The sequence below is a fragment of the Populus euphratica genome, unplaced genomic scaffold (genome assembly GCF_000495115.2).
Source record: "Populus euphratica unplaced genomic scaffold, PopEup_1.0 scaffold5.1, whole genome shotgun sequence".
Lineage (NCBI taxonomy): Eukaryota > Viridiplantae > Streptophyta > Magnoliopsida > Malpighiales > Salicaceae > Populus > Populus euphratica.
In genome coordinates, this window is record NW_011499848.1 from 4,924,240 (window position 1) to 5,062,328 (window position 138,089).

The following is a 138,089-nucleotide window of genomic DNA, read 5'->3' on the forward strand; positions in this document are numbered from 1 at the left end:
ATATTTCTTTTTGTAAGAAATAATTAAAAAAATAAATAACCAGAATTTATTGGAAAGGAAGCTTTTCCACCTTTAGTTGATCCTAAATTTGTTTTGGTCAGCTTTGAGTAAAAATCTAAGCAAGACACTTCCCTTTAATAATTGTGTACGTGATAGTTTGTGTAAGAGGTTCAGTAATTCCAATTTTTTTCCAGCTATAATTTATTAGGACTTCCTTCGATTTAACCCAAGACTCTTCAAATTTTCTATTGGAAAAAAAAAAATCACATGAAAGAGGCAGCAAAACAAAAACCTTTTCTATTTAATCTGTTTTTTTTTCTAAAGTGTTTTTCAAATTATTTTTAATGCTTTTTATATATTTTTCTTATTATTTTGATATATTAATGTCAATTAAAAATTATATATATTTTTAATTAAAAATCACATGTCCCACGATACAGAGAACACATAGAATAAGTAAACACATGTCAAGGTCCGCCTTCATTATGAATTCATCTAACAAAAAGAAGAGGAAAAGGGAAAAAAAAACCTGAAAATCATATAATAATACATTTATTGAGTTATGAGCAGGAAGACAAGGGCATCTTCCTGCACATTTCCTCGTCAATATTGCTCGGGGGATGTCCAAATCCCACCCTGCACTAACTTGTTAATTTGTTTGCCGATTCGTTTTGTCTTCCTATCAAAGTCACAAGCAAGTTTCTTTGACGCCAGAAGTTTTTGGTTCTTGTCCACAGGATTCCGACCACTGTTCATCGAATTTACAAACTAAGTAGTTCGCATTTAATTCACTTGAACCCATACAATTCTTTCGGAGCCTGGATACTTCAGAAAGATTATAAAGCTAAGGAATTGCTAGCAATATTAGCAGAGAATCTTAAGAGTTTTTAGTGAGAAGACTATAGCCGTTGACTTCAGGAAATCATATTGCATAAGCTCGGTGAATCATCAGAATTTATAACACATACTGTAGCATATACCATGAAAGATTCCATCATAACTTCAATCTGTAAGAGACCTCCTTGGCAATCTTTACATTCTATATATATATATATATTTATTGAATCGAGAAAAGGTAAATGCCAAAATTACAGCCAAAGGCCGAGATGGGGTAGAGGTGCCCCATGCAAAAGAGAGCGACGGGAAAGGAAGCCGGCGAAGAAAAGAAAACGCATAAAAATGCAGAATCGGAAGGCCAAGCCACAAAGCAGCTGAATGCGAAACCCACCCCATGGCAACACAAAAGCTCAACAAATTAAAGAGAAATGGACAACTTATTTCTGTCGATACAGTCATAGTTATAATACCCCGTCGGCTTTACAAAGTCAATTTGATAACTCGTCTGTGGGGAATTTTTTTTTTTTTTTACCAAATTGTTTTGGTTGTTAAAAGCATGAAAGGCTGGGCCGCGATCCAGAGTTCTATATCTATGGATACAATTCATCAAAGATTAAAAAAAATAAAAAAATCATGAAATTAATATAAACAAAGGTTACAGCATTCTAAAATATCTTTTTCTAACCGAGAAAACAACGTTCGGACTCGCATATGCTGAGCAAAGAGCTTCACGCACTTTATATATATATATATATATATATATATATATGTTTGTTTGTTTGTTTCGGGCGAAGTGAGCCGGAGATCGGCGAGTGAGGGCAGCATCAATTAGTGTAGCTAATGCCGTTGTGAGTGACCAAGGGAAACGCTCGGAGTGAGGTAAGTCTTCCATGATTGGAAGGCTAGGGAATGAGAGTAGTGAGTTAGCGAGTGCAGACAGCCCTAAATGAAATGGTCGATCGAGTGCGGCGTCTCTTCTTTATTTTCTTTATTGTTTATATATATATATATATATATATATAGAATATATAAATTATTCAATCATATATTTGTACAAGATTTAAAATTTTGTTTTTTAAGAAATTTAAAAAAATATATTTTTTATTTCAAATTAAATATTTTAGTATTTTCAAATTGTTTTGATATGATAATATCAAAAATATTTTTTTTAAAAATAATTTAATGCATTTATGAGTAATCCTATTTATCTCTACGGGCAAATTTATACCTGAAAGTTTTCATATAAAAATCTCTATCGGCGATGTAATATGTAAAATCTGTTTTGATAATGACAAAATTTCATAGCATTTTGTGTTTCCATTTATCGGACCTTTTTGTAAGTTATTATATATATATATATATATATATATATAAACATACAAAAAGATACAGAGCTGGTAGCCCGCTACGTCCATCTAACAGTACTACCATTACGTGATACTCCATTTTTTTCTGGCATCCTCGATCTGAACGATCGATCGTGAAAGATTAGAAGCCTCTAGGAAATGAGGAGAGAACACGTGTGTGTGTGTGTGTGTGTGTGATAAAAAGAAAATAACAGTAGTAGTTACAAGAAGACATGTGCACAAGTAGGTTGCAATATTACAAATTATGGTGGCCTGATTTTGCCTCAGTTGTGTCCGAATATTGGCTCTAAACATCGATTATAACCTTAAAGTGTCAGTTATATCACATGGGTTGTCTCTCTCCAGTGATATAAATTATCAAAATATAATCACAGATAATGATACCAGCAGTGAAACAATTCCAAAATTTAAAAAAGATGGTTCGATCCAATCGGGAAAATGGGGAGTTGCCTCTTGAGTTGCTCAATCATTCGTAGCGCTTAAGATCAAGAGGTGGTCGGTGATTATTATCAACGAATGTACCAAGCTATCATGAAAGTGAAAATGGAGAATATAAATTACAGAAACGAATTATATGTAAGAAGGAAGAAGCCACGAATGTTTGATAAAAGGGTTTATCTGATTGCATGGCAGAAATCCAATCTCTTGCATGCATTGTTGGCAAGTAGTTACTCTTTTTTCCACGTGGAATGTGGAAAAAACAGGAATATCAATCAATCAATCAACATTAAGGAATAATTGTGTTCATTTTTACTGTAATTAGAGCATAATTCTCGAAAAAAGATTAGATGGAGCATCTTCTTTATGTTCACTGCACTTAACATAGTTAAATCACGAAAACACTGTTCGAATCTTGGAATGTTAAGGGAGAAATAAAAACAAAGTAGGTGAGGGTTCACTGAACTTGTCTCGACAATCTTACAAGAATCTCAGAAGGGACAAGCGGGGTTAGTGAATTCAAAAATTTTGCTACATGTAATATTTGCAAAGAACAAGGCAAAGGAGACATGGCAAAATTGGATTAAAATTATAGGGCAAAGGACGGACTAGCTATGATTTCTTTAAAAATCAGAAGAATTTGCTGTGATTTAACAATGTTATGTATCAAGTTTGACTGTCCACTGATTTAAGAGCAGGATCTTCTTAATTATTGAAAAAAATCCCATTAATTTTGAAAACGAGATGCAGTTCAGTTTGGTTTTAGATTGCTCTATGGGTGCACGTGACGATTGACATAGAAGATTAATGCTTGTAACTCTAATCAGCTGGTAAATGAGACATATCCCAAAACTAATATGTCTCGCTCTCTCATGAGCTGTAAAATATTTCTGGCAATCTTATGCTTGAAGGTTCAGGCTACAGAATTCTGGGTAGACGAAAGGAGTAGAGTTATATTCTTTCATTCGGAAATAGTATAACCTGCAAGTAAGGTTTCCAACCCGTGAAACTAAAGGATCAAAGTCATTGAGAAGTCAGGAAAGGACCCATTATCTTTGAGGCAATCAAGATTTGCTGACTACAGAGAACATAAAAGTAATCAATTCCAGCTAGCCACCAAAGTCGCCTAATAGCATGACTTATCAGCTATCAATAAAGCAATTTTCAACAGATATGGCTTCTATCAGTGATAGCGCTTCTTACCGTAATATCATGCTGGATGAAGTGGTAGTAGCTTCCCCATGTTACAGTTTCATAAGAATTAAGTTAACCAAGAAATGCATGTGAAGGTCAACCTAAGAAATATGCAATCTATGGTTCTATGAAGGTTCAGAGAAAAAACTATCAGGAAACTTTGCAGATGGGGAAACTATAGAATTGTTGCAAAGTAAATCATAACCAAACTAGCAAGGAATCTACCGGGCTAGTGCTTGCAGGTGTTTCAGGGGTTAAGCATTTAGGTACTATAAAATGTGAAAAACAAGGGAGGAATTGGGAAATTGGGTTTGACATTATTGGTGCTCTTCTCATGTTGGCAAATATTTACTTGTGATACACTGATGATGGAGATCTCCTAAAGGGAAACGGATGCAGTCCAATTTGACTGGAAAGCATATACGTGACAAGCCACTTCAAGAATTTGCATATACATGTGAGCTATTGCTATATTAATTTCATAAAGGTCTCGAATGGAATTCTAATCCTTTTTGTTTCTAATTGGTTACAACCGCTAAATCATAACCAAAATCAACCTCTAAAAGGTTCTTAATCTGTGCTCACAACAAAAGTTTTTGATTTTGTGCTTATAAAACTCAAAAGGAAATCCTGCATGTTATCTTCCAGTATTCACCCACCAAAACAAGGCGAGAGAGACAGATTCCCTCCAGCTAAAAAGAATAGATCAATGATTGGTCTTTTTCTTCCATTGTTACCTTCCTTATCCACCACTCCAGCCTGATATCCTGCGAGGTGTGGGAGTCATATATGCATCGCCATTAAAGTGGCACCAATAGGGGAAGTTCCAAGAAAAAGCATTTCTGTATATTTTGCATACCATCTCAACTAACAAATCCCCCCTTGCCAGTCTCTTGATTCTATCTCCCTCTCTAACAATAAGTCAGTTTCAATATAAAATAACAGCAATTAGTGATAACAATTAACAGGGAGATAGATTAATTAATCAATGCCAATTGGGCAAGTCAGATGCGTGTCATGATCACCCCTCGTGGCCTAGTTAACAAAAAGTAATGCCCTTCACTGGAGTTTGTATGGCAGACCCCAACCTCCCCATGTTACAACTTACACTTTATATGTCCCCACTCCTTCCCTTTTTTATAACCTCACATCCCTCCCCTTACCTCCTTCAATCTCTCATCAACTCTTCCTTTCCCTCCTTCATCAACAATCCCTCTTTGTTCTAATCTTTTCATAAGCCCTCTTGTCACATACCACTCATACTTTACACATTAACTTGGCTAAAAATCCCTGTAACACATTTTCTAGAAAAATGTGCAGCTCTAACGCTAAGGTGACCACAGGAGTTGAAACAACACCAGCAGTGGCCAGGATCAATGGCCGGCCAGTCCTTCAACCTACATGTAATCGTGTACCTCCGCTTGAAAGGCATAATTCTCTAAAGAAAACAGCACTAAAGTCTCCTCCTCCTCCTCCTCCTCCACCGCCACTACCTCTACCAACTTCTGCTAATAAGACCAACAAGGCCTCACCTCCTTTATCCCCAAAGTCAAAGTCCCCCAGATTACCAGCTATTAAGAGAGGGAGTGATGTTAATAGCTTGAATTCGAGTTCTGATAAGGTTGTGATTCCAAGAAGCACTACAAAGACACCGATTTTAGAGAGAAAGAAGTCGAAAAGTTTCAAGGAAACTAGTGTTGGGAGTGGAGCACTTTCTTCTTCTATTGAGGCATCGTCGAGTTATTCTTCTTCTTTGATCGTTGAGGCACCAGGGAGCATTGCTGCCGTGAGGAGAGAACAAATGGCACTCCAACATGCACAGAGAAAGATGAGAATTGCTCATTATGGAAGATCGAAGTCTTCCAGGTTTGAAGCTAAAGCTGTTCCTGTTGATTCTTCAATCAATGTGACAACAAATACTGATGAAGAAGAAAAGAGATGCAGTTTCATCACAGCAAATTCAGGTAAGGAAAAATATGAAATGAGTTGATCAAATGTTTCTTAGGTTCCTGTGGTTGAATTTGGTAAAAATAATTTTAAACTTGAATGAGACATCCCTCTAATTTTTCTCCAAACTTCCAATGCTTTTGTGCTTAGATCCCATCTATGTTGCATACCATGATAAAGAATGGGGAGTTCCAGTCCATGATGACAAGTAAAGACTCTGCCTTGGCCTCTGTCCCTTATTTTCTGTGTCTCGTTCAGTTGCAAACGAATTAGTTTTTTAACATTCCTAAATTTCTTACAGGATGTTATTTGAATTGCTAGTTCTAAGCGGTGCTCAGGTTGGTTCGGATTGGACTTCAATCTTGAAGAAACGCCAAAATTTCAGGTGAGTTATTGTTTTTTTAAAAAAAAGATTGAATTCCTTTTGTCTCATTGTTTCTCAGAATTAGCAAAAGCTAATGTTTCCTCTTCTGCAGGGATGCATTTTCAGGATTCGATGCAGAAATTGTGGCCAACATTACTGAAAAACAAATGATGTCAATCAGTGCAGAATATGGGATTGAGATTAGCCGAGTCCGAGGTGTTGTGGACAACTCTAAAAGAATTCTCGAGGTAACTAATTAATCCAGCATCGAAATTCGCAAATCATTTCGTCCTTTTCATAGTCCGCTCCGGTCCCTTCTTTTCATGGCACTCCTGTTGCATATAAAAACGTATTCTTGCATTATTCAAACTTCAAAAGAACCTTTTTTATTCGGTTTAAAAAGAACTTGTTTAAGAGTTCATGATTAAGAAAAGATGCAATCTCTTGATCAATGTCAACAGCTTGTTAATTAGTCTTCCCTTTTTCCTCTTTTTTTGGTGAAAACTAGCTGGCAAGCAAGCTCCGATCCCTTCCTGCTTTTAAATTCATGGTGTGCCCCACATTTTCTGTTAATAACCATGCAACAAAGGGACCCGTCGTTATTTAATTAGACCTTGTTTTATTTGAAAATTGATAGTCTCAATTGCTAAAAACAATGTGGTTGCTAATGTTTCTTGTAATATAATAAACTTTGTGTCCTTACAGATCAAAAGGGAGTTCGGGTCATTTGACAGATACATATGGAAATTTGTGAATAACAAGCCTTTCTCCAACCAATACAAATTTGGGCACAAGATTCCAGTTAAGACATCAAAATCAGAAACTATAAGCAAAGACATGGTTAGGAGGGGGTTCAGGTTTGTTGGTCCAACCATGGTTCACTCTTTCATGCAAGCTGTAGGGTTAACCAATGACCACTTGATCACCTGCCATAGGCATCTTCCATGCACCTTAATGGCAGCCCGCAGGCCTACCGAGGCACAAGCTGATCAATAGACGCAAACTGACATTAAAAAGGGGGGACACAGGAAAATTAACAAGACATAAAGAATATATGCTATAATGCATGTGTAGTTAAGCTCATTCTCTAACTTGGAATGGTTGTGTGTATAATATTAGATAGGAAGAAATATTAAAAGGGTTTGTGACTAGTCACTTTGTGAGATGCTGTGAGATTTTTCTTTTAAATTTGTTTCTAATTACAGTTTGAGTGCGCGATGAAATAGATTAGAGAGAGGAAAGGTTGGCATAGTACTGTTGTGGTGGAAGAGACAGGTAGCATGTGCAATTGGGAGGTGGTGGCATGTGTGGGTTGCCAGTCGCTTTTTATTCCATGTGACTTCTCACACTTTGCCTTATTCGAGGGGTTTTCCTTTAACAGGCTGTGTGAGATACTCGTTGAAGGAGGGTAGGGCCACCTGCTATCATCCCCACCTCCCTCTCTTTCTATGTGTTTTGAGCTATAATTCTCCTGTATTTTTAACCTTTTTAGCTTCTGAGAGAATATTATACTCCAATTGTGAAATGTATCTTTGATTTGGTGTGGCATTTTCAGTGTTGTTCGATGCATTTGTCATGTGCTTCCCTTTAAAATTTATCTTTCTATAATTTCTAGCCATATATGGATTGGACGAGATATCTTCTCCATGTGCCCACTGTCTATTTCATACGCTCTAAGTTCTATCACAGAAACGCATTTTGCTATAAAATCAGACACCAGCATAATGCAGGGAGAGAAAATACGACGTAAGATACACCAAGCCATTCTTGAATATAACAGAGGAAAATTGATGGATACAGAACAATGAGCTAGGCCCTCGTTTATTACAAGGAAAGAAGCAAGATTGTGCATGATTTTAGAGTTTCAAGCTTCAACATAAAAGATAATAGATGAATTTAATGGGTTCTTGGTGAGAATCTGACTCGTTCTCTATACTCTAGCTCATATAGAAGGAGAACGATGCGTCAGTCCGCAAACATTTACTAAGAAGTCCGTAATAAAACACTCCTGCTGCAATAGTTGAATGCTTTGCAATATAAACTTTAAGAAGTCAAATCGATGACTAATTCATGTGACGAGTAAGAATATGTTCGACACGGTTTTTGAATTATGACATTTAAATGTTCGACACGGTTTTCGAATTATGACATTTAATTTTAAGTTAATTAATTTGGGAACTTTCTGTACTCCAGATGTCATTGCATGAGAACTTCCCAGCACCATTTTTTCATAACCACCTTAGTTTCAAAAGTATAATAATCTGTTAGTTGAAATCTAAAACCACTACTCTTGTTGAGTTATAGCCCAGTATTGCTATAAAACAGTCACATCCTTCTTGAGTTAGATCTTGTATAAATATAAACCACGCATGGCATTAGGTATTCATGACTACAGCAACAAGAAAAAGACGTTGTTCTAACTTGCAAGATCAAAGTATGGGATCTTCACCAGAATATGCATATACTCTGTTTCATATAGTAGTCACTGATTAGCAGCAGAAAAGATAATGGGTTTAGGCTGTAGTCGTAACTAAGTGTTCAAAGATGAAGGGTAAAGCTGAGATCAGCGAATGAGCCGCATCCCAGATAGCCAAATCTGGCTGTTCCCCAACTTGTTGAAAAGTAAACGAGTCAATAATTGAGCCAGCAGTTTCCCAATATCACAGCATACAGATTTAAGCAAGATAGAAGCAATTTCTTCTAATTCCATGCATAAAATCCGTGGCCTGCAAAGACTTCGAGCAAAATTGCCCAACGAATAATGCCTGGTCACCCAAGCTTTCTACTTTGACCCTCTTTGGGCAACCACTCATGTCCAGTATGAATGCCTGAAAACCAGCAGTTCTTCTACATGTCTATTGCCTGGCTACAATACTTCGGCATTCTCATGACCATTGGAATATCACCGCATGACTCAAACTAGATAGCTAGTTGCATAAAATTCAATGATTTGCCATTATCCAAACCCTTGTCTAACTTGCTGCCACTCTCCATTTCGAGGTCATATACCCTGCGTGGTCAACACAGAAACATCCCCTTCGATATTATCATGTCTGCAATGCAAGTGGGTCAGTCCTTGACGGATGTCCAAAACAAGTCCTTTGGTCTACAAAATAAAAGAGACCCCCGAACAGAAGTAGTCCTTCAACTGTGAGGAGGTCCGACGAAGGCTTGATGAACTTGAAGGCAATTTCAATAAAAACGACACGTGACATTAAATCTCTATATCTTAGGAGTGAAATCACGTCTCCGGTGAATGGACTGTAATTGTACACCGAGCTGTAATTATCCGAGATTCACTAGAACCAACCTCTAATTCAAGCCAAGCGTAATGTGGAATGACAAGTTCATATACTTCCGGTCTAGGAGATTAAAAAACCGACCAGCATATGGACATTGTATAACCATAAGCAGTTGTACGAAGTTCAAGAAATTGAGGTTCTAGATCAGGAAACGCTACTTATATACATGTTGCACAATCAACACCGAACCAGAGGCTCTTAGGCAGTAGCAGTTATATGTTGTTTGATTTATATTTTACTGGTGAGACAGCAGCTATTGCCAGCACAGAAGTAGATGCCTCAAAGCAAGCTAGTTCCAGTGGAGCGGAGGCAGAAGAGGTCAGACATGTTTCACCTGCAAGTAACACCTCTACTGTAGTGAATTTAGCAGAGAAAGCTAGGCAGAGGGCTATGCTGAGACACGGTGGAGGTGGAGCTCCAACAGCGCTTTCTCCTCAAAACACTAGGCCGTGGGAGAGTTCTAAGTGGTCGCCCAGCAGGTGGGCACACTCCCAGTCAACAGGGTTAGGGTTTTACATGGTTTTATTAAACCCGTGCTTGCCGCTTTTTCTTTTTGGGAAATTATTCAGTAAGTACATATGACGAGGGAATTTTGACCGAAGCGAAAGTGCACAGAATCACATAGCCCTTGGATAACTTTGTATGAATAGCAAGCGTGAATAGAAAAAAAAATAGCATCAATATGCAAAACTACTCGCATTTTGATAAGGATCATCAGGTTTAGCCACCACCAGAAACACCCTTATTTCTAATTTACAATTTCATTTTTTTTTTTTATTAATGTGATAATCAAACCTAATCAAAAGTACCCTTCACCACTTAGGAAACAAATCCCAAGGGCATGGGCATAACCACATCAAGAATTTCCACCATTTAACAGGGTAGGAACTAGGAAACCAACAAAAGAAAGGGACAAAAAATCAAATTCAAAGGAAAAAAAAACAAAAAAAGAAAACTACATGATACCCCAATGTTAGTAGGGGGATGGGCTTTCTCATATGATACAGACAAGGAACCACTTCGAGTGTCGCCAAGGCATCCCCTCCTTGAAAAAATTTTACTCCCAGTACCTCACAACAGAGGATCTTCGTTTTTTTTTTTTTTTCTTTCCCCTGAACGTTCCCCATTCAGGTGGCTTTTGCATCAGCAGCAATGGCTGTATTTCCACAGCTCCGAATTCAACTGCTGTTTTTAGGAACAGAGTTTATCGGGACTTTATTCCGTCACTCTATTGTGTTTTCTCCAACCCGAGAGTCCACCTTGTTTTTTGTAGCAGATATATCTATCGACTGAAAACCAGTGATCAATTCATTTGTTTTCTGCTGCCAAATAGATGAGAAAATCACAAAATTAATAAACCAACACTATATCAAATAAAAAATCTTGTTAGAATAATAAACAATAAGCGAGAACATGGGAGCATGTCTGAAGGAGAGGAAAAACTAGGCATGATTACAACACTTTTTAAGAACAGAATAAAGCCAAATCCCAATTTCATATCTTTAATGGCATAACATTGTCCACTATCTTGTTGTATGGAGAACCATTCTTTATCCTTTAGTATTTTATGGGAAGAGAATCAAACACAGAATCTTAAGATGCAACAGCTTCACGCCATTAGCCATTGATTTTGACAGCAAATATGATTCTCAATCCTCCAAAGATTATGATGACAAGATGGTCTACTAATGAATGCACTCACCAAAACAATCCACAAGATTTGAAGGGAGAAAAACTTTTAAGAGAATAAATACAAAAATACGTAATAATAAAAAAGGAACAAGGGTAGGAAGCTAACCTGTTTGTGATCAAAATGGGATATCAATGACCTTGGTCTTCTCACATGCATCGCCTTCTGGCAACTTTCATAAAAATCGAAGTCATCCAATATTGATGTCTTTGAAACATAGTTCTTGAATATGTTCAGAATTTCAATACCTTGAGGAAATTTTACCTGAAATGGGAGAGATAGTTAAAATTGGTTCAAAGAGAGCACAGAATTCGCACAAGAACAAAAGACCAGCAGCGAAAAAATGGTTAGTTAAGCACACCTCCTGTGTGTCTCTGCTATTTGTTACCGGCTTGTTCTCATTATTTTCAAGTATTATATGTCGTAGTTGGGGGTTTGGAATATCTTTAATGATATGCCACTTGACTGGGAAATAACCATTCCACTTCTCCTGTTGCCAGAAATCCATGTTTTTATTGAAATCAACACGACCAATCATTTCTGCAATTCCACAGAACTGGCCACTTGCATTTACCTAAATCAGCCAATAAAATTCCAATATAAATGCATCAGTACACTAACAAGGAGAAAATAATGGAGCACAGTAGGTAGTGCCTGAAACTCAGGTGCCAAAATTATAATAAAATTCAGGTGCGTACCGAAAAGAAAAGAAACACAGGGCAACTGCAGCCTTTCTGTGCTATCTTCTGTTGCGAATCTAGATATGCACTGTCCAGCCTCTTATTTCCATTAGGAGTACTGGCCCACACATTGTACTTGATGCTTTTATGAATATCATCTTCAATATAAGATTTGATGACAAAGAAAAATGCATGATCGTAGTTGGTTGGAAAGTCAGGAAGGTTATATTGATCCCTGCTAATAACTGAAGTTATGCTGTTACTGTTTCCGTTCCCATCAGGAGCCAAAGATTCAGCAGCAGTACCTCCAAATGCCACAGAACCTTTTGCACTGGTTGTCCTGGGACCATGATTCTGCTCATTAAGCAATGCATCATTGATGCCATTGGTCTTGCTTCTTGTTTTCAGTTTTTCATTGCTTCCCCAACCCCTTGCATTTGCCTTAATAGTGTTATTCGGATAGAGCATGGCACCCTTCCTTGGATTATAAGATGGAAACTTTGAAAATGGAAAATACCCTTTGCCCAGTACATCTGACTGGAATGAAGAGACATGCTGTGAAGCCTGAAAGTAGAGGGAAAAAAAATCATCAAAACAACCTCAAAAGGAAAAGACACGAGGATATACTGCAAAGTATAAGGAACTGAAATACCTTGCCAGGTAATTTTAACTGGTTACGCATGCCATGAACAGATGAGACATCCAGTGCTGGAAGGGAAGTCTTAGTTTCTAACGATTTGCTTAAGTCAGAAGGCAGTGCCTTTTTTGGTACAGGACCACGAGGGTTACTAGGTGAAGACCTGTTAGGTTTAGTTCTAGGAATTTCCAGAACTCCGCTGTGGCCATAATTCCCTAATGTTCCATCCCCAGCAAAAACAGATGGGTCCCATAGGTGTGGTAAAAACTCTCCATAGGGAACAGGAGTTGGAATATATCCAGGGGAAGGAATGGATGGTTGGAACATGGAGCTTGGTGAATATGGTGATTGAGCAACAAATTGTCCATCAACACCAATCATGCTTACAGGCATGTAAGCGCTGTAAGAGCTGTAATTATGGTGTATCCCTGGAATGAAGTGGATCAAAGACCCATTATCTGCCTGCATAACCTAGGGGAAGCATGCGTGAATGTCAGATAAGCTGCTTGCATGATTTGATAAAAAAACACGAATTACACATGTGGCCATTGAAATTATGCTTTTTATGCTCAAAAGATTTCCAAAATTCAGTTAGCTACCTTGACAGTGACTATCAAATAGACAAAAATAAAAGACCTAACTAAAGAAGAAAAGGAATGGTTGTTTCCATATCATTACTGACCAGTACAAAGCTTAAAATTCCTTACAGGGTATTGAAGTTCTGTTCCATCACCAGCCACATAGTATAGTTGGTCATTAGACCCTCCTCCAAAAGTAGCATCATAACCTGGTAAAAAAGCTACTGTAAGAAATGAAAACATAGATGCATAATCAATAGACATACACAAACAAAAACAATTGATCGTACTTCATCTGTTGAAACGAACAAACCTGGATAGTAATATCCGTAGAAGTAGTTCTCAGCTGGATACGGCAAGGCCCGATCTGTAGTCAGGGAATCATGATCGAGCACATCATCTTCTTTGACACTCCCAGTAGCATCTCCTGCCGAAGAAATACACGACGTTGCATCTGATGGGCTCCCATCCTTTGAAAGGACCTAAATTAAAATAAATAGATAAAAAAACAGATTCATAAATTAATTATTTCGATCGTTATTTATATAAGAATTCAAATTCAATCAATTGAAACAAGGGATGGGTTTATAGGCGCTAAATTACCGTATTAGATTCGGAGAGTTCTAGAGAAGGATCAACCTTAAGATTCCTCATCATTTCTTCAATTGCTGATAATCATTAATTAAAAGAAAGAAAGAAAAACAAAACAAAGTCAAAAATCAAATAATTAACCACACGGCAATAACGACCAAAACTATAAGATAAAAAATATATATATTTGCAATAACAATTCTAAAAAATGGAAAAAAAAATGTACTCAGATCTGCACAATTATTGAACACGTAAAAAGGAAAGAAAAAAACTTAATATCCAGCAGACCGGTTATTGTTGTATTCGACAAGTGTTTTAAAAACAACTAAATAACAGAAAACAAAAAAAAAGGAAATCAAATTCATAAACTTGTTTTAATTTCTCTCTCTTTCCGGACAAAATTAATTAAAGTTAAAACTCATAACTCTATCATAATCCGACGAATAACACAATACACACATGCAGAGTGAGGATTACGTTTATGAGGGGATTGTTGTTGTTGTTGTTGTTGAGCCATAAAAAGTGAAGTCAATAGTAGAAGCAGTGAAGCAGAAGGACCCAAACACGGTCTTAAAAGGCAAGGCAGCCTCTTCCTATATATCAGAGATCATAAAGTGGAGGGGAAAAAAAGACGGAAACAAATTGAAAAGATAGCGAATATGGAAGGACCGGAGAGCGCGTTGTGTTGTTCGAACGAACTCTGAATTGGATATTTTTACTGACCGGCAATATCGGGATTACGATTGTACTCTGATTCCGCTTTTTGCAGAGCAGGCCCGAAATATCGGACACCAAAAATACACTGTAATAATACTGGGAGAGTGCTACTGAAATCGTGTGTTTTTCCTGGGATGATCGCTTGCTTGCTTGAAGGGAAGAGGAAGGCGAAATGAAAGGAGAGGGAAATGCTTTCGGGAATATTAGTAAGGGAAAGGGACGGCGGAGAATATGACACGTCCGTTATAGGTCAGATAGATCGAATTGACGGCTCTTTTTATTTTAGTATTTTTAATAACAATTGTTATTTTTAATATGATATTATTTCATTTTATACATGTTATTTTATTTATAAAAATTACCATTTACCTGTTTTTATGTGAAAAGAAAAAAAAGGACTATTGAGGTTTATTATTATTATTATTATTATTATTGGCGTGTTGTGATCATATTTGTCATCTTCCCTGTTTGGACCCCACTCAGTTTTTTTCCTTGTTTTCCATGCTCGTTAAGCGTTCAGCCTGCTTCCACTGTGGGCAAAGTTTGAATCTAGATATTTACAAGATATTATATAAATATTATATTAATTTAAGTTGTGGAGTGCTCTTTTTTATTTTTTTCCAGTGGGTTCATCAAATTATCTATGCTCAATTTTTTTTTTATGTGGAGTATTTGAGTCTTACGCTCCACCGCAACTAAATCTCGTAACCAATTAAATATTTTATAAATCCAATAAACATATAAATCACCATAAGTTAACCCATACTCAATTTTATACTTACAAGCTAGTGGTAATCTTTACAACTACACCAACAATATACCATCGGTTACGCCTTCAGCTATACTTTGCGGCTATGCTCATAGCGATGCCACCAGACTACATCCACAAATAAATTTTATGGTGGCCCGCACACAGCAGAAGATAGCTTTACTGTAGTTGTTGCCGTCCTCGCTCTTGCTTATTCATGTTTGCAAGACTTGGAGATATATGAAAAAACTATAATTTATATATATATATATATATTCATAAACATATCTATAAATATCTCAGATATTTATTAAAAAATTATATTAAATGTTTTATAACTTATATATTTATAAAATATTTCTTTAAGATATTTATTTTAAATAAGTTTGTATAAGTTCATCTCTCGATGGACATTAAAAAAAAATCAGAGCTCATCTTTCTAGTGCTCATCTCCCTTAACTTCAGGTCTAACACTGCACGTGTATAATACAGAACTTTAACAAGGCCTAATAAACATTCAATTCTATAAAATATTAATTATTCGTACAAATATTGTACTGGTTTAAAGCTTTGTAGTGTTGTTCTTGTAGGTGTTGCTAGATCCGTCAATTTTTCCAGGCCTGATTTTATCAGCCTATAAAAAACATTAAGTGGGCATTTTAAAGCCTCATCACCTGTTAAATAGTGGTGGTCGTCTTCAAAGATTATCATTTGAGGCCATCTCATGGTTACGGCTTTGCAAATCCTGTTTTAACTCGTAATCAAGAGAGAGATCAAAGCTATCGGTTATGAAAGATGCCTTACCCACGAAAGATAGCATAAAAGATAAATTCAATTTAATTATGTGAGAGAACTCTTAAATTTAATATCAGCTATATATCATCTTCATAACTCTATAAATGTTCTACCTGTCATCGAAATACATCAAATATATAATCGTGACTCTAATAAATACTGGTCCTAGATTCCTGAAACTACAAGCCATGCTCGACTATGTAATGATTTTTTTTTTTTGGGGTTGAAATATGGCTTTTTTTTCTAAAAATATTTAAATGTTTCAATTATTTTTTAAAATGTTTTTTGTGCCAAAATAAATTAAAATAATTTATTTTATTTTTAAATAATTTTTTTTAAAATTAATACATCAAAAAAAATATATAAATATTTTTTTATATAAAATACAATTTACAACAAGTTTTCAAACAATAACTAAATTAATGGCTGGGAAAATAATCAGCCGCCATGTATTTGAATGACATCTCACGAGTGGCGTCAGGACATGCCGTTAATTAACAGTGTTCCTAGTCCTGAGCTGACGTGGAGAGCAAATATCATCCTTTTAAAAAACAAAGTTACAATAGTTTTTTAACAAATAAATAACTGAAGAAAAAAATTGAGTTATTTAAGTTTTTATTGTTTTTAAAAAGTTTTTGAATATAAATACTCTTTTTCTGTACACTTTACAACAAGCTTCTTGAGATAAGCAAGAATTCTTTATTAAAAATATTAAATTTTTTATTAGATTTAATAATCAAAGACTAATAAAAAAAATTTATTAGTTTTTATATAAAGGTTATTGCTGAAATTTTTTAGAGTTTAATCAATCAATAACAAATTAATAAATTTAAGTCTTTACTGTTTAACATACCACCCATAACAAGATAAAACCATATACCTGTAAAGAGTATTATTTAAAGTGTGATATTGAAGTGATTGTTATTTTTTTGTTTTTTATTTAAAATAATATTTTTAAAAAATAGTTTTAATATCAACACAAGACAAGAGGTGTAAAAAAAAATTTAAAATTTAATTTTTGATGAACAGTATTAAGGTGCATGTTTATCCATTCTACTCCAAGCATCAAAGGGTAAACTTTTGTTTTTATCAATTTTATATTTTGCTCTACAAGTTCAGAAATTGATAGAATTGAAATCGCGTCTTCTCAAATAAAAGTTAATTTCATCACCAGGTTTTATGTTTTCAGCTTTTTTGAAATGCAGTTATGATTATTTTTTATTTAAAAATATATTAAAATATTTTTTTATTTATAAAAAAATATTTTTAATATTAACACATCAAAATTATTTAAAAATATTTGAAATATATTAATTTAAAATGAATTAAAAAATTCAAATAAATTTAACGAGTTTACTTGAGTTAATTTAAATTATTATTTTTTAATTTTATTATTTAAAATTAAATTAATTAAAAATAATTCAAATTATTTTTAAATTAATTGAATTAAATGCTTCATATTAAATTATTAAAATAATAATATATCAAATATATGAAAATATAATTAATTTTTCTAACTACCTTTTTAAAGTACACATCAGCATTAAAACAGGTATTTTCAAGAGGAAAAACTATTTAGAAGAGCGGAATTGATAATTTGATTTTTAACATAATATAAATATGGTATTCTTCATACATGCTTTTCAGATATTTAGAAAAATCGATTATATTTTAATATATTTAATAAAAATAAAAATAAAAATATTTATTAATATAATTAACTAGTATATAATACTCCAATCAATACTAATCTTTTGCATAAAAACATACGAAACAAATTTTTAACACTTTTGACCAGTATACACGAACAGCTTTACAACATAAAAATATTATTTTAGCTTTCTAATATGGCCTTCTGGAGCTGCAAAAACCTTTTAGTTTTAATTTAGTACTTTCTTAAGAGATATTCATATTACCAGTCTAACTCCACTCTTTTAAATAGCATCTCCTCGTCACCATGAAAGCCCAAAACCGAAAGGAGATTTTCTTTTGTTTTCAACCTGGTGAGTTTCGAGAGCGGTAGATTTGTTTTTTGTTTTTAATGTTTTTGAAAGTGTGTTTTATTTTAAAAAATAAATTAAAGATTTTTAGTATTTTTTTAAATTTTGATTTACTGATATTAAAAGATATTTTAATATATTTTTAAGTAGAAAAACATTTTTAAAAAATAAAAAACACATGATATGGCAATTTTCAAACATAGTATTACAACGAACAAAACAAAACCATGCGGTGCTGTCATAAAAGGAATTTTCTTTTCCCATTTAGCAACTTGAACACATCTCTTTGGATGCGCGCAGAATGGTTCCTTCACTGGTTGCATGCAAGCATTTCCCTTCACCACGAAAACGACAGCGTAGAGAAGATATATTTATACCCATCAATCCGACGGCTGGGATAATATACTAACAAGATAAGCAATCTGGAATTCCACATCCTGTAATGATACCTTCGCACGTGAAAGGGGACAAAATAAATAGTAGGGTCACCTCCAAGAACTCTTCCACTCTACCGACTGTCGTCTCTATCTTGTCCATTTTTTTTTTTTTTTATCATTTCTATTTTTAATTTTTTAAATAAATAATTATTTTTTTTCTATATTTTATTATTAATGGTGTTCAAATTTTATTTTTTTATAAAAAATAATATCGCCGTGCAGGGGTAATATTGTCTTGCCACTCAAGGATGTTCTGATGGAAGGGCCTAATTGAAAAACAATAGCTTTATTAGGTTTTCTTGGCGGGCAGGTCTTGCCAGGCCCAGCCATCCATTTCTTTCATTAAAACAAAAAAAATCCAGTTTTTTTTTTTAATTACGATGGTTCCAATGTTGGGAGAGCATGAGCTGCCACGTTTGACCCCTACAATGGCTGCACGTGTCAGGCCTTCGCAACAGTCCATCATCGAATTGGATAACCAATTCTTAGTATTTCTTTTTCTTTTTTTAAATAGTACTGGCCTAAAAAGTTTGGGCGCACAGCATTTTCATGCGTTTTGCTGCTGAAAATAATGCAATCGGAGTATATTTTGCTTGAATGTATTATTATGGTTATTTTTTAAATAATTTTTTATATTAAAATATATGTTAATAATATTTTTTTATTTTTAAAAAATTATTTTTAATATTAGTATATCAAAAAAATTTGAAAATAGTAAAAATATATTAATTTAAAATAAATAAAAAATTAAAATTTTTTATAAACATTTTTGAAACAAAAACATCTATTTAAAAAATATATATATCAGAAATCATGCTGTCTGAAAGAGCATGATTATTTAAGATGTTGTTGTTAAAAAAAAAGCGTAGTCTTTATATTTAAAAAAAACTGAGTTGCGTCATCTAAAAATACAATCTATAAATTAAGTTGTTTTCAACGAAACATTAAATGGATTATGCTGTTGTCGACACAATACATAGATTTGTAATATTTATTCAAATATTCCTTAATTAAGCTAATTTGTCAAAAAAAAAAATCATGAGCACCGCTTTTGAACAAAAAAATCCCCGATATTCCCCGGACACAACATTTTATCGATCCCAGACAAGAGAAGCAGATTGAAAACGTGTATTGGAGTGGTATATTAATTTTTGTAGTAAAAAAACATTTATATATTTTTTATTTTTTTAAATTATTTTGATATCTTATATTAAAATTAAAATTAAAATTAAAAAATATTATTTTAATATATTTTTAAATAAAATATATTTTTTAAAAATCACTATCATACTCCAACCACTAAAAACACTAAATAAACAGTCCACTGAAAATGAATTTAGATCATGACACCTCTCTTCTTCATCCAACGTCAGTATTATTTCACACGTCATCCGCTTATCAGAACACGCAAGTACGGAATCATACATACATACATACATACAAGCCCTCCTAGCTATTGGATCGTGGGCGGGCGCCTTATTAGAATTCATGAATTCTATTTTTATTTTTTTTTATGTTCGGATTGTTTGCATATATTTTTATTAATCTTATATATTTTAAAATAAATAATTATAATTTTTTTAATAATTATGAGAATTATATTATTTGAGACCTGAAGAAACCTAAAATCTAATTAATTAAATTATAATCATCAGAGATTTTTTTTTGTCTTCCTTTGAAAACAGAGGAGCATAGCTTTTAGGATGACTTTCTCGATTACCCCGCCTTGCAGTTTGCTAATGACTCCCTAATAATCTCACACGTGTTAGGTTGTGGATAGCTTTATAGGGGAAACTAGTTTGATCTTCCAACCTACGCGGCGGGTAAGGGTATGTGTTAATGCGAGGGATATTTTTTTTCTTTCAAATATCATGTTTTTTAATTAAAAAACATATACGTGCTGTTTTTTTTTAATCTTAATGTTTTTTTTTCTTATATCCTGAAGGTTTTTTCTTTAACTGATAACAAATTAATTTTATTTTTATAAATGCATCATGAAAATAAAAACTATATAAAAAAACTAAAAATAAATTAAAACAAACTCTTTGAAAGACTGTCAAGTAATAAAAGACAATAACTACTAATTAAAAAGCACACAATAAACAATCTTTTTAAGAAAATAGAAGAGAGGGTGCTCTTTTCTCTGGTGAATAGGTAATGATATTTTTGAAGGATTTAAAGTTAGCTTGATGTTGTATGCATCACTAGATATATTCAGAGCTGATCAACTTCATGATTCATCTTCTTTCTGTGGTCGGGGTCCTATCGCATGGAGTGAATGCAATGTTTTTGATTTTGAGAGTGCCATTTGCGAATCCCTGCCTCTACACTAGCTGGGCCTCCGCCATTGTTTTTTCTTTATTATTTGGAAACAGGTTCAAGCAGCTGATTCTTTACTTAAGCTGGTGTCGGAGTTGAAGCAGACATCAATCTTTTCAGGATTTGCATCTCTTAATGACCATGTGGATCAAAGAATAGACGAGTTTGACCAGCTCGCGGGAAAAAACAGATAGCATGTTAGCTACAGTTGGAGAGGCGGCTGCTGCGCGCTAGCCTCAAGGAGCTTGAAACATTTTACTATTCTTCCGCACAGAGGACAAGTCAAACCTTAGAACCGTACCTAAGATTCCTAAAAACTTGCGATATCATTCTCCTGTTTAATAGGCTTGTTTTCCTGAGTGTATAATCACTTGTGTAATGAGAATGTATAATCACTTGTGTAATCAAAGGCAACACTGTATGCAATGATGGGTCACTGCATCGCCCTAATGGTTTTTATAAGCAAGATAACCTCATGCCTTGTGGAAACTCACAAATCAATGTTCATGTTTTTTTTTTTAAGAAAAAAAATTCGGACCTCTTAAATTTTGAAAGGATGAGAGAAGGAGCAGGAGTCGTTTGCAGAAAAGAGGAAAAAGAAAAAAGAGTCGAGTGGGAAATATTAAAGTTCACTGGATGCACAAATCAAAGACACGCTTTAAAATCATATACAGAGCACAAGTCTGTCTGAAATAAAACGAACACATGTTCATTAGTCAGGAGTTCTTCTCAACTCAATTAAGGATTTTACTGTCTGCTGACAAACAAGCAACTCCAACAATAATTTACCCGACGGCACTTTGTGCATTTAACGATTGCTTGCAAGGATTTAGCAGCTGCAAACATCAAGATCAGCCAAGATGCATGCTACTTTATATTCTCTGCCAATTTTAAATAGGCATGAAACTGTTAGAGCTTCTTGAGCAAAGCTTTCAGGTGTGGCTGAATACCAGTTAGGTTGGTAGCCATTTGAACCACATATGATAAATCTCCATTCACCAATTCAAAATCTCGTGTTATCTCCTTCACCTGCCAAAGAAAAACGAAGGTGATTTGCAATCGCTTGCAATAAAAAATGAACAGATTAGTTTTAAAACAGAATCCACACAGTGCTAAATAAAAAGAACACAGACAATTTTATTTTTTAAGCTTCTTTAAAGACATTGCTTTATAATCCTCCTATATTCTTTTAAGATAAAAATATGCTACATTTGCATAATTCCTCCTTTCTTCAATGGGACAAACTATGTTTCTAAATCTCCAGTATTCAATTCTAGTTGCAACCCTGTATCGATTGTTGTAATGCTGTTCAACCTTTACAAGCTAAAATCCTCATCCTTGTAATATAACTACCATCAATATAAATGAATAAGCTTAGGATTACCATTACTAGAATAGCGACCCATGAATCCCTATCTATAGATTTTTCTTTTGCTCGTGGCATGCAACAGACTGTCTTCACCTCTCATGCCAAAAAATGGACAGTGAAATCAAAAAACCGGCAAATGGTTACATTGCTCAATGACAACATGCTTGTGTGGTATGGAAATTCAAGTAAAGGCCTCTCTAATATCTATGCTGAGATTTGAAAATCAAATGCACAAATTTGAGGTAGCTTTCGTCTAATGGTCAAGAGAATAAGGCCTAAGCTTACCATGACAAAAACATTCTACCATCCAAAGTATAAAATCAGCTAATGTTTGCATAAATTGAAGCTCCTGTGCATCACAGAACAAGTCTACTGGCATTTAATTTGAAATAAAAATGAATCTGGTTTTGTCTTTAGGATCATGAACCAACTAATTATCAAGAATGCAGCCAGCTAGTTATTTTCCAAATAACCATTCCCAAATCCCAACTTAATTTTGTATACAGAAACAGAAAATTGGCAATGGTAATGGATACAGTGCCCTCTTTGCAGTACTAATGGCAACAGAAAAGAAAGTTCCATGCTTCATCGACCAATAGTGAAGCATTCTTTAATTAGTAATGTAAAATTATAGAAAGTTTAATGTTGAGGATGCAAATAACCCATCGAACAAACAATATGAATGGTCGTGAAAGAGAAAAATCACCTTAGAAGCATTGCCCACCAATTGACTCTGAAGCTTGATCGTCTTATCTTGTGTATTATAATTCCCTTTCTAAAAACAAATTACCAGAATATAATTCACCTCATACCAGCAATTAAGATAGGAAGCCAAAAAAGAAGAAGATCCATACAGTTTTCATCGTCAAAAGTAAGGCATGAAAGTGAGAAAATTATATATAAAAAAAACAAACCTGGACTTCAACGATGCCAGTGCTCTGAGCAATGACAACTTCAATGGTACCATCAGGCTTGGGTCTCCAGTAACCACTCTCGGCATGCATAGGCTCTCCAGAATTGAGTTTCCAAGTCTTTTGATTATAAGCTATCACAGGCTACAGGAGAAACCCTACTCAGTATTTGCTGACGATCAAACTCAAAACTAAGGGGAAAGAAATATTGAAGCTATACCTTGCCAGGATTGGAAGAGAAATGTAGCTCTTCTCCATAAGAGAAAGAGTTGATAGTGGGATATCCACCTTCTCCTTGGCCCCTCCATGTCCCCAGCAGATATGAGAAGGGCACGATTAATGGATGCACAGCTCCTGCTGACGGTGGCGTGACAGAGTCCATCCTCTACTACAGCTACCGCTCTCGATTTCTCTACCTAAGACTTTATTTATGATTCAAGACCTTTTTAAATCTGGGTTGCAGTGAACAAGGTTGTCAGCAGGCAGGGAGTGCCAGGCTGCTCTGCTATCCCCGCCTTCGGTTGTCTCCTCTGACATGGTCATGGATAGGCTGTATCAGGCTCCAATCAAAGCGGGTTTGAACCAAGTGGATGAGCCCCCTTTTCGGCCCAATTTTCACTGTACCTTTATGGCCCAGCATTCTTTGCCCGATCTTGTTTTGTTGTGTATACTTTTCAGCGACTTTTTTAAGATTCCGTCTTTTAACTAAAATGGGAGGGAGGCAGTAAAAGATATTTTCCAGGTTTAGTGCGTCCGTGTCAGAAAACGAGACGGCGAAAGATCGATGAAAGGTCAACGGTATTTGTATTGATTAAAAAAAAAAAAACAATTTTGTAGATTTTTTTTTTAATTCTTTAGATCTTTTTTTTTAAAAAAAAAAACTGTTTGCATTGAATTTTTTTATTTTTATTGTTTGTTCATAGAGTGATTGAAATGTGAGGATTTTGCTAATTCAGTGGCTAGTTGGTTCTCTTTCTGAAGTGATTGAAAAACTGAAATGTAAGGCTTCACTTAATTATTAATTATTATATAATCGAGGGATTGATTTGAGATTTCCAAAAATTATTTGGAGTTGAATGTCGCATGTGATAGACACGTCATGATTAAACGCAATTGTTGATGATGTGGATACTTAAATTAAAGAATTTTGATCCTTTGAAAACCTAATTGAAGAATTTTCTTTTTCATGGGGACTGAAATGAAAATCAATTCATAGTTTGGGATTATTTGAGATTTCTCCAATTCCTCTATCCTACTTTATATTGAAAAGAAAAAAAAAAGACAATTAAAATGTGTGTAATGTAAGTTATGAAGTTAAATTTAAGATTTTTAAATTATCAAGAACATGTGGTCGAGTCTGTACTCATAAAAAATAATTAAACTAGTATAATTTGAGATTATTTATTAGTTATAAAAATATTAAATACTGTAACTAACAATACTTTATATATATATAGACTCACACACTTAAGTAAAATATTATTTGGTATAAAAGAACCGAAAGAAAATATCATTTACAATTAAATATTAATTTTTTGATAAATTAAGATGCTAGGTAGTTTCCTTTTCACTTAAAAGTAGATAAATATTATTTTTAAAAATTATACTATAATTATAAATGATATTTAAACTATAAACTAAATTAAATTAAATTGATATAATTTAATTTAAAACGTTGGAAACATATTCCATTGAAAGTAGTGCAAGGATAAAAATACAAATTTGATATTTAAAAAATGTATTTATTGGAAGTAGCAATCAGAAATTAATCTTATTTTTTAAATGGGCGCAAGGATTGCCGGGTAATAAAACAAAAGTAGTAGGATAAAAAACAAGGCAAGGGTAAAAGTGTAAAAGGACAATGACCCTCGAACAAAACTCAGTTAACCTTCAAAGCTTTGCGCATTTTTAGTTGACCATTCGATTCAGCTTCGTCTCCAAAACAGAAGTTCCCTTTTAACTCCACGGAATCACTTGACAAATGGGAAAGAAGTTTGTGAAATACTTTGTGGTGGACGCATTCACTGACTCGGCTTTCAAGGGTAACCCAGCTGCTGTATGTTTATTAGAATATGAAAAAGATGAAAAATGGCTACAAGCTGTGGCGGCTGAGTTCAATGTCTCCGCGACATGTTACTTGACACCACTCACTACTGATGTTGCCGTCACTTCCAATCCTAGGTTCCGTCTTAGATGGTTCACTCCTGCTGCAGAGGTCAACACTTCTTTTTTCTTGTTAGTTTTTTTTTTTAAAAAAAGTATTTTCAACTAGTAAGTGATTGCTCTTTTTGTGGGTGATTAATTCTTATTGTTGTTAGTGGGTGTAAACTACTTCTGGATCAATCGGGTGGCGTGGTTTTGAATATTTTTGGCCAGTTCGATGGTTTCATTCATTTGCATGGAAGATACTACCAAGTTCATTACTTTTTAATGGCCCTTGAACAAACAACAATTTTTAGCTACAATTTTACTAACTGTATTGTACTGTATTGCAAATGCAAGTTTTCCTGTTTGTATATTGAGGTGGATGATTTATAATAAAGAGGGATTCTGAATTATTATCCTTTCCCCATTCACAGGTTACGCTTTGTGGCCATGCAACATTAGCTGCTTCACACACACTATTTTCAAATGGCTTGGTCAATTCTGACATTATTGAATTTGACACGCTATCTGGGATCCTAACTGCTAAGAAAGTTCCTGAAAGTATCAACCCTGAGAATGTCTCAAATGGTGAAGCGAAAGAGAGCTTTCTCATTGAATTAGATTTCCCAATTGTCCCAACGACGGAGTTCTCCATAGACGCTGTGTCGATTTCTAAGGCACTGAATTCTGCTCCAATAATTGATCTCAAGAAGACTACCTTCGGTGACCTCCTCGTAATACCTCCAATTCCATTTCTATTTAATGTTTTGTTATTTACATTTTTATACTTCCGTTTGCAACTCTTATTTGTTATTTTCTGACATAAATTTGCAACTAAGCACTGACCTTACTTTAAAAGAGTAATGTTTTGTTAGCATGAATGGCTCGAACCTTCCATGTATGTCATTTTTTGTATCTGGATATGATACCATATGTATTCGGTTGAATGTTGAATTCATTTGTGTACCAAAAATAATAGCTTGTCCTTTTTTGCAGGTTGTCTTGCCGTCTGGTAAAGATGTTGCAGAAATAAATCCAGAATTTGACGAGATACTTAAATGTCCTGGTAGGGGGGTAATTGTTTCTGGAGTTGCTCCACCAGAGTCTGGATTTGATTTTTATAGCCGTTTCTTCTGCCCAAAACTTCGGATTAGTGAGGTAATTTTATTGGCATTTTGTCTCATTCATCAGAATGCTCTTCAGAATACCTTCCTGCAATGTAAAGATATTCCTAATTGATTGAAGCAATTGAAAGAAGTTCCTGGCGTTAAATATCAGGCCTTCACCAAATCTGATGAGTATTATACCTGCAAATTGAATAGAACATGATGGCCAAAATGTTAAAGATGCTGATAGCTAAATTCTTTCATCCGCTTTGTATACTTTACCAGCTTAAAGACTGCCCTGAATCTAGGTTACCTGACCAGCATCAATTTTGATAACTTAATGGATAAACCTACCTGATTTGTCTTCTTTTGCGAATCCCTTCATTGCGGAATGTTGTTGGTCTAGAAAACACTGCATTTTCAGTAACTGAAGATAGACGATGAGACTTTGAACACTCTCGCTAAATAAAATTGTATCTGTGAATACTTCCTCACGTCACAAGTTTGAATTCTTCAGGATCCTGTTTGTGGGAGTGCACATTGTGCGTTAGCACCTTATTGGAGCAAGAAACTTGGAAAGTGTGATTTTATGGCATATCAGGTAGTCCTTCCCCTTCCTCTCTCAAAGATAGCAGTCTTAGAAAATCATATATTGCTTACGTTGTTTATCTTCTTCAGGCATCTCCTAGGAGTGGGATATTGGACATCCACTTAGATGAGCAGAACCAGAGAGTGTTGCTGCGGGGGAAAGCTGTTACTGTGATGGAAGGCTCTCTACTGGTTTAGATTTGACGTTGGATTCCGTTGTGCATGTATGAGAAAATAAATGACAATTATTGAAATTGAACATTTCCTTTGTATTTCAATTAAAACTTTTGATTTGAAAACTTGTATGGTGCCTTTTTACTACACTTATTTTCTCCTGAAGTTTGCCCTGGGTGCCCTTCAACTTATTAAATGAAAACATCAGCTAATATCTTCTTTGTTATCACACCTTAAAAATTCATAAATTCTGGTATCAACAATTGAATTTGGAAATTATACTTCGTTATTAATGGATTAAATCCGTTTGACTGTTGTAGATTTCTTAACAAATCCGGAACATTGGTTGCATGATAATGGCCTGATCTTGCTGGAATTCGAATCCCGAGAAAACTAATAAAAGAGTTGAACGTTGTCCAACTTATCATTGAAGGCTTCCATCGTTCTAATGAAAGATTTGGCAGAAGGCTTTCACCTTCATAGAAAAATTTAGAGGAATTTTTTTATTTTATTTCAAACGTATCTGATTAGTTAACGTATTACATGTCTGCACCGCAATATTTGAGCAATCCAGCATCGTGAACGCATATAGCTGCACCATAATTACTCGCATGACACTGATTCTGTATTTATTTCTACATTTAAATAAAGATCTTTATATGCAAATAAATGTCACTGCGCCCCCCTGGTTTTTCAAGGCATCTCTATCAGCCTTCTGAACGAAGAAGAAAACGCACTCTCTGGGGGCGACGGGACAAGTAACAACTCGCAACTTTTGTCTGCTAAGGACTACAGAAAATTTCCTATGGAACGTGAGCCGTTTGCTCCTTCAGTTTCTCCTCAGGTATTACAAAGAATGTCCAATGAAATGTGCTCAGATTGCAACTTTTTATTTTTTTCCTTGTTGTTAAGTATACATGTTTCAAATACGGCTGCAGACATGTGTCCTGAAAATGAATTTTGCATGTGGAAATTGCCACAAGAAGATCAGGAAACAATTGCAGAAAACTCAAGGTATCTTTTTTACTGGTCTATTATGCTGCACAGCCTTCTTCTAGTCATGTATACGAAGAAACCAAAAAATTGAACTGCTAAGCATCGAATTTGTTATGTTTTTCCTTTTTTCATTTGCTAGGTGTGCACTCCATCCACATAGATGCGAATGAGGGGAAGGTGACAGTCTCAAGTACAGTAGACCCTCATGTACTTATAGAAGAGTTTGCAAAGATTGGGAAGAAAGCGCATCTTCTATGGGAACCAAGACCTCTCTTGATGAACCAAAACAATGCTGATAACAGAGGAAAGAGAGTTCAAGATGCACTTTTTGATGCTCAACAAAATGGAATCGATCTGGATCAGCTGGCTCAACTGCAAAAATTCACGGAGAATAAAAGGTTGAAACTTTTGGAGCTAAACCAAACCAACAACATAAAGATGACCTTCAGTGACAACGGTGTTATCAGTCATATTGATCATGCCACAGGCATCAATACAAACAATTTGCACGAGCCTAAAGGGAACAATGGAGCTATGAATGGGCACAACCCACCACCTATGAATACATTTGGTCAAGGCCAATATGATAATATCGGTGGTGCGAGCAGCAGCAGAGGTCCTGCTCCCTTTGGTAATGGTAGTGGTGGATGTGATCCCACAACGAAAAAGGTACCTCCTTGTTGCCACGCTTTTGAGTTCAGCTGTGGTGGCAATAGATGGGGTGAGGAGAAGGCTCAAAGGCCTCTACTGCCACCCAACTGTGATCCTACTTGTCCCGTGCCAACATACAACCATGGTCCTTACGGAGCAACACCACCAAATCACTATGCTTCTTATGGATCGCAACCAGTGAATATCCTACACGCAGATGTAAACTGTGGTGGGGGTCATAAAACTTGCCGGGTGATGTGAGCTACAGCTTGTGCTGCAGGCTATGTTTAGGTTAACGAATAATACACCATGTTCTTTTGTTGCAAATCCACATGTGAACTCGGCATTCACGATGCATTATTTCTTAGATGGAAGCAATTTCATTATATTTTTCGATTTGTAATGTACAAACATCCTTTCCCCCCCCTATATCGGCAAAGTGCGCACTTCAACATCTGAAATAAACAGTGTTGACATTTTTTTTAGCAAAGCTGCATTTTTGTTTACTTAAGCAAACGCTGCCAATGAGGCAATGACGATATGACAGCAAATCTCAACTAGAATGCAGAGCTGGAGAGTAGTCGTGGGCAGAGAGGATGTGAAATGAAAAAGGATCTCTATTTTCCCTATTTTTCACAAAACAAGAAGGAGGATTAAACGGATATCCACCCCTTATTCATAGCTATGACCGTTTCCCCTTCTTTTTATTTCCTCTCCCCACGTACTTTAGTAGTTACAAGGATTGAAGAGCTAGCTAGAATAGAATATGGTACTTGGGTGTTCCTTTTATTTTATTTTCTTTTATTTTTGCTTCATTTATGGGAATTTGTTTCCACAAAACTCTCCGAATCTTGAAAAACCAATACTAAAATATTCAAATAAAGACTAACAACAAAATCCACTCCTGCTATGACGACGACGAGGAGTGGTGGTCCATATAAAATCCAACTCATTCTCATTTGCTTTCGTTTTTACATTTTAACTTTGTAACCACCACCACCACCATTTTATTTATTTATTTAGACAGTTTCTCTCTTTGCAGATTATGCAATGAAATACCATTTTCCCTTCCATCCCAAGCAAGATGCAATCATAACCAATAACATGTTTCTTTTGTTAATGCAATTTTGAGATTCTGCTGGTTGGTCCGCGATCTCTTCAATGTGTTTCTTCATTAGAGTTTCTTTTTGTTATGGCATTTTCATTGATCTTTTGTTCTGTTTACAATCCCTTTGTTCCCTTTTATTGTACATTGTGGATACTTGTCATCCTACGTCACAGAATGTTGTCAATCCCACGTTGAGATGCATATATTTTAATCGATGACCGAATTTGTATATGTTTTCTCATAATACGTGCACACCACACACAAATTATAGGTACCTTAATCGTTGGTTATGAGCTCCGTATATGCTATGCTATTCAATGCAATGCAACCTTTCGGATCAAAATTGAAAATTAACATTTAACAATGTACAATTCTTTAGCAGCTCGCAGAAAAACTATTGTTTCAGATGGTAACCTTCCGCCATTGTTCCGGGAATGAGCAGAGTGTTCTTTTCTTTTTTTTTGTTGCTGTTGCTGATGTATATTTGAGAAATCAGTTTTAAGGCATCGGTCTATTTCATTGTGAAACTAATGGATTTGTATTTCATTCTTTTTTGGCAACCAGGAATTCCTGTTAAGGAGTGGTCTCGTGTTGCGCCATCAATGTCATCTAAGTCTGACAAAGGGCCTGACTCATACGAGGTATGTTTAAGCTCATAATTGTTGTCCTGGCGGACTGTGATTTAAAATCTGGCGGATTTTGCAAATTTGTGCAACTTGCTGCGTTCTTTTGTGATTAATACATCATTCTGTGGTACTTTTGCAGATGAGTTACATGCCACGAAAAGTAGTAGAAAGTGAAACAGAGAAGATGGAGGGGTTTAGCAAGAGTATTGATGCCAATATAATCTGTAACAATCCTCTTTACCAAGAACCCAAGAAAACGGATCTAATAGGAAAATACAGTGCAAGTTCAGGTTCTGATTCACCAAGGGAAACCAGATTTACCAAGATTACTGAAAATGTAACTTTTAATCGTCACTTGGATCCCAAAAAGATGGATCCATTAAGCAGGCCTGTGGGACATGCTAGTGCTAATCAAAGCGCGATTCAAAGCCCAAGAACACCTTCAAAATCTCAACTTTCAACCACTTCAGCAGCAGCTGCATTGCCAGCAAGCATGAAGACAAACGAAGCAAAGACTTTTAGTTCCATTACCAACCATGCCAATTTGAGTGGCAGAAGCTCTACCCGTTCCAACAGTTTAGAAAGCTCCGGTGGGGCAAACAAGCCCCACACAGGGCGTGATGTCAGATGGGAAGCCATTCAGTTTGCCATTGCCAGAGGTACAATCGGTCTTAGCAACTTTAGGCTTCTCAAGCGTCTTGGATACGGTGACATTGGTAGTGTCTATCTTGTTGAGCTTAGAGGGACTAATGCCCATTTTGCTATGAAAGTAATGGACAAGGCTTCTCTTGCAAGTAGAAACAAGCTGTTAAGGGCACAGACAGAGAAGGAAATTCTTGGACTTCTTGACCACCCATTCTTGCCCACTTTATATACTTATTTCGAGACTGATAAGTTCTACTGCATTGTCATGGAATTCTGCAGTGGAGGTAATCTTCATTCTCTTCGGCAGAAGCAACCTAACAAGCATTTTACTGAGGAAGCAGCACGGTGAGTACTCATTTTCTGCTATGTTTTTTCTTTCTATCATCAAAACTTGTGATATTGAGTTTTGTAGTTATATTCTAACAAACATTATCAGAATATTGGTCTTCAGCCTGCCAGTCTGACGATTTGTTAATTAGATGCTGATATAGGATTGTGCCAGTTTTGCAATAATGGAGGCTTAGGTTAGATCAGCAGCAGTTGGGGACCTTACATCTTTTCCAGCATTGTTCACAATCTGTGCTCGCTAGTTTTTATTTTTACATAATCATGTTGCTTCTAGCGCCTTTGTGTTGCATAATTGGACCTAGAAAGTTACATTTTACGAGGTATTTCAAGCACAGTTGAATGCAAAGATGTTGCTGTTAAAGGTTGGTCGACAATATGATTATGCTAATTCTCCAAAATCCAAGCCCTCACCCCTTCTCCATTTAAAATGGATAGAAATTAAACCGTTACCCTTGACTTTGCGGTTGGATTTGATAGTGATTGGATACATAAAATACCAATATCATAGACATCAATTTCAAGGAAAAAAAAAAAAGGGAAAAACTATAGACATAGTGGCTATTCTCCTTCACCCTTGGTAGAGAGAAATTTTCTATGTTTCTGACAGGTTCATCATATGTAAGTCGATCAATTGTGTCTTTGGTCTTAGATTTGTTGGAAACAAAAGCTGAATCTTTTCTTTCATGAATCAAATGATCAATTTTTTTTTTCTCTTTTCACGTAACAAATTCCTTAGTTCTTGTGCAAATGGATGTGAGATGTTATAAGTTATTTTGCTGTTAACAGATTTTATGCATCAGAGGTGTTGTTGGCTCTTGAATATCTGCACATGTTAGGCATAGTATACAGAGATTTGAAGCCAGAAAATTTGCTAGTTAGAGATGAAGGACATATCATGCTCTCAGACTTTGATTTATCGCTTCGTTGCTCGGTGAGTCCAACCCTTGTCAAGTCTTCATCTGTGCATGTAAGCAGCGGCAGCGGTGGTGGTGGTGGCATTTTGGATGATGAGTCTGTGCAAGGTTGTATGCAACCATCAACATTTTTCCCACGCATACTGCCTGGTAAAAAGAACCGAAAATCCAAATCAGACTTTGGAATCTTCGTTGGAGGGTCAATGCCAGAATTAATGGCAGAGCCTACAAACGTACGATCGATGTCATTTGTTGGCACACACGAGTACTTGGCCCCTGAGATCATACGCGGAGAAGGTCATGGCAGTGCAGTGGACTGGTGGACTTTCGGCATCTTCTTATATGAGCTATTGCATGGAACAACTCCCTTCAAAGGACAAGGAAACAGAGCTACATTATTCAATGTTGTTGGGCAGCCATTGAAATTTCCAGAAAATCCACAGGTCAGTATGGCGGCTCGTGATCTGATAAGAGGACTTCTAGTGAAAGAACCCCATAAAAGAATTGCATACAGAAGGGGTGCCACAGAGATAAAACAGCATCCATTTTTCGAAGGAGTGAACTGGGCTCTAGTCAGAAGTGCCTTGCCTCCACACATACCTGAACCCGTAGACTTCTCACAATATGCTAGCAAAGAAGCGCTCCCAGCTGACAAGAAAGGGCCAGACGTTGGTGGTGATAAGAACGATGTTAGCCCTCCTGAAAATAAAAATGAATCTTATATAGAGTTTGAATACTTTTAGGAATAATTCCATTCCATATTTTGGCCGATCCATAACTTGCAATCTATGAGAGAAACTGAAATTGTACAAAGAAAATTTCTTTAGGGTGTGCCTAACAGGCCTTTTGTTCTCCAAAATTGCATTTATTGAGTTTTTTTTATTGTACAATGCTACACTCTTTATTTTTTTAGTTTAGCTATGCAAAATTTTATATTTTTTTAATTTAGTTATTAATTTTTTTTAGTGATTTAGTCCTAATTAAAAATTAATTATTTTTGATTTTTTATAAAAATATAAGATTGAAAGAAAAGAGACTAAAATAAAAAAAAACATCAAATATAAATAATATACTATGAGTTTCATAAAAAATATACTTTGGTACTTAGATTTTAAAAATTATATAAATTATGTAATTTTAATATCTCAAAATGATTTATTTTGAGCCAGATGGGGCTAACCTGACTTGTGCTTTTTTTTTTCTTCTAATTATTTTTTAATTAATGGTTTTTTCTCTAAATTTTTTAAATTTATATTTAAACTAATGATCATTTTATTTTTCATTTTATCTACATATTCTCTTTTAAATAACGACTTTTTTAGTTATATATTTAAATTTGAAGAGTATTTTGATTCATGTATAATTTTTTTTAATCTTTTTATGGGTGAAATTTATTTTTAAAAATAAAAAAATTATTTTCAAATAATATTTCTAATATATGCAGTTATACATGATTTTTTTCTTTTCTTTTATTCACTCAATATAATTTATGCTTTTATTTCTATTATTGTTTTCTTAGATAAAAAATTATTCTAATAAAATGTTTTTAGCAAAACAACTAGATAAATATTTTATTTTTTGAGATTAAATATGTTCACTTATATTTGTCTCTTTATTTTTATTTTTTATTTTTAAGTATTGTTAATAATTTTTTATTTATTTATTCACATATATAATTTTCAATTTATTTAATTACACGGATGTATAATTTTTATATTTGAACTTAAATTTTTTAAACTAAAAAAATACTTTAAAAATATGCATATATATTTTGTTTATAGGAAATAAAAATATTTGACCCTAGGTACAATTTGGAACTAGTTTAAATAAAAAAAACTGTCTTTTTCAATGATTCAAATATAATAATGTTAAAAATTAAAAAAACTTAAAAAACATAATTTAATATATTTTTAATTTAAATATATTTTTAAAAAAACTCATCATATTCCAAGACAGATGTATAAAAAAAAAAATGATAGTGATTACTTTTTAAAAGTTTTTTCATTTAAAAAAAATATTTTTTTTATTTTTTAAAATTTATTTTTTACATCAAGATATTAAAAAAAATAAAAAATATTAAAAAAATTAATTTTAAAAAAAATAAATCTTAATAAAAAAAAACAAGTTGAAATTTAATGCTGAAGAACCCCTTAATCTTATAACGTACCCATCATCCTCAAAGACATCATGAAAAATTGAACTTATGAGAATAACACAAACGTGGTGATGTTAATGTTGAGCACCGAGCGAAGAGCTACGTGCCAAGACAGCTAATATCCATATACACGCGCGGAATAAGAAAAAATGAAAGAAAAAAAGATGGAAACGAGATGATGAGATGGAGTAACTGTGATTGGTTTTTAAATTATTTTTTTATTTTTAATTATTTTCAATACATAAAAATAATTTAAAAATATTAAAAAATTAATTTAAAAAAATAAAAAAATAATTCTCTAAATGAAAAACAAGATATAAATAAAAAACATATCTCAAAGATAATTTTTTAAATGAAAAACAAGATATAAATAAAAAACATATGTCAATAATAAACACAAATTTGATTAGATTTAAAATGTGTTTGAAAGTGTTGTTTTGATTATTTTTTCTCCATGCTGAATTACAATAATGAATAATAAACACAAATTTAATTAGATTTAAAATATGTTTGAAAGTGTTGTTTTGATTATTTTTTAAATTGTTTTTTATTTAGAAAAGTATGTTAATAATATTTTTTTTATTTTTTAAAAACTATTTTTAAGATTAACATATTAAAATATTTTTAAAATATTAAAAATATATTAATTTAAAAAAAAATTATAATTTTTTAGAAATACTTTTTAAACCCATTGCTAAACATGTTATTTTTATTTTGCACCCTCATGACCTACCCTCGATGCGATGCTCCTAGTCATGCACTTCAAAACAAAAGCAGGTTTGGTGCAATAGAGAGGACCAGTGGAGCACCTAAAATCTGGCAGCTTTTTAGCCATTACACATTAGTGGCCACGGCACCGATATAAAAACACAAACTCACTCAGACAAAGACACGCTCCACTCAACGATCATTTTGCCTCGTTTTTTCTCACGTCTCTTAATTTCCTACGAGTAGTTGTAGCTGTAGCTGTTTTATGATTGCAGTGATCACGCAGAGACAGCAAGTGAAAATGGCATTCGATAAAATTAAGGTCACCAATCCCATCGTTGAAATGGACGGTATGTTCCCTCCAATTTTCTTCCTCTTCTTCTTCTTTACATTCTTTGCGTGCGATGATGCTGTAACTTCCAAACTGAGTGGCTCAATTTCAAAACCCAGTAGTTTTTTTTCTGGGTTTTGATTACGATTTTCTTCCCTCACTCACTTTGGATCACTTTGTCCCTTGACGGACCTTGATGTTAAATTGGGAAGGTCAGCTTATAAATTTTGGAGCCTTGCTTTTGGGATTATAAATACATGCTTGTTATGATCTCTTTTTCTTATCTACACAGGAGATGAAATGACTAGAGTTATCTGGAAATCAATCAAGGACAAGGTTTTTTTCTCGTCCTCTGAGTGCTTTTTGTTGTTTTGGGAACAAACCCATGGTGCCTTATTAAATGATTCTTCTTCTTGTTTTTGCAACTTGGTTTTATGTTTTACAGCTTATTTTGCCATTTTTGGATTTGGATATCAAGTATTTTGACCTTGGCCTGCCTAATCGGGATGCTACAGACGATAGAATTACCGTTGAAAGTGCTGAGGCGACTCTTAAGTATGCGATATTTCTTTGGTTCTTTTGTTTTTCTGAGTTCCTCTTCAACAATACCATGCTTTGCTTACTACCATCACCATTCGTCATGGTGATGTTATTATTATTTTTTTTTTCATACCTACTAGCTAAATCGACTCAGAATTATGCTAAAGACGGAAACTTTTTCTATTTTTTCCCTATTCGTTGTAGATATAATGTGGCTATTAAGTGTGCAACAATAACTCCAGGTATATTGAGCTCTTTTGAGGATCGTGGACAGGCTTGTACGTGGTTTTTTTTTGTTGATCATTGCTGAACTTAAGGTAGTTTGCTTTGTTGTCTGATAGATGAAGGCCGTGTTAAGGAGTTTAACTTGAAAAATATGTGGAAGAGTCCAAATGGGACAATTCGCAACATTTTAAATGGTGAATGAACTTGCCTTATTTATGTTTTACTGCCTCTTTAATCTCCTGTATTTACTATGGAGCTTAACTTTTTTTATTTTATTTTGGCTATACTACAGGTACGGTTTTTAGAGAACCAATTATCTGCAAAAACATTCCAAGGCTTGTTTCAGGTCTGCAATGACTTTTTGATTTTCTGTTTGATTTGGGATCCTTTTTCTATTGATTGAAAACAACACTGCAACACAAGCTTTTTTTTTTTTCCTTTCAGGTTGGACCAAGCCAATCTGCATAGGAAGGCATGCCTTTGGTGACCAGTACAGAGCAACTGATACAGTTATCCAAGGACCTGGCAAACTGAAGCTAGTATTTGGTAAATTTCCTGTTTCCAACAGTTGGCTCTAAAATTCACTACTTTTGGGTTCTTGCTAATTGCATGTTATTTTCACTTTTGTGGGAGACTTGCAAAACTGCTGCAAGTTTACATATCTCATCATGTCAAGGTTATTGCAATTTACGCAGTACCTGATGGAAACAATGAAAAGACAGAGTTTGAGGTTTTCAAATTCAAAGGAGCTGGAGGTGTAGCTCTGTCCATGTATAACACGGATGAGGTTCTGATTCTTTTTTTCTTCATTTCTTTCTTTTCTTTTGTTTTTCCTTTCTTCCTTTTCCTTTAGAAGTCATTAACTATTATTGTTCCATTTGATTTGGAAAACAGTCCATCCAGGCCTTTGCTGAAGCTTCAATGAATACTGCTTACTTGAAAAAGTGGCCACTTTATCTTAGCACAAAAAATACCATTCTTAAAAAATATGATGGAAGGTAATATGTTGGGATGGATGATTTAGGTCATGGATCTTGAACTTGCTTCTTTTATGAGAAATTACATGGTTGGCATTCATCTTCTTTATTGACATTTTCCTAATTTGACTTTTCTGAAGATTCAAGGACATATTCCAGGAAGTTTATGAAACTAAGTGGAAATCCAAGTTTGAGGCTGCAGGAATTTGGTGAGAATTTTTGTGCAGATGTTGGTTAGTTTGGCCAATTTGAGGAACCTGTTATTTACTTGCATTGTTGAATTGTAGGTATGAACATCGTCTCATTGATGATATGGTTGCTTATGCTCTCAAAAGTGAAGGTGGTTATGTATGGGCATGTAAAAATTATGATGGAGATGTGCAGAGTGATTTCTTAGCCCAAGGTTCGGATCACATTTGCTGATTACCCTAGCAACAGTACCTATCTATCTTCTTTTGTTGCCATTGTGGTTAGCGAATTGTTCTGGAGGGTTGACACTGAGGAATTCATTGCTTTGTTGAATCTTTTTAAACAATTTTTTTTTTATCGGTACAGGATTCGGATCTCTTGGGTTGATGACTTCAGTATTGGTATATCTGTGGTGTTCGTTTTTATCTTCGTTTAAATTTATTTAATTGTTTTCCTCTCCTTTGAATTTTTTTATATAAAAATCTCAATTGGATTCTAGGTGTGCCCGGATGGAAAGACAATTGAAGCAGAAGCAGCCCATGGCACGGTTACTCGCCATTACCGTGTTCATCAGAAAGGAGGTGAAACCAGCACCAACAGCATAGCATCGATTTTTGCTTGGTCAAGAGGTCTTGCACACAGGTAATTTAATAATGCTTAATCAGATGACACAACGTCTATGCTGACTATATTGTTTCAATTTCCAAGAATGGGATTATCTACAGCCCTTGAAACCTTGGATGATAACTTGACCATGATCATATTATCAGGGCAAAGTTGGATGGCAATGTCAAACTATTGGATTTTACTACAAAACTAGAAGCATCCTGCATTGGAGCTGTCCAGTCAGGGAAGATGACCAAGGATCTTGCACTTCTTATTCATGGTCCCAGGTAAGGAACAAAATAAAAAAAAGGTGATTTCATTTTAAAGTTTCGCTATTGCTCTTGAGCTTTCACTAGTCTAAAAGCCTGTACCCATGCAGAGTTAGTAGGTCTCAATTTCTGAATACAGAGGAGTTCATTGATGCTGTAGCTGAGGAGCTTAGGGCAAGATTGTCAGTCAAAGCAAAGCTGTAAAATTATGGCTTCTAACTTGGCAATAATATTTACCCAGAAGTTGGGTTCAACCAGCGGTATATTTTTCTTGGTTTTTTAGTGCCCCAACCTATTTCCTCATCCGTTATCTATGTTTTGAGTTTCTGTTTCATTGCTGCATAAGGGAATGAGATAAAATTAAGAAGTCTAATCCTTTTTGGGAGGTTGAGATTGAAGTTGGCTAGCAAGTTTTGACATTTCTGGTTGATTGTTCTTGCAGGCCTGGACAGGGACTACCAAAGACTGGGCAGCCTGGGGGGAGATTGAATGGGATTCTTATTTAACTCGAAATGCGTTTGAAGTGAATCAGCATGATATCTCATGAGAATTGATGATTGATTGCTCTCTTGGACACTGCTACTGTTACTCCTATGAACTGAATTCTTAAATTTCATTTCCTTTGTGGCCAAGAAAAAGCAAGAAAGACAGGCAACTCTTCTTGCCTTGGATTGTGCGATAATTTTTCCAGGCAATTACTTCCGATAAATTATATATGCTTTGACGTTTCATCTAGTGTTCAAGCATGGCGTCAAAAAATACTGTCTCGGGCAAATGAGTCGTTAGAAATTTCAAGTTACTGAACTTCGTATTGAACTGGGCACTAAGAATTCAAGTTTCATATTTCCTGCGGAGAAACTACAGAAAATTAAATAAAAAAAAACTGTTACTTATTTTCTGCACTAAGAATTCAAGTTTCATAGTTTACTTTACATCCATTTTTATTGGTGGCTCATATCCACTTGGCCATCTCTAGCATAAACTCTTAGCCAACACGCAAATAATTCTAGAACAGAGAAAGTATTGACCATGACATAATAAGCTGTATGGTTTATATTTGTTTTTAAAAATATTTTTTATTTAAGTTTCTAGTTGTTTTTAAAAATATTTTTTATTTAAAAATATATATTTTTTGTTATTTAAAAATTTATTTTTAATATTAATATATCAAAATAATTAAAAAATATTAAATAAAATCTTTTAAATTTTAATGAGAAATAGATTAAAACTCAATGTCAAACACCTTGCCACGGTGACGGACTTACTGTTTATATAATTCAGTAAAATTTTGAGACTTCTTAAAACTAATGCATCTCAATTCTCCTATTTAAGTAGTGTTCATTTTTTTTTCTTTCTAAAATTATTTTTAAAAAACTTTCTATAAAAAAATATTAAGTTAATATTTTTTTAATTTTTTTTAGATATTTAATCTATTAATAAAAATAAAAAATTTTTTTGGATATTTAATCTATTAATAAAAATAAAAAATTATTTTAATATATTTTTTATTATAAAACCTTTTTATAAAAGTACCCATAACTGCATTAATAACCAAACGTCTTAAAATTAAAAGCTCATTTATATTATGATAATTTTTGTATTAAAAAGTGTTTTTATAAAAATATATTAAAATAATTTTTTTATTTTTTAAAATTTATTTTAATACTAATACATTGAAATGATTTAAAAATATATAATTTAATTTTTTTAAAAAAAAAAACACTTTGACCTCGCAGGTATCTAAAAATAAATGTACTTTTTATTAAATATACAATAGACTTTATCTAGGGTGGCCCGGACCCCTCGTCCTCACCCTCACCCTCACCCTCACCTGTAACTACCACTACTCTACCAAGAGGAGGACTATTTTTCCAATTCTCCTCTACACAGCCTTATTTAAATGAGGGGCCATTAACAATTGGGTAAAATACTAACCAATATCAAAGTGGAGAGTGGAAATCCAATTGGGTGGATCAGCTTGATACTGTGCAGTTACCGGTCGGAAAGAGTGAGAGAGGGAATAATGGCGTTGCAGTGTTGGAGCTCCGCTTCTAACCTGACATATCCAAATCTAAGCACTCTCTTTTCGGATTCCAAACCTTACAATTTTCCTCGTTTTAGAAAACCCAGAAGGCCAGCCAAACTCACTTGCTTCCTCAAACTTGGTGTCGAGGATATTGCGGAAATAGCTCACAACAAGGTACTTTCTTTTGCTTAAAAGTTTCTTGCTTTTTTTTTTTTTGTCTTTTCTTTGGCTTATTTGATGATGTTTTCTTTAATTTGTAATAAATACAATATAGGTAGTGATAGCAGCTGTTGTATCAGCGGCCATTGGTCAACTCTCAAAGCCATACACTTGTGTACTTTTATATGGCAAAGATTTTGATTTCAAGACTGCTTTTCAAGCTGGTGGATTTCCTTCTACTCATTCCTCTGTATGTTCTTTGTTTTTTCTTACTTTTCCAATACTTAGTTCTGCTTGTTTTGGGGGGTTATGTTTTCCTTATTTTGCTACTCTTTTTTTTTGTCATTTATAGTCAGTGGTAGCTGCTGCCACATCTCTTGCCCTTGAAAGGTGATTAATCAAATCCCTTTTACTGCCATTGCATTTTTATGTTTCTAATTTCTTTTAATTTTGTGAATTGATGCACGCCAAGTAGTAAAAATTTCAATTATTTGACTACAGGGGCTTCTCCGATTCGATATTTGGCCTCGCTGTGGTATATGCCTTCCTTGTCATGTATGATGCACAGGTGTTCAGTTGCTCTTCTTTCTTTTTTCAATTAATTTTTTATTAAAGGCACTCAAATCTTGAGCTATAAGCTAAGATCCTTGACCTCATGAATAAATAAATGGTGTTATGAACAATGTTATTCTTTATCATATATTCTAATGTGTAAAATAAGGATCAGCACTAAGGTTCTTGTTGTTTATAATGGTAGTCACTTTTGAGAAACGATATTCATGTGGTGTGAATAGAGTATAGGTTACACGAGTCTCGAATGCTAGCCATACATTTTTTTACAGTATCGTTTGGCATACAAATCACATCATGGAACATATCTACAACAATAATGTAATCAAATTTTGATTGAGGGTTTCTTGGAGAGCATACGAGGTAATCCCCTGTAGAAGTCATGGGTTGTTGCAAAATTAACCTTGTGTCAAAAAATATTTTTTACCCTATAGACTGGGATTGAATTTTCTCAAGCACTCTGACGTCAAGCGTCCATTTTATTCTGGTGGAGATGGTATGCTCGATAGCTTAGAAGAAATTAGGTGGTGACCAGAGCAGTTGATTTTTGGATGCTATGTTCTGGATGTTAATTGAACTTATTCTTTTTAATTCACCATGAGCACACCTTTTAGAAACTTCCAAACTAGGGAAGCAGCTGTGACAATGTTTTGCAGAAAATTTACTTGTTTAAGCTTATATATGTTAACTGAAGTCAAGGTGGGGCTTATTTTAACCGAAAGATGGATTGGTTCCTTTGGGCTTTGATTTTTGTAGGATTCCTCTGGATCTAGTATGCTTTCAAGAATATTGGTAGTTTCTCAATGGATGTCTACAGTGGTGGAATGAGACCTTTCTCATATGCTAACAAGCCTACTCTATCTGACCAATTATTGATTGCAGTTAGCTTCTTCTCACTAGTCTAGCATAAAAACTCGTTAGGAAATTTTGGTCGAGGGTATCTCTGACTAAACACAAGCTATCAATTAGGACCTCGTTCATCCATGAACCAATTGAGTATAGACTCGAGGGGAAGAAAACATTTGCTATGTTTGGATTCGTGATTTGGGATTATAACTTTGCTGAGTACATTTTACTGTTAAACAAATGTTTTCTCATGCTGTGGATTCGGCTTCAAGCTCTAACTGAAGTGGGGAAGGGGAGCACCGGATGTGATGATCAGTTGAGATTAAACTCAGAAATCGTGTTCTAATGGTAAGAAAACATTCACTTGGATTGCCTGGTGTGGATTGTGGTTTTTTGCCTATAGACGTTCTCACTCTAGATGGGGTTGACATGGATATCATAGGGACAGATCTTGCTGCTGGAATTCTTTTCACTTTCCAGTCTTTGATTTTGGTTGAGCTTGGGCTGAAACTTAGCTTTAAGAGTGCCTTTGTTTTGTGCATCTTCCATGAATTGTTTGTGAGGAAAAAAGCAAGTGAAAATGGGGTGACTCTCCTGCTACACAGCCGTTGTGAGGCTAATTTTTTTTATGTGGTCATTTTTGTAAGGAATCATTTCATATTTGGATCTTTTTTATGTATGAATCATATATATTTAGAACAACATCACCTGTAACCTTCTGCAAAATCATTTGAATTACTGTTGATTGGTAACATTTATTTGTTCTATTTCCTAATTCTAACATGCAAAATAAGCATTTGCCTTTCCTTTTTGAGTTCTTTTTTGCAAAAACTTTAGACCAATTGCATTCTTTGCTCCACCTTCAGTGTGGATTTTATATCACCGTCCAAGTGGGAGGAAGGGTGATGAGATTTTTGTTCTCTGCATTTTTTGTTCTGTCAGAAAAAGAGTTACTTATCGGTACTGCTCAAAATTATACCCAGTTCTTGGAGGACCTACTTCATTTGTTCCTCCGTGATTTGTTTTCTTTTCTTATATTAGGATCTTCATTTGATTAATAGAATAATAATGTGGTTGGATTCAGAGCTTGATCTGAAAATAGATGCTTTTACTTTTGCAGGGGGTGAGAAGAGAAGTTGGAAATCATGCGAAAGCACTAAACAAAATGCTACCCAATACCGAAGTCAACTCGAAGGTTTGCAGTAGAGATGATCTGATTGATTCTCAGGAAGTACCCGAGGAAAACCTTGGTGCTCTTTTATCCAAAGAGGAAAGGCCTTCTTTGCCAAATTCCACAAACTCTCCTTTATTACTTGAAACAGAGAACAAAACAAGACAAACTAGTCAGAGATTGGCATTTTCGAGCTTAACAGCTGCTGAAGAGGCAACAGAGAAGATCCCCTGTAGTTCAGCTCCTTTGAAAGAATCAATTGGCCACACAGAGGTTGAAGTTATAGCCGGTGCTTTGTTAGGTTTCTTTGTGAGCGTCGCAGTCTATACTATTTTGTGATACCAACTTCGTTTTTTATTTTTCAATTCATTGCTGCATTCAGACATATTGTTAGAAAATCATCTATATTTACTAAGATCATAGTTAGATAAGATTGAGACTGGATTCAAATTCTTGTCTCAACACCTACTAATTCTGTGCAAGCTTGTGTTTGTTCCTAGCTATTCTTAAGATTGAAATACCGTTGCATCCCCATGATTCATTCAGCTATAAGTAACCCCAAAAGGAGAGAGTGAGCTTTAACGAAAAAATTGCATATACGATCCTTAAATTAGCAGGTTAAAGTGAGAGGGCCGAAGTCAGAATGTATGCCAAACTCAATTATCAATGCCTTTCAGAAACATCATTTGTGGCAAGCCGAAGACCCTGATGATTCGCTGCTCTTGCTCCTCCCCCCCTGAGGAGTTTGATCCTAACGTCAACAGTAAGGCTGGTGGTGTGGTGCCAAGTAGTGATATTGCATGTGCCACACGTTGCAGAACAGAGTGCCATATTTGACGGGGATTGGTAGCATGTATGCCATGTGGCTTCGCTTGCTATTGACGTGTTTTTATTTTGTTGGACCTCAAGTTTGTCAAAATCCCCTAGATTACTGTGTTTATGAAGACAAAAGGTCATGCCATCTTTAGTGCATATATAAGGTCTTCTTGACGCTGCTATACCTGTATTGAAACCACTTGAAAACTCGGAAAGAAGAGCGAAAGAGAGGAAGGCAATAGGAAATGTCAGGGGCACAGGGAGCACAGCCGCCGGGCAGTACAACAGCAACAACATACGAGTCAGTGTCAGGGGGGGAGAACATGACCAGAGTTAAGGTGGACTCAAAGGAGGATCAGGGCGCGATCCGGATCGACAAACTTCAGGAGAAGGTTCCTGACGCCGCTGGCGAAGGAGGCCCTGTCTTTGGCGCTGGCAAGGATGAAAATAAGAAAGACTTGGGAGTTACCGGCACTGGCGAGTAGCCAGCCTAGCTTGGTTTCCCTACAAGTTGCTGCATCATTTGTTAAAATTGAACTTGTATTGAGTTTATCAATTCTTTAAAATAAGAAATTATTCTCTATCAATTATCTCACAACTTGATTGATTTTTTATTTTATCTTCTATGAAAAAAGGGAGCTTATTTCTAGAATACAAGCTGTTAAGTAAAAACCTGATATTTATCATATATTTCAAGGTAGTAAAATGTAATTAACTAAAGACTATAAGACGTCAAAATTAAATAAATCTGTTTTTTTTTTTTCCTTTTAAGAATGTCTTCTTTTTAATAAAAAACATAATTAGTTGAGTTAACTACATTGGAGCTCTTGCCTTATATATATATATATGTTTTTTTAATGTTAAACTTTACATCTCGCGTTGAATAAAATTAAAAAATAAATAAAAAATGTGACGTGATCATTTAGATGATTGTTATTGTATTTTATTTCATAACTAAAAGGCTTTTATTATGTTAAAATTAAAAAATTTCTATTAAGTTAAAAACTATCCTTGTATTATTTTTTGTTTAAAATTATAAAATTGATATGATTACATGACTGCTATTGTATTTTAGATTTTTATCAAACATATGGTACATGTATTCGAGAGCTACACTAGGCCAGAGAATTAACTTGAGATTGCAAATTGATAAACCCTTAAAACATCACCCTCGAGCATGCAAGACCAAGTAAAATCATAAAGTCTTGCACTCTTGCTAATCTAGAGGTGTTCCATCACCATTTGCCAAGACTATGGCCGCCAATATCTTGGCTTCCATGACTCGTGACAGTGGATTCCACACAGCCTAAAAACTTGCGGTTTTAATCATAGGAGAGCAAATTGAGAGGGAATGGAAACATTAGCGATGAAAAAAATCCTGAATAATGCTCTAACAGGGGTCGCTAGTGCTACATTTATAATTAGAAATGGGAATGGAAGTGTTGCTGATTCCGCACCATTTTCTAAAGGTCGGGCTACTGCCTCTGATGTACAGGTTGTATTACCTTTCTTGCAGTAAATGAAGATGATAATTTATGCATCTTTTCAACTTCTTTCTTCTCTAAATCCCCTTGTACCCAATCAACCAATTATATGGTAAAAAAATATAAAAATTTATTTACTATTAAATATTGAAAAATAAAATCTAATAAAAATTTTATATTAAAATATATAATTAAAAAACCTAAAAAATATGTGTTAAATTGAACCTCTAGTGAGCTACAAGCACTAGCCAACTAAGCTATGAAAATATTATTAAAAGACTAAAAAAATATATTAACTTGTTCGCAACATATTTAAACCAGCCAAGTTTTATTTATTTATTTTTTATAATTATAATTATTGTTCTATATAAGGGCCAAATTGAGTTTCTAATATTATTTTATTCTTTTATTAAATGTTGAGAAATTAAAAAAGTTGAGTTTTAAATACACTAACTTGTTCTTTCTGTTTAAATTGAACAGTGTTAAGTTTTCTTTATATCATATTAACAGACTAAACTGATCAAAGTAAAAGGCAGCGGACATGATTATATCTTTGTATGTTTTTGGTTTAGGGGTGTGGGGATTTGTTTTTAAAGGTATAATTTTTTAAAAGTTTATATTTTTAAAAAATAAAAAATGCATGTTTTATATGTATCTCACTAAAAAAATTAACCACGTCTGGAAACCAGATACCCCTGGTTAGAAAACGTGGCAATTTAATGACCGCTCAAAAAACTCCAGTACGCGGCTAAGATCCACCGGAAAAATATTATAAAAAATCAAAACCATCAGAAAACAAACAAATGGAAAAAAGAAAATTGAGCGTCCCATCGGGATTTCGATAAACGGCCAACCAGCTCTACGGCTACGGTGCCACAGCGACAACGACATCGGCTTCCTGTTCCCTAACTGACTCGTGTCTCACCGACTCAGTCTTTACCTGATACTCAGGCACTGGGTCAGACCCTCAATCTTCGGATTCTTCGAAGTACTCGGTGAGTTCCTCCATGTATCTTAAACAGAGCGATACCGCACTCAGATACTCGGTCGACAGAGGCATTGCTTCTGCTGCTGCAACTTCTCCACATTTGTCGTCTTGGACGCCGCCGTATGGTGTTGATGTTCCTCCCGCCGTTGAATCGCTTGTTCCTGGCCTTAAACGCACTCCTGAAGGTTAGTTTTAGGGTTAGGGCTTCGTCTCCTCCCTTTCTCTTTCATTTTCTTTTATTGCCTTTATGTCCTGTTAGCTTAGTATAATCGGTTTTTTTTCTTGTTTCCTCTCATTTGCCACAAGAATATAATTTAAACTCAAGTGTCCTCTTTCTATCCTCTTCTGAGTGCTGTATGGATTTGATGCTTTATTAGGATTTTATTATATGCATATGGTATCGAATTTTTTGCCTCTGCAAAGCTAATGATGCGAACTTCTCTGATACCTAATTGTTAAGCTCCAGGAAAAATGTGCAGAAATGTTATGTTTACATTTTATTTTTTTATGCATCTGTGTGGTTTGTGTTATTTAAAATCTAACTTATGTTGTGTTTTGGTGTTATAAATGGAAAACAAGTATGGCGCGAGCTTAATAAATCTACTTTGTGTAATGGCTGTGAAAATCTTTAGGGGTGCATTTATGGTGATCTAGTTAAATTTTAATTACTAACTACTATACCAAAAAAATCTATGGAATTCGTTTAATGTGAGGCATTTATTTTATGACAAACACGATTCAGGAAGTTGCTTGAAACTTCAGTCCATGTATGACCATATGGCGCTAATCCAATCTGCTTTACTGCTTTTTGAAAAGCAGGCTTCTGCTATGCTATTCTGCTTATCCTAATATGACCAAGCCATCAAGGGCCATTCACGCATACACTGTCATGCGTGATTTGGCTTGAAATGTGCCTTTTTCTACTGTACATAACACGATGAGGTTAAGTTGTGTTATAAATGAGAGGAGATTAGTTTCATTTGATCTGCTGTTTATAAATTTTGGCAGATGCTTCACATTATCCAATACATGTGAAGTCATGTCAATAGCTTTACCTGTATATATAAAACTGTTACTGTAATTGCTGAACAAGTTATTTTATCACCTTGTAATTGATTTGACGTGCAAATCTTAGATGTGTACAAAAATACTGTAAAATAGAAGCTTTACAATATTTTATCTTCATTTTGTTTGTTATGAAAGTGTTATAGTATCTGATCTTTGTTTTAGTTTTTTTAAAGTGTGTTCTTAGTCCCAAAATTAAAGTTTTAAGCATACTTATATAGTAACTATATCTTCCTTTTTCTTTTGTGTATGCTTGTACTACTATTATAGTGCTCTATCATCCGACTCTTTTGGGTGCCCATAGCACAATTGGGCAAAGTGAAGATTGGTATTCTACCAATTCTTTAGCCAAGCGTGTTAGATTCGAGACTACAAGTCATTTTCCTATATATCCACAGAGACCAGGGGAGAAGGATTGTGCCCACTATATGCTCACCCGAACCTGTAAATTTGGAGATACCTGCAAGTTTGACCATCCTGTTTGGGTTCCTGAGGGTGGAATCCCAGATTGGAAAGAGGTGACCATTTATTGCTATCTTAATGTATATAATATGGTTATCTAATACGGTTTATTTATATAAATATCTTTATGCAACACTCTGTATACTAAATATATAATTTGATGGGTATGAGCATAAAGGCTTGGTCATTGTCTAAATTTATAAGGTGATTAAATTACTTATTTGTTACTTGAACTTGTGAACATATTTTCTATAAAACTATTCTAGCTCTTACTTTTAGTTTGTTCTACATTGTATAAAAATTCTAATTTTTATAATAGTTTTATTCTTGTCATATGCTTATGTTGTATATAATTGATATACTTGCCCCTTAATTGTTTTTAATGAATATGATATGATATTATCCCTTTAAATTGTACTATTCTTTTTTTGTACCTATGAGGGACTCCATTTTCAGTCTGTGGGACATCAGTTATATTTTCTTTAGACTACCTCTATTTACAATATTTTCTCTGTGAATATTCCCTATTTAAATGTTTGTAATTTGGTATACTGTTTATAGACTTCTCTACTCTATTAATAAATTCTTCTATTGTTCTAGAAAGGGTTCGTAGTACTATTTTTCATCTGAACCACATTATTTTCTTTTTGAGGTTTTCTAGTTTTTATCAAGGGTATTCCTGAACCACAGAACGCTTATTGGAAGATTGACTTTTGGAGCCATTGTTATCCGCGCGAATTGGATATTTGTATATGAGACTTTGACTTTGAGACTATGAAGCTTATCTTAGAAACTTATAGTTACTTTATAATTACTTCTGTATCTGTGGTTCGTTTACAAGTGAGCAACTAAACAGTCTAGTTACGTAGAATGGTTATAATACATGTTTCACCGTAGCATGCTTACATTTCCCTATCTTAATCTTTTCATTTGTGCATTTTGCATGGCCAAAAACCTCTGTCCATGTTCAGCATGGTACTTGGATTTGTGTTTGCAAATCTTTGGTTTTGAGTGTTGATTTCTTCTGACATACTACTGACATCTATTGAAGCTTTTTTTGCTTCATGATTGCTAAATTCTCGGTCTTGTTTGCTAGGAGATCTAATTAGAACAGATGTTGCTTGTGTACCATGTGGAATATAGTTTGCATTGTTGAGGCAGGCAATATGGAAAGAATGCCAATTAGAAACATAAACCCTTGTTTACGGAGATTGACACTGATATTTTCATGAATGTATGTAGAAAGAAGCAGTGTATGGAGATTGACACTGATATTTTCATGAATGTATGTAGAAAGAAGCAGTGTATATTGGTATATGGCATCTGCATCTACTGCGCTTGTTCAAGCAAGCGTTGTTTCTCATGTTTTACTATTTTGATGCCTATTTATTTGCTCTCCTTTTTATCAACTTGAAAATTATTGTTACATATAAGTTATGAATGGTATCATTGTGCTTTTTTTTCTTTATTGTTTAGGTTCCCCTCGTTGCTACAAGCGAAACTTTTCCTGAGAGACCAGGGGAACCTGATTGTCCTGTAAGTTTTATCACTGACAGTCTCTTTTCTTGCAATTGTCACTAAATTAATTTTAGCACTTGATATGTTTTCGAATCTTGTGTGGTTAATTATCATTGCAGTACTTTCTGAAAACTCAAAGGTGCAAGTATGGTTTGAACTGCAAGTTTAATCATCCCAAAGAAAAGTTGTCATTGGTATGTGCTATTATCATAAAATTCTACAAATCCTTTATTTGGATAACTCCCAGTTTATAATTAGATGCCTTACTATGGTTCCAGGGTGATTCAGAGAACTCCAGTGTTTCTGCTTTGCCAGAGAGGCCTTCTGAGCCCCAATGTGCAGTAAGAAGCCATTCACTTTTTTTTTTTCCTGGGAGCATTACTGTCTAAATCTGTCTTATTAGTTTGGTTATCTGTCATCCTGAATATTATGTTTCTTGTGCAGTTCTACATGAAGACTGGAAAATGCAAATTCGGTGCAAGCTGCAAATTCCATCATCCAAAAGATATCCAGATACCCTTGTCAGGACTAGGGAATGATAATGGAGTGCAAACTGACTCTGTGGTTAAGAATGAGGGAATCACTGGAGATGTCAATGTGATCAACTCTCCTGTTACCCCAGCCCTACATCACAACTCCAAAGGACTTCCAATAAGACTGGTAATGCTGTTTTAATTCTTGGTGAAGGGTTAGTTGATGTGATTAATGAGGCATGTAGCGTTCCTTTTTGTTTCGACCATTAATCGGCATTGTGTGACTTTGGTAGGGTGAAGTGGATTGTCCCTTCTACCTGAAAACTGGCAGGTAAGCACGCACCTATTTATGCATAACTTATGTAATAGTTTGGTAGGTAATGGTCAAACATTTTACTTAATTTTTCTTTTCCATTCAGTTGTAAGTATGGTGCCACTTGCCGCTATAATCATCCTGAGAGGACTGGTATGCAAACACGTGTTTTTAATTTAAAATTGGAATGCCTGATTTAAGTATTTGAGGCCTTATCTTCTGCACTTGAGCTTTGTAATCTCATTTCTGCTATTCTTTTGCAGCGATCAATCCACCTGCAGCTGCAATAGGCCATCCAATTGTAGCTCCTTCTTTGGCAAATCTGAACTTTGGTGTTTTCAATCCTGCTGCCTCTATATATCAAACTATTGACCCCAGATTGTCTATGGTAAATAAAAAACCATTTGCATATTCACTTCACAAAGTCACTTCTGTTTCATTGAAAGATCAATTTAAGACAATTGCTTTGTGAGAATGTCGGTGCATGTGGCTAAGGGCCTGTTTGGAAAGGTGATTTGGGTTGAGTTTATTAATTATGATTGCAGTTTAAAGAGTGCCCTCTATCATATCTCATGGTGGTTTAATGAGAAATGAAGCCTTATGTGTGGAAAAAGGTGTTTGAACTTCAAAGATAGCTGTGTTTAGGTTGAATTCATCAAAGAAGCTTTCTTTTTGTGCTTATCATTCGCCGTTCAATTTGATTCTAAAAAAAAAATTGTTCTTTTCACCTGACTTTAGCTTTGCAGTTGATATATTTGATTTTGTTTAAATTCTTAACCTTCTATATGATTTATTTTTTACTTACTCATTGGTTATGAACTATTATTGTTGGATTAGATTTTAACATTATTTTTTTGCATCATTGTTCATGTAAAAGTTTATTTATGGACTCGATACACAATAGGTTTCCCTGGTTTGTGGAGATAACTTTAACTTATACTGCTCTCACTGTTTCTGCTGAGAGATCTCTTGGCATTCTAGTGGTTACAGCAAGTATGGTCATTTTGGTTCAGTACTGATGCCTGTTATTTGTTTGCTACTGCAGCTGGGAGTGGGACCGACCTTCTACCCTCAACGACCTGGACAGGCAGAATGTGATGTGAGCATCTATCTTAGCTTGTCCTTCAATTTTTGTTGGAGCAGCTTGTTTCTTGGTTCAATGAATCCTTGATATGTAGGCACATTCAATGTGTTATGTTTTCATTTTCAGTTCTACATGAAGACTGGTGAGTGTAAGTTTGGGGAGAGATGTAAATTTCATCACCCTATTGATCGTTCTGCACCAACAGAAAAGCAAATTCAACAGCAGACTGTGAAGCTCACTCTTGCAGGATTGCCTAGAAGAGAGGTATGGATTGCTGCTAGAAATTAAGCATGGCAATATTTACGTTGTTTGCACTGAAAGGAGTCATCTATTTCTGTGAGAAGCAGTGTGTTGTTTTCCTTTCTTGTGTTATGATGCATATCCTTCAAATTTAAAAACTGTTTGCTCGTTTTGAGGTGCTTGTTATGATAGACTAACATGTGAAGCACATTGAAATGGTTTTAAGCATTCTCCTCTTTTTGGTTGAAGATGTTACATGTCGTGTATTATGGCTTGTGAGAGCAAGTTGCATAAATTGATTTGAAGAGATGTGGCTCTGATTCCACATTTTTCTGGCCACTAACAGCATGGTCTGTTTTACAAATTTCACTTCATTCGGAAATGAGAAATTTCCTCATCCTTGGTTTAACTCAATATCTTAGCATTGGACTTGCTTTAGTGTTTAGATTGCTTCATTGCATATTTACTCCATCAGCAGTTAGCAGTTCTGTGCATGAATGCTGGCACTTCAAGGTTCTCTTTGTCCTAAACCACACTGAACACAATTCTTAATATTATTCCTCTCGTAATCAAAAAACCTTGAAACGGGCCCCATTTGACTCTGCCACCTTTTAGTCAATTATTCAGGCGGAGGGCTGATGGGTTACCACTCGACTAGGCAAGATGTTTCTTGTGATGTACATGTGCAGTGGTATTTATCTTGGTGTAACCTTTGACAGGGTGCGGTTCACTGTCCATACTATATGAAGACTGGTGCATGCAAGTATGGTGCAACATGCAAATTTGACCACCCGCCTCCTGGAGAGGTCATGGCCGTTTCCACATCTCTTGATGCAGCAGTCCTAGGAGCTGAGGCTGGAACTTCCCAAGCACAGTAGAAGGGGGGTTCCGGCCATGGATTAAAGGGAAGAAGATCCTTTCGCCAGCCTTTGTTCTCTGTACCAAACTGAGCAGAATATGATGAAAAAAAGTTAAATGTAATGTAAGTGTTCACTAATGAACTAGAGAAGCTTTGTTGGTGTATTTCAATTGTATTGCAAGTCTTCACAAGTTTGAGTGGTTAGGCGATCATAATTTTTAAGTTCATGCTGCTATTATTTGGAGTTTGTTCATCGGCAATATTTAGTTAGGCCTCGCTTTTTTTTTTTTTTTGAATTGGATGAAAGAAATTGGGTAGAAATCACTGGACCTTTGGGTTTGTGGATGCGTTTTGGCGGATCCTCGGACTGTCCGGATACAGGTGGGTTTCTTTTTTCCTGGTCTCCTTGGACTCAACCCGACCTGTATAAATATGATATTTGTTAATTTTATATATTCCTTGTGGAAAACCTTTGGTTCTTCCCAGTGAAGGTTGAGATGAATGTGAATGAAAGAACTGCATGATTCTCCCTTTCCTGACTTATCTGACCCGAGGAATTCTGATCCAGGTTTTTCTCTTGTTATTACTCCCATCTTATGGACATAAAATTCTCACGAACTTGCAAATAAAATAACTTGTCCTGGTTTGCGATTCAAATTATAAAGTGGAAAGAAAATTTATCTTGAATGCAAATCAATTTGACCGAAAAATAAATAATTTAATCTAATTTGCGAGGGAATTAGCTGTCTCCGAGTTTATCTCTGGTGCATTAAAAAAGTTGACTGGAGATGGGACTGCCCGGGTTTGAGGGAAAGGCAGGAGTGGAGGGGTAAATATTTTATCGGAAAAGAAATAAAGAAAAAAGAAAGTCGTATCGGTGAGATGTTAGATGTAGAAGAAAGAAGCAACGTGGCATGACAGTGATCACCAAAATTGAGCTTCCTTCGTAGATAATTCAAAATAACAATTTAATTTAACTTGTTCATAGAAGCGTGGTGGAGGCACCGAGCGCTCGCAAACACACCATGCATTCCAGAAAACAGAGAGCCGTAGAGGCATAGTATAGGTAAGCAGAAGTCACAGTTTCGTGCTTGGCAAAAACTTCCAAAGAGAGATAGCCATAACAGAAACAGAAACAGAAACTTGTCTGCAAAACCATAACAGAAATCCCCTGAAAAAAGATGACGGCGACGATACTAGTAGACACAAAACCGTTCACACCCTTTATCACTCCCAAGAAACCATATTACAACACTGCTAATAACTTCCATCTCGTTCAATTTAGTATACAAAATCATAATTATTCTTCCACGATGCCTCCTCTCAAAAGGAGAGTAAAAGGCTACTACTCTTCTTCAAAAAAATGGAATTTGAAAGACAGCTTCAGATCTGCCGCTGCTTCTTCTGCTACTGAGTCGCCGCAACTAGATAAGGTAGCCGATAATTTCAACTATTATTGTATGCTTATTGAATTTAATGCTTTCTGTATTCTAACTGTGCAGGGGAGTGATAATAATAATGGTGATGGTGATGGTGATGGACAAAGAAAGGTGCCTGGGCTTGGCACGCTATATAGAAGATTCTGGAAAGTGGCTGCACCTTATTGGTTCTCAGAGGACAAGGAGCCAGCTAGATTGCAATTGGCTGCTGTTTTTGCTCTCACTTTGGGTACCACTGGTATTAGTGTCGGTTTCAATTTCCTTGGTCGCGATTTCTACAATGCGCTTGCCAGTAAGTGTAAAAAAGTACTAGAGCATTCGATTTTTTTTTCGTGTGATTATTAATGCTAATGAGAGTCTAATTTGATTAATTAATTATGGATGGCAGATAAGGATCAGGAACAGTTTACGAAGCAGTTATTGTACTACCTTGGAGCCTTCGCTGGAGGAATTCCGGTGAGCTCTCAAAATATAACATTTTAGGTAATAGAACTTTTGCTGGTCTTTCTTTTTCTTGATTTTGTCATTAAGTATTGCAAATAACACCAAAACATTGTTGATAATGGGCTTTTTATTGCTGTACTGTAACTTATAATATTCGAAGGAAAATAAATGGTGACAGAAGGTTTTGTCTTAGCGATAGAGAGTATTAATATTTGGACCGGAAAAGGAAAATAAACATAAAAATTACACTGAACGCATGTTATAGTTATGCAGTGACATGTAGAATCTCTTAATCTTACTTTTTTCTTCTACTTCACCTTTGGTATTTATGTATTTTAGTTAATTTTTTGTTACACCCTTGTTTGCAGTTCTTTGTATTGAGAGATTATGCAAGAGAGATACTTGCTTTGAGATGGAGGTCTTGGATGACTAAATTTTACATGGAGCGTTATCTGAAAAATCAGACGTTTTACAAAATTCAATCCCAATCTATTATTGATAATCCGGATCAGCGCATTGTTGATGATCTAAGTTCATTCACGGGGACAGCCCTTTCCTTTTCGTTGACACTTTTCAATGCTGCTGTAGACTTGATATCGTTTAGTAACATCTTGTACGGCATCTATCCACCACTGTTTGTTGTTCTCCTTGCATATTCTATTGGCGGAACAGCTATTAGTGTTTTTCTTGGAAGGGTAATTTTCTTGTCTTTCATAACATCATAATTTATGTGATACAGGAAAAAGAGAAGGCAAATTGAACCAAAAGTTTTTTTTATTTTCATTTTCAGGAATTAGTGACTCTAAATTTCTTGCAAGAGAAAAAAGAAGCAGATTTTCGTTATGGACTTGTACGTGTTCGTGAAAATGCTGAATCAATTGCTTTCTTTGGGGGTGAAGAAAATGAAATTCAACTTCTGCTGCAGCGGTTCAAAAGTGCTTTTGAAAATTTAACGGTAAGGATATATTCTGATTGTCAGTTCTTTACATATTTCTCATAATTCTACTCTCATGTGGTCAAATGACCTGGAACCAAATAATGGTTGCTCTTGAAGCAGCTGCTTTTATTCAATCCTTTGAGCAGCGCTGTCCCATGAAATTCAATGATACCCAAGGAACTGAAGTTGAGTTTGAATCATCTTTGCTTATAGACTGAAATGATAGCATGGAGAAAAAAGTATGTAATTGGCTAGTCTCAAGTGATGATTTTCCAATTTAATAGGACAAATGGTGTGCTGATGAACTTTAAATTCCCAAGTCTTGAAATGGAGATCTTAAAAGAATAAAATATATCAATTTTGCCACAGGCTCAGTTTTAAGCTTTTGAAGACTGCAATTTTTTGTCATCCACATACACCCTGTTCTAAAGGTTGACTTGTATTGTTAATACATTGAGATGTATCAGGCTGACTAGGGTAATGCTATCAACCTTTGAAGCGCTGTGGCTATGATCAATGACCTTGTTATAATCATTTTGAAATATTTTTGTTCTCAATTTTTCCCTACTAAACCCGGAAAAAATTGTGCAGTGCGTTATTTGACAGCTTTCTTTTGTGAGATGCAACAAATCATACTGTCAGATTATTTGTTTTGGCTATTCGCCATGCAAGTTTGTCTCAGCATAAAATTTAATAATATGTCCTAATATCTGACAATTTTTTGGTTTAATTTTCAGAGGCTGTTGATATCTTCTAGAAATCTAGAGTTCTTCACAAGTGGCTACCGGTACCTAATCCAGATTCTTCCTGCTGCTGTTGTTGCTCCTATGTATTTCTCTGGAAAAATTGAGTTTGGTGTCATTAATCAGTCTGTATCTGCTTTTAATCATATCCTTGGAGATTTTTCCCTTATCGTGTACCAATTTCAAGCCATCAGTGCCTTTTCAGCTGTCATTGACCGGTTAGGTACTTTCTCTGTCTTTTCCTTTGAACCTGACCATTGATAGTACCTGTGATTCTATAAAATTCTCATGTGTGCCAGATATCCATTTACCATTTTCAACCCACTATTCATTGGTTCTATTCTGTTGAGGACGTATGAACATCTTATATAACACGTGTTTCTGTACGTGTGTTTGTGCTGATGGGGTTTTAATACCCTGATGAAGTGAAAGAAATTATGTTGCTTTATCAGTATCCTTTTTGTCTTCAATTTTTTTCTCTCTTGCAGCTACGTTTTTAATTAACAAAAAGTATAGCATTGTAATTGTCATATAGATATTGATTTGTCCCATCTCTTACTGTGTCATTGTTTCTTGTTTCTGTATAAAGTTGTCTTTCTGGCTGTCAATGATCTCCTTTCCCAACTTCATAAATTTATTTGTGGTTTCATAATGTGCTTCCATCTAATGATTTGTCATGCTTTGCATAACGAAACTGGATAAGCAGATCCTTGATGGTTTAGATTTTTTACTGAGGAATTTGTTTGAATTTGACACCTACCATATGCAGGTGAATTTGATGATGTTCTGGATAGCAGCAGCTCTAAATGTATTTCCAGCTCCGTGGAAGAGATTTCTCTTACATACTGTGATGAGCGAAGTTCACTTTTATTGGAGTCTAATGGTTCCATACCAATGGGCGGGTGCCAAAAAGTATTGGATTTAGAGAATTTGACTCTGCAAACACCAACGAGTAAAGCTATACTGATCAGGGACTTGTCATTGGTTATTAACAAGAAAGATCATTTACTTGTACGTGAATCAATTTGTATCTTCATTTAGTTGAATTTAACCGGTAAGCCTGTAATGAGCAAATAAATTTTATGCTGTCTGGATGTATTGGCAGGTAACAGGACCTAGTGGGAGTGGTAAAACGTCCTTGTTGAGAGCTCTGGCTGGTCTTTGGAATACTGGACGAGGGCAAATCACTTTCTATGTTGATGAGGGAAATGATCCTCAGGCACCCACTTCTTCAGAAGTACCTGCTCTTAAAGTAAGTACTGCAGATTACATGGCTGAGGAACTTGAAGGACTCATTAACAGAAATGACAGAGGCATATTCTTCCTTCCTCAAAGACCATATATGGTTTTGGGAACACTTCGTCAGCAATTGCTTTATCCTACATGGGCTGATGATGTAATTCCTACATCAGATGGTGGTAATCCAGCTGGTATGTTTTTTCTACAATTTTTCCTTTCCGCATCCACTTAATTATTATTCTCTGGACTGGGGTTCCATGACCAATGTTTTTGGGAAACCATGTTGAATATTTTTATGAATGTTGAGTGTAGGAGGCAATCTTGTAACTTCCAGGATGCACTTCAATTTTGTGACTTGTGTCTTAGCTTTGCCACACTCCAATAGTCAGATGTATTGTTGCCTGTCACGACTCATGACTAGGAAAGTTGCCAGTGATCCTTTTCTCTGGATGAACGAAAAATTGTACTCTTTTAGAGCTGATTTAATCTATTGGAATAATTATCAACATCCGTTATTTTCCTTGAAATGCTCAATGGAGCAAAGTTTACTTCCATTTATTGGCATGAAGTATTAAAGCAAGAGTATTTGAGAGTGCTTTATGGGTCTTAGAACCAGTTGAATCAATGCTGCCTAAAAAGGTCACAATTTAGTTTTAGGTTGAAAGTGATGAACAAACTTCAACCTTTTCTGGATTGGGAGAGTGGTTGGTTGAAGGTTCTTAACCAATTCCAAGACTCTTTTGTATGCTTTAGGGGAAGGGAAGTTGGGAGCAGATTTTGGAGCATCTCTGGGAAGATCCAGCATCGTTTTAGAAATTGTCGGCTCTGATGTGGTCATTTGTCATGTAAAACGTTCCAACCTGATGATGCAAGTTTTGATATTTATATGAAATTCCAAGACGTTATTTCCTTGAGAAAATAGGATGGAGAAAAACAATTCCTAACTACTTTAGGATTGAAATTTAATTGAGTTGGTTTGGGTTTTGTTAAATTTAATCATTAATGTTAAAACTCCCAGTGATTTTGAGTAGTTAGTTCTTGCCACTTGTCAGCATTCTTTGCCTGTAGTTTCTTGTGCATTTGCATCCTGAGGATTATTGATATTGCGAAATCAGTAACTAAAAAAGACTGTAAGGAATTAGAGCTAATAGATTCATTTAACAGGCTCATTGCCTTTCTTGATGCGGAATTCAAGCTCTGGAACCAGTGGTGTAAAGCGTAGTAAGCCCACTACAGATGATTTAATACAGGTTCTAGAAGATGTCCGGCTTGGCTACATATTATCACGTTTTGGTAGTCTGGATTCAACACATGAGTGGTCCAGTGTCCTGTCCCTTGGCGAGCAGCAGCGCCTTGCGTTTGCACGTCTGTTGCTTTCAAAACCAAAAGTGGTTCTATTGGATGAGTCTACTAGTGCTTTGGATGAAGCCAATGAGGTATTTTTGAATATAGATTCATCTTGATCTCTCTATTCATGCTTTTTGTAACCAATGTGCCAAAACTGAAACTGCCATACACTCTATTCAAGTAACAAAACACTCCTCTGGGCACGAAAATGCTCTGGGTGCCTCCAAATTAAAGCATTCTACTCGTCTAACAGCATACAGTAACTACTCCACTGGCTAGGCACATGGAAATGATTAGAAGAAACAAGCATACAAGATGTGAATGGCATTTGATTCTAGTTTGTATCGAGCATTATTGTCCAATCTTGAGATCCAGAGCGCACTTGGTTCTCATTGATGGCTGTATTTTGCATTTGCTAGAAGCAATGATCATCAAAGATGATTTTCCGTTATTCAGGCATATTGTTCGATCAATACTGGAATTGCTTGTGTCGAGTTCTAATTTTATGGTTGTGGTGTACTTTTGCAGGGACACCTGTACAGGCAGATTGAAGCAGCAGGTATGACATATATTAGCGTTGGCCATAGGCGTACTCTCTATGACCACCATAACAGGAACTTACATATAACCACGGTGGATCCCAGCAGCAACGAGCGAAATTGGCATGTTGAACCCATCAATCGTGATTCCTTGTATAACATTTTGAATCGTTAGGCGGTGCTAAGTGTTGTAGCCGTCATGGAATCAAATGCGATGGTTTAGCTGCATGTTTTCGTGAAGTTACCTTTTTTTCTTCAAATAGGAGAGGATAGAGATAGAAACACTATACGCATCTTGTTGCGCATTACTAATCCACAGATCATGATTACCTGAAATATATTGTTCCACTAAATCTCCATCTTTGTTTGCTTGTGTAGCATATAGAAGCATTGGCCCACGATTTTAAGTGTTTCTTGAAATGAACTGATGCCATTGCTTTAATACAGCAAATTGCGAAGCTTGTAAATCAATAGTTCATCAGCAAAAGCACTCATCAATTCCCACTGCATTAGGTGTCGGCAGAGGTGTTTAGAAATCTTGATTGTTAAAGACGGCAATGCTTGAGAAAGTGGCTGTTTTATTTTAGATTAATGTAGGTATTTGAATAGGTTGTATATATTTTAATTAATTTTATGGGCTTTAAAGTTAATAACTATATAATTTTTTAATTGTTTTGTTTTAAAATTTATAAAACTTAAACTAATAATTTTTAAAAGAATAAATTTTAGAATTTGATTAGTTAAGTTTTATTTCTCATAGATAAAAGTAGTTATGGCTACTTTTGTAAACACGAGAAGAGTTCCATTTGGAAGTTCACTTTCGAGGAACTATCCCATGTTGTGATTCATGTTAATTATTATAAATAACGTCTCCTCGTTTTAAACGATGAGGATCAGTAATCTGTTCCATGTATGGGTATCAGAAGTCCAAGATTTAGCCGAAGGCTATCATTTCATGCAAGTGGGTTGTGATAAGATTTTGCTGTTCCTCCACTGAATTTTCTGGGTGAGGACAAAACCCGATGCTTGCCGAGTTGTTCCGTAGTCTGTTATTTTTCATGCGTGCGTGCTAGTTGCCGAGAATTGTGGCGTGGAGGTTTGGAACCATCCCAGATTTGTTTCAAGAATCAACTGGCAAGGAAGCCGCCAGACCGCCCTGATAAAGCTACTGCGTTCGATCATGTTCGGCTATGATGAAGGTAGTTGACAATTAAGTTGATACGATAATTTAAAATCTGTGCAGTCTCAATTAAAGTCGATAAGGATTGGTTGTTTTAAGCTCAGTGACAGAACACATCATCTGCGCACTCTAAACAGCTAGGTTCCAAAGTCTCGTGGTGTTGTCGACTTTCTTTTCCCTTCCGAATAGTCAAGATGAGAGATTTTTTTGAGCTATAGTTGCAGATTTTCCAAGATAGAAGCAAGGCAACGCGGATGGGTCTTAAAAACAGAATCAGTCTCACTTCTCGCGAGGTGACGTTTGATTCTATATATATAATGATGATGTCCAGGCCAGGATGGGTAATCCTTCGAGAAAAATAATAACCGCGAAAATTGTCCTCCAACATGTAAAACGATTATACAACTAACCTGGACCAATTACGATTTAAAGAAACTTCGAGGGAAGACAGGCCAAGGAAAAGGAGCACGTTGCAGCCATGTTCTTCCCCATGTAGTCCAGTTATCATTAGTTTTGTTAGAAGTTTGATTTCCTTGTAATAAAGATACTCATCAAAAGCAAGAAAACTCACTAACTACCCAAAAACATATATGATTGGGGGTGGTGAATTCATTGTATTCCTGGACACGATGGATTGTGAATGAGAAAAATGTAATTATATTTTTAGTTTTTCAAAAAAAATCATTAAGTAAGCTAAACAAAAATACTGTAATTTCACAATGATCAAATAATCATTATCATATTGATAATATATATATTGCATTTTTAGAGCTAAAGTTTAAGGTGTTTTTTTCTTTTCTTTTCTTTTAATATGCACAATGGCTTTACCTTATTGTTCTTGAGGGTTAGATTTTTAATATTTAGAGCAGAGGATATTTTTTGTATTTTCATTATATATATTTTTTTAAAAAAAATCATGTCAAGTTAAGGTAAATTTAATATTTCAAACTATTTTTTTCTCTCTCTCTTCTTCTTGAAAAATGAGCGGCTCGGTTAAAAAATATATGTTGTCCTTTTATTTTGTTTAAGTTTATGTTTTAATTATTTTGTTTTTTATTGTCTAATTTTCATCTTAATTTTTTTTTTTTTAACTTTAAATTTGTTTTTAATTTTGCTCTTCATTGAAATATTATTTTTCTTTTTATTTCAGATTTGATCATTTTTTTTAATTTCATTATATTTTTTTTGAAAAAAACCATGTCAAGTTAAGGTAAATTTATATTTCAAACTTTTTTTTTTCTCTTCTTCTTGAAAAACAAGCTGCTCGGTTAAAAAATATATGTTGTCCTTTTATTTTGTTTAAGTTTATGTTTTAATCCTTTTGTTTTTATTGTCTAATTTTCATCTTGATTTTTTTTTTAACTTTAAATTTGTTATCAATTTTGCTCTTCATTAAAATATTATTTTTCTTTTTATTTCAGATTTGATTATCTTTTTTTAATTTTTGTTTTGATTCTTTTTGTAGAATATAAGATTTTTTTAAATTTCATCCTTAAATCAAATAATGCTATTTTTTCTCTTATTTTGTTTTTGTTTAACATTTAATTCTTATTTTTTTAGATTTTCTTGGGGGTTGTCAACTTGATTATTTTTTCTAATTTTGTTTTGTAACCTCAAGTTAGTTGGGAATTAAAAGTTATGGTTTCTTTTAATTGGGTTACACCAAGCTCTTGATCTAAATTATGAGTTTAAAAAGTTAAATTGGATAATATTTATCTATTTTTTAATATTAATTTTTATTTTTAAATTTATCATTCAATATTTTAAATTTATGAAATTGTTATTTATATTTTTTTAATTTTATTTTTATAAAATTATTCAAGTCTTTCCAACTAATAACCAAGTTTTACTCTAGACCTTTTTTCTAGGTTTATTCTTTTTAAAATTTGACTTTTTTATTCTAGTTTCCTCTCTCTCTCTCTCTCACAGCTTCATAACTTTTCATGTGCTTGTCTTTTATTATGTTGTACAATTCACATGATGATTTTAGTTGAAGAATTGACTGAGCTAACCTAGATACTAGCTTGAATTATTTTTTTTATTGTGTTTAATTATATTAAAATGTATTTTCATTTTTTTTAATAAACACCTTTTTTTTATGATCTCTTTTTTATTTCTTAGTTTGATTCACCTGATATCATTTACCATATTTTTTTTATGTTCACAATGATCAAATAATCATTATCATATTGATAATATATATATTGCATTTTTAGAGCTAAAGTTTAAGGTGTTTTTTTCTTTTCTTTTCTTTTAATATGCACAATGGCTTTACCTTATTGTTCTTGAGGGTTAGATTTTTAATATTTAGAGCAGAGGATATTTTTTGTATTTTCATTATATATATTTTTTTAAAAAAAATCATGTCAAGTTAAGGTAAATTTAATATTTCAAACTATTTTTTTCTCTCTCTCTTCTTCTTGAAAAATGAGCGGCTCGGTTAAAAAATATATGTTGTCCTTTTATTTTGTTTAAGTTTATGTTTTAATTATTTTGTTTTTTATTGTCTAATTTTCATCTTAATTTTTTTTTTTTTAACTTTAAATTTGTTTTTAATTTTGCTCTTCATTGAAATATTATTTTTCTTTTTATTTCAGATTTGATCATTTTTTTTAATTTTTAATTTTGTTTTGATTCTTTTTATAGAATATAAGATTTTTTTCAATTTCATTCTTAAATCAAATAATGTTTTTTTTTTGTTTAACATTTGATCTTTATTTTTTAAGATTTTTTTGAAGGTTATCAACTTGATTTTTGTTCTCTAGTCTTAGTTAGTTGAGAAGTAAAAGTCATGGTTTCTTTTAGTTGGGTTACACTAACCTAAATTATGGGTTTAAAAAGTTAAAACAAATAATATTTATTTATTTTTTAATATTTTAAATTTATAAAAATTTTATTTATATTTTTTTAATTTTATTTAGATAAAATTATCCAAGTCCCTTCAATTAAGTTATGAATTTACCTGTTTAGCCAAGTTTTACTCTAGACTTTTTTTTTTTTAGGTTTATTGGTTTCAAAATTTGACTTTTTTTTTTTCTTCCTCTCTCTCTCTTTGCTTCATAACTTTTCATGTGCTTGTCTTCTATTGTGCTGTACAATTCACATGATTTTTTTTTTTTAGATTAATGTAGGTGTCGGGGCCAGCTTGCGCGCACTACGACTAATCCCACGGGCCCTGAAGTTAACGACCATATAAGCCTCCAGTGACCATCATATGAGTAACCAAAGACTCGAACCTGAGACCACAGAGGGAGCAAACCCCTTGATCTCAAGTCCTTACCACTTGGCCACCACCTAGATGGTTAATTCACATGATTTTAGTTGAAGGATTGATTGAGCTAACCTAGGCACTGACCTGAATTTATTTATTTTTTATTGTGCTTAATTATATTAAAATGTATCTTCATTTTTTTTTAATAAACACCTTTTTTATGATCTCTTTTTTATTTCTTAGTTTGATTCACCTGATATCACTTACCATTTTTTTTTTGTCATCATACTAAATAAAATAAGCTCACTCAACCTATCTAGATTTATAAATCAAATCATGGCCTTTTCTTACCTTTTGAAAATACACCTGGGGCCTCTTAACAATTTTTTTAACGAAAAATTAATTTGGTTTTTCCTACATACAAGACAAACACTTGGCCACCACCTAGATGGTTAATTCACATGATTTTAGTTGAAGGATTGATTGAGCTAACCTAGGCACTGACCTGAATTTATTTATTTTTTATTGTGCTTAATTATATTAAAATGTATCTTCATTTTTTTTTAATAAACACCTTTTTTATGATCTCTTTTTTATTTCTTAGTTTGATTCACCTGATATCACTTACCATTTTTTTTTTGTCATCATACTAAATAAAATAAGCTCACTCAACCTATCTAGATTTATAAATCAAATCATGGCCTTTTCTTACCTTTTGAAAATACACCTGGGGCCTCTTAACAATTTTTTTAACGAAAAATTAATTTGGTTTTTCCTACATACAAGACAAAGCTCTCTCTTTTTTTCAAAAAAAAAAAAGACTCCACAAAGTTTGAGGACATGTGCAGCCGGTCCACGGTCCACACACTAACAGTTCTTTTTAATTCTCTCTCATTCCTTTAAATCGGAACCCAAACTATCATAATGTCTCAAACCAAAACAAGGCATGAAAGCAAGTTAAAAGGAGAAGGCAAAGTTAAGCCATTATCAAGAACAGAAAAGAAAGCGAAGGGAAGGAGGGGAAAGCCTTAAAGATGTAACCTAGGCGAGGGATAATGTAAACTAATGAAATGAATCAACGTCCTTCCCTCAAAGTCCTCGTTGAGCCCGGTCTAAGGTTTTCTTGCACATCACCACGACCTGTTTTTGGCGTATTCATGAATTTGCAGTGGTGTTTGGAGATTACTAGATTCGAGTGCCACGTGTTGCTTTCTTTTGTATAAAAAACCTCCCTCTAAAAAAATCTACTTTTGTCATTTTGTATTTGGTGTGAGTGAATCCATGGCCGATCTCTCTCTCTCTCTCTCTCTCATTCCTCGTTCGAAGCAGAAAACCTTTTATAGAAACTACCACGTAAAGCAAGCAAAAGGTCCTCTCTCTCTCCTTCTCTTTACCCTCTCTCTCTCCTTTTAACCTCCCTTAATATTTTGTTTAATAATTTTTTAAAGTATTTTTTAAAAATATATTAAAATAATACTTTTTTTATTTTTTAAAATTTATTTTGATATTAAAAAATTAATTGAAAGTTAAAATTTAATTAAAAAAACTAACGGTTCAACTCAGCCCCCAAGCATTAACTTAATTGGAAAAAAAAACAAGAAAAAGAAAAAACCCTAGGGGCAAGAATAGTCAAAAACTTTTAAAACTAAAGACCACAAGTATTTTTTTGTACGAAAATAAAAATAAAAATACTACGACTACATGATATAAGGAGTGGAAAGAACGCATCTCAAACCCGCCGCCCCTGAAGCAAAGACACAAGAGAGGAGAGAAGGCCCTTTGATGGGTTTAAGGAGGGAAGGTTTTTTGAGCATCCTTCTTTCTTTATCTTGATCTTGATTGTTTCTATTATCCCATTGGTGGGTTTTGTTTGATTTGAAAGCGAGAAAGAGTACTCTATAGCTCATATCCTTCTTTTCCAACACCAAGAAAGGAAGAAAGAACACCACCATATATTCGCTAAAAAGCAGCGCAAGCGGAAGCAAAAAAACAGAAAAAGAAGGTGAGGGTTGGCTTTGTAAAGACCGTCATTGAAAACAAGGTGGTTTTCTCATTATTCACACCATAACCCACTTTGGGTAAAATATCTATGTTTCTTATCTATTCTCCTTTGATAAACCTCTCTACTCTTTATTCTCATTTATCCATTGGTTTTGTCAGTACCAAGACACCCTTTTTTTCTTTTTTTAAGTTTCGTTTTTTCACCATTTATCCATACCTGCATCTGCTGCATGCTCGCTTGCTTTCTGGTGCATTTTTGTGTCTACTTTTGTGAGTTTTTGGTATTGAACTGTAAAGTTATGTTCTTTGTATCAGAAAGAGCATTGACAATGAAGTACGTGTTGGTTACTGGTGGTGTCGTTAGTGGACTTGGCAAAGGTGTTACAGCCAGTAGTATTGGTCTTCTCCTCAAAGCCTGTGGCCTTCGAGTTACTTCTATTAAGATTGGTACATTTTGTTCTTTTAATAATGTCTTCCCGATTGAGATTGTACCGGCTTTATGTAGGTTTTCTATTTAAATTTGATTAAGTACTGATTGATAGTTTGTTCTTGTTGGTTTGTTTCTTCTTTGTTTTTTGTTTTTAATTGATTAGTTTGTTTTACTTAAGGTTTTTATGTTTGAAAGTCTTGAAGCTTTTTGGATTTTGGGTAAGGTTTTCATTTGTGAAAGTTGGTCCGCGGTTGAAATTTTGTTTCTTTTTAACACTGCCTCTGAACTTGGATGGATACCATTTTAAATTATTCATCTCATCTGATCCTCTAGTCCCCGACTCACAATTCAAATGAAAGAAAAAAATTGAAGGGTGATCGCATTGTTTGTTGAAGTTGTTATATGATTCCATCTTGGAATTCGTTATCACGGGATGCCTTCAATATCTTTGGATGTTGATGTTAATTGTTTCAATAGCCTTATTTTGTGCTTGGTTATATTTCCAGACCCTTACCTAAATACTGATGCGGGCACTATGTCTCCTTTTGAGCATGGGGAGGTCTTTGTCTTGGATGATGGCGGCGAGGTAAGTTCACTGAATAAATTATTTTCCGTTCAATATTTCTCGAGCACCCTCTTCAGTGTCAATTTCATACTTCCATTATTAACATGCTTCCTGCAAAGAGGATTAATTACTTCTTTTTGATGTAAAAGGTGGATTTGGACCTTGGTAACTATGAGCGTTTTCTAGACATTAAGTTAACCCGTGACAATAATATCACCACTGGAAAAATATACCAGGTAGTGAATGTCTCCAGGATCGTGAATAAAGTAAATTTTACGAATCATATGCAGCTTTAATCTTGTTTCTTGATATTCTGAAATTTGTGTCTTTGATTAAACAGTCTGTTCTCGAGAAGGAGAGGAGAGGAGATTATCTTGGAAAGACTGTGCAGGTCTGTTCCACATTCTGTTGTTCCTGACTGAAGTCTGTCATAATTTACCATGAAGTTAAATTTTTATTTTGATTGTTGTTCTGCAGGTAGTTCCACACATCACAGATGCCATCCAAGAGTGGATAGAGCGTGTAGCCTTCATACCAGTGGATGGAAAAGAAGGTCCAGCTGATGTTTGTGTCATTGAACTTGGTGGAACCATAGGTACTGAAATTCCTGTTGCTGTGCGTCAGATAAGCTGTTTCCTTGTTATTTTGTTTGCTTAAAATGAACCTTATTTAATGCAGGGGACATTGAATCTATGCCGTTTATTGAGGCACTCGGCCAATTCTCTTATCACGTGGGTAAGTTGATGTTTTTCTGGGCCTCTATTTTACGGGCTTATAAGAAGAGATTTTGTTTTTAGATGGGTTTTCAGTACACACTTAGCTGCTTCTTTTTTAGGCCCTGGAAATTTCTGCTTGATCCATGTCAGCCTGGTACCTGTTCTTAATGTTGTTGGCGAACAGGTACTTATAGAGTTTTGTCTTTCTTAACATGGTTTTTAACATTTAGTTTTGGTTTGACACATGCAGCTGACTAAAGCACTTCTTGTGCATTGTGTTGACTTTACTACGTGTAAGTTGCGTGGCCTCTAACTTTTGCTATGTATTAATGTTGACTTATAGAAAACGAAGCCTACCCAGCATAGTGTTAGGGGGCTTAGAGGACTTGGGTTGACCCCGAACATTCTAGCTTGTCGCAGCACAAAGGTTCTCCTAACTTTTCTCGTTGCTTGTTTCTATTTCATATTTCCTTCGTGATCTGTGGTGTAGGCGCCTGATTCTAAACTTCCTTTAACAGGCACTCGAAGACAATGTTAAGGCCAAACTATCCCAATTTTGTCATGTGGCAGTAATGCAAGATAAACACTTTTATTGTTTTGTTTGGCTTTTATTAAACACGGTTACTGGTTCTGACAATTTGGCTTTGTGTGCAGGCTGAAAACATACTCACCCTGTATGATGTCCCAAACATCTGGCACATTCCTCTGCTACTAAGAGTGAGTAGTTTACTGTGGGGTTTCTGATTTTTTTATAATTTTTATTTTGGTGTCCTATTCTTCAAACAATAATTTCCTCTGATTTCCCCCCTTAATTCTTGTCTTTTAACATAACTAGGATCAGAAGGCACATGAAGCAATCTTAAAAGGACTGAACCTTCTAGGGTTTGTGTTACGAACTGAACTCACTACTTGTTTCCTTTGTAATTTCTTTTTCTTTTCACTTGCTGCATGATCTCTCTCTCTCTCTCTCTCTATGTTCATAATGACACTGTTGTTGCATCAGCCTTGTAGTGTTTTTAACCAGAATATTAACATTTCCATAATCTTCAGTGCTGCCAGGGAGCCTGATTTACAGGAGTGGACTGCTAGGACAAGAGTCTATGACATACTGCATGAACCTGTGAGTCACAAAGATAATCCCCGATGCAAATTGATATTTACATTTCTGTTCCATCTTACCGTGCTCTTATTGGGTATTGCAGGTTAGAATTGCCATGGTTGGAAAATATACTGGACTTTCAGATTCTTACCTCTCTGTTTTGAAGGTGAGTTCTTTTGTGCCTGTTTTACCATTTTCTGGGTCATATTCTCAGTTACAAGCATTATAAGTTATACGTTATAAGTTACAAGCATGTGCATATTATTTCCAGATCTATCGTATGTTCCCTGACCACGAAAAAACTATGACCTTAGGTGGGCTTCAAACATCCAAAGATTATATGTGCATTATGCTCTTTGATGAACAGGGCTTAATCTCCATTCAACTAATTATACTGAACATAAAATCTATTAGAAGTGTTATGTTGCCTTTCCTCATTCTAGAAGAGGAAGCACCACCCACACCATGTATGATAAAAGAGTTCTGAAAGGGGTGTATTCTTTGTTTGGATTTTGTTATATTGCATTGACAGAACTTATGAGATAATCATATCCTAAGTTTTGGATTATTGTTGCAGGCTCTTTTGCATGCTTCTGTCACTTGCCGGCGGAAGCTTGTTGTAGAATGGGTTGCTGCAGGTGATCTTGAAGATGTTACTGCCAAAGAGGTCAACAAAAGTCCAACTTCTACATTGCAATCTTAAGATCCACTCACACCATCAACCCCACTCTCTTCAAAAAAAAAAAAAAGATTTCTTTTTTGACGAAGAAAAATACAATATGCTATGCTGCTTGTTACAATTTAGTATTTGTAGAATTTGATTTTTGACTACTTTTTTTCCTTGCAGGCACCTGATGTTTATAACAATGCTTGGGATCTTTTGAAGGTGATCCTAGATCTGAGATTTAAGTTGATGCTCCACTGGCTGCTGTTTTTCCTTGCTCTTTTTTTATTTATTTTCTTAATTGGCCTTCTGAGATTGTATTCAATGCAGGGATCCCATGGTGTTCTAGTTCCAGGAGGGTTTGGTGATAGAGGGGTTCAAGGAAAAATTCTTGCTGCTAAGTATGCTCGTGAGAACAAAGTTCCATTTCTGGGCATTTGTCTGGGGATGCAAATTGCTGTTATTGAATTTGCACGATCTGCTCTTGGTTTGCATGATGCAAACAGTACAGAATTTGATCCTGAAACTTCCCATCCTTGTGTCATTTTTATGCCAGAGGTATGTAGTGCTACAGTCCTGACTGTACCTGTGGAACTTTGTCAATTGTTGTTTCGTATGCTGAAGCTATTTGCTATAACTTTGTTATTGCTATAACTTTGTTTTATTTGACAGGGTTCAAAAACTCACATGGGGGGAACTATGCGTCTGGGGTCAAGGAGGACTTATTTCAAAGTTCCAAATTGCAAATCTGCAAAGTTGTAAGATTTTTTACTATTTCACATTCATGTACTTCCATCTCACTACATGACTTGATTTAGAGTATGCCACATGTATGTTTTCTTCTTAGTATTATTTTCCTAAGCACAAATTCATATTTTTATTTACTGTGAAGACTTCATTAGATGTTGATGTACACTCATGAAACAGAAAAAAGATGTCTGAATCAAACATTCTTTTTTCTTTTGCTTTAGCTCACCTGATTATTCATCTGTATCTGTGTTTAGGTACAGCAATGCCAGTTTTGTTGATGAGCGTCATCGGCATAGATATGAGGTAACTGTTTCCCATAGGCAAATATGCTAAAGTACTCTGCATGAAGAAGAAAAGTGCAATAAATCAAGCTCTTGTAACCACCAGATTCCTAAGAAATTGTTTATTTTCAAACAGGTCAATCCAAACATGGTACCACAATTTGAAAATGCTGGTCTATCATTTGTTGGCAAAGATGAAACTGGTCGGCGCATGGAGGTAAGTATATGTGAAAGCATGGCAAGTGATGTTTTCCACAAAGTTTGTATTACATTTGGTGTTAGATGGTAATGAGCATTTTACTGTTATTTTGACCAGATCATTGAACTACCGAGTCATCCATACTTTGTTGGTACTCAGTTCCATCCTGAATTCAAGTCAAGGCCAGGAAAACCTTCGGCTCTTTTCTTAGGTATTATATCCACTCATCACAACTCTGTTCATTGGCATTTAATAAAGTGTTGTTCGGCATTAGATGGATATCAATAAATTATTTGACCTTATGTTGGCTGCTCTTATCCCTGATGAGCGCCTGTACGTCTGTACTTTAGTTGATGCTAAATTTTGAAGGGTGCTGTCTGAAGGTCATTACTGCATCTGGGCTTAACAGGTTCATTAGAAATTATATAATCTAGGGAAAAAAATTATTTCCTGTCTTCACCTGTTGTTTCCTCTTTTGAGAAGATCTATTTCTGTTTTGATACCGAATATTGCTATCAACTTCCAAGGTGATGGATTAGTCACCACCATCATTTTCACCTCATTATTATTGTGCATTTGGCCTGGGCAATCTGAGCACACGGAGTCCATTCTATGCCATGCCTGGTCAAATGCATGTTTGAGCATCTTCCTACTCGGGTATTTTCTCAGTTCCTTTTTCATGTCACAGGACTTATAGCAGCAGCAAGCGGGCAGTTGGATGCTGTCTTAAAAAATTATGGTCATGAAAGTAAGCTATTGCCAAATGGAATAAGCAATGGAAAACCATCAGTGAAAACCTACCAAAACGGGAATGCCATTAAGTCTTCCAATGGATCACTAAATGGTGTTTATAGCAATGGCAATGGCGTGCACCATTAAGGAAGTGCGCTCTGATGATGGTTTCAGTTTTTGAAGGGCTTTCAATAGTCTTCGGTTTTTCTTTGTACAGCCGTTGAGTATGGGGTACATTGTTTTAGCTTTCAAGTGACCTGGCTTAGGAGAAGCTGGTGGAGTCCGAACCTTGTAACAATGAAATTTTCCAGTTTGTCAGTAAAATATGGGCTTGAGTTGCAGCATCGCCCTCTTGTTGGACCAAGTGTCCTTTTTAAGTGGGAATTTTGGCTGTTAATTTGTCTTAGAAGAAGGAATGTGTTTTCAAGTCTACCCGTCTATCATCAACATAGGAATTGATACTGGTTGCAGTGATACACCATGACAGAAGCAGGCATCACTAGTGACTACTTTTGGCAATCAATTGATTGGTTCTCTCCTCACGTATTGACCGGCCATCCTCCTCTCTTTCGGTCGCTCTTCTAACTTTGTAAGGCAATGGATGTGTAAACTTCTGTTGCTCGGAGGCATTTGCAGACATTCCATTTTCTTAAATATTTGTCTTGCATGTCGCGGACAAGTTTGATGTTTTTCAATAGTTTTCCCCCCAATGGTTGCAAAGAATGAAAGATACGGAAATTTCATACTTCTGCTGCCTTTATGCGTACGAGTATGACTTTTGCAAGGATGAATAGTAAATATACTGTCTGTTTTTATGGTTTATCCGGGTCCCAAGATATGGTCTTATTACTTTCTCACTCGAGTGAATTTGAGAGTCACACCTGTCATTGGTGTACTTGTATCATATCAACCATGTGAGGATGAGCTATTAGGATATGGCTTTATTTTACCCTAGCAATTTTTTAAATTTCATGGCAAGGTGGTTTTCCCTTTCACACATTTTGTGATAAAATAAGCTTTCTGTCTTCCAATCCTAGGCATCTGGATTTTCAAATTAATTATGATTAATCTGGTCAAGAAAATTTTTGTTTAGCTATGGTGACGAGTCATCTGGTTTAGGGATAATGGTGTGCATCTCCTCATTAAAAGCACTTGCGCGCAAGTCAATAATTTCATAATGTTGTGGTCAGCAATTTTCCTGAATAGATATTTAAGTACAATGAGTTCTTAGCAGCTGATCATACGACAATATATAGTTTTGGAAGCTATAGTTTTGCTTAATTTATTCTGTACTGCAAAATCATTTTTGTTTTGAAGTTGCGATAGGCTTCTATCAGCGGCAACCTCTGCCTTGTTACCAAGTAACACCATATAGTTTGAGACATTCCAGACCGTGTATGTTGAAGATTTTAAGAAATGTTGCATTACAATTTCAACTTCTTACTTCCGGTACAATATTTCGTTTGATGATCACATGTTATAACATGCAATAATATTCATCCAATTATGTTGCACACTGCCTGATGAGTTACTGTCGGTCACTACTGATAGGAATCATGTGGAGGGATTAGAAAACTGGGAAAAAAAAACGTTGTCTTTCATCTGTCCCAAATTATGCTGTAATTTTAAGAACTGAAATGTTGCAGTTTATCCAAGAGGATGCCTGGCGTTTAAGGCGACGTACGTATATCCACTAGGTATTAGGCTTAATCCCTTATAAGATGTAAGCATTTAGGGGTTTGTAGGAGGACCACCTTTACCATGTTATTCTGTAGGAAGACTAGCTTCTATACAACTCAAGATTTACTGTAGTTTTTTGTTTTTTACGAAGGAAAATAATGCTGCACAAAATCCTAAATGATGATAATTCTATCTATATTAATTAAAAATTTAACGATTTGCATCTTCTTATTCTATATATGTTCTAGTTTTAACATATTAGAATAGATAAGAGTCGAGGGGGGAGGGGGTTGTTTTCCATTGGTTAAAACTCATTTTCTCTGACAAAAAATGAAAAAGGCATGCAACGCAAATGGTAAAAAGAAAGAAAGAAAATAGATAAATAAAGGGGATAATCGGATGAATTAAGGATCTTGTCCTGAACCTTCTATATATACATTTTAATAATAAAAAACCAACTCATAAAATAGCAAGAACATAATTGATATGGATTCCCCATCCCTGTTATGACTAAAAATACATGCTCCCTCCAGTTTAAGAAGATAAGATGCAGCACGGTTAATGACTTGGAACGTCGCAACTCTACTTGGAAAATCTCAGAATGTCAGTCTCAAAGCCAAGGTATTGAAATGGGAATTTCTGAGTTGAAGCACCCACATGGTCAACAATTTGGGATGAAGAATTGCCTTTGTTTTGGTAGTGCTGATGATGATCCAGGTTTTGTTGAGAAGCAAGAAGCTTATCCAGAAAGGACCAATCACCATTGAACCTCCCTGCAGGCTGCACAAGTCCACAACCAGTAGATGTTAACCTCAACAAATTCTGTGAGCACTCAATGTCGTCCATGTTGTTCAAAGAGAGAGGTGATACAAATGATGGGGCAACAGCTGATTCCGGACTAAATAACTGTGGGAGATGCATGGAGCCATCAAAGGTATAGTCATCATATATTGATTGCATATGGTTTTGTTTTGGCTCCAGTGGAAGAGAAGAAGCGCTAGCCTTCATTTGAGAGAAGTGTTCTTCTTGAGAAACTTCTGGTAGGAAACCTCTAGTTTGATTCTTCTTCTTGAAAACCCTACAGACAACCCAGCCATCTTCCTGCAAAAATAGCAACCTTATATCAGTGCTCTATTTTCATTTAATTTTAACCAATAAACTTTGCAAGAATCTGAGATCACACCCATCTTGTACGTAGCATAATTAAGAAACCCCCCCTACAAAAATCATGAGCCAAGGAGGAAACCAAGATCTTTGGACAATGGTGTACCATACCTAATATTTTCATTTTTCTTGAAAAAAGAACTCTTGATCCTAGGTGGTGTATTATTTACCTGAACCTCAGAGTTGTCATCGTCCAAGCGGTACTCATGCATGATCCAATCAGTCTTTTGACCATGAGGAGCACGTCCAGTGTAGAAGACTAGGGTTTTTCTCATACCAATCCTCTGAGAGTTGCTTAGATGGATGGCCTTATCCCTTCCTGTTGCTTTCCAGAAACCTGCGGTGGTTGCCCGGTTTGTTCGAGTCCCGGTTGGATATTTCTTGTCCTTGTGGCTGAAGAAATACCACTCATTTTGAGGACCCGAACCAATCCTGCATTTGTCTGTATTTCCACAAGAAGAAATGATGATTATTGATTTGGGTTCGATGAGATCGACTTCATACTGTAATATTAAAGGTCGAACTTATTATTACCTTGTGAGCTGTATAACCCTAAACTCATAATCACGTCTAACTCACCACTAATTAAGTGAGTGGTGAGTTTTTTTTTTTTGAAAAAAACTACTCTTCCAAAAACTTAAGTTGTAAGATGAGGTTTTGATGAAGTTAATGTTTTTACATTACTTACTAACAGCCCGAACTAGCTACGTGGGGATTTTTAAGTTCAAAGTGTTGGGTTACTTCATCGGAAACATCCAATATTCATAATGCTAGAAAAGTCATAGCGTGCGTTTGTATAGAATTATTTAGGGTTCCAACTTATCACTCTAAACTGATAAGAAGAATTTCAAGATGAGCAAGAAGAAATAATCGTCTAACCTTTGAGATCCCATGGCTCAAGTTTATTGAGGTCCACCTCCCTGATAACATCCAGGTCAATGGCTTCATACGAGACCTTCTTCCTCAGATAATAGTACAGAAGCTCTTCATCTGTTGGATGGAATCTGAAACCTGGAGGAACTGATAGTTGTCCGTTTCCTGCCATCATTCTCCCTTAAATCTAGTATCTGTTGCTGTCCTGAAACTTCAAAAGCATGACAGTAATTAAGAAAAATATTCTTGTATGCGCAGAAAAGGACAGCACACCGAACATATAGAGAAAATTTTATGGTAAATAAAAATCCATAGGTTTTCTGTAAAAAAAACCTTAAAATACCTTAACCCTAGGTCAAAGATTAGGGAATATGTTCCATGATAAACCGTGGAAAATACTGAATATGTTTTTAAACATGCATGGTAGGCCGTTAGAATCACCTTAATTAGTTTGCAAGATCCATATTAAAAACAACTAAAGAAGATCCATGAATATACATATCATCATTTCTTTCAAGAAGGAATTTCTATGAACGTAGCTTCTTAAATCTTGAGAACAGTACTATTTGTTCTTCACAATACGAGAATCGGATTCCTGTCTATGATCATGGACGTAAAAGGAGCAGATCAGATCGTTGGCATTATTTTTGGTTATGCATGTAAACCCTACCTTTTATGCTAGCCATTTCTTTCTTCTTTTCATTTTACATGGCATGGAATAATTAAAGTGTTGCTTCTTTCATGACAAACCATGAAAATTTCTTTGTAGTATTAAACTGAACAGCAAGAGATAGGGTAAAAGAAAAATAAAGGCAGGATTAGCTCATTTTTCTTCTCAAACACATCACAGCTGAATTTTGACAGAAAACCACAACAAAAATCTTCCTTAAAAAGGAAAAAAGAAAAAAACTTTGCAACAAAGGAAAGGAGCAAAAAGATGAAAGATGACGGTGATAAAGGAAACAAGAAGGCAAACAAAGCAGACCTTAGCAGCTGGAAATCAAGAGCTCTGTCTGTGACAAAGGAAAGAAGACAACCTAAACAGCAAAAAGCAAGCGGCGGGGGCGGCCAAAGTCCTTAATTTACTTCAAGGGCACGGTGTGTGTATGCATTCGTGTGCCTTTTTAAGAGACTTTGAATTAGAACGATATAGAGATACAGATATGTGTGGATCGGTGCAAGTGTTAATTAAAGAAGAGTGATCACAAACCTAAGATGGGAACAGAAATAAAGGAAAAACAATAAAAAAATGGAGAGCAAGAGGGAAAATGAAGAGGGCAATGGCATGCTGGTTATGTCTTTTGTGATGAGGGTGTGATAAACCTTTGGTAAATGTCCTTTGAACGGGAGACCTTATCCCCAGAATTGCCTCATTAAAATGAAGAAAATCTGCTTAACTGTCAATTGCGAATGCCGACAGTTTTTTTAATGCATATGATCATCCCCATGTATCTATTTGTCAACAGTTGCGCACATAAATACATGCACTGAGTCAAGAGTCAGAGAAGGAGAGAGGAATGAAGAAGAATTCCCCTTCTATTCCTTTTATTCCACCTTCTATTCTTCTATTCCTGTCTGTATGTTTCCCTTATTTATTTCTCTTTTTAAAATAATGTTCTTTTAAATGATTTCTTTTTTCTTTCTTTAAAAAAAACCCTACCAGCTAGGTTTCCAAGCTGAAAACTCCCAAGAGATAAAACAAAATGTCTCCCGCAATAAATTATACGGGTCCGCTTTCGCATCTTCTTGTGTAGCCAGACATAATTATCCACATTAATCCATTAATTCTTAGACATCTTGGCATTTTGTTGCTAAATGAGGACCGCCTTTTTCTCATTGATTTGATGTGTTAGCACGTAATTAAAGATGCTAAACCATGGTTAATCAAAAAAGAGAAACGAGAAGAAAAGATGCCAAACCAGTTAGTTAATTGCTTGAAATTGGAAATTTTAATTTGTTTGCAGTTCTATATATATAAAGTTTGTTCTCAGAGTCATAGAAGACGAGGTTTTTGGCCTAAATATTTGCACTGCAGCTATGAATTAATTTCTGAAAATTGTAAAATCATACGCAGCGCATAATTAATTATAATTCGATCGGTTTTCGATGTGAAAATGAAATATATATGATAATTAGCTAACCAAACATAATTAATAACACTATTTATGACCAAAAAATTTCCATTTTTGGCTGCGTTAATAAAGACGAAAGATCACGATAAAAAGGAAAAAAAAAGAAAAAGGGAATGAGAGATAATTAAGTATGGTTATGCATCTAATCCAGACTTTGGGGAGAAAAGGAACTCTTATTCAACGTCCTGCCAAGGAAAAAGAAAGATTAAATAATAAAAAAGAATTAGGGTTTCAATATTTCTGAACAACCTCCAGTCAACTCAAGGGGATAGATTCCATGGCCCTTGAATCACGTTCAATGAAGTGTGGATTTGCATCAAATTCAGTGCAACTCTTATGGCTCGGGGTCCCTAATTATTTAGTTCTTCAAAAAATGTGAATGAATTAATTTTCTAATTATGTAATAATTAGCACTTATTTTTTGGTCTCAATCCATGGCCAGCGTGCTGTGGATTTAAGTGGACAGCTAAGAGGATTGTACTTCATTACGTGTGGATTGGTGTCCATGAATAGTATTGGATCTCCTAGCCCAGCTGCAATCAAATCCTACACGAGCTCAATATATATGACCTCTTTTTATAATTTCTACTAAGAAAAAGTCGTTTTGATATTTTATCTTGACAAGAGAGATATGTCGAAATGTATTTTTTTCATGAACAGCAGCCTCCTCTTCCTCCTCCTCCTCCTAGAAAGAGTGTTGCTTCTGCTAGTGGGGTTATAAGTAGAGTTACATTAAGGAGAGATTTAATCGTTGATGCTTTATGAAAAAGAAATAATCTCCACTGCACAGATTTATGAACCGGGAATCTATCGAGAAAAAGACACAGAGGGCAGAAAACATGAAAAAGCTTATGGCTTCAATCTGGTCAGAGCTAGACCACATTGTAAATGTAAGCCGAAAGGATTATTGATGATCATTATGTGGCTTATATGAAAGCATGTACCAATGTCAGTAGATGGTTGATGAGCTTTGCTTGTGATGAACATAGGATGTGGAAAAAATGAAGGAAATAGCAAGCAAAACCCTGAAAGTCCGTGGCATCTACACGTGCTGATCCAACACATTTTACTCAATCAAGGCCTCGGTTCCATTAACTTATTCAGATTTTCATTGAATTATTTCACTCCCCCACATGGATTCTCACGCAATCTCTCTCTTATATAATTATAATTAGCAGGACTGAAGATTTACACAAGTATGTATATACATACATATATATATATATATATATATATATATAGAGAGAGAGAGAGAGAGAGAGAGAGTAGGGATTCCTGGTCAAACACGGTGAAGAAATACACTAACCAAAATTATAATGGTTCATTATACGCACATTAATTTGCATTGCATCTGTTTTTCCACTTTCTCATAAATTTACCCAAATGGAATTTAGTGTGCCGTTGCCTTCACGAACACTACTGCACATACATAGCATTAATGTGCATGGGGGTGGCTTCATTGCAAAGGGAATCCTATGCCTAGCTAGCCATTTGCGTATGTACGACTTGCTTCAAACTCAACACTAGTCGGTATTTCTACATTTGATACCAATGCCTAGTTACCGAATTCTAATAGTGGAGGGAGCTGTGCAGTTCTTTTTTCTTATTATTGTTCAAAGGTGAGGTGATCATTGAGTTAATATTTTGCTACACAAAGACTAATTCATTGGATTAGATAAGATTTGATAGTTATGTTTTTAGATGGTATGAAATTTAAAAGCTCAAATATTATTTTTTAGCTTCCAACTTTTTGACTTCCAGATAACTTTCTAAAGTCAAAATAACTTCTGAAATCTTGCCAAATTCTCTTATTTTTTCTTGGCTCTGGAAACAAGAGCCCGTAAGCTAAACAAAAACAAAACGAACAAAAGCTCAAAGTTACCAAATATACTTTAAGTCAGTTTCTTCAATTTGATCGATAAATTAACAGACTATTCATATTGAGATTATATTAAGAAATCCATTCTCATAATTAACCACGCCTTGAAATTAATTATAGCACTTAATGAATGAGGAATATATATACTCGCTTGTCAACAAGATGAACCTCTGGACGTATGGATGCCTACATTTTGAAATCTCGTAATTTACAAGTCTTCTTAAGAAATTTGCTCCATTAAAGAGCGTTGTTGCAGCTGTAACTTCATATGTAGGCAGGGTAATTTACTGTACTTTTTTTCTCTAATCGTTATTTTTTAAATGCAAAGAAAGAGAGTGTTGGTCTCTGCTGATCAGTGTGTGACCGCCTGCGTACATGAATCAGACACAAATATTAGTTCAAGTTGCATTAACGTGTCTTGCCTCACTGTCAACAGTAGGAGAGGAACCCATTTACGCTGGAGTAGAGTAGAGGTTTGAAAGTCTTATGCCCCATGTTTTGTCTTCAGATTCAGCACAAATCACTACAGTTAGCTAGGATTGTTTAAATGCAGAAGAAAATTACTAATAAATACTTAATATTATATAGAAATGTGTTATATATATATATATAATTTAATAATATTTCAAGTTTTTATATTTTAAAAACCACTTTATAATGAGTTTATTATCAATCTCATTGAAAATATATTCCTTGATATATATCACCAAACCATTCTTTATTCATTTATTTTTGATTTTTTTTCTGTAATCTACTTTTAATAATATGCATTACAGAAAAAACTATTTTCATTATAGTAGTTGCAACTGGTAAAAATAATAATAATAATTTAATAAATATATACACCAATATGAAAAACTTTTTTCAAACTATCATTCTTTGATTTTACTAATTTTTTTATAAGATTAGCAATACCTTCAATACTAAAAAAACTCATCAGCAATGTATATATCAATAATATAAGTATCACAAGTTGGTCACTAGGTACCATAAGATTCACTATAAAGAATGCATTAAGATAAAAATAGCAAGACAAATAAGTTTTTCTTTATTAAAAATAAAGAAATAGTCATTTAGGTTTAAACATGTCACATAAAGAAATAACTCCATGCTCGTCTCTGTGAAACGATCATCCCAACTCATTAAGCTACATGTCAATAATATTGTTAAATGATTACCATGATTATACAATAATTTGCTGTTATATAAAAGTTAATTGAGCTCCACAATAATCATTAGGACATTACATGGATTTAATTTAACTATCAAACAATCTTAATTATATTTAATTCTAAAGTAACAAATACCCATTATATATATTATATATATATAGTCGGTACAAATAAATCGAGAAAGAAAAGGAAAAAAAAAGACCAACCTATCTAAAAGAAGATGCACTATGAACCAAGTCAAATATGAATTTGATCTCCAAATGTTTGCTGACTAATTTTGTGAGATTGAACACATCTTTCAATTCGTACATTGGAAAGAGCTGTAATTTTACAGGGATATACTAGACACATGAAACTATGTTTTGGTAAATATTTAGATCAAATGTAGTTCAAAAATATTTTATTTCAGATGGTCGAAGTTACCAAATAAATTTTATTAAATCTATCAAACTAGATATGTATGTACTGTTTAAAACATATATGAAGCTAGATGTGAAAATTTGTTGAGATTCAAGTTGTTTTGAAAACTAGACATTTCATGCTTTCCAACCATATATAACAGCCTAATAATTCATTAAGACGAAAGAGAATGGTATCTATGAAATCAGAACTGAAAATCTGTCAAGAATATGTGAAAATTAAAGATTTTGACTACATGAAAGAATTTTAACGTGAAAATTTTGTTTTTATTATACTATTTTTTTATTTATTTAATATTGAATAATTATTTTAAATTTAAATTTTTTTTAGTCCATTGGATATTTTTTAGAGATTTATTTTATTATTGAGGTGATGTTAATTGATTATTAGTTTAAGCTTATTAGCTTACAACCCAAAAATAATTCATTATAGTAAGTTAAAGAAGACTATATGATCTTGTTTTTAGCTGCAAATTTCACCAACAAGTTAAATAATATAAGTAAGTTTTTTGTTTTTTTATTTGTTGCAAAACAACTTTTCTTTCCAAGAACAAAGATTATACACTAACTTATTAAAAATTAACTAATTTCATAGTATTATTAATATAGTTAGAATTCTTAAATAAGGTTATCTGGTATCTTTAGATTTAATTTTTTTTCATACTTTTAATTTTTAAATACAAGGTTACCTCTGAATTAAAATTCTATTAAATCTAAATTTTATCTAATTTTTAACTTTTTAGAATATTATTTATTTTGTTGAAAGTTATTTGATCACATAAAAAAAAAATAACAAGAAAACAAAAACAGTTGAGATTTAAACCCACAAGTTATAATATTTCTCTAGTAAGATATTGGCTGTTATATTAATATTTTAATATAAAAAAATATTTTAAAAAAAATAAAATAACGGGCCTCATGCCTCCAGCTGGCTCCGCCACTGATGATGAGTGTAATAGAAGAATAGCTACAGTGATTCAAAAGTGCTAAAAATTATCACCACCTTGGTTTTTCTTTGGGGAATGCATGTGTGCTTGTGCACACAACGAAGGAGGTGAGCAAAATTAATAAATTCAGCCACTCTAATTCTTATGATTCAAAGCCCTTCGTGACCTTCAAGCAAGGAAAACGTGTACGCTCCTTGGGAAATAAATAGAAGTACAGAACCTGAAGCCCCAGCAAGGTCACTAACAGCTTTAATAATAATGTTAAGAAAAGAGGGACGGAGGTTGTCGTAACACAACGTTACCGACCATGGCAACTGGCAAAACATGTTTACCATGATTCTTGCTTCTGCGATTGGATAGGAGCCTCGATAATTTCATATAGGTTATCTAGGTATCCTTATTCGAGGAATACCTAATATGGCGATGTGAAGCAGTTATTGCGTAACCAGATTTACTCAACTTCATCATCAAGCAGCTTGTGTTCTTCTAGCAGACTGCCGATGGGACAGCAAAGAAGTCGCCATTCGTACAGTAATTCTGTGACGTTTCAAAATTCTAGAAATGGCTACTTTTGCAGACTGATAATTCAATGCAATTACCCTATCATCATCCAAATCAAACCTCAAGCTCTCTGAACTACAGTCCTCAACAAGTCCGCACAGGTGCTTCAAATTGTCACTTTCTAGTCCACTGACTTTCTTAACCTGCCCATCAACACAGTTATTTGTCAGCAGGCCTTTAAGCACAAATAACCACTGCATTTATTACAATATTATTATTTAACAGAAAAACAAATACGACCACTACCCAGTTATGTCCTAACAGAAACAGGACCGACAGCCCTATACTTCAGCATTTTTGCATGACGCGACTGCTCTTTATGCCCGAAACAGCATCGTTGTGGCCCTTATAACATATACCTAACGATGCATTAAGGAAAACCTGTTCACAGTGAAAGCATATTTGCATCTAAATTGAAAATGTGATGGCACCTGTAGCTCTGCAAGACGCTCATACCCTGCATTTATATCATGCATGAGCACCTGAACCAGAAAAGTTCTTGTCAGTAAAGATGCACTAAATTCAACATGCAAAGGACGTCCTAGCTTTATTTTGCATTGCAGCCTCATCAATTCATAATACCAGAAATTCTCCACCAAAAGGGAAGGGAAAATAGATTATATGATGTCATTCTGGCCCAGTTCAATACGTTAGTGAGCAAGCTTCGCAATCTTAAAAGTGAGATTGAGACAAAGGTATCCTTCTAAATTAAATCTTCCATAAAAATAGTGACCTTTTCAATTCGCTTCTAAATTCTGTCACATGTAACAGATTAGAACTTGTCTTTACAGCTTGTTTGACGATCCAAAAATTAATTAAAATCTATCCAAAAACATGCAAAGTTTCTTCAAGAGACAAACCCAAACAGACCCCGCAGCAGCTTTTCTTTCAAAATTTGCAATCTTCTTTCCATGGGAGAAATTGCAAGCTAAAGCACAAGGTAGCTACGAAGAGATTGTAATAGCCATCTAGAGACATCTTTTTTACACATAAGTTTTCAACTCTTCTCTAGATTGCAATTTGATCACGGGAAATAACTTCAGTTCTGTGAGCTCCCTTGCATTTATCAATTTGGGACTTGAGGTTTTGTGTTTTCTAACTGAATCCAATAACCTCAAAAATGATGGAAGGCAGAGAACTCTTACTAAATAAGAAGGCTGTCCCCTGAAGACTACCAAATTGCCCTTGATAGTAAGAAGCAGCAATGCTTCCAAATTGTGCTTGGTATCAAGAAAGGTGCAAGCATACCTGAGAATGAATTATGAGTTGCTGGCCAGCCTTTTTTGGCAGTTCCTTCAATGCACGTTCACATAATTGATGAGGTGATGTATTATACCATTCTTCTCCGTATTCATGAAGATATGGTTGTGTTAGTGGAATAAGAACAGACCAGCAAAAATGTAATAACTAAGAAGGTTATCAAATTGATGAACAGAAACTAGGGGCTGCAACTGCATCTGCAAAATAAAAATAAAAAATAAAAAATAAAAATTCAGAGATCAATCAAACAATAAGTATGATCTAAAAGTACAAGAAAGAACATATTCATTGATAATCCAAGACTTCATGACAGAAATAACAGCAGATTTATTTGATAAATTGAGACCAAACAAGGGGAAATGTAATAATATTTGCAGGCTCCAAAAGAAAAGGAGCTAACCAAAAGTCTCTGGTGGCAGACAAGAAAATAAAAGTATTCATTGTTGAATTTGGTAAATTTATAGAGCATGTTTCTCAGATCTATTGATTTTGAATTTCAAAGCTCTTATGCATATCTAACATACAGCCCTGGTGGATATGGCCACCAGCCAGTAGACTGTCCATGGATTAAGATGATAATCTTAATCCAATCCATTCCAACACATACAGGTTGGAAATGTAAGCAATTATGAAGAAAGCATTGATTTTCTATGTAATGGAACACAGATATGGATCACTGATCATCACTGCAATCATGCGATGCCACACAAGCGTGTGCACATGTGTTAATGCACAATTATGAAGTTGTTGCTTAAGCACGGTAAAGAATCCTAAATAAGTCAGTTCAAGGACGCTTGCTGTTCTAAAGATAGATCTGTGAAATAAAGAAAATGTTCAATACAAGAAAGTAATGAGAAAATAGAACTATGACTTGCACGTCTAAGGGTGATACTGAATTCATGCTCTTCACCACCCCTAAAAAATCTGACTGAAGCAATTTCATCAGGTTTCTTCATAGACACCAGCTGATCAAAAGTTATCTGCTCTCAGTTTCAAAAGGGCACTGTAGAGTGCACCAGTCAAATTACAAATTAAGAGTACAAGGGCAAGTCACATGTATCAAAAACAACATCATGAGGAAAAACATGGAGTGGCAGAGTAAGAAAAGGAAAAATAATATAATTCTGGAAGCATTCTAACTAATGACATTAAGGCCATGGTCTTTAAAGACCATATTACTCAGAAATGAAGCTACCCCACTGAAAGCTTTAGTTACCCGTGCTATTGAGAATCCAAAAAGGTTATTGAAAAAATGCACAAAGCCATCATAACCTTTAGCAGCTGTATCCTTATATCACATATAGCCATCATAAGTTAGTTAAATGACTAGACAATGCCATACAATCCATATTATCCAGTACTTGCACCTTAGAAGTAAAGGCATGTTACTGAAACAGTCCCTAACTTCCCTTGCTTGAAAAAAATGACAAAGGAAATTCACTTGAACTTTTGGGCACAGATCATTAGCATGATATATCTGTCAGAGATTATCTAAAGATCCCAGTATTCAATGTTGTTATTACAGTAGAAACACTCACCCCAATAAAAGTTATCATGCTAAATAGGTTGCGTGTCTTTCAAGTGCCACATTCTGCATGGCTCTAGCACAGATCTAAGAGAGCGGGCACTCAAAATATATTGTTTAGCCATCTGCTACCCTGAATTTCTCCCCACAGTAAACTAACAAAATCTGAACATCATGTGTTAAACATGGCTATCAAACTATTACACATGAGCAAGTAACCTATCACAGCTTTTACTTCATGAACAAGACATTTAATATCCATAGAACATAGATAGATGGAGACTGTAAGGTTAAACCAATAATCACAGTTAGCTTTTGCCAAAGTTAAAACTACTTGGTGACAATTCCATCTATTGCAATATTTACAGAAGAGAAGACAAAATCGTGAATCCTTGATGAAGCTAATAGTGACCTATGACATTACAGATTTTGGGTGAACCAGATACGATTGTAATTTAAATGGTGCCGAGTAACTGAATAAGTAATAACCATGACTACCAGTTCCATCATTTGTTATAGGTATACCGTCAAATGCAAGGATAACATCATCTTTTTTCAGGACTCCATGTGCATCTGACAGAGGATTAATTTTGCTTGCAAGCACCCCTGTCATTTCAGGGGGCTGCATCCCAAAGTGCTTTCTCAGTTGAAATTTCAGTTAATTGGCATCATATACCCGTAGAGCAGAATCCAACATATTTTCCACTTTCTTTCACACCAGATATGAAATGTTTGATTACAGGAACAGGAATTATATAGCTGAAAATAGTATTTATATGATCGCAGGAAAAAAATGAATAGCAAAAGAAGTAATGCTACTGCAAATAACACCCATTTTCCCTATCAATGCCAAGGAATATGTTATCTCTAGAATTTCCCTAGGAAGTGAGGAACACAGCATCAAGTTAGATATAAACTTCATCGCCTATCCTTAAATAATTTCAGAAGAAATGGAAATTCTAGATGATTTATCATCCAAAGTAAAACAATAGTGAATAGAAGAACCCACCGAATATCCTCATCACCTTATAGGTTCTGGAAAGCCACACCAGCAACTTTATTTCCCAATATTGCTGGACTACCACTAATTCCTGGATTTATGGCGGCATCAATCTGTATTGCCATTAACTGGGATGCTCCATGTACATGTTGTGTTGGTTCGTGTCATGCCCCAAAATCAGTATGTGACCGGCACATGATTGAGAGCATATAACCACTACTTTGACCAAGTTAAGCCTCAACCTGTCATTCTAGAACACCTTCTAAACGAAAAAGATTTAAATAACTAAACAACATAATCACATTAATATAAATCATCCATTCCTCTGCACAGCCATTTCAAAACATACACTCAATCTATAGAAATTACAAAGTTTACATCATATCTTTATACAATCGAAATATGAAATACAAACAACTTCTCCAAGATATACAAAAGCAAGCTCACACAACAGATCAACGTGTAACTTTAAACAGACATCCAAATTTTTCTTGCTTTAAAGTTTATATGCTTGCACAAAGGAATGAGTTTTAACAGCTAAGTAACTGATCAATATAGATATATCCAAGAATAGTGTATTCAAACACACATATAATGGTTTATTCAATGTATTTTCATACTAATGCATAACCTATCACACTATTCCCAAAGTACAACAATTCACATAATTGGTACAACATTTTGAAGCTGTGTGATGGTCAGTCACACCAGATACATTGTCTGCATGATCCGCTTGCACATATCATATACATAATTTGTACATCTCATGAGCACAAATCAAATACATCATTTGCACGCTCCGCATGCACACATCAAAGCATCCCCATCGAATGATACCAAAATGCATAGATCACAATTCATATGCACACAAATAAATCATAAACATTATTCTTAAGGATATAACTTACATAAATTACTCATAGCTATTCAACAAGTATATAACCAGTCTTCAACCAATTTCTTACAAAAAAGCAATATGTGAGGCTTCGGAAGTACCTAAACATATTTCAATACATCATAGAATCAAATTCCAATTCAAAGGATAACAATAAAATTGGATGATACATCATCAACTGTTACTTACAAGCAGGGACTAAAATGTAATTTCTCACAAGTTAAGGGCAAAATCATAATTTTCAAAAATCTAAAGACCAAAATGTGATTTTACCATTTTCAACCTAAATAGATTTTCCAGAATTTCAACATAAATCTTTCAACCTTGTATATTTATCTATTTTCTTTCTAATACTTGTTCATTGAGTTCTTACCCAAAATTCATCAAACACACTAATGAAGCATAGTCCCATGCCAATTCATATCCATGTGCATATAATATTACATATACACGAATTATTTCAACAAAATCATTCACATGTCATATAAACCCTAACCCTAACTTTTCAATAAACATATGTAAAGAAAATACTATAAATTAAATAAAAGGAGGCTAAAAAAGCTTACTCAGAGTTAAATAATTATATGACCATTTGTGAGATCAGTTTTGAAGAGAATTTGCAGCAAACGAGAAGGAGAAGCAGCTCACTGTTTTCGGAGAAAAAACCAAAGGAAAGAATAATGTTTTTTTGAGTGGAAATTGCTCGATATATATATATATATATATCCAGTTGTAATTTTCGTAAACATACCATGTTGTTGTCTTCGAAATGGCAAATGGCTAGCTTGTTCCTGAACACACTCAAATAGAATTTAGTAATTTTAAATAATTTAGATACTATTTAAAAAAGTCAAATTAATAATATAGCCTTTTCAATATAGTAAATATAGATTTATTTATTTTTATATCGACTCTAATGATAAAAAATTAAAAAGTTAAAAAGTTAATTATATTTTAATATATTTAATACATAATTATTTTAATAATTTGATATAACTTAAATAATTTAATAATTTTAAAATTATATTTTAATATTTTTAATAAATTTAATATTAAAAAATAAATTTTAAACAAAATTAATTAAAAAATAAATATTAACTGAAATAAACTCACCCACTAAACAACCAAGACACAATAAAATAATTTCATAAAATATAAAAAACAAAATTAATAAAAAATTGTAATAAATAGTATTTTAGTATTTTTATAAGATATATAAAAATAATAATTTAAAAAAAAATAGTAAAATAATATTTTGTTTAGCAGTTTCTAAAATAATATTTTTTTTATTTTTAACTTTCCACGTCCCCATTGGAGATGCTCTAATAGCTTTCATTGTCTCAGGAAGAAAACTTTCGCAACAAATACCCATGTAACAAAACATTTTTGTTGACACAAACATGAAGCGACAAGAAATTGTAACTTTGAAGAGAAACCCATTAACAAGGAGGGTAAAATGATACATTTAACTGGTAGAAAGAGCTTAATGGAACTATAATGGTCTACTATGGTTCTTGAACTAGATAGAAGAGAGAGGGCCAGAATTAAATACCAGAACCCATGGTTTCCCGCTGGGACTTATTTTGCTATGGAAAGAAGTAATTGGGGCTACTTGAAACAGTAAGAATTTTGACTACTGATTCCAATGCAAGCTCTATTGCAGAATATGCATCGCTCAGTTTTGGTTGTGATGCCTCCTTTAAATGATTAATAGCAGCTTCTGCTGGTGCGGCTGATGTTATATATAGCTGCTGCTGTTATTGTAGGTGATGGTGCTGCTGTTGTAGAATAGAATGAAAGATTATTGTAAAGGAAAGGAATAGCTCTGTGTTGGGCTGTTTTCGAATATTTTATTAAATTTGACGATACAAAAGGGAAGCAACAAGTTACGGTTTCTGATAACAGAGACCGTAATGCAAGAGGAAGAGGAGCATAGCTTCCTCAATGCACGATCTGATAAGGACAAAACGTTCCTGCTTGCCTTTTACCGGGCAGCTGTTATCACTGCCTCTGCAACCAAGTTTTGTCCCTGTAAAGAGAAGGGGAAGGGGGGAGGAGGGAGAAGAAGGTTGTCTTTAATCGTAAGAGGTTTCAATTTTTTATCGAGCACGAGAGCTGGTGATGATTTTGCGGCCCAATAAACCAAGACTATTGAGTTGTGCATGGGTTTTTTATCTGAGCCCATTTCATGAAGCAAGCCTAGTGACCAGAAATGGGTTTATATTGGGCCCAATAAAATATGGGCTAGGCCTGCTCACCTGCTTTGCCACATAAACCATTAAGATTTGGTTTATAAAAGATGGGTGATCACACGTTTTTTTACAGGAAATAATAATTTTTGTATATTCATATGTACAATTTGAAAGAATTCTTGTTAGAACAAAGTTCCACGCCCAAAAATTATGGTTTGCACTATGGACTCCATGTAAATTAGGCTTACATACCTTTCTATTGGGTATTAGGTTTTATACGATTTTAATCCATTTTTATTCTTGATCCATAATGAAAATCTACCAAATATGGGGTGAGCATCAATTTAAACTGTTTAAGTTGGATAAAAATATAATCAAATTAATTTTTTTTAATATTTTGAACCAAATTCAATGAAAAGAAAATCCAACCTATTTGGTTGGATTTAGCATTATTTTTGTTAAAACCGAATAAATTCAAATATATATATATATAAAAAATCAAAACCGGTCAATAATATATATATATATATATATTATTGACCGGTTTTGATTTTTTTTTAAATGAGTTTTTAATTTAAAATAAATTATTACTTAAAAATGCATAAATCATTCAACCCAAATGTGGGAGCCCGGTAACCATCTAAAATTTAGATTCAAAGTTAAAAACCTACAAAAAAATAAGAGAATTTCTTATTAAAGAATATTTATTTTTTTCTTTTCAAAATTATTTTAGAAGGAATTAATTTTTTATTTTTATATCATTTTGATATAATATTTATAAAAAAAAAAAAAAAACAATATTTTTTTTTAAAAAAAAAAACCTTCTATAGTAATAAACTGGCTCTTACACGGATTGCACAGTTTTGGCCATCCTCCAACTTCAAAACTTGCACGCATATTTAACATCTGCTCTAAAAGCAGTGCCAAGAAAAGTTGCAAAGGCAATTCCAAAAATGCCAGCAAGAATGCCAGGAACAACTAACGAACTCCGGTCCCCCCTTTAGCAGTGGCCATTCCACATGCAGTCCTAGGGCCTCCAACAGTAGCATTTGATGCAATTAGCTACAGTTTTTGGTGGAATTGAAACAGCTTTTCCAATCCAAGGATCGCAGCAAGATGAATGGCGATCTAGACCAGAGAACAGATTAAAATGAATGGCGCGGTTTTGATCACATTCCATACTTTCCACTTGCACCAATCACAGCAAAAAATACGTGTATCAGGAAGACAATTGAAGGCGAGATATCTTTTTACCAGATGACTCACTGTTCGCACTTGATTAAGTTGATGAGCGGAGGGAAGGGCCAGGTGAATAAAAAAGAAGCTCCAAGGAAAGGCTGCTTGGAAAGCAATTCATTGACAAGCAATGGAGTTCTTCTCTAAAACAAAACATGGTTAGCCCTCAACCTCATGCATAGGAGGAGCAATCCAGGTCCTTTATGGTAAATGCAAACCAACTAAAGAACAGAGTTTTTCTCTAAAACTCAGCTCACCTGCATCAGAATCATAGCCAAAGCGCCGCCTCATGGTGCAAGGTGATTATTGAACTGGTTTCGAATTACAGATGGTAGGATACCTCCTGGAATTGCAAAAGAACTTTGAAAAGCATGAGATGATCAATTGATGTATATCCATAGGTTATTGTTATGGACATCAAACAGTATAAACAACTACTCCTAGCACTAATCTAAAATAAACACTATTGTCCAAGTAATTTTACGTAGGAAGTGTAACAAGTTTAAGTTCGAGAAAGGATTTGAACATGTCAGACAGTTTTGTAATAGAAATAGACATAATTTTGACTAATACTTAATCGGCTTGTTGGTTCTATAATGGATCATTTCATTGTTATCAGAATTCAGCCGAGTAGAAGTTATGCCAGAAAAAATTCCAGAAGATAATGTTTTGATTTTTATTTTTTTTCTTCTTATTTAAAATCTGTTTAGCGCTCATTTAAGTCCCTAATACATCAGAACAAAATTTTCTCTGTAAGTTAGGGTTATAACAGAACTTGATATAGGTTTTTTTTTTTTTCCCTGTATACGGTATTTCAATAATTTCCTTGCTTGGTTCCCTAAATTTTGAAGAAACAAGAACACCCCATGAATAAAAACAGTGCACCTTTAAGCAGCCATGAAAATAAAAATACTTTAAAAAACAATAAATATTCTATCTTCAAACACGCTAAAAACATGACTTCACAGGTCACAACCAAAAACATTACAAGAGTATCTTGCTAACAAATTAGCTGTCTTGTTGCTCCATTTACGAGTATATATAATACTGAGACATAAAGCTTTATTAAATGTCTGTTTGAAAGTATAATTAAGAAACAAGAACACCCCATGAATAAAAACAGTGCACCTTTAAGCAGCCATGCATGGCTGTAATCGCAAACAATTTCCAGCAGTGAACTTTATAAAATTGTTAGTCCCAGGAATTTCACAATTCCAAGCAAGACCGCTTAAACCCTACGCACACTCATCAATTGATGATTTCACAAAATTTAATTAACATGCTAATGCAATTCGTGGCCTTGATTTGAACAGCTCTTGACTTTAAAAAGGAAGGGGAAAAAAACCAAAAAATAAATGAAAATCAGATTTGGGAAATTATCAAAATCATATCAAATTAAGTTCGAATGACAGGGAAAAGTAAAGGAAAAAAACAAGATGATAATGTATTATATTCAATTCTCGTTTCCATTTAAATATTTTTTAATGCAGTAGGACAATAAAAAATATGTTCATTTGAGATCATTGGCCCACAAATAACCTTAACGTAGTTTGACTTTCTATGACCAATGGAATAAGAAGCAACTGGGGTTGGAACAGGGGTTTCACATGTTTATGCTGTCATTTCATTTTGCCCGTGTGTCTTTTGGGTTACGTCACGACATGGTCCTACAGATTTCTAGACTTGAATGTCTCAAACGAAAAAAAAACATGTATCAACTCAAATTGGGCGGCCGGATTTTTCCCGTTGCCCTCCTAACATTCCCTCAAACGTAGAGTGAAATTGCACAAAGATGCCAAATGTATAGGCTGAAAGAATCTGTCCTTCTGTCAACACTTGTTAATAATTGATACCCCTCTGCTCGGGAATTTGGTGGTCTTGTGTTGGACTGGCATGGACCCAAGAAGACATTGCCGGCCATGGCTCCACTTGGCAGTCCCTAAATTCACCTTCTTATATTGGAATATACGTTGCACTTCGCAAGTAGTGAACCCGGCATCTCTATCCTTGCAAGCCGTTTCATTACCTTCAGGAATAGCAAGCTGGTTTCAAAGTGAACGCACAAAATTATGAAAGGTAGCAGCAGGAAAGTCCCAGGCATGCCATTCATCAATGGAAGGAAGGACAGAGATGAGGATCTTCTTCTGTTTAAGGAATTGCATAGACGCGAAAAAGACCGGCTTGCCAGTCTCCTTCAGCCTGTTTCTGATGAGTTTGAGCCTAATACTGCTGGTAAGTTTGACTGTGCGTAGTCTTAAAAGAAATGAGGTCATAAGAATGAGGATTTAGTACATGCTCTTAGCACATGATTCTCTTAACTTAGTCTTAGAAATGCAGGGAATCATGCACTCTATAGAATTGCATCTGGCAGGAAAGGTTCTGGATACGAATTGTTTGGCGAAAACGATAAAAATGATTATGACTGGTAATCAGTATTTCTTGTCTAGTTTCCTTGTCATTTAGACTCCATTTATGTGGCATTAGAAATTGTCTGTGTAATCAAACCTGCATGTATTTATTAATTTCCATGTTGCCCTGTCTTTATACATGAAGGTTGAAAACGCCGCCGGCAACTCCTCTGTTTCCTTCCCTAGAAATGGAAGCGAACGCCCAGGGAAACATTGTCCAACGGGAGATACCAATAATTCAACCTCCCTCGAGGGTATGTTGCTCTTGAATTAGTAAATCGAAAGAAGATAGCTATTATGTCTATATCTAAGACAAATTGAGAACTAGTTTTCTTCTTGAAAAGGAATTTAATGTCATTATGACGACATGAAAATGGTTTGAACTGATTTTTTTTCGTTCCCAAGTCTAAAACCATTTCTAAAATCTAATGTTTCATTTCTAATTAAGCATTAGTAATCAAGGCGATAAATGATTTAAAACAAGCTGTACTTCTGCTGTGACGAGTTCAGAATCATTATAGTGTTGGCCTTCAAGTGATTACACGTGTTCTTCTAAGCAGTTTGCAGACAATTCAGACGCATTGAAGGGAAGTACTGTAACAGTAAGGACTCCAAATTCAAAACCTAATAGGATCCCTCAAAGATCAGTAACCCCGGGTCAAAAACAAAGAATCTCAACATCAACTGAAAATAAGAACAGCAAGGTAGCAGCACAAATTCTGGACCAGAAAAGGGCCCAACTCACAACAAATTCGAATTTTGCAAACTTAGCCAAACCCTCTAACCAAAAATCAAGTCAAACAAATTTCCTGCCCTCCAACCTTTCCAAGGATATAAAAACAAAGCCTGAAAAAAGAGGTGTGTCGCCTTCTGTCAGGTCAACAATTGCAGCTCAAATTCCAGGATTTTCCAATGACACGCCTCCTAATCTTAGGACAGATCGTGCAACTTCTGCTACTAGGGGCAGACCTGTTGCAGCCAATCCAACGGCGTCAGTTCGTCAAAAACAAGACCCCGCTCCAAGGCCACGAAGGCAATCCTGCTCACCAAGTGTGACAAGGGGTCGAAAAGAGAGCAATGAAGAAAACTTGACCACTTCAAAAGGGATAATTGTAACAGGAAATAATGGAGCTCAAATTTTCGGAAGCAGAATGGTAGACAAGGTAATGAATGCTAGAAAATTGGGAGCTGAGGAAAGAGAAGCCAGGCCAAAGCAGCAAGGTGCTACTAAATCTGCTAATAGTAGTGCTAATGCAAGTCCTAGTCATGGTTTTGGCAGGATGATGGTGACGACTAAGAGTCAAATGGACATGGCTTTCAAGCATATGGTATGGTCATATAGCACATGGTAGGATCTAGCTCTTTCTCGAGAAAATTGACACTCCGTATATTAATGTAATACTTTGTTGGTTTGCAGGTGATAGCAAAAGATCGGATCAATTCTCGTCACCTTGGCATTACCTCTGGCAGAAGCTCTGGCCAGAATGAGCTCGACTAGAATCAAACGTTTGTTATTTGCATATGTATATGTAAAAGCTAAGAAGACATGCTAAACTTATAGAATTCTGGGATTTTAGGAGAACTTGTTAAGTAATGATATATACTTTACGAAGCTTTTTTTCTTAACAAAAAATAAGTTTTCGGAGCCAAAACTTTTGTTCTTTTGTTTTTCTACAAGTCCATGAAGCATTTAATTTTTAAAGTGGGTGAAATTTTATTTTTGTTGCGGCAAATATATCCTTGAAATTTTGATATCAGTTGGAAAATTCATTCTGTAATCCGGATTGCTGCCCTGAAATCACTTGTTAGTTCTTGAAATGGAAAAAGGGCAGGAAGGCCTAATTGCTTATGTAAATCATCCCTGCAATGAATTTCCTTACTGGTCTCCGCACGGTTTGTGTAATAAAATGGTGGCCGGTGACCGTAAGAGGAGAACCGCGTAGTACCAGGTTCCTAGGTGAAATTAATTAGGAACGCAACCACTGACCCAGATACCGATCTACTGCTGGATCATGCAAAGGCAGATAAAAAAAACAAAAAAAACAAAAATAGTGTTGTATTTAATGTTTGTGTTGTTTTTATATATAATTTAATTCAAAAGATGGGGGTGGATGATCAGTTTACTTCATTTATTTCAACAGCATTTATTTTTTAAAATGTTATTTATTTAAAAATGTATTAAAATAATATTTTTAAAAAATTTTAAAATTTATTTTTAATATTAATATTTTAAAATGATAAAAAACATAAAAAAAACATAATCACACCACCACAATAACAAACACATTTTTAAAATTATAATAACAATTAGTTCATTGTGTTTGTTTTGGACTTTTTGCTTTTGGGTTTTTTTTGGAAATGTAATAAAGGTTGCATTTTTAAATGTTGTTTACTTTCAAATACATTAAATAAATTTTTTATTTTTAAAAATTTATTTATAATATCAGCACATTAAAACAATATTAAAAAATTAATTTAAAAAAATAAACAAACAATATTTTAACAGCATTGCCAGACTCTTCATTGTCTCCCTTGATGAATGGGTGTGATCTTTTTAACACGCTGCTGTAGTTTTGCACCATGATGTGCAAAGGGTCTCGTACGTGCCTGGTAAGAGTACCAGGTCTCCTCCTGCTACCTTGCTGCAAGCGTATCTATCCATTTATTAAGGAATTTCGGTTTAATTATTAAAAAAAATTGATAATAATAATAATAATAATAATAATGAATTTTATTATAATTGAGATAAACTGATCACTTTGTCCCTATATTGTCCCTCTTCATCCCTGACAAGTACTGGAGTGTGAAACCGAGCGATTGAATTCTTGTATGCTCACATATTCTCCGATGGTCCTTTTTTGTTATTTCTTATGACAAAGATGTCCCTCGGGATTAAACCAAAAGGAAAAAGGAAGAGTAACTTTTCGGTTTTTTATCGGGGGTTTTCAAGTAATTTACCTTTTCTTCATACTTTAAAATGGGTTTAGGCTTTATAATTAAACACGCCTGCAAGATATTCAATTGTTTGATTTTAAGGCTTAATTAGAGATATATTTTTAAATAGGCTCACTGCTCACTGCATGTATAAGAATTAGCAGATTGATAATCATTATATATGTGAACAATTTTGCAGCACTATTTTATTCGGCCAAATTTATTTGTATTAATTTTTTTATCAATACGAGTATTTGGATCAATTTACATATATTTCAATTAATTTCATAAATTTTAAAATTAATAATTATATAAATATTTAATAAACTTGAAATTTATAAAACTTAAATTGATAATTTTTAAAGAGTAAATTTAACCTAACCAATAATCTATTTATATTTATTTATTTATTTTAACAAATTATTTCATATGTAAATGCAATTACTCAGCAATATTTCTTAAAAATAAATTATGTACACAGGCAACACTCGCAGCATTCTCTCAATGTTTTTCAAAGATAAAATATTTTTAATTAATAAAAAATTATGAGAAGAGCATTAGATTTCATTAGATAGGTTTCCTCTTAATTAAATCATGGTCCGCCTGTCAACTTGTACATAAAATAGTAAATATTGTGCACGGTCTGCACAGCATCCAACCACCCTGAGTGTGGGTCAGTGGTCGACGCTTGGTTTGAATTTCTCTCTTGTTCTCCGTTTCGTGGTTGGGGACCATGGCAGGATCGGGAGGCAAAGTTCAGGCACGTACACGTCATGTACAGATTATTTGATATTCTGGATTTATTTTTTTTGGTTCGCACTTGAAACTACGTGACAGATTTTACGGTGCTTAAAAATAGTTGCCTTCTATTATTCATTTAATTAAATTAATTTTATAGAAATTAATAAATATCAATGAAAAAAAATGTTAGATGAAGATATTTTTATTATTTTAATGAGTAATTTATTTTTTTTCACTCATGTTTGTCTTTTTTAAAAAAAAAAAATTATTAAATAACTGATAGGATATTATTTATTATAGTTTAAGTATTGTAAAATTTTTTCCAAAATTTTAAAGTTACTAGTAATATCTTATTAATTATTCTATATCATCTACTTTTATATATATATATATATAATTCATGGATTGTTAAAAATAATAATTATTTTATATTTTATATTTTTTGTTATTGTTTATTTATTTTAAATAGACCTTGAAAAATAGTTAATAAACAACAGTGGTTATCTCCTGTGTAAGTTAGAGCCTAGTTGTTAAACTTTAACCAGATCAACAAATTGATTTAGAAACTAAATAATATAGTGGTTGGATTAGTTTGGGTAAGGTAAAAGACTAATATAAACAAAAATTCAATAAAATATGATTGCCCGGTTACTTGTTATTAACCTTTTTAAAAAATTTACTATATATATGCTAAAAAAATATTTTATTTTTTTCAAAGTAGAATTTAAAACTCTTTAATATATATATATATATATATATATTTTGCTCACAAGAAAAAAAAAATTAATGTGAAATAAATTTTTTTAATTAAAATACTTTAATTTTAAAAGTTAACACAACATCTTTTTAATATAAAATAATTTTTTTAAATAATTTTTTAAATTTAATTTATTTATAACATGTATAGTCTTTATTTATATAAATTATTTTTTATTTTTTTATATAAAATATTTTAACTTTAAATATTTATTTATTAAAATTTTTCTAATTAATTTAAATTAACTTGTATGATTCAAGACCAACTTTTTAATGGTTCAACTTAATTAGGTTTGATGACAATGATTGTGAGGGTATAATTTGTCGAGTATTTGGCGAAGCAATTTACCAATAAACAAAAATGATCGCAATGTGTCAATGAAAGCAAATGGAAGCATTTCATCATGATTCCACTCAAGCATTGGTACTTAGACCATAGTTTTTAAACCCGGCCTGGTGACTGATCCGGTTTAAGACTCGGGTTCCGGGTTTTGACCGGGTCATCAGGTTTTGACCGGGTTGAACGGGTCGGCCGGGTCAATTTCTATTTTAAAAAAAATTCAAAACGACGTCGTTTTAATAAAAAATAAATAAAAGTCAACTGGTTACCACCGGGTTTTTGACCGGGTTTTTTCAGGTCGTCCAGGTTTCCGGGTCAACCCGCCGGGTCGGCCGGGTCCTGGGTCAACCCGCCGGGCCGGGCCAGATTTTAAAACTATGCTTAGAACAGAAGGGGAGGACACGTGCTCGATCAGCTGAAAGGCCAGCTAGTTAACTAATAAAAACTCTTCAATAATACTAGGAGGTTAATTTAATTGATTAAATATTAAATATATTTAAAAAATTACTAGTTTAAATTTATTTTAAAAAGATTACTAATTTAAATATTATAAATTTTAGAATTATTAGAGATTTATTTGATTATTAACAGATTAAATTTTAAATTTATTTTCAAAATATTATTAGTTTAAGTATTATAAATATTAAAATTATTAAAATTTACTTGACAAATAATTATAAAATTTTAAAAAATTAATTAAGATGTATATAAATTATTCTGGATATTATAATTTTTTTTAAAAAAACTCTCTTAATATAAATAAGAAATGATGGTACTAGATACTAGGAGTGTGCGCTGCAGAGAGATCAAAGGTCATGTCAAAGCAACAGAACATGCTCCAAATCTCTGAAAGGAGTCAGTAGGGCTGGAAGGGAGTGGGGTAATAGTAATAATAACAAAAACAGACAAACACACCTCCCCTCTCGCTCTCAATCACTCACTCACTTCCCTCCTCCCCCTCTCTCTCTCTCTCTACATTTCTATCTCTCTCTCTAATTCACTCACTCATAGCCTGTTTTTGCTTTCTCTCCGTCTCCTTAGCCTCTGCTTCTGGGGGCACCTTCCCCTTCTACCTCGCTGATATCACCTCCCACACACCACTCTCTCTCTCTACTCTCTACTTAAGTGCAAGACTCACACGCACACGCACACGCTCTCTCCTTTTCTTCCACTTCTCCCCCCCGTACCTTAGCCGTGCCTACGTGCTCATCGTCATCATCTTTATATGCATATTATCCGTCACTTGTTGCCGGCTAAGAAATTGAGAACAGATAAAGATCCCAGAAGAGAAGAAAAATGTGCATGAGCCCTTTATTATCATCTCTGTCTTGTTGCATTAGCACATCATTTTCACTACAGGCGTAATAAGGAGAGGAGGCATTCTTCTTTCATTTTTTCAACTTTCAACTAGCAAGGTAATTCTCATTCGAAAAAATTGATAAGGAGGAGGAGGAGGAGGAGGAGGAAACTACTCAAAATCTTTGTGTAAAGCTTTGCTTTGAAGGATCGTTTCTCTTCCCCCTTTTCTCTTCTCCTTTCTTTGATAGCGAAAGATCATCCTCTTCATCCATCAATAATGGTTGTAAAGGGTTAAAGAAAGAACGAAAAGTTTGACTGAAGAAATCGAGGTCACGCACCCAGAAGCAGTACTAGTACTATCATATGCATCGTTTTCTATATCTTTTAAAAAAAATCCAAGCATGATATATTCTATGAATTGAACTCCCTAGACAAAGAGAATAGAATTAAGGAAATTCTTCATCCCAAGATCTCCCGCAGACGGGGTCAGAGTTTTTTTTTTTCAAGCTAATTCTTCCCATTTATATCTTTATGATATCTCCTTTTCATCGAATATATATATGTTTCATTTCATCTACCTAGCTAGATAGCTGCTTTTTATATAATATATTGTTTTACTATATATATATATATATATATAATTTATTATGCGTTCATCCCAAAGTCTTTCCACACACCTCTCTCAACCTTAAAAAGTATCTAGAGAAAATGAAGAAGCAAGCAATCAGAAGCTAGAAATCCTAGAATATGATAGCTAGCATTTGTATGAAATTCAAGCGAGATCTACTCGATCCCCAAATCTTTCCATCGAAAACAGTGAGACCCGAAACGTTTGCCACACGAGATCCAATCCACAAAAACTCAACTACTAAAATCAACCTCCCCTAGCTCTCTCTTCCTTTTTTTCCTTCCATCAGCCCCCTTCGGCCTCCTCAAACCCTACAACCAGCTCCCCTTAAACATCACCTTTTCTTTTCTTTCTGTGCAGTTCCATTTGCTGATGCAACTACATAGGTTTTTTTATAGACATAAACATTCATAAATAGATACAGAGAGATAGGGGACATAGAGTATATTATTTGGTAGCCGTAATTTTCTAAACTAGAAGATTCCATCAGTTGCTTAATTTATGCAGATAGACATATTTTGACCATGTATGTAACTATTGTATTACATACTGGCCTTTTTGAGCTAGATCTTTGAATCTCCGGCCAAAAGCAGTAGGATTGTTTTGATTCCTCAATCAGAAGAGTAAACCAGTAATTACAGGGCACAGATCCTGAAAAGGGTAATCTTTCCATTTTCAAGAGTCCTATATGCAGCAACTTTGTTCCAACGTATTTATTTGAAGCTGTCAACTTACCATTTTTTGTGTTCTTCTTCCGTTTCTTTCTTTCCTTAGTTAAATTCTTTCTTTACATTTTTTAGATCCCATCGTCTAAATAAGTACACCCCAAACCCTAAAAGTAGGATTCGCAGCCGCACCGCTACTTGTATCTTCAAGATTTTATTAATGTGTATTCCATCATCTAACAATTCATTTCTTCTTCTTCTTTTTTGTCAACCTTAATTGGGTCGTTTTTTGTGCTTCACCTAGCTAGCTAGATACCAGGCATATTACACACTCTTCCCTGAACGGTTGCTTTTATGTCAAATTAAGAACAAAAGTCCTCAAATTTCTCAAGTTGGCGTTTACTGATTATTGCTCCCTCAAGCCGTACGTACGTTATGGTATTTGATATAACTTGTTGTACACACAGAAAATCACGCCTCTTTATTCTTCATTTATTTGTCAATTTATTTAAGTACGAACTAATGGCTTTTGATATTTTGATGAGTTTTTTTTTTTCTTTTTTTTCATGTTTTGGTTGCATTTCAGAGGAGAAGGTGGAAGATGGCTTCGTCGTCGAATTCTCCGTGTGCTGCCTGTAAGTTTCTGCGCCGTAAATGTCAACCTGAATGTGTCTTTGCTCCCTACTTCCCACCTGACCAGCCACAAAAATTCTCTAATGTCCATAAAGTTTTTGGGGCAAGCAATGTCACAAAACTTCTCAACGAATTGCACCCTTCTCAGCGTGAAGATGCTGTCAATTCTTTGGCCTATGAGGCTGAAATGCGCCTCCGTGACCCAGTTTATGGCTGCGTTGGAGTCATTTCACTCCTTCAGCACCAACTTCGCCAACTGCAGATAGATCTTAGCTGTGCAAAATCAGAACTCTCTAAATATCAGAACTTGGGCATCACTGGCCAAGCTGGATCACTAATTGCGGCCGCAGCTGCAGCGACAGCCACGGCAACAACACATCACCACCACCATCCGCAAAACCTTGGGATCAATTTGATTGGAGCTGGAGGTGGAAGTAGGGATCACCACTACCACCACCAGTTTTTTCCAAAGGATCAGCAACAGATGATGAGAAGCTTCGATGCTGGGAATAACTATGATGCAAGCCTTCTTGCAATGAATGTATCTGCAAGCATTGGACAACTTAGTCATTTCCAGCAACCTAGAGCGGCTGCTGGGGATGACCCCTCTTAGGGTTTATCTTCCGCAGGTAATTAAAATGTTCATTTGCCTCCTCCTATCATGGTTTTGCTTTTTTCTTGCGTTTTATCAGAATTTGTGGTGGATAAGTATTAGTAGTAATAACAATAATAATTACTAAATTAGGGTGGCGCATTTTTGAAATAGAGTTCATGAAACTAGGGTTGGAATATATTAATAAATTAGAAGATAACTTCTTGGAAAATAATATGTTTTTAGGTTGACATGGAAATTTCCCTCAACTCCAAGTTTTGAAATTTTGACTGAGTAAAAGGCTGATGAAACAGAAAGATAAAAGTTGTCACTTGCTGAGAAATTGAAAGGGTGTTCTCTTTTGTTGGTTCATTAGAGGTTTCTAATTCTCATAGGATTAATTATCCTAGTTTACATGTCATGCTATGCTATGTTTTGGATCAAGAATTAGTTTGAATATAAAAAAATCCTAATCCTAGAGAATTATATATTATTTTTATTAGATTTATCATGAAGATTCAATCTTAAAACCTTTTTATTTGAATTTTTGCCTAATATCTAGATTTAAAATTAAATAATATTAGAGTTGTCTAACATAATCAATTAACTTGTTTAATACAAAAATAACCTATTATATAATTTTTAAAATAATATAAGGGGAAAAAAAAGGAGGCAGGGGCTTAAAAAACTGTTTATATGATATGAAGATCCATTAAGTTGTTTTTGGTTTTTTTTTTAGTATAGTGGCATAATATGATAAGTGTTTTCCCGACATTTTTTTTTTTTAAGAAAGCACAATTCTACCGAGACTTGGAATTATTTACTCAAGTAGTCGTGGTATGGAATGTGGAGTTTTTACTCGGATATAGTGAATTATTTCAAATGTATTTATTTAATTCAGTTTAATTCTTCAGTAGAAATTAGAGCATGATTCCAACTGGGATTTTTACTGAACCACAAGCTAGACATCGATTCACAGGAGCAAACACTGTCCTCCTCTGTTGACCAAGGTGCCTTATACCAAGTATTCTCTCTACGAGTCGAGTTAATTATAGCTGTCAAATAATGTTGGATTCATGTACACTGTTTTTGGTCCACTGTACGTTCAAACTGTAGAAGTCTCAGACTTGCTGTGTCCTACTCCAGAATCAGCCTTCATTCATCAAACGCCCACGATTGCGTGAACCAGTTAACTATCATCTCATGGAACTCAAATTTGACACCACATATTCATTCATCGCATAGAACGATTTAAAAATGTCAGCACACGCAATAATTTGCTACCAAAAAGTCTATATCAAGCTCTCTTGATCAACGTTTTTCTTTTCTTTTGGCGTATATGCAGGGCTCCACATCGAAGGGATTTACTCTAGAAAAAAAAGGCAAGAAAATGATGGGATATTCTATCTCGATCGAATGAATACCACCTCGTCATAGAAATTTTTGCTGTGCATTGTCTCAGTTTATATGTTTGTGTAACCCTCTCTCCCATTCCGCACTTTTATACTGCCCCTACAAAGCAAGATATATATATATTTTTGCCATGCCAAGAATGGAGGGACGTACTTAACTCTTCCAGTCTCACAGTTGCTAGCATCATTAGTTTGCGGGGTGGTTTTGCCTCTTACAATCTGCCATGGCTGGCAGGCATGGTCTGTTTCCATCCTTTGAACCTTTCTCTGTTTAAACAGTGAGCACAGGCAGCAATTCTATATATCTGTAATTTTAATCATGTTTTTCCTTTCTTTGGTCTACCATTTGATGCTTCTGTCATGAATTATTGTTGAACATGGTTGCTTTAAGTGATGACTCCTCAATTTAAGCTAGTTCGGAATCCCATGTGAAGCTTGTTACCTCTCGTACGTACTTGAGGTGATAATGACATGAAAAAATCACGGTAAAGATTCTATGTAAGTTAGCTTTGATGAACAAACCTTGATTTAAAAGTATATTAAAGGTATAATACATAATTTTAGCGTCTGGTCCATAATTTAACAGGCAATTGTACTTTTTGTATAAAGGGGAGAATGTATTTTGTAACTCCTCCTAGGTGCAACAATTAATCTGGAAAGTGGGGAGTTTTTTGGAGGAAAGGAAGGGGTGCAAGATTGACGAATTCGTTTTCCAGAAAGAAGCAAGGGAAAATATGAAAACCACACCAATCTTGATTGTAAAATAATCCATATAGCTCATGAAACAAATATTGAGCATTGGGTTTTCTCCGTCAAATGAGATGGTAATTTCATCATGCATACTCTACGTATTCAATCCATTATATAAGAATGAGTTTTTTTAATAATTATCTAATATAAATATTATCAAATCCAATTTAAATTAAATTCAAACTCATCTCGATATATATATACACACACACACACACACACTCGTATCATGTGAGCATATATATATATATAGTAGAAATTTCATCTATGAGTATCCATTATCATTTTTTTTTCTATAATAGAATTTTTTCTGAATAAATGAGAGAGATTTTTCTTTCCTTCTTATGTTTAGAAGAGAGAAACTCTTGATACAGGTATTATGGTGACTACATTTTTTTTTTATTGAAGATCATATTAATTTTGTTATTTGTTAATCGGTAAGTCAGTTTGTATAAAATATCGGCTACATATTTGTTCAATCATGCTTAGAATTGGATTATTATATATTTGTTCCTAATCCTAAAATATTGGTTTTTTCTTTGAGTAAATTAATTTTTTATAATATGGATTTAAGAAACTAATGACTGAATAAAAATAGAAGGATTCAATATCATGGGTTTTTTCTTTAAAATTAGAAGGATAAAATAATTATTCAGATGAAAACACAGAGATTAAATAATATATATATGATAACGGCATAAGCAAATTGATTGGAAGAGAAAAATAAAGGATTCCATGTATGCACGGGCAGAATGATGTCAAAAGTTTTACTGCAAGAGCTTCTTATCTTTCCAAGACAAGCTAGCAGCGTATCCTCTTTCTGATCTAAAGCTAAGATCTTCAGATGGGATGTAGCAGAAATTGAAGAAGCAGTACTGTGTAAGTGTCGATTACCCTATATATAATATCTCCATCTATATATATATATATATATATAATACACACACACAGCAATAGTTGTACCATTATATCTGAGCGCAACTAGAGGTTAAATATATATATTTATGCGTGACATTTTAAAAATGCTTGAGCTGATTTGGTTAAGAATTGCTATGGATACTGTTGAGCAAAGAGCATTTCCCGGACAAAAACAGAAGACACCTCAATAAGACAAAAAGGAAAGTGTACGAGAGGCGGGTGCGAGAAATTACTAAGAGAGACCCCCAAGATAAAATCCTCTCTCTTTTGCTGAATACCAGAAGCATGAAAGGCCGTTGCAGGGGAAATGCCAACGGAGAAAACGGAGCCATTTATTACTTAATTATACTGCAATGCAAGAACCACAGACAGATCATCAAGCACAGAAAAGCTGGTAATTCAAGTGGAGAAATAATGCAAGGTTAAAGAAGGCCAGCGTCCATGCATATGCATGCTGCTTCGACCCTTTTTAACAATCAAATCAACTGTGTGGTGAACCGTAGTAAAAAAGAAACGAAGATAAAATCGCACTGTTTGCAAGATAATGATGACGTACTTTTGCAATGATGACTCCTCCTTTTAATGCCTGCCCAGGCCTATCTCCCTGCCTTTCTCTTTCATACTCAACAGTACAAGAACTGCTGACGCATGCATATGGGTTTGATTGGAGTCGAATTGTCTCGATTTTACATGTTTTCACATGATTTGCATGATGATTTGCAGCGAACTATGACCTGTTAATTTTCAGGACATCAATATTTGTGTCCTGCCGTGGTAATCTTTTGAATCTTGGGTGTAGGCACCATGTTTGAGTAACGGGGTTTGGCTGCTCAAAAACCCAGGGAACAACTCCTCCAAAAAAGGTGATTCTAAGAAGCCTCTGTAAGGACCTCCAACGATCGAAAACGTGTCGCATAGACGGTCGATAAATGCTAGACTTGCACCGCTAAATTAACCGTTATTATAAGCAGGTAGCTAGCATTGACAGAGAGACGAAAGGGAAAATTAAAATAATATACATATAGCCAGTGGGGAATATCGGTGGAGCTTTTGATTGTTGCTCTATCAGACATTACTGACAAGGAAAATGAAAACCCTGGAAGAGTGGGAAGTTAATTAGGATGCGAGAGGGAGGGAGGGATGAAAAGAGTAGTATAGTACAGTAATTTATAGATAAACTATAGTTCTTAAAATATACATAATTTTATAAGTTTTTTTAATCGAAATAAACTACAGTTATTAAAATCTCAATCATAAAAAGTTATAATTTATAAATCATTTTAATTTTTTTCTTTCCCAAACCACAACTGTAACAGCCATAACAACGATGCCGAGCTCACGCTATGGAGTCGATGGATAGTTGACGAGGATAGGCGTTTCAGCAGGTGAAAGGGACGGTTTTGAAGGCAGGGGGTATCCCGACAGGGGCACGCCAAACGACACCAAAATTGGGCTAGCGAGAGCAGTCAGAGACTAATTTGTAAGCCCTAGCATTTATTTCGGGTTGTCCGTCTGACCTTTCCTCCAAATCCCCATGGCGTTCATCCATCCATCCATCACACAGCATTTGCCCCACTCAATGCCATGGCATTTATTGGACAGTGCCAACACCATGACCAAGCTTTATGAATCATGCAGAACAAATCAGAGAGAGAAGGCATATGAGTATGACTTGACTAAACCTTTCTTCTTTCTATTCCTTCTTGGAGTTTGGCATTTACACGCTTCCCCGTGCTCTAACATGTAGCGGGAAGTAGCATACAGACACACAGTAAGAGAGAAATGAAGAAGAGAATGCAAAGAAAGAACAAAACAACATTTTCAGCAGCAACGTCTGTGATCTGGTAGCCTCTCTCTCTCTCTCTCTCTCTCCATCCCTCCCCTACGTACCTTAATTACATGCCTTTTGTCCCCCCCCCCTTCCAACCCTATCTTTTCCTCTCACTTCGAAAATATCAAGTTAAATGAATGGATGGTTTAGTACCCTTCCTCCTCCTCAGTCCCACACACCATTGCACATGACTAGCTAGTTAAACAAATGAATGAATCAGTGGTGTCTACATATAGTATCAAGTCAAACATTACAGGGTACAATTTTTTGTCCATTTCATATATGCACCTCAACTTTTCTGATAGTTAATCTCTGTAATTAACGATTATTAACCAAAGCACCAGTCCTTGACAACATGCGCGCGTGGAGCATTCACCAAAGATCCTCGAGATACCCCATGACTACATTTAATGCTGTATATGCTGAAATTTCTTTCAGCAAGTACAGCAGTCATGTTAGCTTGTCACAAGAGAGGTACTTGTGCACATGATCCTAGCGATTTACTCAAAACTTGAACTTGACCGCTAATAAGTTTTCTCCTTTGAACATGACTTCACTTTTATTACCAAATAAATAGAAGGCCTCTTTTTTTATGTCAAATTAACTGCAATTTCCGACAACAGAAATGGGGAGGATGATTAGAATAAAAACCTTATCAAATAACGGGTGATGGTAAAATGAAGGACAATGGTAACCCTCCTGGGGTTTCTTTAAGCTATATGAAAACGTTAGTCTACTTGGCAAGGGAGAAGGAATTAGAACCTTGAGTAACAGGATTGTGGTTTCTTTCTTTTCGTTTTTGATTCAACAGGAGCCTCAACGATTTTTATTTATTTATTTTTATCATGAAGCCTCAATGGTTAGTAAACTGGAGTTATATATACAAGAAAGAGACGGTAATATGTTTTAAGAATTAATCGCAGGGTGTTAGCAGAGCAGATTCGGGGGATGACAGGGAGGAGGGGCGGCGTTAACCTCCATAAATGCCAAAAGGGTCTTAATATTATTTTTCGAAAACGTGTAGGTCTGCCCGACAAGCTGTAGATAAGTCGAATTGCATGTCTTCAGAGTTTGAGGGGGGAAAAAAAACAATGAAATTAAAGGAACTGGGGTCGTTTATAAAGACAAGTTTACACACTGTTTTGTAAGTTATATTGTATATTTAGTTTCGTTAATAACGTTGTCCATGGAAACTCCAGGGATAATTACGTACATGAACATAATGTTTTTCGGTTAATAAAATACGCGTGTTGTTTGATTTGCTTTCAGATTGCGATCCCCTCCGCCATGCTATGTGTCAGGATTGCATATGGAATATGCATTAAAAGTGATTTTTGACTGTGGAGACTGCATGGCCGCCTCGCAGAGATTAGGCCGAGCTGGTCGCGGTCGCGGGGTCGCACCACACGGTGTGAGGCTGATTTCAAGTGGAACCCAGCATGATGGCTACGGGGACTAACATTCGAGATCTTCTTAAGATTGGTCCGGCCTGCTGTGTATATGAGCTCTTTTTTATGTCACTGGGCTTTATAAAGTCAAGGGCTACCTGAACCTTTCTATATCATTTTATATGCTCGTTTGCTTCATTTTATGTGGGCTTTGTGCTGATCGTGTTAATCTGGGCATACTGCTCTTCCTCTTTATCAATAAAACCATGCTGTTAAATAAAGCAGGTCTACCACAGTGTGTGTTTACATAGAACACGGGCAAGCTAGAAATTAATTGAGACCTATATGAATATATTCTCAAACTGAAACCTTCTTAACTAGTTCCTCTTTCTTTCTTTTTCTCAACAAATATTCATAACCTTGAAGGTAAAAGGATGAAGATTCTGATAAGAAAATACACGATATTATTCTTTGAGAAGGCACATCAGTATCTTTACTAGATGTTAAAAGCGGACGCAGATTAATATATAGATGTTAGAAGGCAACACGTATATATAGATAATCTAAATATAGATTTTCTACCACAAAACTAAACACTGTTCATCTTGAAAACCAATATTCTATACTGTTTATTTCAGTTGAAAAGGAGATCCATTAAACACATACAAAATCTATTGGGACAGTCCAGCGCAATTTCTGCTTTATGAACCGACTTCACTAGAGAGAAACTCTGAAGCCACTGAAACACAAACTATGCAAGAATACATTGTTCGATATTCTGCTATACACGCTCGAGAACCCCAGCAGCATGTATAAAGCTTCACCTCCTTTTCTGTGGCATTGATGAAGGCAACAGCCAAGAGAGGCAACGGTCTCTGTATACAAAATAACATCATGTATAAACCAATCACACTGCTTCATACCCTGCTGAGTTTTTATTGGTCTCTTTCTACAGTATAGACTGGCAAATACAATACCTTCTTTTCATCTCCGCTGGATCTATTTAAACTTCCGGATCTTCTCCTTTTCTTCACATAACCACTTTTACAACAGTTTCACTCTGTACTCACTTCACCTCTGGAAATTTCCAAGTCGTATCAATACATGACATGCATAACCTTTGCACTTGGGTTAGAGATAACTTGAATTCCTGCATCATATCCCGCCCATAATCGTGAAATTGCCACCTGTTCTTATCACTGAAACAAAATGTGCAGCTAAATACGAAGCAGCACTTTCAGGGTTCAGTGGGAAATCAGGAGTCTGATCTGGTAGCTGTAAATGATGAAAGAAGGCCAGCTGCTTGGACGGGTAAAATATCACCAAATGTTGACATGGCGGCTGCTGATCTGTCTTTGAATATGCCTACTTGCCCATCAGTTAACATAGATCCCAATTTTAATGTGCTCTCTCCAAACCTGCTTCCGACCTGGCCATTATGAGGGAAATTGTTATCATAATGTTAGCTTCTCAAATAAATTAAGAAAAATGAAGCTATGTTTGTCCACCAAATTAAATCAAGAAATGTCCCAACAATGAGACAGAGTATGCCATCCCTCAAATTTTACAAACCATCACACTTGCTAGAATCAAATCTATGTTCACTTGCAATAATCAAATAAAGAATATAAGCATTTGTGTAACCATCATTGATAACTTTATCTGTTGAACTTCTTGTATTAACAACAGAACTTGAGAGAATTTGCTTAACTGATTAAATAAGAAACTCTTTCCAATCTCCCTGTCACGTCTAAGACTGAGTATTTATCATTCTCTACTGAAGTCTGAAAGCTACTGCTTTCCAAATATCCCAAGCATAAATTCTAATTGCAGGTCCGACGGCTTATATTGGTTTTGTATATATATTTTAATTGTGAGATCAGCATGTACAGTCAGAATTCTTCTGTCCTGAAGCTTCAATCCTACTCTTGATAGATCATGGAATTGCCAGTAACCTAAATAAGAATTCAAAGACCCCTGCCAAAAATCATGCTCCACCTCATAAACTCTTAAAAACAGCACTTGTTTGTCAGAAAGGATGGATATGGTGGGGGAATAGAAGAGTACACAGGGATGATGAAGAGGAGAAAGGATGCATTTTAATCCATCCATCTAGTTGTTTGTCTGACGAGAGAGGAAGAGGATCGAGACCAATTTGCCCAAATTGGAAGGATTGTAGAAAAAACTGAGGAAGGATCTTTCCTTTCCTTCCATATGTCTCCATCCATCATGCCAAACAAGGAATTTATCTCATCCATCCCCCTACCATCCCTCCTGAAAAACAGGCAAGAATCTGATTTGAGAGATTTTCAACCCCCCAGCCTGCACAATTGTTTTTTTGGAGAAATACCTTCACATAAATTTGATAGCTTAGACATTTCCCTTTCCTTTTTAATACTTCTGTACTCATGCAACTAATTACAAATATAAACCAGGCTAGATTCGCTTCTCCACAAAAGCAGTCTGTTCCTTGTTCTAATCATATTAAATCCTAAAACAAGAACACCGGGGTTCTTTCAGTTCTTTGGCAACCAAGTGCCCCAGATTAACAATTACAGCTTCTAAGCAGCCATCCAGACACTGCAACTACATTTCCGATCCAATTAGAATTTAATAAGCCCTAAAGCCAATCTTTGAGCTTTGGATCTATAGAACCAGTGTGCATCCTGACCTCAGTTGAGCATACAAGACACTGTTGACAGCACCACAATCTATTGCCATCATAAATTAAACCAGATATTTCACTATTTTCCGGAAAGCAGATATTTAATTCATCTAACAAAATTAACTCCAAGCTTCTGCTCTCAAAATTTGTTAATGGCTTTATTCTTGTTCGCGTTTCTGTTTGTTGCCAATAAGGAAGAGTCCTGTTTAAGAAACTACGCTTCTTTTCTTCCTTTTCTCAATAATCTAATAATTGGAAAGGAAGAATTCAGGGACATTCATCTTCTGAATCTCAGACCCGCCAGGCCAAGATATAGAAAGAACGAAAAAAATCTGTACCTGCATGAAAGACTTCAAAATGGGTGCTGCTACACCAAAACTAGTGTTTTCATCCAAATCAATATTTCGAGAAAGCTCTCCCTTGGTATAAGCTTTCCAAGAACTTCTTGAAGAAATATCATCTGCAGTTCCTTGAATGGATGTCTTTGTTGTCCCTCTTGAAGACAATGCTGGCGCACTGGACAATTAAGAAGAAATTAGTTGCAGTGGACAATTAAGCTACTAGCAGTGAAAAATATGATGTACAAATGTTTGGTAGACATCCAAAAAAATGCATGTAAAACATTAACCTGATTGGAAGGTATTTAAAGCGAGGAACAGTAGAGCATCTCATGATGTTTGACTCTGGATTGGAAGGTAGTTTCTGCATTGTATCGGTGTACATCCGGTTTAGCTGAACAAAGAACCCAAAAAGGACAGCATGCCGTAAGTATGACTGCCTCTCATTCTCCCACAGGTATGGCTCATACCTAAACAAGTAAAAATACAACACAAAGAATCATCAAGTCCCAGAAACAGATATCCAATTATACCATAATTCCCAACCACAACGGAAGAATAAATGACTGCTTCAATAGTTCAAAATACAAATAGCATGTGGAGATACAAAAGGAAAGAAGCCCCCTGAGAGTGGATGGAATAGTACACATTTAAAAGTGACACTAGACAATTAATATCGGATCAGTACTTTACAAATTTTTACTACCATTTGAGACCTTAAAAAACCTAAATAATTTATCAGAGACCAGATTGTCTGCATTATGGCCTTAACAATTGACCTAACAAGGAGAATGCCACCCATGACTCTTAAGCCATAAGATCATGACAATCCCCATGAATGGTAATATCAACTTGACCTAATAAGGAGAACACCAACCATGACCCTAAAGCCATAATATCGTGACAATCCCTATGAATGGTAATATCAAGTAAGGGCATGCCACGTGCAAGGAAATACAAACAACCTTTAGAACCAGAAGTCCCAGGTTGTACTTATTCAAAAATTTCCATGCTTTCCTTTTAAATTAAGGATGAAAAAGACTCACGTAAGCCAATCTATGGGATCAAGTCTCTGTGAAAAACGATTGATTAACCCATCAATATGCTCTCTAGAGACTGATTTCATCTGGCTTTGCTCCTGCTTCCGTCTGAAAGGAACTTTCACCTTTGGATTTCTAGATATCTCCTCATTAATATTACAATCACCACCAGAGAGAACATCAGCAGCAAATCTTAGGTCTAACAGAATTTGAAGAACTCCCTTCTCTGACACTTGAGACTGATAAGACTCTCTTGAGGAAAGGAAGTCCTCATAAATTCCAATAACCTGCATGAGGTATACAGTTAATAGTTAATACATACAAAGACTACAGAAAATGCAACAGGTCAATTTTAAACTAAACTCATTTTCTCTTAACTTAAGCCACCACTGAAAAAATAGCCCATAAGAAAAAAACATTGACCCAAAAAAATAAAGGGAAATCAGCTAGTTAAGGAATTCTAACTGTGCAAGTAATCAAGAATGTTTACAATTTACAATGAGATCCAAGAAAAATGAATGATCGGAGGACAAGGAAAGAAACTATTAAAAGGTAAAAACATTGCAAATCAACACCGGAATATGAATGAAATACCAATCTAAGATTGCAATTGAGGAAACACTGCACTATAAGGATGAAGAAATGGCCTCATAACTTCTACTTAAAAAACAAAATGAGAAAAAAAAATCAATAAAATAAGCTCAAGAAAAATATAATACTTATATGGCAATAAAAATCAAGTATATACACACATACATCACCACATTAAAAAAGAGTTTTTGGAACAAGTAGAGTCATTTGTCCAGCCAAGTTGCATACCTTCTCCAATAGGCTTGAAGCAAATTTTTGCAGAATTGATTTGTCAAGTACATGACCTCCAATTCTATGGATTTCTTCACATGCCCGAAACAGAAAAGAGATGATATAGAGTGAAGGCATGGATGGGAGTGAAATTTTCATTTCAGCTTGACTATCATCAGATTGTTCTTGCTTGACTACTGTCTCTTCCCAGCCCTGCCCAACATTCAGCGGATGACAAAGCTTAGTACTATTTTCTATAAAGATGCTTAACAGCAGACACAAGTACTGTTTTCTATAATAGCACACATCTCTTTAAGACGCTTAACAGAGATACAGGGAATATTTTAAACAAAATATAAGAAGAGAAAGATAAATTGTCAAACAAACACCACATACCCTCAAGGGAGTTGTTGCCGATAATCCATCATCTTTTCCAAGATCCCGAGCAAGAATGGCTGAAAGCTCATCAGATAACCAGGATATCCATAAATTGTGAGCTGTGATGCAAAGATCCTTCATGATCCTGCCTAATTCTTCAAGTTTAGGGCTTGCACTTTCATTTGCTCCACGCAAAGCAGCAGTGGCAGATGAGCTCTGTCTTTTAGAGCTGGTGAGAGATTGCCTGCCAGGACTGTCAGGGATAGGATACTCATTCGCAAATCTAGATTGCCTCAATACTGATGGTAACTTATCAAAAACTGCAGCCATGGTATCTTTGGCCCAAAACCTTGGAGAGCCCAGTATCACTGGAATGTGTTTTGAGTGGTTTTGAAACGCAAACAAGAGTCTCCCAATGTAAAGAGATTTCTCAACAACTATGGCAGGAGGCACACGCTGACCAACATTGTTGGCATTCCCCATTGCAGCATATAAACTATCAAGCTCCCTCTTGAGTTCTGTCAATATGGTTGAAATGCTCTCATAACACTTGTCCTGTAAAAATGGTGCCAAATCCTTTATCCTGAGAGCCGCCTTTGGAGATTCTAAGAAACTGAGCAGGTCCTCAAGAACACTTTGACAACAGCTGTCCACTGCATCTCTGATTCGACTGACTTCAGGAGCAAAGTATGCACTGAGACAACTATGAAAATCATTTTCTTCAGGCGATGCTTTATGACCAGGAACTAGACCAGATTTCTTTGTATTGGGTTCAATAAACCAAACCCCACCTCCTGTGGATGGTCTGTTCAAGTATGCCTGAAAGTCAATCTGTTCACCAGGAGTCTCCCCAGTTGCACAAATGGACTCTCCCAAATTGATAGCTCTGACCAAATCATCAAATCGTGATATGATAATAGTTTTCATCCTCTGAACAAAAGCACCTTCAAATATCTCATCCCAGAGATCTGAGTCATCTTCTAAAACTAACTCTCGAATCCTGCTCCAAGGCAACTCAATCTCAGACCCAAAAACACTCTTGAGCCACTCCAAACTTCCCTCCAATACTTGCTTACTATCCATAGTCTCCCTGATCATCTTCTCGGCCACTGCAAGCTCTCCACCAGTAGCAATCGCATCAATCAAGAACTTCCCATTAATCTTACTCACAATCTGTCCACCACAATCCCTCAACCAACTCATACAAGTCCTGGCAATATATTCTTTATCGAGAGCAGCATTCACAGACTCGAGCTTTTCCCTAAACAGCTTCCACAACCTCACTTCCTCATCCGGATTCGGAATCCCCCCAAACAATTGGGATGCGGGAGGAGAACTCAAAATAACTTTATAAAACAAAGGCATATCATTCAAAACTTGCAAAAACAACTCCCCTACTTGTCCCACACTAACTTGAATTATCTTTAACACTTCACAAAACACAAAAACGACAACCTCACCACTGACAATATCATTTTTTACATCAACCCCACCAAAACCCCCTAATTTTTGCAAAATCCACGACTTTCTACTATCAAGAAACAAACCCAATACCTGATCAGGCTCCAATTCATCAATCACTGCAGCCGCAGCCAACGCATCCGCATAGCCCCCAATTTCCAATCCTTGATCTGACAACCTCTCGCGACTCTTCTGCGAAATCTGCGCTTTAAAACTCTCTACGATCTGCCATTGATGCTGCAAGAGTGGAAAATTCAACAAGATCTTATTATAATCCCTATTCATCAACTTACTCTGTACGTGTTTTGCACGTGTATACCTCCCTGCTGCCTCCAAAAACATAAATTCGTCCAAACATCCCCAGATATTCTCCGGGGTATCAACTAAATACTTGACCCGGCATGCGATCCCATAGCTGTTACCACGAGTAGAGTTAGGGCTTGTGAATTTGGGGGTTTCTGATAACGGAGAAGCAGAAAGAGAGCGAATGTTGGTGTGAATCGACGCGATATTGCGAGAGATTGATTCGCAATAGGATTTCATGTGAACGATAGAATCGGCCGAATCAATTAGGTCACGATATCGGTTACCGACTAATTGACGAAGCTCTTCTTTCTTTTCTTCGATTTGTTGTCGCGTTTCCGATTCGACATTGCGAATTTCGGGGATTGCTTTGGTGCGGAACAGTGATTCGGCGTCTCGGTAGCCTCCGCCGCTTAGCGTGGCGGTGCGTTCGTCGGTGACGGAGGGGGTAGATACTCTCATTGTTGAATGAATTTTAATTGATTTTACATGTAGGGAGAGCAGCAGTCTCTAGCGTGTGAACTAAAGTAGAGAGAGAGAGGGGTGGTGTTTTTTCTTTCTTCCTCTTTTTTTTTTTTGGGTTAGATCTGGAGGGGATGTGGGATCAAGAATATGGGTGTCTCTTGTATTTATAGTGATGGTAAATTTACGGAACCGACCCTCCATTTATTATATTTTCGTTTGTGATGAAGGGGAAAAGAAATCAGTAACAGCATTGGATACTTTTATACCGAACCTGTTTTTATTAAAATTTAAAAACAAATATTTAAAATTAGTATTTTTAGCATTTTTTTTAATTGTTTTAATATATTAATTATCCTCGATCTAGCTAAGAACAATCTATCTAGTGGCATCCCAAGTTCCAAGTGCTCACTACCTTGGCTTCGAGTTATGAAATTGAGCAGCAGCAACCTTTCTGGGAAATTGTCGTGGTCTTCACAAAACTGCCCAGGTTTATGAACACCTGATGCTGGAGACAACAAATTCTCTGGGAAGATACCGAATTGGATTGGTGAGAGGTTTTCGTCCCTGTTCATGCTAAATCTGCGAGCCACCCGCAAGACATTTCTCGTCGTATTGTCTAATATATGTAAATCTGCATCATAATTAACCTTCGGTTTCTGATAAATGTAGCTTGTTGGCGGAAGACAAAGGATTAAAATTTAGATAGAAAGAGATAGCTTTCCTAATTGTTGCAGTGTAAGCATTAAGAGTTTATCATTCATATGTTTCTGGATTTAGGTTGAGAATCGGTGGATTTCTATGTTTCTGAGCACAATAATACGGCAGTGTTTTGTGCTCAGACTTCTGTTGCAGGAACTGACTCGAAGTTGCTATCTGTAAACAGAGGCGAAATTCTTCAAACGACAGAACCTAACCTCGAGGCAAGTTTCATTCGCCAAGTTATCTGATGGAACTTGATTAGTTCATGGCCCTGGTTGAGACTTTGATTTTATAAAAAAAATCAAACACATAATTATCGTTATCTCGAAGAATTCAAAAACCTATTGACAACTAACGTACTTGCAGTCTCTGTCGGGTGGGTTTAATTCAAAAGCTCCATGCAGTCGAATATAGGGATGATTTTTTTACTCGTATTCAATAGATATCCAATGTGAATGTGTAGAAAATGTTTTACCCAGTCGAGTTCGGAACAGGTTCGAAAAGAACTTGGAGTTAAAGAACTCAGATTTTAGAGTGGGCATGGATGATATTATATTATATCTAACCCAATCTCAAATGCATTAATAGCCTTAAAATCATAAAATACATTTATTTATATATATAAAAATTAAGGTTTTTGCAGATCAGGTTCGAAAACAATTGGAGTTAAAAATTTAGATTTTAGATTAAGCACGAATAATATCATACCTAACCCAATCTCAAATGCATTGATAGCCTTAAAATCATAAAATACGTTTATATATATGTATAAAATTAGGGTTTTTATAGATCAAGTTCAAAATAAGATTTTAGATTGGGCATGGATAATGTTATACTTAATTCAATCTGAAATGCATTAATAGCTTTAAAATCATAAAATACATACATGTAAAGAAAATTTAGTTGGAAAACAACTTGAAGTTAAAAAATCAGATTTTAAATTGGACATGCCCATCACTTCCCTTCCTCTCGCTCACTCCCACTCTCTTCTTCTGAGAGGAGCACACCCGCGACCGCAACGGCTTCAGCAGATCCAGTAGCAGCAGTTCTCCTCGCAATAACAAATATAGAACTTGCGACATTTTGGCTCTCTTTGTGCATTCAATTGAGGGTGTGATTAGAACTATGATGATGGTGGTGGTTTGAAATATTTTTTACTCGACGACACTCAATTAATTTCAAGTATAAAAAGTGTATATCTCTCAGGTTTTGGGTTAAATATAAATAATTATTTTATATTTGAATTCAAATATAAATAATTACGAACTTGATTTATAGATATCTCAATCCATTATCATCTCTAATTCAATAATGGATTGAAGAAAGGAAAGAAGCATACACCAGCCAACATGTTGGTCAATAATATCTGATCAGGCCAGCCATCAAATCTTAATCTAACAGTTTTTAGAAGAGTTTATTTATGTGCTTTTTAGATTATTTTTATCCAAAAAATAAAATAATACCTTTTAATGTGTTTTTTTAGTGGGACACCATAGAAGTTATGTTTCAAAATATTTTTTATTAAAAAATATATTAAAATATTTTTTTTATTTTTAAAATTTATTTTCAATATTAACCCATCAAAATAATTTAAAAACAATAAAAAAATAATATAAAACAAAAATTTTAATTTTTTTTAAAGGATTGTCCATCTACAGTATCAAACACCACCTAATAATTTTAATATATCAATATTAAAGATAAAATATATTTTAGTAACTTTTTAATTAAAGAGTATTTTTCTAAACCATGGTGTATGTTATGCTACCAAACACAAACTCAATGGCCAACAAGGTACTAGAGTTTTCCTTTTCTTATTTTGCTTCCTTCCTTAACAAGCCGACAAGCCTGTAATTCAAGTGTTTGCCGGTCATCCGTTTCTCCCTTTGCTTTTTGACTTCAAGCCTTTCCCTTCGAATACTCTTTTATTATTATTATTATTATAAAGAGTTTCAAGATTTACACAGACAAGTTGAAGGTTTTGATTAGGTGATACTTGTATTGTAATAGGAAACGGAAACTTGTCTTCCGAGGGAATTTCATAAAATGTTTGTTTATATATATAATTAATTCCATCAATTTAATATGATTAAAATACATCATGGCTTTTTTTGGGCGAATGAGGCAGTGCAGCAATTAGTTCGAGGCTAGTTAAGAGAAAATTGAGAATTTTAAGAGTTGGACTGTCCATGTTCCAATGAATCCTTTTTGAACAAATAAATAAATTTATCCTTTTTAAAAAAAAAAAATTAAGGGCTCTCCTAACATGTGTGTGTGTGTGTTAAATTGACATGCGTATCTTCTGAATTAAGATTCCAAGATTCGGAAGGTTTTATCACAGCTAAGAAGGCCCTCCTCACCAATAAACGGCATCAATTCTTCCACGCAGAAGAAACAAAGCAATCAAATTTTTAAGTAAATAAGCAATGCAACCCGTGAAACAAAGCAATCAATTTTACCTGGAGCCTAGGCCAGGTAAGTTTTTTTTTTTTTTAAGAAGTTATCATTGACCGGATATATCCTTTTAAAATCCCAGTTTTATCTTAGATCCAATCAAAACTTGGTTTAAAACCCCTTACTTTTTTTAAAAAAATAATAAATAATATTGTTTTAATTTTTATATGAATTTTTTTTTCATGATCAAATTACCTAAATTATTTACAGATTTTTGTTTCAAGTTGGATTTAATAGCTACAAAAAACATATAAAAAAGAGTTAGGTATACGAGTCAAATCATGTCTTAACCCGTATAAATAGCCTGACATACTCACAAGGTCTATATTAAAAGGATGATGTGTTATTTATTCTTGTTTTTATAAAAAAATACAACATAGATAACACATTATTTAATTAAAAAAATAATATTTTATCTATATATACAAATAATATATCATTTAGGCTTGTAAACGATATATCATTTAAATATTTAAAATTTAATGATCAGATATTTGTCTATCAATTAGAGCAATGGGTTTTCAATCTTTTTAAAAAATATTTTTCAACCCAATTCAATCCTAAAACACTTATAAAATCTAACAAAACTTGTTTATGATTCCAAACAACCCACAAATATTTGAAAACCAAAAATTAACTTGTAAATAAAAAACTTTTCAAGGCCATATATACTTTCTCATGATTTTTAAGGGTTAAATAACACCCAAGTTAAACTTTATAATTAAACGGAACTTGTTAAAGTTAAACTTTATAATTAAATGGAACTTGTTAAATCTAAGAGTGACTTTTTCATGGTAGAATTAATATCAATTAAAACTTTATCTCTCTAACACCATAACTTGAAATTACTCTCTCTCTAATTAGAAATCGAAAAAAATAAAAAAATTTGAACTAAAATTGATTTTTCAACCTCTAAATGAACCTAAATTATATAATTTGTAAATATGGAGGATCAAAGCTTACTTTGGGGTAACTCTAGACACGACATTTATTTCGAGCCACTTTTTTTATTGTTTTACTTTGATCCTTTGCCTTCCAAATTTGCCTTCATCTAATAATTTAGAACTAATTGGTGTTCAATTATAATTATCATCCGAAATAAAAATTAATGGAAAAAAGGAAAAAAAAAGAACAATAAATCCACAATAATGTGTAAATGTGTGAACAAGACTTTCTCCACCCTAGAATGGCCACACCTCTTACTGTTTTCTATAACAATTGTAATTATAATTATAATTATAATATAATAATGCCAAAGAATGAAATGAGAGAGAGAGGGAGAGAGGTTTTTTCTCCCTCAAGAAACTTCTCTTGCAATACATTATCATCGATCATCATTTTTGGAGGCCATTCTTCGCCTACTGGTAAGTGACCGTCTATAAATACACTCCTCTTTCCATCCCTCATTGCCCACAAATTAAATACCCTTTCCTCCTTCCTCCTCCTCCTCCTCCAACCATGTTCTATCAAATCCATTAAAATTCTTAATTCCTTTTTTGATCACCAGACCTCTCTCTCCCCATCACCTACATGGCCAGTGAGAACAAAAGAGAGTGATATATACCAGAAACAACCCCCCCCCCCCCAACCCATGGCCAGTGAGAACAAAAGAGAGTGATATATACCAGAAACAAACCCCCCCCCCCAACCGGAAAAAGAAGAAAAGAAAAAAGAAAAAAGAAAATGCATTCAGCAAATCACTGGGGAGGATCGTTTGAGATTTACAATGGAGCTGCAGAATCAACAACCGACTATGAGAAGAGTCGTAACATGGAGAGGGACAAGGCAGCCTTGCATCCTCAACGCCATCATCTAGACGAGACACAACAGAGCTGGTTACTGTACCGACAAGAGACCAAGAAAAAAAAGTACGTCGACTTCGGTTGCATAGCTTGTAGCCACAGAGCCTTGAAGTGGACTCTTTATGCATTTGTTTTTGCTGTTCTTGTCATTCTACTCCCTACCGTCCTCGCCAAGACTCTGCCAAAGCACAGGTCGAAGCCTTCTCCTCCTGACAATTACACTCTCGCACTCCACAAGGCTCTCCTCTTCTTCAATGCCCAGAAATGTAAGTCAAGCCAAACGTTGCCACTTTTCTTTCCCCATATGTTCAGCTAGTTTCGTAGTAAATCATAAAGGGTAATTAATATTTTCGTATTTGCTCGCATGTATAATACATAATTGTCTCGTGCACGAACAATACAATTCAAGTTCCTTTTTTTCTATTATTATTTATTTATTTACAGGCTAAAAGAAAGCTAGCAATGAAATTAATGGGTTGGCTTGCATTGCAGGGCTGTCACTCCCACCTCGAGAAAAAAAAAAGATTTTTATAATAAAATAAAATAAAATATTTTTAAGGTGATGAGTAACAAAATAATAGGCTGTTTTGCTAGAATGGGGGACTTAAAAAGGGCTATAGATCACTAGATCCTTCTGAATTGAATAAAAATATATATTCTTCGTAATTAAAAACCGAAAACACATATATTTACATCAAAGAGAAGAGGAAATTAATTAATTAATTAATTAATCCTGTGATCTCACTTCATTATAATTAAACTAAGTGTTGGTTTGGGAATCATCAATCTGGTCGTGACTGTAACTATTAAGTACTTAATAATATTTTAAAAGTTATATAATATCATAACTTTTACACGTGTTATTTTTAAAAGCTATAGTTTATAATTTTTCAAAAGCTACCATCACACTTTTCAACCCTAAAACTGCAATTATGTTTCCTTTGTTCCCTTTTTTTAAGACATAATATATTTGTCAATGTATTTATTATTTTAAAGAAATTTATTTATTAACTCAATACTTATAATATCCATTGCATTATCATTTATGGGTTTTTCATTTTATCAGTTCAACAACTTTTTAAAAATAAATCTAATAGCAATAACATTTAATGTTAGGAACAAACATAAATTCAATATTTTCAAATAAATTATATATTCTGATAAACATGTTTTATTTGATTCCAAAAGTTAGGTTAATATATTTTTAAGAATACATGATAATAAAAATAAGTTAGGTTAATATATTTTATCTCGAATGAAAACAATTCAATAGGATTTTGAGATCCCAGACTGCAGGTTATTAGCTAATTTATTTTTTCTTACAATTATTCTATAACATTTAATCAGCCCGGTTCAAATAAGTATTTATATTTTTTTTATCCTATGACAAGTACGTTTCTAAATTAACTTAGTGTATAAAAAGACTAAATCTGTTCTCCTTGACAATTTTAAAAATGCATCTTTAAGAACAGAGGGAAATTTTTTTTGAGTGGAAAATTAATAATAATAATAATAATAATAAACTTTTTTAATCATTATACTAACAGTAGCCGTTTGAGATTTGAATAATATAGATATTATTTCAGTTTTTTACCGTGTATAAAAAGACTGTGTCCACCGTATTAGGTAAATAATTTTCAAATGTGCGTGAAACGGTTGATACGGAGCCTGTGTCCACCGTATTAGGTAAATAATGACTTTAGAAGCCCTTGTGCAGAAAGGTTAACAGCATGCCGTGTGGGCCCTTTGCGTGTAGAATAAACTCGCTGGTTCCCCTTCATTATCGCTAAATTGAAAAAAACACAATCTTATTCTTCTTTTTGGATCCCTTTTTTTCCATGAAAGCCCTTTCGAGTATGTTTGGTGGGTTTTCAATCAATCTGCAGAGTGAATTCCTTTAAATGAGCTGGTGATTTTGTGGCGTCCTCTCCCATTCTGTATCAGTTGTCTAATTTTAGATGGTTCGAGATGCATACAGCTTTTCTTGGACTGCCAGATTTAGCCTGTTAGTATTAGATAGTCATCAAGGCAATGAACCACCTACCAGAAGCATTAAGTGCATCACCTTCCCTTCCAATTCGACCTCTCCCTTGAAACTATTATTAAAGAAAAAGGAGTCCTTTTCAGGTAGTGAGGTAGGTACATGGATGGAAGAAACAAGAAATGACTAAGCAAAGGTCCATGTCTTGTCTAGTTGTGTGATGCTGTTTGATTACAGAAATTAATTAATCTAATCTCTTAATACTTTTGAATCGTTTTGATAAGTGGCCTGATCAAACAGTTAGGTTTGTAATTAGCTAGTGGTGGGTTTTATAATTATGTTTTACTACTATAGTTATAGAATTGACAAGCAAGTATTAATTGGGGAGCCATCGACGAATGTGGTGCAGCTGGTAAATTGCCCAAGAACAATGGAATACCATGGAGAGAAGATTCAGGGCTACAAGATGGAAATGGTTCTGATTTTTCTAAATTAGGTCTTGTTGGAGGATACTATGATGCTGGGGATAACACCAAGTTTCATTTTCCCATGGCATTTGCCATGACAATGTTGAGCTGGAGCGTCATTGAATACAGTCAGAAATATGAGGCCATTGACGAGTACAGGCATACCAGAGATTTAATCAAGTGGGGAACTGATTACTTGCTATTAACCTTCAACTCCAGTGCCAGCAAAATTGACAAGATCTATTGCCAGGCAATAATCTTCAATCAAAATGAATTTTATGTGCATTTGACTGTATTTCCATTTATCAAGACTAGAACAAACATAGCTTATTTTTGTGTTTATTTCCCAGGTTGGTGGATCTCAAAATGGCTCCAGACAGCCAGATGATCATTACTGCTGGCAGAGACCTGAAGATATGGACTATCCGAGGCCTTCCCGTTCTGTAAATGCAGGCTCTGACCTTGCAGGAGAGATGGCAGCGGCCCTCGCTGCAGCGTCTATAGTATTCCGAGACGACGACGTCTATTCAAAAAAGCTTGTAAGAGGTGCAGAGACAGTATATGCCTTTGCCAGGGATCTTGGAAAACGGCAACCATATTCTCGTGGGAAACCTTACGTTGAACCTTTCTACAACTCCACTGGATACTATGACGAGTTCATCTGGGGCGCTACTTGGTTGTACTATGCCACTGGAAATGTTAACTACATTAGATGGGCAACCGAACCAGGCTTCTCGAAGCACTCCAAGGCACTTTACAGGATTTCTGACTTGAGTGTGCTGAGTTGGGACAACAAGTTACCAGCAGCTATGCTGCTGTTAACAAGGTGCAGGATATTCTTGAATCCAGGATATCCATATGAGGAGATGTTGCATATGTATCACAACAAGACAGAACTTAACATGTGTTCTTATCTCCAACAGTTCAATGTATTCAACTGGACTGAAGGTACAGACATAAGATCTCACTCTTTAATCATGTGTTTTATGTGCTGATGTTTGCTTGAATAGATTATGTGCCAGTAGTTTTAACTTGTTTTTCCTTAATTTTGAATTTTTTCTGACGAGTTTTCAAAAACTTGCAGGGGGGGTGATCCAACTGAGCAGTGGAAGGCCACAGCCTCTTCAGTATGTGGCTAATACTGCCTTTTTAGCATCACTCTTTGTCGATTATCTGAATGCCTCTAGAGTTCCAGGATTCCAGTGTGGTTCCAAATTTATTCCACTGGATGTCCTTCGGAGCTTCGCCACCTCACAGGTGCCCTTTTCGAGATACTTGCTAATTATAGCTGATAAATTTTCCCCTTTGCCATTTCAACTCCAATAGGCAGTCCTAGGGTAAGAATTGGTTAAGCCAAGAACTGCTGACCTAAACAGCTGATCAGAGTCTTTTACCATAGAAAACAAATTTCGGATTTTCCTACTTTAATTAGATATGCTGGCCTCTTTCAGATTGGTATCCAAAACATTTATTAGTTTTTGGGCAGGGGAATTTCAACTTTAGGAACTCTTATTCAGACGTGAATTATAGTATCAATAATTCTATGCTTCAGCCACAGAATATAATTACTCTTCTTGAGATTGCCTCTTACATTCTTCTATATCCATAGTAGATTAATCTTCCCGTGATTTTTCTCTAAACAGATCAACTACATCCTAGGTGATAACCCCATGAAAATGAGCTATGTGGTGGGGTATGGCACCAAGTTCCCCAGACATGTTCATCACCGTGGGGCATCAATACCCAATGACAAGAGAACGTATTCATGCACAGGCGGATGGAAGTGGCGTGACAGCCCCAAACCCAATCCTAACAACATTACAGGAGCCATGGTCGGAGGGCCTGATAGGTATGACCGGTTCCGTGATGTTCGTAAAAATTACAACTTTACCGAGCCAACTTTAGCTGGAAATGCAGGCCTGGTTGCTGCGCTTTCATCCTTGACAAGCAGTGGTGGAGTTGGCATCGACAAAAATAGAATGTTTTCAGCAGTTCCACCTCTCTACCCTCCAAGTCCTCCACCTCCTCCAGCTTGGAAGCCTTGAGCTGCTAAATTTTGTTATCTCCAACAGCTAGAGCTTTGTTTATCATACTCCTGCTCCTAAAGTTTCGTTTTCGAGCTCTAGTTTATACACCATTGTACACTCGATATGTCCATTACTGTGCAACATCTGGATCTTCATGATACACAGTACACTCTTCTAAACAAACTGTTGCTTTGCTGAACTATCAATGCAAATGTTTCTGGGAAAGTGATTAAACTTAACCGGCTTAACTTTACAAATGACCACTGATTTGCACTGCAACCTAATATGCTAGTTGATCTGTCTTTCACTAGCTGGTATGAAATCAGTCCACTGCCATTCTTCACCAACAAGATTGGTTCATCATAACCCTCAATTTGTCCAGTGGCTTAAAGATTTAATATTCTTTGGAAATTCAGATAAGCTGGGAAAGCTTTCAACATAATACAGTAATTGTAGTGTCAAAGGCTAAACAACTCACAGTAGGAACACAATTGCCATTCTCTTTCTCTCTCTCTCTCACTCTTCTAGGGTACATGGAATAGCAAAAAAACAGAGCCTAAAAGACATAGCCGTCGCATGCTAATTATTTCTCAGGAAATCGGACAGCAGCAGTAATCTCAAAATAACAATGGCATAGAAAGTGTGGGTGATGTCGAGTATATACAGCAAACAAACAGTATCCGCATAAATTCGTACGAATTAGCTACAAATGGAAGAAAATATCGTTGTGAACATCAAGCATGAAGGTGTAAATAATGTAATTTGCTAGCTGTCTATCCAAAAAAACAAAACAAAACAAAATCGTTGGATTATATTACCATTTTGCTACGTGGGGAGTTGTTGCCCAGCAAACCTTCAATAAGAATATTACTTTTAAAATTAAGGGCAAACAAAAGCTACCTCTGATCACCATATTTTTATGGACATCGGAGATCATATTTCAACACACGCTCATATATTCATTCTAGCTGTCTACCTGGCTACCACCGCCCATAATCCCAGCCCATCATCTAGTTTTCACAAACAACCAAAAAATATAACCATCTAGATGGTGACCAAGTGGTAAGTACTTAGGATCAAGAGATTTGCTCCCTCTGTGGTCTCAGGTTCAAGTCCTTAGTTACTCATATGATAGCTACTGGAGGCTTACATGGTCGTTAACTTCAGGATCCGTAGGATTAATCGTGGTGCGCGCAAGCTGGCCCGGACACCCAACGTTAATCTAAAAAAAAAAAAAACAAACAAAAAATAATTTTTTTTTAATTTAATGAAAATTAGTTCAATGTTCATATTTTTTTTTTATCGCAATACATTAATAGAAAGCAATAAACCCATCAAACCAAAATTATTAATTAATAAAATTTAAAAATAATGAAATTTAAAAAAAAAATCATAAACAAATTAGAAAAAAAAATTGTAAATATATAACTTTTAATTCTAGTCTTCTTATTTTTAGAAATACTATTTCAATTTACTGTCTACTGTAAGGATGGGATAGCCGATTGACACAATATAAAAAAATAAAATTAAATAAAAAAATGGTAAGAGACTATTTAGGATTTTTCTTCCGATTGTACGAGGTCCTTTTATTTACTTTGTATATCTTAACTGGATAATTCTATAATGAAATCCCTTAATATTTTACAATGAACGATTTTTAATACTATTAAATTAAAATTTTGAGAAATATAAAGAATTGTGAGGATGCCCGACCCACTTCCCACCTGATGGGTAAAAACCCGAACCCGACTCGGCATATTATTGAGCGGGTATGGAAGAGTCTAAACCCGAGCCGAAAATCACTATCGCTAACCCTTTTTCACCAAGTCACGGGCTGGGCTCCAGGTTAGATTCAAGATGGAGGGCTCGTGGTTATGCAGTTGTACGGGTGATATAAAGATATTGGGCCTAGTTTAGTAGGGGGTATTGGGTTTTCTAAGTGAAATACTTAACATGTCTGCGCTCATACGTAACTTCACCTACAAATGGGATGGGCGTTGACCATTTAAACATGTGGGAAAATAATAATAATTATAAGAATTTATTTATGACATTCTTTCAACCTGCATAGTCGTTGTCATTGCATCCTGTTATCGGTTCTCTCTGATCCTATCCCGCCTCGACACCATCGCACTCTGTTCCCGTGACCCCGCCCAACTATCCAATGATGGTTTGGTCAATTTAGTGATATATTTGTTTTAATATTTTAAAAATAATTTTTAAAAATTTATTTTTATTTTAAATTAATATTTTTAGATTATTCTATTTACTCATATAAAAATATTTTTTAATAAAAAATATTTTTTTAATATATTTTTTAATAAATTTTTTTTAAAAATAACTACTATATTTTTTAACATTACATGGTTGTAAGTCACGAAACCGAATTATAGCTTCATAAAATATAATTATCACCACACTCTTGAAATATTACTCAAAATGTTAATGCAAATGAGAATCGTAATATCTGTTGGAGCCCGTTAAATATTGTAGTAATAATAATGTTAAAATATAATATAAAATTGTTTTTGAAATTTTATTTAATAGTATAAGATTTTAGGCTGAGATGTTTTTAATATATTGTTTTTAAAAATATTTTTGTTTAAAAATATATCAATTTTTTTTTAATTTTTTTATATAAACATATCAAAACAATAAAACAAATAATTAAAAATTTAAACCTTTTTAAGAGCACTGTTTTAAACATGAAAACAAGCTCTTTAATACTTATCATCGTGACCACGTGGAGTCAAGATTCTACAAATCCCAATCAAAGAGTTGTTTCCTTTGACTCTGATAGGTAACATAAAGAAAGGCACGTAACTTTTTCAATTAAAACGACAGAGAAATAGGAAGAGGTCCATGGACAATTAGGCTTTTTTATATGTATACACGCACAAGATTTCTTCCTTTTTTTAAGGAAAAAGAAGAAGACAAAACCTTTTTGAATCGTTTTGAACTGTTTTCAAAGCACAAGACATCTTTTTCTACATCAATAAATAAATCTTGAAGTGATTGGTTAAAATCTTGACCGTTCAAAAAGAAAAAGCCACAAATTCTTAATTTTTTTTATTTTTAACTGTGAGGATTACTTGTTTTGATTGCTACTCTTTTTCCTGTAATTAATATTGATATTTATCTAAATTTTGTTTTCTTGTTATCGATTGACAACGTTGAAGATATTCTTTCTAATTATTTTTTATAGGTAATTAATAAAATTTTATAGGTAGTTATTAGTTATTATCTTTTTTTTTTAAATAATTGTAATTAGATTTTTTCGCATTATTACAGATATAAAAATAATACAAAAATTAGATTTAATTATTAACTACTCCTATCAAAAATAAAACTGATTACAAATTTGAGTCATGATACATGATTTTAAAAAAGCATATAATTTTCTCCATTTAAATAAAACAAGTTTTACATGAATAAAATTGGTTAGATTAACCTGTTTTTCTATAGGTTATATTTTCACCTAATAACTTTTTTGATTGCTTTTATATTGGGTAAATTTTGTTAATTCTTTCATGTGTTTTACCCACAAGAATATAATTTTTTTGATTAAAAATGTTATTTTATATACTTTAGGATATTTACCAATATTAGTAATTAACAATTATATAATTCAAATAATTTTAAATTCACCTTAATCTTCAATCAAAATGGGCAAACCATTTTTGATTAAAGATTGATTGAACAGTTATTTTTAATCATTAAACAAAGATAAATAAGTCTGGAATTTTTTTTTTTCATTTTGTTTGGTCAATAACTATAAAATCCCTAAATCCCAACTAGTGATTGAATTTGATTGATGGTAAGATTGTATGATAAAAAAATTACGAAAAAAATGTATATTGATAAGGAGACTAATTACACGCATCAAGTGGGTTAGAGAGGGCAGGGTTCCTTGAACTAAAATTAATTATTGTTTTTACACAGATATAAATATTTATGGGGTTTTATATATAAAAAAAGACATTTTTTTACATTCTATTTATTGATGGAAAAAAAAGGACAAATTCTTTCATTATTTAATTAATTCATATTAAAAAAACAGAGTTTGCGTCACTTAAGAGGGATTACAGGAATTTGGAATCTTTTTTGACACCCCTGATAAGATACATCTGGAAGGAAAGTGTTTCATTTAATGTAAATATCTTGGGATTAAATTTGATAATTTAATTAATATTAAAGTCAGCACCTATATATCCATCCATTAAATTTTAAGGGCTAAGACTAAACTAACAATGTTAATCTTTCTTTATGTGAGTTTGATAGTGATATGTACAGTGTTTTTTTAAAATACTTTCTAATTAGAAAGATATTAAAATATTTTTATTTTTTATTTTATTTTTAATATTAACAAATTAAAAAATACAATAATATAACACTAAAAAAACAATTAAAAAAACGCTGTAAAGATAGAGCAAATAAACAAGCACTCCTGTATGAGTGCTCCACTTCCAAAGAAACCAACGAACACCACCAAGCAAAAAGAAAAAGAAAAATATAAAATCCACCACTACTGTCAGCTATTCTAATCTCTTACAGTATTGTACCGCGCAGTCCACAGCTGTAAATTTTTCAACCTCTCTATCCGTTATTCTCTCTCTAATGTCTTAAAATCTCAAACCCCAACTTCCTCTCCCTGTATTGTCTCTCCTTTTCGGTTACAAGGAATCAACAACAACAATAGTTATGGACCCAAACGACGACGTTTTCTTCTCCGTTCACTCTCCATCTTCCCAAATCAACAACAACGATGATTCTTCTTCGTCTTCACCTCCGGTCCGAACGCCCAAGATCTTCGACCGTTATGTTTCCTCCTCAATCTCATCACCATCCTCATCTGACTACGAGGACGATTCACAGCCCTCCAACTCCATCTCCTCCTTGGAAGCCTCCACTAAACGCCTCGATTACATGATCCAATTCCTCGACCGCAAACTCTCCAACAACTCCACAACCAATACCTCATACAACGACAGTGTTTCCCACACCCACAAAACTCTCGGTTTACCCGAATTCATCGGCAAGGGAGGAGGAGCCGGAATTTTCCGTGTCCCGGTTCGAGCTGCGGTTCACCCAGACCGTCCACCGAGTCTCGAAATTCGGCCACATCCATTGAGAGAATCTCAAATTGGTCGGGGTTTGAGAACGATTGTAACCACCGAGAATCAACTATGGGGTGGGAGAGAAAACGGTGTTCAGGTCTGGGAATTGAAGGAAATGTACGGTGGGAGTGATGAAACGGCGCCGTGCAAGGAGTCTGTGGCTTTGACTTCGGGTTCCGGTGTTACGTGTTTGATTGGTGATGAAGGGAGTCGAGTTGTTTGGAGTGGGCATATAGATGGCAGAATCCGGTGTTGGAAAATGGATCCAGGTCCGAATTCGGATTCAAGTCGGGTCAAGGAGGTCTTGTCTTGGGTCGCACATCGTGGGCCAGTCATGTCCATGATCATGACTTGCTATGGTCAGTTCTCACTGTTTTAAAATTATTGATTAATTTTTTTGTTTTCTTTTTGTAGTGTTTGGATTTGATTTTATTTCTGTTTTGGTTTTCAGGGGATTTGTGGTCGGGATCGGAGGGGGGAGTTATTAAGATATGGCCATGGGAAGCGCTGGAAAAGGCCTTTTCATTCACGCCTGAAGAGAGGCACGTGGCTGCATTGTTAGTGGAGAGGTCATTTATTGATCTAAGGAACCAAGTGACTGCGAATGGATTCACCAATGTGTTGAACTCCGATGTTAAACACTTGCTTTCAGATAACTCTACGGCTAAAGTATGGAGTGCTGGGTTCTTGTCGTTTGCATTGTGGTATGTGCGTTTTGTGGTTATCTTACTCGAGTTTGATTATTGCATTATGCTTTATTCTCTGAGCTTTCTCATTGTTCTCATGGTAGTTTAGAAACTTCTCTACAATGGAATGGTTTTTAAAATATACAATATGATTCAAAAATGGTCTTATAAGGTCCAGTCAAATACACTATGTCTTAAGAGTGAAACATGGTTCGGCACTTATACACCAGCGAAATATAAAATTTGATATATAGTAGAAAAAAGTGAAAAATACAAAAATTCTGCTACACATCATGGTTCGATCAATGATTATCTTGATATGGACCCTGTTATCCAAAATTATAATGTTAGCTTGAATTTTTCTATTGTTTCTCAAGAGACTTGTGGATCCTCATGGCTTGCGCATCATTTCATGGCCATATCTGCTATCTTGTCCTCGTTATTCATGTTGGCTGAATGCCTTGTGAATTGAGAATGGCCTTGAGAGTAGCCAAATAGAATACAATCTTTCTAGGCTTAATGTATTTTCTTAATATATTTCATATTTCTGTGAGAGGGATATCTCATAATATGAGCAGATTTGATAGCATGTGGTGTAAATTTGTGGAGTCTAAAGCCATTTAAATATGAAGATGGCAGAAAATTAACAATGAAAATCCTTAAGAGAAAACTCACCCTAGAGAATGAACTTAGCAAATCAAGCTAGAGAAACCTAAAATGACCCTGTAGTCGGGAAAGTGATCAGAGGAAATATGAGGTATTTCTACCAATGAGAGAACTCAAGAGAGTAAAATGACTTTCTCAGTTATCTGTAGGATGAAGGGTTCTTTTTTTCTGTCTTAGCGAGGACCTTGGTCAAACTACCAATCCAGAACCCTCTTGATCCTGAAAAAATATATTCACCTTCAATCCTTCTTACTATCTGGTGTGGGATGTTGCGTTTAGCTATTTGGTTATAGACTGTTAACTCGCGTGGCTCTCTGTTATCAAACTAATATTGTTATATCCATTTCCTGATGTAGGCGTTGCATGTCTTCATCAAATTCCTACAAATGATTCTTCAATCTTATTTTTGCATATAACACTGTCAGTTCTGTGGTTTTTGCATTTTCTTGTGAACAGAAGTGACAAATCAATTTTCTTAACAACTCAACTAAACTTCAATACCAAATAAGTAACTAGTTGCAGTGATTGCTAGGTGTTGAGAATAGGATACCATGCAAGGGGGACATGGTGTATTTTCAGTGAAGGCAGCCAAAAAAGCAGAAAGAGAAGAAGCATAACAGATGTATTATTTTGACTCTTTTCTCATGATTCTAATTTCTGATTTAGAACAAATTGTGAAATTCTACAACTGCTGGTTTCACCCAGTCTCGTTGTGTTTTGGGGATCTTATCTTTTTAGTTACTATGGTTAGCACAGACTTAGTTGGATACCAGGAACTACATGTTTCTTTCTGTCTATTTATGTTTGGGTTGGAGGGGAATTAATATTTTATTTTCATTATGATTTCATGGATTTTACTAAATAAAGTTAAATTAAGGGGAGCCATCTATTTTACAGGGATGCTCGCACAAGGGAGTTGCTGAAAATGTTTAATATAGATGGTCAGATTGAAAGACTGGACATGTTGTCAGGACAGGACCTTACCTTTGAAGATGAGATCAAGATGAAAATTATTTCTGGTTCAAAGAAAGAGAAAATGCCAACTTCATTTGGTTTCTTTCAGCGTTCACGCAATGCTATAATGGGAGCAGCTGATGCTGTTCGTCGAGTTGCTTCTAAAGGTGGCTTTGGAGATGATAATAAGAGAACTGAAGCGCTGATAATAACAAGAGATGGAATGATTTGGACTGGGTGTGCAAACGGCTCACTTGTGCAATGGGATGGAAATGGCAATCGTTTGCAAGATTTCCAGTATCATTCTGTGGCTGTTCAGTGCTTGTGTACATTTGGTTTGCGAATATGGGTTGGTTATGCAAGTGGTACTGTTCAAGTATTAGACCTTGAGGGTAATCTGCTTGGAGGATGGGTGGCACACAGCAGTCCAGTTATAAAATTGGCTGTTGGAGCCGGCTATGTTTTCACCCTGGCTAATCATGGCGGTATACGCGGATGGAATGTCATGTCTCCAGGACTCCTTGACAATATATTGCGTTCAGAGTTAGTTGGAAAAGAATTTTTGTATACAAGGATAGAGAATTTAAAAATATTGACTGGTACATGGAATGTAGCACAAGAAAAAGCTTCACAAGACTCGCTTGTGTCCTGGTTAGGTTCTGCTGCTGGGGATGCTGGCATTGTTGTTGTTGGGTTGCAAGAAGTTGAAATGGGAGCTGGTGTGCTTGCAATGTCTGCGGCAAAGGAAACTGTAAGACATATCCATTATTGAACTTGGCAAGTATGTTCTTAACGGTTTTTTGTTTGCATGGCCCTCAAAAGTTTTTTTTCCATGTGCGACTGCAGGGACTTTCTCTCTCTTAATCAATTCTCTGAAATGACATTGATAACTCTACTAGCTTGCACAAGAAGTTTTTTTAGCTTTTTTTTCTTCTTCAAGATATAGGAAAACAGCTGTTGCAAGTGATATATATAATGATGGTGTTTCTTTTAAGTTGTTTTCACGAGTTGAAGATCTTTGAAAAAGTGAATAATTTTGGTCTAAGCATTAAAACCGGGTGGAAAATATGGAAAGGACATGATGAAATGAATAAAATGCATAAGACATGATTGTTCCTGTGAACTCACTCTGGGATAAGACAATGCGGGGTGATACTGTGCTAGGCGTCTGTTACAATGAAAATAGTGTATAATCTTTTTGATATATTGGTTGCAAATGACCGTGTCTAAAAGGAAAACAGAAGAAGAAGCAAGGATAATAGGAATGGAAGCAATGCTGCTAAACATCTTGCATCAACATTCTCTTTTGTGATTGTGCTGATATTTAATAATCTTTGCTCTTCTTCTCTCACATTTTTGTTGTTTCATGTTGCTTGGGTTTTCTTTTCAACTGCAGGTTGGACTGGAGGGCAGTTCTGTTGGGCAGTGGTGGCTAGACATGATTGGCAAAACATTGGATGAAGGGTCAACGTTTGAACGTGTTGGTTCAAGGCAGCTAGCAGGCTTGCTGATTGCCATGTGGTTAGTGTCCATGGACTGATAGAAATATGAAACCAGTCTTATAGTTTTAATGACCAATGGATGCCTGTATGGCTGGATAAAATTGAATAATTTAATTGTTTATAAATCATATTCAAGTGAGTTCATCTTGTTAGATTGGCATATCTGTTTGTATAAAAAAAAATGTTCTTTCTAGAAGACCAGCATTTTAACATCGGAATGTGAGCCTGTTACCATTTTCTTTTTTATGTTTAGGGTTTTATTTATTGGGGTTGTATGCAACGAGGCTGCTTAATTTGGCCCTGAAATGGAATCTTTACAAAAGCTTGGTTTGAAATTTTATTTGACAGTTCTAGCTTAGGCATGTGCAACTTTTCTTGTAAATCTCATTTGTCTCAGCCCTTGATGGCTATCTTGGTTCTGATTTATGAATAAATGTATGGCAGGGTTAGAAATAGTCTTAAAGCTCATGTGGGGGATGTTGATGCTGCCGCAGTTCCATGTGGATTTGGACGTGCAATTGGTAATAAGGTATGCCTGGCCTGCTCACAGTTACTTTTGTGAAGGAAAAAAATCTTTATTCTACACTTAATAATTTAAATTCTTGGATTGAAGTTGTAACTGGCTCACAAATCTATTATTACGCTGCTTAGCTGATGGTCAGTGTGTCTTCTCTAACTATTCTTTTTATTGGTGTGAATAAATGTTGAGTGTGCAGGGTGCTGTTGGTTTGAGGATTAGGGTATATGATCGGGTAATGTGCTTTGTTAATTGCCACTTTGCAGCACATTTAGAAGCGGTTAATCGTCGGAATGCTGATTTTGACCATGTATATCGGACTATGAACTTTGGCCGACCATCTAATTTATTAGGTGCTGCAGCCGGTATGGTGTCATACCTGCTCTTGTCTTGCTCGATTGCCTGCTCTTTAATTTGGCTTGTTTATAGAACTGGCTTGCCATTACTCCTTTCTATTGCAGCTGGCACTTCATCTGCTGCCCAAATGCTTCGCGGTGCAAATGTAAGTTTTTACATCGAGCGATGAGAAGCTATGTTGTCCTTAAATTGCTTTCTATATGATTCATTTACATTTACTATGCATGATTTAGCATAAATGCATGTTCAGGTTATGGGTGCTAACTACTCTCCAGAAGGAATACCCGATTTATCAGAGGCAGACATGGTTATATTTCTTGGTGATTTTAATTATCGGCTTGATGGTATATCTTATGATGAAGCAAGGGATTTTGTATCTCAGAGATGCTTTGATTGGCTTAGAGAAAAGGACCAACTCCGCTCAGAAATGGGAGCTGGAAATGTGTTCCAAGGGATGCGTGAAGCAGTTATTAGATTTCCTCCCACATACAAGTTTGAAAAGCACCAACCTGGTTTAGCAGGTACAGTTACTGTAAAATATGGAAATTGACCTGGATTATTTAGTTGGGTTTTGGTTGCTTCTTTAAGTATATGATTTTGTGTCCTGTAATATGACTTATGAATCAGATTCATGGCTGTACTATTTATACAACTCCTTACCCCAGGGGGTGTATCTTTTTCCAGCTTTTATGTTGTTATGGATTTTGAACTCTTAACATCTGCAACTGTCTGCAGGGTATGGTTCAGGTGAAAAGAAGCGTATCCCTGCCTGGTGTGACAGAGTGCTATATCGTGATAGCCGGTCAGCTCATGTATCTGAATGCAGCTTAGACTGTCCTGTTGTCTCTTTGATATCACAGTAAGCTTTCTTAGGAAGGTTTTCTGGAATGTTTAGGGAATTAAGATACATTCGAAAGATAAATTTGCTTCAATTAACCAAGACTCATATTTTGCCTTGACCATGTCTGCATTTGCCTGAGCATTACCTGGTGGATCCACGTATGAATATTATCACTTCAGTGAAAAAGTGCACACATGCATGTCTTTAACTCACTGCCAATCTGGACAGGTATGATGCCTGCATGGATGTCACCGACAGTGATCACAAGCCTGTTCGTTGCATATTCAGTATTGATATTGCAAAAGTTGACGAGTCAGTGAGGAGACAAGAGTTTGGAGACATTATGAAATCAAATGAGGAAATTAGATGCATAATTGATGAACTATGCAAGATTCCAGAAACCATTGTAAGCACGAACAACATAATCCTTCAAAACCAGGATACAGCCATCTTGCGTATCACAAATAAATGTGGGGAAAATTATGCTTTGTTCGAAATTATTTGTGAAGGCCTGTCAATAATTGATGAAGATGGACAAGCATCAGATCATCATCCAAGAGGTTCCTATGGCTTTCCCCATTGGCTTGAGGTAAGTCCGTACTTCACAGAAAATAAAACTACTAAACCTTAATCATTCCCTTTACCCATTGTTTGGACCATTTGCTGGATATCAGATCATAGTGGTCTTGATCCTTGGAAAATTGGAAGATGTAAAAGTATCCGATTCTTTTATCAATGACAACAACAAAGCCATGATCCCAAACTAGTTGGGGTTGGCTGTATGGATGGATCTTTTTGCTCCATTTCCTGCTATCATAAACCAAATCTGCCTACAAGGCTCAAGAGACGAGCTTCTTCCTTTAACATTGAATTCTAATATATATTTTATGTGTATTGGATTGGTTATAAAACATTGGCAGTGAAAATAGGAGGCCGTATGGTAAAGGAAAAAATCCAGTTGCTTGCTTGCTCACATAGTGCTAATGACCATTCATTTCCATGTGATAAGCACACCCTTGTACATATTCTAGGTAATTAAGAGTGCCACCTTGTGCATGTCAAGATTTGTGCTATTTGGAACAGGTCACTCCAGCTGCTGGCATAATCAAACCAGACCATATTGCCGAGGTGTCAATTCATCTTGAAGATTTCCCCACCATGGAGGTTTTTATTGATGGTGTCCCTCAGAATTCATGGTGTGAAGACACCAGGGACGAGGAAGCTATGTTGGTGGTGAAAGTTCGAGCTAGTTACAACACAAATGAGACAAAAAATCATCGGATTCGTGTGCGTCACTGCTGTTCATCACAAACAGCACAACTTGGCACAAGACCAAATGGCTCGGGGCAAATCCAAGGAAATCTTCTCCGCCGTGCCGATTACCAACATCTTAGCAGTTCCTATGACATGGTTAATCACCTGCACAATTTGCACAGTCCATAAATGGAAATCATTTGGAGTGGCTGAATGGCAATTCACTGGATGATTTACTATCCCTTCTCCATTTTTTACAATCATCTCCATGTAAATAACACAAGCCCTCGTGCCTTCATTGCTTTTGCAAGTTGAGCATTTGCCCAATGCCAGGGGTTTTTTTTTTATGTCATCGGTTGTTGAGGTGAGTTTGAATAGAACTTGTGATTTTTTGGGACTGATTGTCAATTTTAACTGTACAGAAAAGCGAATACATCAGCAGGTTTTTTTGGTTCTTTCCATTTCTTTATTCGGTGTTGGTTTTTCAATGCCTTAGTTTTCCAATTCGTGTGTAAAAATGACTTTTTCGAGTGAGCAAGCTAACGGGGGAATATATATATATATCAACCTGCATTTACAGGATTCGATCACTAGAGTTTATTGTCTTCATTTTCTTTCTAAGATATATATGCTCTCCTGGGTTTCTTTGTTTACTTTTTAAAATATTATGTGTTTATTAATTATTATCATTCATTTCATTTCTCGTCTTTTAGTTATTTCTTACAAGATAATATTTTGTAATAATGCCCTGCAAGGCCTGGGACTTGGTTAGCACAAGGCGCTCCCATGGTGCAGCTATTTTTTTACCGGCTCAACAGTCACGACGGGGGTTAGCTTCCCTCATCTGTTGGCCTTGTTTCCTGGGAGGAATGGAGGATGGGTGCAATGACTTCGGAGTGAGATTTAAATGGGTTTAATGGGTTATGAAAAAAATAAATAAAAATCATGAATTCTGTAGTTTAGATGCAGAGATGAATATCTCTGAACGAACCGGGAAAAATGAATTAATTTCCAACAAGCAAAAGCTAATCTAAAATTACCACCTGATTGTAAAACAGAAAAAAGGTTTAGTTTAACATCACTTTCGATAGCTTTTCGGAGACCGACAGTATCTTGGAGAGATCCGATTACTTCATTAACTAAATGTCTCTTTTATTATAAATTTCATGCATGTCAATCGAGTTAAACATCCATTCCTTGTTATATTTTTTGGGTTAAGAGGAAGTGCACTAGCAATATGTACTGAGTTGTTTCTTGATCAAGTTCTTTGTATTTCTTAATTGAAAGAGATCAGAATGGAGTTTTTTTTTTTTTTAATGAGGTTCAAGCATGATTTATATTCCAGCGGCGGGGAACTATTTTGTTTGACTCTGTGTCCTTCGCATATGTTCTTAACTGCAGAAACCTTGATATTACTATAAAGATTGATGGCAAGCTAGTGGCTCCTCCTGGTGATTATCGCAAACTTGGAGGAGCTAACAGTTGGCGTAGCTTTCACCTGGTTAACGGTGTTTCCATTTTTGGTAACGTGGTTCCTAATGCAAATGGGTCGCCTTTGTGGGATTGCAAAGCCGAAGGCAGCAATTGTCCTCAAGGAGCTACGGTTCTACGTTTCAATGCAGTAATATACACAACTCTCTATATACATCGCGTATGCCATTTTTATATACACTTGTTTTTTGGCATGGGTGCAGTCACTAAAACTAATCAAAGATCAATGGATTTCCGTCATTATATAGCCAAATATTTATGTTCCACACTGTAATTCTGAGTGTCAAGACGTGCAAGTTTAAGGTGTCAAAGCGACAGCCCAAACACTTCCATTTGGAAGCATAAAAAAATGTTGTGATCCAGAATTCTTCAATCAAAACAGGGTATGATTAATCGGACCTAGCTGATACTCTGAACTTGTGGATCGAAGAGATCAAATGTGGCCCTGCTGCTCATGGCATCAGGTAAGATATGATTTAATTATTAAACCCTGCACGTAACGCACTTGACTTTTTTTAACATAAATATAAAAATATTATTATGATGACTGACATTTGGATAATTATGGGTATAATTGTTTTTCAATATTGGAATCCAAGACAATCACGGACGAGCCGGGTGTTTAGAATGTGACAGTTAAGAAGGTAATTTTTTCTTTTTTTCAGATTAGTGCGGGTGATTTATCAATTTTTATGTATTGTGATTAATTTTATGAATTTTAAAATTAATTATTATATAAATTTTGAATGATTTTAAGGTTTATAAAATTTAAATTAATAAG

At 34.9% G+C, this 138,089-nt stretch overlaps 18 protein-coding genes and 1 pseudogene across 33 annotated transcripts; 14 read left to right on the forward strand and 5 right to left on the reverse strand.

Moving 5' to 3' along the window:
* Nucleotides 1–4,974: 4,974 nt before the first annotated feature.
* Nucleotides 4,975–7,718, forward strand: LOC105118177 (DNA glycosylase superfamily protein). Its single transcript, XM_011016073.1, has 5 exons — nucleotides 4,975–5,800; nucleotides 5,934–5,991; nucleotides 6,085–6,168; nucleotides 6,260–6,395; nucleotides 6,853–7,718. Exons 1-5 carry the CDS (start codon nucleotides 5,149–5,151, stop codon nucleotides 7,141–7,143), a joined length of 1,221 nt encoding a protein of 406 aa, XP_011014375.1. The 5' UTR covers nucleotides 4,975–5,148; the 3' UTR covers nucleotides 7,144–7,718.
* A 2,659-nt stretch (nucleotides 7,719–10,377) lies between these two features.
* Nucleotides 10,378–14,472, reverse strand: LOC105118188 (uncharacterized). 5 transcript variants are annotated; one of them, XM_011016081.1, is made up of 10 exons: nucleotides 14,103–14,472; nucleotides 13,638–13,702; nucleotides 13,348–13,516; nucleotides 13,164–13,258; nucleotides 12,472–12,927; nucleotides 11,838–12,383; nucleotides 11,501–11,713; nucleotides 11,248–11,403; nucleotides 10,674–10,771; nucleotides 10,378–10,638 (listed from the first exon to the last, which is right to left on the reverse strand). In XM_011016081.1, coding segments are annotated over exons 1-10 (1,839 nt in total). In that variant the 5' UTR covers nucleotides 14,143–14,472; the 3' UTR covers nucleotides 10,378–10,637. The 5 variants fall into 5 exon arrangements, with proteins under 5 accessions (XP_011014383.1, XP_011014403.1, XP_011014396.1 ...); XM_011016101.1 differs by having other exon boundaries at nucleotides 10,540–10,771; nucleotides 13,164–13,243; XM_011016094.1 differs by having other exon boundaries at nucleotides 10,540–10,771; nucleotides 13,164–13,255.
* Nucleotides 14,473–21,259: 6,787 nt separating this feature from the next.
* On the reverse strand, nucleotides 21,260–23,446 carry LOC105118219 (nitrobindin heme-binding domain protein). Its single transcript, XM_011016121.1, has 4 exons — nucleotides 23,142–23,446; nucleotides 22,925–23,065; nucleotides 22,717–22,785; nucleotides 21,260–21,670 (listed from the first exon to the last, which is right to left on the reverse strand). The coding sequence occupies exons 1-4, from the start codon at nucleotides 23,301–23,303 to the stop codon at nucleotides 21,551–21,553; spliced, it is 492 nt and encodes a 163-aa protein (XP_011014423.1). The 5' UTR covers nucleotides 23,304–23,446; the 3' UTR covers nucleotides 21,260–21,550.
* Nucleotides 23,447–24,818: 1,372 nt separating this feature from the next.
* LOC105118230 (phenazine biosynthesis-like domain-containing protein 1) lies at nucleotides 24,819–27,099 on the forward strand. Its single transcript, XM_011016131.1, has 5 exons — nucleotides 24,819–25,136; nucleotides 25,501–25,800; nucleotides 26,063–26,224; nucleotides 26,690–26,773; nucleotides 26,851–27,099. Exons 1-5 carry the CDS (start codon nucleotides 24,903–24,905, stop codon nucleotides 26,956–26,958), a joined length of 888 nt encoding a protein of 295 aa, XP_011014433.1. The 5' UTR covers nucleotides 24,819–24,902; the 3' UTR covers nucleotides 26,959–27,099.
* A 126-nt stretch (nucleotides 27,100–27,225) lies between these two features.
* Nucleotides 27,226–29,004, forward strand: LOC105118238 (uncharacterized). Its single transcript, XM_011016141.1, has 3 exons — nucleotides 27,226–27,778; nucleotides 27,873–27,948; nucleotides 28,070–29,004. The coding sequence occupies exons 1-3, from the start codon at nucleotides 27,740–27,742 to the stop codon at nucleotides 28,840–28,842; spliced, it is 888 nt and encodes a 295-aa protein (XP_011014443.1). The 5' UTR covers nucleotides 27,226–27,739; the 3' UTR covers nucleotides 28,843–29,004.
* Nucleotides 29,005–30,621: 1,617 nt separating this feature from the next.
* Nucleotides 30,622–33,060, forward strand: LOC105118248 (serine/threonine-protein kinase AGC1-7-like). The gene is made up of 2 exons (XM_011016152.1): nucleotides 30,622–31,305; nucleotides 32,095–33,060. Exons 1-2 carry the CDS (start codon nucleotides 30,686–30,688, stop codon nucleotides 32,963–32,965), a joined length of 1,491 nt encoding a protein of 496 aa, XP_011014454.1. The 5' UTR covers nucleotides 30,622–30,685; the 3' UTR covers nucleotides 32,966–33,060.
* A 2,126-nt stretch (nucleotides 33,061–35,186) lies between these two features.
* On the forward strand, nucleotides 35,187–38,953 carry LOC105118257 (isocitrate dehydrogenase [NADP]). 2 transcript variants are annotated; one of them, XM_011016163.1, is made up of 16 exons: nucleotides 35,187–35,435; nucleotides 35,709–35,752; nucleotides 35,862–35,971; nucleotides 36,161–36,198; nucleotides 36,298–36,375; nucleotides 36,474–36,527; nucleotides 36,626–36,727; nucleotides 36,877–36,968; nucleotides 37,076–37,179; nucleotides 37,299–37,367; nucleotides 37,446–37,561; nucleotides 37,714–37,748; nucleotides 37,847–37,989; nucleotides 38,118–38,240; nucleotides 38,333–38,482; nucleotides 38,665–38,953. In XM_011016163.1, the coding sequence occupies exons 1-15, from the start codon at nucleotides 35,351–35,353 to the stop codon at nucleotides 38,424–38,426; spliced, it is 1,287 nt and encodes a 428-aa protein (XP_011014465.1). In that variant the 5' UTR covers nucleotides 35,187–35,350; the 3' UTR covers nucleotides 38,427–38,482; nucleotides 38,665–38,953. The 2 variants fall into 2 exon arrangements, with proteins under 2 accessions (XP_011014465.1, XP_011014473.1); XM_011016171.1 differs by lacking the exon at nucleotides 35,187–35,435 and adding an exon at nucleotides 35,443–35,628.
* A 1,052-nt stretch (nucleotides 38,954–40,005) lies between these two features.
* LOC105118269 (Acid phosphatase/vanadium-dependent haloperoxidase-related protein) lies at nucleotides 40,006–43,476 on the forward strand. 2 transcript variants are annotated; one of them, XM_011016184.1, is made up of 5 exons: nucleotides 40,006–40,422; nucleotides 40,523–40,657; nucleotides 40,760–40,797; nucleotides 40,909–40,975; nucleotides 42,944–43,476. In XM_011016184.1, exons 1-5 carry the CDS (start codon nucleotides 40,246–40,248, stop codon nucleotides 43,331–43,333), a joined length of 807 nt encoding a protein of 268 aa, XP_011014486.1. In that variant the 5' UTR covers nucleotides 40,006–40,245; the 3' UTR covers nucleotides 43,334–43,476. The 2 variants fall into 2 exon arrangements, with proteins under 2 accessions (XP_011014486.1, XP_011014492.1); XM_011016190.1 differs by lacking the exons at nucleotides 40,760–40,797; nucleotides 40,909–40,975.
* Nucleotides 43,477–43,573: 97 nt separating this feature from the next.
* On the forward strand, nucleotides 43,574–44,405 carry LOC105118286 (seed maturation protein). Its single transcript, XM_011016201.1, has one exon. It carries the CDS (start codon nucleotides 44,056–44,058, stop codon nucleotides 44,293–44,295), a length of 240 nt encoding a protein of 79 aa, XP_011014503.1. The 5' UTR covers nucleotides 43,574–44,055; the 3' UTR covers nucleotides 44,296–44,405.
* Nucleotides 44,406–46,082: 1,677 nt separating this feature from the next.
* HUA1 (floral homeotic protein (HUA1)) lies at nucleotides 46,083–52,792 on the forward strand. Its single transcript, XM_011016213.1, is given in 12 exon segments — nucleotides 46,083–46,467; nucleotides 47,618–47,865; nucleotides 49,286–49,345; nucleotides 49,447–49,521; nucleotides 49,606–49,668; nucleotides 49,772–49,987; nucleotides 50,094–50,131; nucleotides 50,220–50,266; nucleotides 50,377–50,501; nucleotides 51,159–51,212; nucleotides 51,324–51,461; nucleotides 52,157–52,792. Coding segments are annotated over 12 exon segments (1,593 nt in total). The 5' UTR covers nucleotides 46,083–46,097; the 3' UTR covers nucleotides 52,316–52,792.
* Nucleotides 52,793–53,254: 462 nt separating this feature from the next.
* Nucleotides 53,255–59,333, forward strand: ABCD2 (ABC transporter family protein). Of its 2 annotated transcripts, none has more exons than XM_011016225.1 (11): nucleotides 53,255–53,375; nucleotides 53,445–53,729; nucleotides 53,799–54,027; nucleotides 54,124–54,191; nucleotides 54,548–54,874; nucleotides 54,970–55,134; nucleotides 55,854–56,082; nucleotides 56,629–56,870; nucleotides 56,965–57,289; nucleotides 58,263–58,534; nucleotides 58,974–59,333. In XM_011016225.1, the coding sequence occupies exons 2-11, from the start codon at nucleotides 53,478–53,480 to the stop codon at nucleotides 59,157–59,159; spliced, it is 2,295 nt and encodes a 764-aa protein (XP_011014527.1). In that variant the 5' UTR covers nucleotides 53,255–53,375; nucleotides 53,445–53,477; the 3' UTR covers nucleotides 59,160–59,333. The 2 variants fall into 2 exon arrangements, with proteins under 2 accessions (XP_011014527.1, XP_011014536.1); XM_011016234.1 differs by having other exon boundaries at nucleotides 53,255–53,372; nucleotides 53,442–53,729.
* A 5,730-nt stretch (nucleotides 59,334–65,063) lies between these two features.
* Nucleotides 65,064–71,634, forward strand: EMB2742 (CTP synthase family protein). Of its 2 annotated transcripts, none has more exons than XM_011016244.1 (22): nucleotides 65,064–65,416; nucleotides 65,692–65,823; nucleotides 66,313–66,392; nucleotides 66,521–66,607; nucleotides 66,712–66,762; nucleotides 66,849–66,966; nucleotides 67,050–67,106; nucleotides 67,207–67,271; nucleotides 67,431–67,514; nucleotides 67,606–67,656; nucleotides 67,742–67,804; nucleotides 67,923–67,969; nucleotides 68,138–68,207; nucleotides 68,290–68,352; nucleotides 68,764–68,853; nucleotides 69,034–69,072; nucleotides 69,181–69,408; nucleotides 69,523–69,608; nucleotides 69,855–69,903; nucleotides 70,018–70,098; nucleotides 70,198–70,291; nucleotides 70,769–71,634. In XM_011016244.1, exons 2-22 carry the CDS (start codon nucleotides 65,706–65,708, stop codon nucleotides 70,957–70,959), a joined length of 1,812 nt encoding a protein of 603 aa, XP_011014546.1. In that variant the 5' UTR covers nucleotides 65,064–65,416; nucleotides 65,692–65,705; the 3' UTR covers nucleotides 70,960–71,634. The 2 variants fall into 2 exon arrangements, with proteins under 2 accessions (XP_011014546.1, XP_011014552.1); XM_011016250.1 differs by having other exon boundaries at nucleotides 65,064–65,377.
* A 1,238-nt stretch (nucleotides 71,635–72,872) lies between these two features.
* LOC105118334 (protein SOMBRERO-like) lies at nucleotides 72,873–75,844 on the reverse strand. Of its 2 annotated transcripts, none has more exons than XM_011016267.1 (4): nucleotides 75,515–75,844; nucleotides 74,536–74,734; nucleotides 73,827–74,098; nucleotides 72,873–73,593 (listed from the first exon to the last, which is right to left on the reverse strand). In XM_011016267.1, exons 2-4 carry the CDS (start codon nucleotides 74,702–74,704, stop codon nucleotides 73,075–73,077), a joined length of 960 nt encoding a protein of 319 aa, XP_011014569.1. In that variant the 5' UTR covers nucleotides 74,705–74,734; nucleotides 75,515–75,844; the 3' UTR covers nucleotides 72,873–73,074. The 2 variants fall into 2 exon arrangements, with proteins under 2 accessions (XP_011014569.1, XP_011014561.1); XM_011016259.1 differs by having other exon boundaries at nucleotides 74,536–74,740.
* Nucleotides 75,845–81,186: 5,342 nt separating this feature from the next.
* Nucleotides 81,187–85,525, reverse strand: LOC105118351 (protease Do-like 10, mitochondrial; annotated as a pseudogene).
* A 6,291-nt stretch (nucleotides 85,526–91,816) lies between these two features.
* LOC105119429 (uncharacterized) lies at nucleotides 91,817–93,690 on the forward strand. The gene is made up of 5 exons (XM_011017572.1): nucleotides 91,817–91,979; nucleotides 92,085–92,172; nucleotides 92,301–92,409; nucleotides 92,716–93,483; nucleotides 93,573–93,690. Exons 1-5 carry the CDS (start codon nucleotides 91,817–91,819, stop codon nucleotides 93,651–93,653), a joined length of 1,209 nt encoding a protein of 402 aa, XP_011015874.1. The 3' UTR covers nucleotides 93,654–93,690.
* Nucleotides 93,691–97,870: 4,180 nt separating this feature from the next.
* LOC105119438 (LOB domain-containing protein 6-like) lies at nucleotides 97,871–100,764 on the forward strand. Its single transcript, XM_011017582.1, has 2 exons — nucleotides 97,871–99,956; nucleotides 100,105–100,764. The coding sequence occupies exons 1-2, from the start codon at nucleotides 99,954–99,956 to the stop codon at nucleotides 100,762–100,764; spliced, it is 663 nt and encodes a 220-aa protein (XP_011015884.1). The 5' UTR covers nucleotides 97,871–99,953.
* Nucleotides 100,765–107,599: 6,835 nt separating this feature from the next.
* LOC105118359 (conserved oligomeric Golgi complex subunit 1-like) lies at nucleotides 107,600–114,645 on the reverse strand. Of its 2 annotated transcripts, XR_840934.1 has the most exons (8): nucleotides 112,283–114,645; nucleotides 111,905–112,099; nucleotides 111,092–111,372; nucleotides 110,336–110,515; nucleotides 110,046–110,223; nucleotides 108,207–108,471; nucleotides 108,020–108,081; nucleotides 107,617–107,874 (listed from the first exon to the last, which is right to left on the reverse strand). XR_840934.1 is itself a non-coding variant. In XM_011016289.1 (6 exons), the coding sequence occupies exons 1-6, from the start codon at nucleotides 114,488–114,490 to the stop codon at nucleotides 108,298–108,300; spliced, it is 3,216 nt and encodes a 1,071-aa protein (XP_011014591.1). In that variant the 5' UTR covers nucleotides 114,491–114,645; the 3' UTR covers nucleotides 107,600–108,297. The 2 variants fall into 2 exon arrangements, 1 of the variants encoding a protein (XP_011014591.1); XM_011016289.1 differs by having other exon boundaries at nucleotides 107,600–108,471.
* A 4,636-nt stretch (nucleotides 114,646–119,281) lies between these two features.
* On the forward strand, nucleotides 119,282–124,159 carry LOC105118368 (endoglucanase 12-like). 4 transcript variants are annotated; one of them, XM_011016307.1, is made up of 6 exons: nucleotides 119,282–119,714; nucleotides 121,839–122,146; nucleotides 122,247–122,844; nucleotides 122,981–123,153; nucleotides 123,540–123,944; nucleotides 123,977–124,159. In XM_011016307.1, exons 1-5 carry the CDS (start codon nucleotides 119,330–119,332, stop codon nucleotides 123,939–123,941), a joined length of 1,866 nt encoding a protein of 621 aa, XP_011014609.1. In that variant the 5' UTR covers nucleotides 119,282–119,329; the 3' UTR covers nucleotides 123,942–123,944; nucleotides 123,977–124,159. The 4 variants fall into 4 exon arrangements, with proteins under 4 accessions (XP_011014609.1, XP_011014618.1, XP_011014603.1 ...); XM_011016316.1 differs by having other exon boundaries at nucleotides 123,540–123,939; nucleotides 123,972–124,159; XM_011016301.1 differs by having other exon boundaries at nucleotides 119,283–119,714; nucleotides 123,540–124,159.
* Nucleotides 124,160–128,454: 4,295 nt separating this feature from the next.
* On the forward strand, nucleotides 128,455–136,277 carry LOC105118390 (type II inositol 1,4,5-trisphosphate 5-phosphatase FRA3-like). Of its 3 annotated transcripts, XM_011016348.1 has the most exons (11): nucleotides 128,456–129,399; nucleotides 129,492–129,744; nucleotides 131,290–132,097; nucleotides 132,743–132,867; nucleotides 133,293–133,377; nucleotides 133,565–133,730; nucleotides 133,827–133,867; nucleotides 133,973–134,243; nucleotides 134,458–134,581; nucleotides 134,792–135,152; nucleotides 135,647–136,277. In XM_011016348.1, exons 1-11 carry the CDS (start codon nucleotides 128,625–128,627, stop codon nucleotides 136,004–136,006), a joined length of 3,369 nt encoding a protein of 1,122 aa, XP_011014650.1. In that variant the 5' UTR covers nucleotides 128,456–128,624; the 3' UTR covers nucleotides 136,007–136,277. The 3 variants fall into 3 exon arrangements, with proteins under 3 accessions (XP_011014637.1, XP_011014645.1, XP_011014650.1); XM_011016335.1 differs by having other exon boundaries at nucleotides 128,455–129,399; nucleotides 133,565–133,867; XM_011016343.1 differs by having other exon boundaries at nucleotides 128,455–129,399; nucleotides 133,565–133,867; nucleotides 134,470–134,581.
* Nucleotides 136,278–138,089: the final 1,812 nt, after the last annotated feature.

Coding starts and splice junctions, on each gene's coding strand:
- LOC105118286 (XM_011016201.1), top strand. CDS start 44,056: ATGTCAGGGGCACAGGGAGCACAGCCGCCGGGCAGTACAACAGCAACA.
- LOC105118188 (XM_011016081.1), bottom strand. CDS start 14,142: ATGGCTCAACAACAACAACAACAACAATCCCCTCATAAAC. Junction 11,714..11,837: donor CTGTGTTTCTTTTCTTTTCG/GTACGCACCTGA, acceptor TGGCTGATTTAG/GTAAATGCAAGTGGCCAGTT. Junction 11,404..11,500: donor ATAGCAGAGACACACAGGAG/GTGTGCTTAACT, acceptor CTCCCATTTCAG/GTAAAATTTCCTCAAGGTAT.
- LOC105118257 (XM_011016163.1), top strand. CDS start 35,351: ATGATTGCAGTGATCACGCAGAGACAGCAAGTGAAAATGGCATTCGAT. Junction 35,753..35,861: donor GGAAATCAATCAAGGACAAG/GTTTTTTTCTCG, acceptor TATGTTTTACAG/CTTATTTTGCCATTTTTGGA. Junction 36,376..36,473: donor AATTCGCAACATTTTAAATG/GTGAATGAACTT, acceptor GCTATACTACAG/GTACGGTTTTTAGAGAACCA.
- LOC105118177 (XM_011016073.1), top strand. CDS start 5,149: ATGTGCAGCTCTAACGCTAAGGTGACCACAGGAGTTGAAACAACACCA. Junction 6,169..6,259: donor AAGAAACGCCAAAATTTCAG/GTGAGTTATTGT, acceptor CCTCTTCTGCAG/GGATGCATTTTCAGGATTCG. Junction 6,396..6,852: donor ACTCTAAAAGAATTCTCGAG/GTAACTAATTAA, acceptor GTGTCCTTACAG/ATCAAAAGGGAGTTCGGGTC.
- LOC105118368 (XM_011016307.1), top strand. CDS start 119,330: ATGCATTCAGCAAATCACTGGGGAGGATCGTTTGAGATTTACAATGGA. Junction 119,715..121,838: donor CTTCTTCAATGCCCAGAAAT/GTAAGTCAAGCC, acceptor AATGTGGTGCAG/CTGGTAAATTGCCCAAGAAC. Junction 122,845..122,980: donor TGTATTCAACTGGACTGAAG/GTACAGACATAA, acceptor AAAAACTTGCAG/GGGGGGTGATCCAACTGAGC.
- ABCD2 (XM_011016225.1), top strand. CDS start 53,478: ATGACGGCGACGATACTAGTAGACACAAAACCGTTCACACCCTTTATC. Junction 53,730..53,798: donor AGTCGCCGCAACTAGATAAG/GTAGCCGATAAT, acceptor CTAACTGTGCAG/GGGAGTGATAATAATAATGG. Junction 58,535..58,973: donor CTTTGGATGAAGCCAATGAG/GTATTTTTGAAT, acceptor GTACTTTTGCAG/GGACACCTGTACAGGCAGAT.
- LOC105118230 (XM_011016131.1), top strand. CDS start 24,903: ATGGGAAAGAAGTTTGTGAAATACTTTGTGGTGGACGCATTCACTGAC. Junction 25,137..25,500: donor GGTTCACTCCTGCTGCAGAG/GTCAACACTTCT, acceptor CCCCATTCACAG/GTTACGCTTTGTGGCCATGC. Junction 26,774..26,850: donor GTGATTTTATGGCATATCAG/GTAGTCCTTCCC, acceptor TATCTTCTTCAG/GCATCTCCTAGGAGTGGGAT.
- LOC105118238 (XM_011016141.1), top strand. CDS start 27,740: ATGGAACGTGAGCCGTTTGCTCCTTCAGTTTCTCCTCAG. Junction 27,779..27,872: donor CTCCTTCAGTTTCTCCTCAG/GTATTACAAAGA, acceptor ATACGGCTGCAG/ACATGTGTCCTGAAAATGAA. Junction 27,949..28,069: donor ACAATTGCAGAAAACTCAAG/GTATCTTTTTTA, acceptor TTCATTTGCTAG/GTGTGCACTCCATCCACATA.
- LOC105118269 (XM_011016184.1), top strand. CDS start 40,246: ATGGCGTTGCAGTGTTGGAGCTCCGCTTCTAACCTGACATATCCAAAT. Junction 40,423..40,522: donor CGGAAATAGCTCACAACAAG/GTACTTTCTTTT, acceptor AATACAATATAG/GTAGTGATAGCAGCTGTTGT. Junction 40,658..40,759: donor TTCCTTCTACTCATTCCTCT/GTATGTTCTTTG, acceptor TGTCATTTATAG/TCAGTGGTAGCTGCTGCCAC.
- LOC105118248 (XM_011016152.1), top strand. CDS start 30,686: ATGGATCCATTAAGCAGGCCTGTGGGACATGCTAGTGCTAATCAAAGC. Junction 31,306..32,094: donor TTTACTGAGGAAGCAGCACG/GTGAGTACTCAT, acceptor TGCTGTTAACAG/ATTTTATGCATCAGAGGTGT.
- LOC105118334 (XM_011016267.1), bottom strand. CDS start 74,704: ATGATGGCAGGAAACGGACAACTATCAGTTCCTCCAGGTTTCAGATTC. Junction 74,099..74,535: donor TGAGCCATGGGATCTCAAAG/GTTAGACGATTA, acceptor GTGGAAATACAG/ACAAATGCAGGATTGGTTCG. Junction 73,594..73,826: donor ATGACAACTCTGAGGTTCAG/GTAAATAATACA, acceptor CTATTTTTGCAG/GAAGATGGCTGGGTTGTCTG.
- LOC105118390 (XM_011016335.1), top strand. CDS start 128,625: ATGGACCCAAACGACGACGTTTTCTTCTCCGTTCACTCTCCATCTTCC. Junction 133,378..133,564: donor GACGTGCAATTGGTAATAAG/GTATGCCTGGCC, acceptor TTGAGTGTGCAG/GGTGCTGTTGGTTTGAGGAT. Junction 134,582..134,791: donor GTTGTCTCTTTGATATCACA/GTAAGCTTTCTT, acceptor CAATCTGGACAG/GTATGATGCCTGCATGGATG.
- LOC105118359 (XM_011016289.1), bottom strand. CDS start 114,490: ATGAGAGTATCTACCCCCTCCGTCACCGACGAACGCACCGCCACGCTA. Junction 110,516..111,091: donor GATCCCATAGATTGGCTTAC/GTGAGTCTTTTT, acceptor TTACTTGTTTAG/GTATGAGCCATACCTGTGGG. Junction 108,472..110,045: donor TTTTGAAGTCTTTCATGCAG/GTACAGATTTTT, acceptor CATAATGGCCAG/GTCGGAAGCAGGTTTGGAGA.
- EMB2742 (XM_011016244.1), top strand. CDS start 65,706: ATGAAGTACGTGTTGGTTACTGGTGGTGTCGTTAGTGGACTTGGCAAA. Junction 67,515..67,605: donor TAGCTTGTCGCAGCACAAAG/GTTCTCCTAACT, acceptor TTCCTTTAACAG/GCACTCGAAGACAATGTTAA. Junction 69,073..69,180: donor ATGCTTGGGATCTTTTGAAG/GTGATCCTAGAT, acceptor TATTCAATGCAG/GGATCCCATGGTGTTCTAGT.
- LOC105118219 (XM_011016121.1), bottom strand. CDS start 23,303: ATGGACTCTGTCACGCCACCGTCAGCAGGAGCTGTGCATCCATTAATC. Junction 23,066..23,141: donor TCTCTTCCAATCCTGGCAAG/GTATAGCTTCAA, acceptor TTTCTCCTGTAG/CCTGTGATAGCTTATAATCA. Junction 22,786..22,924: donor CTGGCATCGTTGAAGTCCAG/GTTTGTTTTTTT, acceptor ATTTGTTTTTAG/AAAGGGAATTATAATACACA.
- LOC105119429 (XM_011017572.1), top strand. CDS start 91,817: ATGAAAGGTAGCAGCAGGAAAGTCCCAGGCATGCCATTCATCAATGGA. Junction 91,980..92,084: donor GTTTGAGCCTAATACTGCTG/GTAAGTTTGACT, acceptor TTAGAAATGCAG/GGAATCATGCACTCTATAGA. Junction 92,173..92,300: donor GATAAAAATGATTATGACTG/GTAATCAGTATT, acceptor TTATACATGAAG/GTTGAAAACGCCGCCGGCAA.